The sequence below is a fragment of the Myripristis murdjan genome, chromosome 22 (assembly GCF_902150065.1).
Source record: "Myripristis murdjan chromosome 22, fMyrMur1.1, whole genome shotgun sequence".
Taxonomy (NCBI): Eukaryota; Metazoa; Chordata; class Actinopteri; order Holocentriformes; family Holocentridae; genus Myripristis; species Myripristis murdjan.
The window spans coordinates 22,681,946-22,791,679 of NC_044001.1; the positions used below are offsets into that span (position 1 = coordinate 22,681,946).

Consider the following 109,734-nt stretch of genomic DNA (forward strand, 5'->3'; position numbering starts at 1 on the left):
TGGTTTACTCATGCACACTTTTTGTTTGTAATTGTTAGTTGGAGTTACTGGCCCTTAGACAGTTTGAGGATTGTTTTGAGTCAGAGCTTTTCAGACTGAGATTTGAGACTGAGACAGACTGAGACTTTTTGATGTTAATAAAGTGACCAAACAATGTGCAAAAAGTCACAGTATGGGATATCACCGGGACCTAAATGATGGAATTCATTAAAAATGGATCAAAGCTATATTTTAAATTGATAATGCAAAATGAAACATATATTTTATGAACCACTACTCTGGGAACTTTGGGGACTTTTTTTTTTTTTTTTTCAAGATGCCGTGTGAGTCAGATTGCCGATTTGTATTGAAGCAGGCCGGCTGCTGTATGGTCTAAATGCAATGTGCACGTGTGTGTGTGTGTATGTGTGTGTATCAGCCAGTATTCAACGCAGCCAATCTCTTCACAAGTACACTGTGCATCTGGGAAACACAAACTTTGAAGTAAGTACTGTAGAGTGAAAGATGAAGGCTGCATTGCTGGCGGGTTCCCAGGATCCCTTGCATAATCTGTCTCTGCACATGAGTAATGCACACGCGCACGCGCACGCACACGCACACGCGCGCGCACACACACACACACACACACACACACACACACACACACACACACAAACACTGAAAACTGTCTGTAATAGTCTGTAATAGTGCAATGTCATAGCTCTTTCCTTAAGTTTATGGAAAATAAAGATTAGAGCTTTGAGTGCCATTGAGGATTTCAATTCCTTTCACAGTAGATGGACAGATAATATGTCAGCTTTGGCCGGGGGTCATTGGCTGTGATATGTCATTCAACAGATCTGTGTAAAATTTCAGCAGCTCATCACACCAAGGGTTGATTTTCCGCTCTGCTTTTTTTTTTTTTCATACATCTAGCGGAAGTCTGTCCTTTTGCATTCTGACACGTAAAACGATTGATTTTTCCTCCGAAGGCGGCTTGCGATGAAAACATTCTTTACAAGACCTCATTATTTCCTTCCAGTTTACAATCAGGCACAGGCTCCGCAGACATTTCCATGTGAGGAGTGTCAGAATAGGTACCAAACAGTGCAACTTGGAAATGGGATTATACCACATGTGCATAACTGCATGCCATAAAACCAAATCAAGGGCTGAACTTTCCAAACTTGATATCATGAGGTCTGAGAAACCGACAGGCTTGGGCACGCAGACAGCTTTACTTTGGTGCATGACCCACTTTTTAATATGCCTCATCAGAAGAATGGTGATTTTTTTTTTTTTTTTTTTTTTTCTCTAATATGCTGCAATCAGCCTATCCAAATGGGAGTGTTTAAAGCCTGGCTGGATCCAAGTTCTCTTTAACTTGTGAGAATGAGTCCACAGGTCAAACATTCATCTACTAACTCCTTTATGACCTCAAATAAAATCTGGCTTCAGCACACCACAATAAATGTTTTCCAAAGTATTTACAAGCATATAACAAGTTTTTTTTTTTTTCCTGTTACAAAATCAGATTTGCATTGCATTATGGCATTTACAGCCGTGCTGACCTAGGTTCTCAGCAGGTTGAGAAGGCACCAAAATTGAAATGATGAATCATAAAAGAGGCTAAATACTGTTACATGTAGAGTTGAATTTCTTGTTTCCTGTTTGGCAGCACACTTAGCTTGTGGTCTAAACTTTTCAAATGTATCATAAACAAGGAGTCTTGATACATTTTCAGCTACTTTCGCAAGTGGCCAGAAGACCTGGATGGAATTTGACCTTTGAGATTCTCAGACACACCACAGCCCAGAATTACTGTTGAAATCAGACGATCATGTCTCACGGAGGCAAAAGTAAAAAGAACATCTCTAATGATGAAGACTATGTATCTGTAGAGGCCATGAAGGACATGATGGAACAGCAAAGGCATTTTAAAGATGCTTTTTTTTGGCATTTCTGCTGTACTTGACAGTCACAGTGGAGATAGACAGGAAAGGCAGGGGAGAGAGGGAGGAATGACATGCAGCAAAGGACCTGAGGTTGGATTTGAACCCCGGTTGCTGTGATCGGGACTGAGCCCTGGTGCATGGTACGCGCTCTTAACCGGTGAGCCACTCAGACGCCCCCAGCAAGGGCATTTTATGGTGAAATGCTCAACAGACACGGGACAAACTTTATGAATCGTGAAAGAGTCGCTCAAGCCCAAACTGACGACCTGGCAGCCACCAAGAAGATTCATTTGAAATTCAGCTTCTTCAGCTTCTCAGCCTAAGAACTCAAAGAATCAAAGTCGACAGAATAATCTCATCATTGATGTTTTGATTCAAGACAACGCTAGTCAGCCCTCGTCTGACACTGAACAACAGGTCAGAGACTTTCTGAGTACAAACTCAAAATCAGTCCTGCGGATATTCAGACTGAGAATACTAACATTTGTGTGATTCAAAGACAATTAGTTTATACTTGCAAAGGCCAGAGCTCATGTCAAGAATACCTCACTTTATGTGAGTGAGGATTTCTCTGAAAGTCTACGAAAAAAGAGAACGAGGGGAGTACGCAGTCATCACTTACCTGTACAGCAAAACAGTCATTTAACCACACAAGTAGCAGAATCAGGACTACTGGTGTCTCATCAGGATTTCCACACAGTTGGTGACCATTTCCACCTCTGATTTCTGCCCCTCTGATTCCACTAGACCACAACATCACTGCTTCTTGTGCATGTGAGCCGGGAATGTGCATGTACAAATGCTGTTTTTTTTTTTTGTTGTTGTATTTTATGATATATTATGACTTTCTGGTACTTCGAAGAATGCCTGTGTTTAAGCCCCTCAGAGGATTTTGAGGTTTTCGTCAACACGTTTTCTCTACTTTTACGCCCAACCTGTTCAGTGAATATGTGTGAATACATAAACACAATACAGTCTCTACGCTCATTTATTTTCTGGACTTACTGTAAATCTTCCAAACACAAAAACACATCATATTAGACTTTGCGGTAAAATGTCAAATTTGTGCTGCTGTATCGGTGGAGGAGGGGCTTTGTGGTTATTCCAAAGATCAGTCTGATTGCATAAGGAAACCTTGGACCAAGCCTAGTCATCTGTTTGACTTGAATCACAGACAAAAGTTTTAAGATTACACTGAATCATTAATCTAAGCCTCATTCCCCAGTTTAACTGAGACCGGTCACACAGGGGTCACGTATCATATTTGTATTTGGTCTCTTAAACTGTAATGCACCGTGGACGATGACAATGTGTTTTTAATGATGGGGTTAATGTGGGATGCCACCTTCACTACTGCTCCTTTTCATCTCACAGCACCTTTAAAATGGTGGCTTTTGGATTTATATCCCAGATAGCAAAATGTGATTGAAACAATGTTGAAATGTGGTCAGGCAGAAATATTGAATCCATGTTGAAACCCGACATTGAAATTATACAGAAAGTGTCCCCTAGGTTTTACGTTGGATAAATGTTGGATTTTCAACCACAGCTGACACTGAATCAATGTTGCTTCAACCATCATCTGATAAGTAATCTACATGTACATTTTAGCTGATCAAAATGTAAATGGACTGCATTTCTATAGCGCTTTTCTAGTCTACTGACCACTCAAAGCGATTTACAATGTTTGCCTCACATTCACCCATTCACACACACTGATGGCAGAGGCGACCATGCAAGGTGCCTACCTGTCCCTCAGGTGCGGTGAGGGGTTCAGCATCCTGCTCAAGGACAATTTGACACGCTCTGGAGGAGCCTTGGATCAAACTGGGAACCCTCCGGTAATCAGACGACCTTCTGCTCAACCTCCTGAGCCATGCCTCACCCGGAGCCTTCCATATCACCCAGAGCCCACAAATTGATTGTATAAAAAAAAATACAATACAATATAGACTCAACATTGATTCAGTGTTGACCGTTCAATCATTAAATTCAACCATAATACAATACACGATATCTTTTCAACCTTTCATCTTTTCAGTGGTTGATCCACCACTGATCTTTAACCCTAACCAAAAGTCAACCAAAAATCAACATTTCTGACCATCAATCAATGTTGATTTAACAACTTTTGCTATCTGGGATGGTTGTTTTCGCAATTCAAGAAAGGCTAAATGTGTGCAGATTCAGAAAAAACAGTTCATAGGTGCAAGACCTGAAAATATAAGCATGGAAAAATAAAGAGAGAAACTTTATGTTGCTCCCATTAAAATCAGTTTGTAACTTTAAATGCTACTTAAAACATATTTCTTTTTTGGGAGCAATATAGCCATCTATTTTCTATTTAATGCTGTTAGAGCCATTTGTACAACATAATAAATTGTAAATAATTTGGATTTGCTGTATTTGAGTTACTAAGAATAATAAGCAGTTCCATGGTTTCATTGCAGTACGCTTATTTAGGAACAATAATGACTGTACTCAGCTCTGGCTTCTTATTGGTTGAGATGTGTCACATGTGTGTGTGCTTGTTGAGTAGTTTTAATAGAAGCTATGGAGCCTTGAGCGCACACTAGTCTTTGACCGTGTTTTCCATGTTTACCATGCAAGCATAAATAAGAAAATTTCAGTAAATTGTCAAAACGAAGAACATGGACTACAGAGTTTTATTGAAGCATGCGTCAGCTCTATGCTTGCACTGTACAGCTTTAGTGGGCATTTTCAAGAAATAGACGGAGCCCCTACAATTGCTTTGCTATTAACAATAAAGTGTGTGTATGTGTATAAATCCAGGAGACAGAGCTCCTAAGCTTAGAGGACTGTGTTTAGAGTTTCAGTCATTACCTTCATCCTGGCCAGGAAAGACAAAGATGTGAAATGAGTTGTTCATCCCTGATTCTTTATGCCTGGTTCAAAGGTCAAAATAAAATTCAGTGCGAGCTGTGATGTTAACGCTCCAAGCGCTTTCTGCAGCTGCCCAGTCTTGATTTTACTGCAGATGATACACACCTTTGCAATGATCTCGAGGTTTTCACGTCAAAGCGCATATTCAAAATTACAGAGCCAAGCTGAAATAATACCCCGAGGCACCGAGCCTGAGCCTGTCTTCTGCTGCCATCAGCCACTGCAATCAGTTATTATTAAGGCAGGACTTTATATATGTGGTGCAGAGGTAGTTGCTTCAGTTTTGAAAACACTTTCAATGTAGATGCACTGGCGTTTCCACAGTGTAAAAACAGTCTCCATCTTAACAAGTCATTTACTCTCTTGTTCAGTGTTAAAATCTTTTTATTAAAACAAATGAAAAATTCTGCTAGTGGGATGTTTGCTTCTGATTTTAATCAACTAGTTTCCATCATTTGCTTGAATCAAGTGTCATTTTCTTGATACTAATGGGCCAGTCTGGCTTATTCTGCCCTGTTTCAGCATGTTTATACTTGCTCTGTGAAGCATTCCTGAAACAAGGGTAAGATTTTAAGATTTTAAGTCTGAATGAGTCTGAATATGAGGTTTTTGTATTGCACTCAAACAGTATCATTTGAGGGAGTAAAAGAACACTGCCTTCAGAATCACAAATAATGTATTTATTTATGCATATAACATGCAACTTTGGAATAAACTAGGAATAAAGCGTGCAGACATATGTAGTGTCTGACATTCCCCTGTAACATGACACATTCTATTTTCCATCAGTCTCAACACATTTCCAAGCAAACTTTCTCCACTTTGGTTGAGTAGCCATCTCCAGTTAAGACCTCTACTCACTTAACGATTATGAAGGTGAAGGTGATGTAGCACCACCCATCCCAATGAATCATTCACTGCAGAAACACAATGTTCTCACTACTGTAAGTACCTTTTAAGTGTTGACATTTTTTTGTGAGAGCCAAAGATTGTCATAAAAGATCATAATTAGACACCCAGGATGCTCTCAGTGCCATTATTAGACCGAGAGTCCATAATACCATTATGGGTTTGCATTTCTCTCCTAAAGTAATGCAAACTACAAAATCCTCATACACTGCTGCCAAATGTCAACACTAAACGTATGTAAAAACATAAAGACAAGGGGTGTCTGAAGTGTATTTTTGACCCAGGATGGATCCCAGGCATAGGTTATTCTGTTGAGGCCATTCAGGCACTGATGCTCATTTGTGGCCTGTGCCAACAACTCACTGGTATGCACGTTCTAATCTCATGTCTTTTTGGCAGATCAGGAAATGTCAACAAGCAAGCTCTTTTGGCTCCTCGCTTTTTAAAATTCAACCACATTCCAATCATTAACCAATACGCTAACTTACATAAACTGTTGAGGTAACGTTCAACAACAAGGCAGAGGTAGGAATTCACCCTAGTTTCTATGTGGAGCGTTACTCATTATTTGGTTTTCAGTTTCCTTCTCATCATGAGTGAACGGTTTGCTTATCAGCCCTCCGTCCACCGTGACCTTACAGTATGTGTGCACGAGCAGTATCAGGTGCCTCTACAATATAAACTTAAATATACCACACAAAGTTTGCATATTAACTTACAGCTATTGAATTAAATACACTGCAGAGGGAATTTCTTATATTCAAAATTGCTAGTTGAAGAATTAGCTTGGCTGTGGCAAATTCAATACACACATCTTTAATTTGTGAAAGACACACTGTGCTTCACAGAAATAAGATAAAAATTTAAGTAGTGTAACATGAACACTTTTTCTGGTATCACTAAATTTGGCAAGGAAAGAACTCACATGCATTTAAAAGTAGCTCCTATATGTTAAATCCTAAAATAGTTAACGATTTTCATGTGATTTTACTTTTTGCAATGTGTTATTTAGTACAGTTAGTACACACTGTACTACAGATTGGTACTCAACACTAGTCAAACAAAGTCTGTAAACAGCTTCACTTTATGAAAGATCAGCCTGCGAACCTTTGCAAAACTGTTAAATCTCTGACCTGGTGTCACCATGTATTAGCAAAACAATGCACAGGTTTTATTAAATTGTTTATTTTAAATGAAATATACAGTTTTGTTTGGATTTCATATACAAAATCTTAAAACATGAATAATTTAATCATAAAAAAGAAAATATACTGGAGCAAGTTGTACACACATGGAGCAACATTAGGAGTAAAACTTGAGAATAGGTCAAACCAACATAACTTGTTCTTTGTTGATAATGTTGGAACAAGCTTGAAATTCAATCACAGTCCAGAGAAGTACCATGGCTGCATAACAATGCTGCACTCAGCGGTCTAGGAAGACGAGCAAAGGGGGAGGGAGGAATGTTTCACACACAAAATGTCTATCATGTCAATGATGGAAAAAGAAAAATAAGACAAAACACCCAGTGTGAATGCTTTTACCATTTCAGTGAGTCACTGCCAAGCAAGATTGATGTTGAACTTCATATCCTCAGCTTGGCAGTGGGACTATTTTTAGGCCCCGTCATCTATTGGCCACAGGTTAGAGGATTATGTGGTCCGAGGTGGTGGCAATGGTCCACATTACCTCAAAAACCCCAATGTATTTACTTTATATTATTCACCTCTCTGTGACATTCCCAAAACCTGCCCTAAATGAAAAGACTGGTTATAAAGTAGTGCTGCGTGACACCGCACAACACTGCCCCCTAACTATGCAGAGTAACACTGTTTCAAGTTTTTTTGTGTGTGCAAGTTAACATGTGCAAACGGCAGAGGGGAACTAATAAGGAGACTATCAAGGTAAGACTGTGAAAAGTAATGGACTTGATATTTTGTTCACTCCATTTTACAAATGAAGTAATTACTGGAGTTTTGTGTTCATGTGCAAACAACAATCAATTGAGAGCACCGATACTCCTGACTTTGTCTCATGACTACAACATACGTCAAGAGATTATTGATCTGTCACAAGTTAACCTTGGCTGGCGATGATAACTTGTGGTTCAGTTATTCATGCCAGCACAAGCCCCCAAATGCAAACACAAGTAGGACGACCATGTCCTGAGCAAAGCAGTGTTTGTAGCTACTGATGGGCTTTCAGCCAATATTTACATGGCAAATACAAAGAAGTTAAAGAGTGCTAAGAAGAGACAAAAAGTGAGAATATTGCTGCTGTGAATGAGGGGTTTCTACCCCATTATGCGCTACCGTGCTCAAAGGCCCAAAAACCACAACACAGAGGTATTTGGTTTGCTGTCAGTAGCAAAACACTGTGGTAAAGTTTGTGTTTGCAAAAGCAGTTCGAGTCCATTCTGAGTGGGGCGTCTATGTCACAAGGATTCCTTAGGACCATCTGCGAAGTAGATTTAAAAGCAGTAAAAATGGCTTGGGACCAAAAACATGCAAAACAGAGATAACCTCAAGTTTGAGTGCCAGTTGGGCAGGATATTCACATTTTGTCTGAGATCTGTAATGGCAGTGCTACTGAATGCAACTCTGGTCCAAAAAACACTTGATGCTTTTACTTTCCAACTTCACTCTGATCGGTTCTGGGACTCCCAGTTGTTGCCCATGCGCTACTGATGACCTCTAGTGCATTTGAAATAAACAGCATTCTTTAGGTTGCAGTCAAAACAAACAGCAATCTCAGACACAAGAAGTAAACAAAGATTTCACCAGGGAAAACAACAAACAAACAAACCAAGGACAACACCATAAAAAAGGGGGATAATTAGCCCCTAACCCCTTCATCTTCTTTAAGGACAAGTGTGTGGCTCAGATTTTAAAAGAATCTGCATTGAAATGGACTTTAAACAGTCCTCATCAGCTGGTGGAATTGTGCAATGACAGAGATATGCAAGCCATGTAGCCAATAAATAAAAGGCTACTATATCCTTCATTTTAATAAATATTATAAAATCACCAATATGGTGAATATGACTATTGCAACTTGGGGCAATCAAAATAAATTGCCATTTCCTGTTATTTTTCTATCAATCTTAAAGGGAAAAAACAAACATTTATGGCAAATTCATCTGTCTAGTTTGGACATACCCCAACAAATGTTTGGCATCCATTTGTTGAAACAGTATAAAAGAAATAAATAGACCAGATCATCATTCGTGCAGTTATGTCCTGCCCATAGTCCATATATATCATGACATAGAAAATCATTTGTTCAATGTCTGACAGGAGGCCGAACACATAATAGTCCAAGTGATGTGGGCCTTTTTTATTGTTCCGTTAAGAAGACCACTCCTTTGAAATTTTTCCACTTTGAATTTGGAAAACAGTCTTCTATTATCAGACCCCAAATCACACCGAGGGTGACAAGGCACATCTGAATGATCAAAAACTATCCTTTGAAATCAGTCACATTAGACCTCCTATACATCAACACCAACCTTATCTACAACAGAATATCAGGAGGATGTGGTGACTTAAACAAGTCAACAAGGTTTTTTCAAGAGTCTGTATTGTCTTCCTTCGCATATTCCTCCACAAGTTTCTCATAGGACTGTCCCTGCTCAGACCCGTCACTGGTGAACACAGACCCTTCTGATTCAGAGCCCTGATCCTCCTTTGAGTCAGTCTCCAACTCAACATTTTCATCACATGTTGTGATGGACAACTTTGCTTTAGCATCATCATCATCATCTTCATCGTCCTCCTCCAGGTTGTTGCTCAGCAGGTTCTCTTCATCAATAAATGTGATGTTTGCATTTTGGAAGGTTAGGGGCTGGTAGTCTTTAGAGTCCCATGTCCTTCGACCGCCTGCTCCACAACCTCCCACTCCTCCTGTTCCTCCTCCATTCTCTATGTCCACTTCCTTGTCAAGCTGGTTTTCATACATCTTCTCCGGGTCACCCTCTAGCTCACCATCTATGTGGTCCTCTGTTAGCAGCAAGCCATTGTCTGAGCCAAGGAGGTAGTTCTTGGACTTCGAAAACGCTACAGTGACACGGTCACTGAAACTATAGCGTCTCTTTTGGCGCGGTGAACGGTCTAGACTGAGGATGGTGTGGCCATTTGACATGGGAGCATCATTACAGCTCTTGGAGCGACTCATCTCTTTGGGTTTACTGATGGTGGTGATGCCATTACTTCCACGCTCTCTTTTGGAGCCAATCTGCTTAATCAAGTCATTGTAGCCCTCCTGCTTCTTGGACAGGAAGCTGAAAATGTTGACATCATTAGGAGTGGGCGGCAAACGAAGGGCTGCCTTATGATTCTCTTTGTAGTGCCGGAGCTCATCAAGAGACAGTTTGCGGCGCTTGCGGCGTTTTTTCAGTGCCTTGTGGGCCTCAATTACCATTCGCACTTTCCAGTTGAAGAACAGAGACAGCCATGCCAAGCCCAGATAAATCCAAACTTCCACAAAGTAACGATACAGAGTCGGGTAATCTACATTTGGGTCCACACCTGCAAGAACAAAGAAAATTAATTTAGAAAATGCCTCCCAATGCTGCCAAGGTCAATTCACACAAGATGACAAGTTTGGACCTGAATGTTTTTAGTTCCATAAATAGAACTGTTTGGGTAGCAACAAGATTAACCATAATGCCCTTGTTATCTGTGTATCAAAGTATTTATCTTATGATTGGCACCATTATCAAATGTAAACCTCACCACAGAGCCTAACCTGTCAGCACTATCAAAGGAAAGCATTTTTTTGAGTATATTACTCATGTGATTATGTAAACACAGCAGAACTTCAAAATGTGTAGAGCATGGCCATAAATCAATGATTTTCATTAGCTTTCCTGACCATTTTCTTTTTTAAATGAGTTTTTTATTGTTTGAAAAACAGTAGAATCTGGAACAAATGAGACTGTATATTAAAAAACGGATTTTAATGTATTCATCAAAGAACTTACCTGCTACCAAGTCTCCAAAACCAATTGTGGTCAAAGTGACAAAAGAGAAGTACAAGCCTTCAATATAGGTCCAACCTTCTTGGGACATAAATACCAAAGGTGGGAGGACTAAATGTACCAGTACACCCCATAGGAGAAAAATAGCTGTGCAGGTAAACTGAGCCTTTCTCTGTAAAATAACACAGAAAGCAAAAACATTAGTCTCTGAACACTTTTAAATACAAAAAGAAATGCAAGCAGTTTTTCTAAAGACGGAAAAACCTGTATTGACTTACCAGTGAAACCCCTTTCTTGGTTAGGTACTGACCCAGGTGCTTGGCCCTGCCACCGAAGAACTTGCCCAGTTCACTGATCCAGGTGAGACATAAAGGCACACCGAACAGTCCATAGAAGATGCAAAATACACGGCCTGCAGACGTTTTGGGGGCAATGTTCCCATAACCTTTGATGGGAGAAAAACATGGTTAGCTAAATATATATATAATGGAAACAACTATTCAGTGCTTAAACTCTTGCTTGGCGTGACATCTGTTATTAAAAATTTATATTATCTACAGTATTTAAAATGTTGGAGACTGTAATAAATTTCTATCATAAATGTCATTATATATTAACACAAAAAAAAAGTGCAGATGAGGAAACGGTAAGTGACAGGGACTTGGCAAATTTGAGGACACAAATTAACCAATGGAAAACTCTGCAGGCATTTAAGATGTGGAGATGTGGCACGGTACCAAAAGAGGGAAAATGACTCTGCTGACATAAACCAAGCCACCAATGAGGACCGGTCATCTAATCAAGGTTTTTTTTCCACCTGATCCCATCTTATCTGTGTTGTTGGTCTGTACATTTGGTTTATACGGGCTTGGGTAAAAGGGCAAACAGTTTGCTGTAATATACAGTTTGTCCCACTAGAGCAAAGTTAAAGGGGTCAAGGCTGAAATCCTTAAGTGATACCTCTTTAGGTCTGTGTGTACTGATGTGCAAGTTTTGGCCAACAAGCACAGCATTACTTAATTTTCACTTTCACTTGTGCACATGGAAAGAGAGCAAAAAGGTATTTGATGAAATTACTCGAAATCTCTGTGTGTTTAATCAGTGATAGAAATTGCATCCATCACTGGTGAGCCCCCCCAAAAAAGTATTTACCAATTGTCGTGATTACAGTGGCGGCAAAGATGACAGCATTTGGCCAGTTCCAGTTGTTGAAGGTCTTGCTGCCAGTTATGGTGACTCCTTGTCCTGCAGCATCAGACACCACCTGAGGACAAAGAAGATCAAGACTAAGATCAATGCTGGAATTTAACTGCATGAGAAATACGTTTAGGCTAAACAAATGAATGCCACCAAATTGGCAGTCATAACGGTCCAATTTGGTTGAGCGAAAGGAAGAGAGGAAGTTTGTAGAGTTTAAGCTCCATTTCTCCCCATCACATCCTTCCTGTAATATGTCGATTGTATCTCCAGATGCACTGATGAGCCGATGATTGTCTGCAACAGCACACAGGGGCCCTGGCAGATCGAGTTTAACCGGAGGGGTTTATGGTTTCAACCTCTGCTTACATTCATAGGAAAACAGGAAGATCAGACCCACATCCCTAAACAGTCATTTCATAATCACATAATGACAGATAAAAGGACCAGGTGGTTTTAAGTGGTTACTCTTTGAAGCAGGAAATTGAGTGTAAAACGAATGTAGGATCTTGGCCAAACAATTCACTCTGAGCTTTTTTTCTGTATACGGTGAGCCTTTAAGTGAAATCGATATCAACCTTTAGCTCCATGACTTGTTAAGAAGACTGAAAGGCATTGTTACATTTTTAGACAGTCATACTGCTCATCTTTTTTCCTTTTAAACATGCAACTAAATGTGGAAAACCACTACAAGATATTCTTCTACTACCAAACCAAAATCTATAAAATCTAGCGAGTGAAAAGTGAAAAAAGGAATCTTCAAGTTTATACAACTTAAGATTGAGATCCATTAGTTTCGCCTTTCAAAAGCTACTGCTGCAATCCAGAGTTGAAAAAAATATAATTTACAAGAGAGAAGCATGGTTAATCAATCATCCCCAACCATGTGTGTGCTTCAACAGCCACAGCAGAAACTGAATTTGCTCTCTGGGGTATTAGCAAACCCCCGGCAATGTGTGCTGGGACAATGCATTCCCCCACACCAAATGTGCTTGAGGGGCAAAATGTGCAGAGGTTGGAAAAATTCACTTGAGCTCCTAAGTACTGGAAGACGTTTAGTTCTTTAATAATAACAGGTCTGTGACAGTTCTGCTCTGTAATTAGCCAGCACAAAGGGAGGCCATTCTTTTGTCTGCTGAATCAACACAGCTCCTCCACTGGGCTTTGTGATGACAGCAGTGATGGGCACAGTTCATCTTCCAACCGTGACTGGAAATTAAAGTGGAAAACCTCACTCAAGTGGACAAATGACCCATTTTTATAAGTAGCTATATTTGCATACACAAACTAACCCAACTATTACGTTACATACTCCACTTCAAGTCTTTTTGGGATTGAACTGAAATTGAGTATTACTGTTGCCAGGAAAAAAAAACAACACACACACACACAAAAAATCAACAGACTAGTCCTGTCAACAAATAGTACAGTTCACCAACAAGAGATTGTATGAAAAGGTGCTGCTGCCAAGTATCCTCTCCCTTTTTGATGGAACTATAATACCTTGCTTCCAATAAATGGAAAAAAAAAAATAATTTCAATATCAATCTGTGCAATGTTTTTGCACAGTAATCGACAGACTGACAGCGATTGGTGTCAGTTTGTAGTGAAAGCCAGTAATTGAAAAGGTAAATAAGCCACAATAATGCATTTAAAATTGGAGGAATCCAAGCATCTGAACTCTTTTTGTCTTCCATAATCAGAGCACAAACTTCAGAGTTATGATGTTTACATGTGGCAATTCAGTTACTGGCCATAGCCGGTGATGCTGCTCGCCAAACCCAGCTGCAAAAAAGCAGAAAAGGGCATTACGAGGAATGCAGTTTTGTGCTCTCGTTTTAGCAGTGGGGGTGGGGGTTGTGGGGATTAGGTCACCAGAGCCATTAGTGAGGGAAAAAAAAATAAACACCTGCGCACACCAATGGAAAAGCATTTATGCAAACCACGACAGTATTGTGCAGTCCTGGTACATGAGATGCTTTCTAAGAGGAAAATAAATGATTATGATGCAAATTAAATAATTAATAAAGTAAAGCCAATTTAAGTTTTTTTTTTTTTTTTTTTACCAGATAGTAAGGAAAATCAATGCTGTTTGAGAGAGATACTGTGTTTAAAATAGTACAGCTGCAACAGTCTTATGAAATGGAAGTGGATAGATAACAATCGAAATGACAGATCATATTAACAACTCCACAATCATATAAACAGTAATTTCATTAATTACTCTGTTGCTTACAATATGAAATTTTACTCAAGATTTTTTGTAGGTCTACTGCCTGCTCCGAGGTTTACTATATGGATTAGACAGCAGTTAAAGTGATAATGTTATGTTTGTGTGTCATGTCTGTGGTCCGTGGTCTGTGGTCGGCTCTGCACCTTAATCCAGTGTCATGAGGGCGTGTTGCACAGGTTCGCTGTCTGGAGAATAGAAAGTGCTGAAGTTTGAGACACATAAAATGCTGATTCGCAGGAATACAATGAGGGCAAGGTGCTTGCTCAGTCACGGGAGTGAATGCTATGTCTTCCATTTTGATGTCAGATAAGGACGAGCTAGATAACCTTTCAAACTAAAAGTAGGTTTTATATGTTGATATGTTCGAACAAATAAAAACCTTCCAACAGCAAACCCCATTTTGCTCCCATAATAAATTTCAGAGAGGTTTTAATTTTTCTGCATACAAGCTGGTGAGGAGGAATTGTAAGCCAAGAAGTACTAGCCAGTGAGAAGCTGTTTCCAAGCACTGACACTCAGAGACTGGCCTCAGCAATGCTACAAGGTCCCCATAAGGTTAAAATGTCACCCAAAGGTCAGACCATGGTCACCTAAGGTCACAAACGACCCTGAGAACAAGGCAATGAACACAGGCACTGTGAGAGAAAGATGAAAGACACTTTGTGTGTCCAGCTGAGCACAAACCCACTCAGGAGGAAGTGATTAAACTGGCCTGTCTGTTTCAGAGTCCTGTTTGAAAGCATGATTTTTTTTTTATTAAGTTTATGAAGATGGCCCAAACTAAATAAACCCTTAAAAAACAAGAGATAATTTGTACATATATAACACAGCATGTTCCTGGAAACACAAACAAGCCCAAGGACTGATGGGAAATGAAATCCAAAAGCTTAATCTTTAGATTGTTTTATCTTCTATCATTAGCACTATTAGTTAGTTATTAGTAATGGTGTGATTAGCATGGTAAAGTAATTTTGTGGCTGCACACCTCTCCAGATTAATCTTCTACACAATATCAAGCAAAATGGCATTTTGCCAAGTGACTCACACACAAAGCAGGAAAAGAGACAAGTTTTCTTTTCATTTTGTGTCCATTACTGCACTTTCAGTTACTAGATTTGTAATTATTCAGCAAAAATGTGTTACACAATGTGCCCATTGTAAAAAAAAAAAAAAAAAAAAAAAAAACACCACAAAATCATGCAAGGTATGATTTTAGGTTAAGAATGGCATCAGAACTACATTACAGGAATTCTATTGCACTTCAGTTACTTTGAAAACTTTGATGTGCTATAGGGATTTTGACAAGACTCAGCTGGCAACATGGTTACTGTACCATTTGCAGTGTGTACTTCACTAGAGGCTTGTTCATGGAAATTCCAAGTTACCACAGTTGTTCCAGGAAACAAATCTTGCCCATTTCATAAAATGCCCCATTTAGCAAATAGAATGATCTGTCTAAAGAAGCACACACAACAAATGACAAGTCTTACTAAGTGGTTGATTGACGCAAGTTGTCCGTCAAGTAATTCATAGCTTGGGTTTGGGGTTGATGCCACTATTGACATCTAAATGCTCCCACCACTCTCCCTAATCCCTTGAAAACTGTTATTTGCTGCTCCTATTGAAGCAAAGACAAACAGAACCACTGTTGAGAGCGGAAAGGTCACTGCCTGAAAGATGCAATCCAAGACAGAGCTAAAGATTGACTAAACTGTTTGGGAAGGTTCCCTCAGCACTTCAGTCATCCAGCTGTATATATAAAAAAAGAGAGACACTACAAGATACAAGACTACAAACATCATGTGATGAATGCTGTTTGGGAATTGGGAGGGAGAGAATGTCAGGGGTAGAAGAAGAACTGTGGGTCATCAAAAACAACAGCAGCAACAGAAGATTAGTCTGATTGTTACGGTGCTCAAATTCCAGTGTAGCTACCCTGCACAACAGCAATCAAACTGGTTATTCAAATTCTTGACTGACCTTGGCAAATTTCCATCAGATACAGCAACCAAGCAGTTCAAGTTATGGTCATTTGTAATTGTTCATGTTTATGACTTTGTTTTCTACAGATTAACTGCCTGTCGGTTCACAATTTGCATAAGGATACTGATACAGAGAGCCACCATTAGCTTTGGACGGTCTAGTAATGGGACAGATGTCCAATGACTTTTCAGTACTGCTCACCAGCTGTAATGAAGGATAACACATTGTAGCCTGTACTTGAAAGTGACTGAAGAGAAAGGTGGTTAAAAAAAAAGCCTGACATTTCACATGTTGACATAGATTGTAAATTACATTACAAATTGCAATAGGGTTCCAAAAAGTGCAGCCTAAGCATAACACATATCGCATGACCACAAGTGAGGCTGTATCACAATGTTTGCTCAAAGCTGAGGGATTCCTTTGCTGGTCTGCCGCTGCAAATGTTGCTAAACTGCTGGCTTGGGAGTCCGACACAGCGACACTGATAACCAAAGAACGGTAAAACCACAACGGCAAACTCCAACTGTTATCAGGACAGCTGGCGGCCCGGCACAGCACTCGCTTGCCTAGGTACTTTTCCGCTCCGAGTGCATGAGTGCAAAATGCTGCAGAGGAACAACTGTCTGTGGGCCAGGCTGACTAGGTCACAAACAATGAAGTCACTCATAAAGTCTTCCTTGTCAGCATATATTGATTTCAGATATGGAGGTGGGTGCAAACAATGCATCCAGGAAACAATACTGATCAAAGATTCCACCATGAGAAAAGCTGTTTGTGCAGCTGTGGATGAAAAACTTCAAGTTTTGTGAGTACTTGAGCCAATCAACATCAATGCAAGCAACTGATGTCAATTAATCGGCACATCAAACTCAATGTCCATTTCACAAGGTTTTTTTCTGATTTGGTAAAGACATAAAGGGACAAGTTGCAACGTTTCCAGACAGTGAAAGGATTCTTTATGTTCAGGCGTCTTTTACAGCTTACATCTGTTAAGCAGCGCATATGATACCATTAAAAAGACTTGTGAGCGGCTGTTTTAAACTAAGTCAGTTATATTGCCGTTACTTCATAAACTCCACACATGGTGTTTCTTTTCTTTATTGTCACTTAATTTCTTTGGTGTGTTGATTAATTTATCCAGTAAATTAAACTAGCACTTCACTTGCATGCTACATCCAGGAATCTTTTACTGAGGTCTGATCTGATTAAATTCAAAGATTAGGCAGTTTCTCTGCGACAGATGCCAAGTTCTGGAAAAAATTTGATTGGTTGAAACTAGTAGGCCAATTTGGATGGTGGCATTCTCACATTGTAACGAAGTTGCAAATGCTGTCCTCAAGTAAAATCCACAAATAAAGGCAGCTTATTCTGGTTAATTAGTAGCCACCATCTAAGACCTCACTGCACTGAGGTCTCTGGCTATCTTCCATGACTTCAGTATTGTAAATGTTTTGTTTTATTTTTTTTTTTTCTACTGCATGCGGGACTTCTATTCTCAGGTCAGCAGTCTATAGTTAACCCAAGCACATGACTGAGTGAACACGCCACTCAAACAGTGCACTACTTCTGCCTCGTTTATTTGGACTTTTTATTCTTACCAGGAGCTGCTTTTCACTTTCAGCATGTGACAGGCTTGTGTTTGTGAGCAAGTCTGTAGTCTTCACAAACTCTCCCCCTTATTTGACCACACAAACGTGATTAGTCATCCTTAAGTCAGCTGCACTGCTGACTGCCAGAGAGACATTTGTAGCATCAAAAAGAAAAAAAAAGAAAAGAAAAGAAAAGAAAAGTGAGCTCCATGAAACCAATATCGGAAACCATGGCTCTTAAATCCTTGTCTTACATCTGATCTGTGAATAGTTTCCACAGTGGAATCATTTGACACACATACCCATGGTAGGGAGAATGCTAATCACACATTTGCAATTCATGCCCTCAGCATACCTGTTAAAATTATTTCTTGACAAAAAGGTGTACTGTAGCAGGGATAATGTAAAAAAAAAAAAAAAAAAACTGGAAAAAAATGCATACAACAAGTGCAGACAAGTAAATAGCTAGGCAGCCCCGCAGAGGCCGCATCTCTGGAATGGATTTCACAGCAGCAATTTTGATGTGAACAGCAGGTAAAGTCAGGTGTTTCTACTGACATTAATTGAGGCTCTGTTCCATTTAGGTCAAACAAAGCCGGGACCTCGGTACTGTTCATGCTGGCTTCACTGGGCAAGCTCTCCAGCACCTTAAATGGTACAGAGCCTTAATTAATTTCATTAGCACCGTTTGCCTTTACATGCCATTTCATGTCAAAGTGACTGCTGTGAAAAAGGTCTACTGTCTTCTTCAAGGTCACCCCAACTGTTCTATTGCTTTTAGCCAGTATTGGTTAATCTATAATCCTCACTTGAAGGTCTGCTTTGAAACAAAATAAGGGTTTTGAGCCTGCGACATTTCATTCATAGTGTTACAAAGCAGACAACACGACGAGACCCTTGTATGCAGATCAGCTGAACATGCAAAGGTTATCTTGAGGAGATATACAGACATGACTACCTTGATGAGTCAGAAATGATAAACATACATAACACGGGGCCAGTCTCCAAGTTCAGCTTCGAGTAGCTTGTAAACTTTACGACATACTCTCCTGCTCATATCCGCAATGCTTCTGGACAACACGGAAAACGCAAGGTTGCTTGCATTTTATCAAGTGACAGGACACTGGTGAGTTGGATTCTTATTTGCATTAGAGATAATGTGGAGCCGCCACCCTCCTGGTTGAACTTTTATGAAGGCCTCTCAAGAACGTACATTGATGGGCCATAAAATCCAATCTGTAAAACTGTGACCACTTCAAGGAACCTACAGCCAGCAGTAAATCCCTTGTTAATAACGGAGACAGGACTAACTTTTACACGAGCGTCGCTTTCTCTTGTTAATGCAGCTTATATATTATTTTATTGTCAACAAACTAAGCAAAGTTTCCATAATGGAAATCTAACAATCCCTGCTCATGGCGCAAAAGCAGTGTTTAATGTAAAAGTATGTGGACTGTGCAGCAGGTGTATTACCAAACACCAGCAGAGGAGGACGGCTCAGCAGAGACAATAAAACTGTGACTTGCATAGCTGAGGAAAATGGTATGAAGTCAAACATGCTGGCATTATGTCATCACTTTAGTGCATACTGAAATTCCACAGTTGGCAATATGTTATCTTCATCGTCAAAGGACATAGGGAGAGGGAAAAGTTCAGTTTAAGCTGACCTTGAAGATTCAACTGGCTTCAGCACTGGCTACCCCCCTGAGGGAATTATCCCAAATTTCTGTATCGTTAACCCTGATGTTCCTCTCTATATTTGCATGCACTGAAGCGATTTGACTGTTGCAGCGGTGCAACTGAGTGGGGGAGGTTCATGGGTATATATCCCCTTCAGTCACCCCAAACAAAAAAGAAAAAGTAGAAGGAAGCAGAAGGGGGGTTGGTGGGGGGGGGATAATAAATCTTCCTAATACTTATGTGGGCCCCAAACGGGGGACAGGTTGAGACATGTCTTCTGTTTCTGGTCACACTTGCAAGTGTAAAAAGAGAAAGCTGCATTGCACTGCAGCCTAAAACCCTCTCTCTCTCTCTCTCTCAGAGATGAGTTACTGACAGCCTAGCTCAAAAAGGACATCTGCTCCCTTAATTTCTGCAGGAACTAAAAATTTCACATGCCATTACAACAGAAAGCACTGAGTGAAGCCTCTCTTTTAAACAGTGATGCCTTATTTCCTACAATTTTTCTCCTTGTTGAAGGATTGGAAGGTTTTCCATGACAGGTCAACATATTACTGCACAATTTTAGTCATAGCTAAAACATCTCAGACAAATAAAAGAGTGCAACTTATCCAACTTAAACCTTATTACAAAAGAAGTAAAGAAACAATGTGTCACGCATCAAAACACTTGTGCATTGATAAGAGGCATTCACAGTTCTGGTTTCTTTCAGTTCACTCACTTCAAACAGTTAACCACAGGCAGTTAGTGACACTAGTTGTAACACTTGCAGAAGAAAGTGTTTTTTTTTTTTGTTGTTTTTTTTTTTTTTTTTTAACAGGAAATGGACTAACTTTGAACCAAGGAACACGAAGAACTGCAACTTCTCAGGACTGTCCGTTCAAACCTGACATGATATAATCAAACAGTCTTAGCAGCTTTACAGTCTGGAAGGAAAGTAAACTGGGCAATAAAGCAGCCATCATCATTAGCCTTTGACACAACACTTGAGCTAGGGGTAACATCTCTGAGGGAGACACTGGGGGGATAGGTTTCAACCATTTAGCTGCACAAAATCATAAATTCATTGTGGCCAGTTTCCCATGCTATTACAAAAAATATAAATCCATTGTGTGGGCATTTTGGCTCTTGTGAGGCACTGGACGCCTCTATCACACATTAAAAAAAAGTGAAACACCTACATAGCAGAGTAATGCTGGATAAACCCTGCTAAAATTTCAACAAGTGGTTCATATTTGTGCAGTGTAAGCCTTCAAAAACATGTTTCTTCGTGTGAGGAAAAGTGGTCAACTGAAAGAAAAGAAAAAACAACTTTAAAAAGGTGTTTTTGTGTGACCATACCTTTAAAATTTCCTCCAAATCATCTTTCGTCAGACAGGGATACTCCTCAAGTATTTTATCCTTTCGGTCACTGTACTCCTTTGCCGCCCGCTTCCAGTTGGGCTCCTCCAGGACTTGAAAAATCGCTGCCCCAATGGACAGGTAAAAAATAATGGCAGAGGTCAACAAGGGGCCTTTATCTACCATTCTTGTGCACAATGACTCAACTTGGAGAGCGCGGGAGAGGGAGCAGACAGAGAGAGGAGGGGGCGCACGGTGACAGGAGCCCGGTTATGCCGACCTCATGTTCAACAGGTCTGTTCACGGGCTCTGTGGGACGATTCCTCCGCGCGAGGGGCTGCAAAAGCGCGTGAAGCGTGCCGTCTCCGGCAGCATTGGGCTCGAGACCAAACCGTTTCAACGCGGTCATAAACTGGCGGAGAGCGCGTGGAACCGCAGCGGCGACAGTAACGCTCTCCACGTGCGTAAAGTGTAGTAGGAGCGCGCAGAGGGAAACACTTGCTGCTAAAGTAGTGCAGCCTCCGTGGGGGAGTGGAGAGGAGCAGCAGTGACCCGCCCAGAACAAAAGGAGGAGAAAGAAAAAGAAAGAAAAAACAAGTCAAGAAGTGGGGCCTCCCACCGAGTGGCTGGATTCATTTTTACCCCAGGTGCAAGACTCTGCCTCCGTCTCTCTGAAATGACACGAGTTTTGTGGTGTTTATGTTTTTTTTGTTTTTTTTACACAAGTCGATTAGTCTCCCTGGAACACTTTCATTTCAGCAGGATTAAGTGTCATATGGAAAGTATTCATGCAGAAAATATTTAGCTCTGACACATCTTTGTGTCTAGTGTGGAGTCTCCTGCATTTCCTAAAGCAAGGAAACAAACTGTCACTGTAGCTGTGATGGTTTCATTTTCTCTCGCTTTTTGAAGAACTCCAGCAGGAAATATTTATCCCAAACAAATATGTTTTCCTTTAGTGTCAAGTCTCATGTATTTCCTGAAACAAGTAATGGGAAGAAAACTGTCATTGTAAACTTTAAACTTTCTCTTTACACTGATGCTTGGTGGTTGAAGTAAGCATATTTCACTTGCACCTCAACTCTCCAGTGGTCTAACTGTAAAGTCAGTTAATGTGTTGAACCAGGAACAAGGTAGTGAATTTCAGATAATTACATCAATGGGAATTCCAGAGAATTCCTAAAATGAAAATGAAAGCAACTCACTAGAGACAGCCAAGGTTTGCTGGTTTGCTGTTTGGTTTGTGTCATGAAATTTGTTCTCATATTTTAACAGTTATTGAGCGTGCATGCATGCATGTATGTGTGCATAGCTGTCTGAGGGTCTAGACTTCAGCTGCTTAAATGTTTACTCATGTGACGTGTGCTACATTCTCCAATGATAACCTAAGGAGCAAGGATCAAACACACAGGAACAAATGTATTGATTATTTTCTAAGCCTCTGATCTTCAAACATGCTGACAGTAAGAAGCCGGTGGTTTCACATCCTCATCAAGAGATACAGTGGAGTATTATCATTCATGTCAACCCAAACACAGTCAGACATGGTGTCTTACTGTAATTAGTTGCATTGACTTGATTCCATTGGAGAGGATATACAATTACAATATACAAGGGAAATACAAAGGGATTGAACCTTCACAATCATTTGTCACCTCTTTTCCTGCATAAGCAGGTTTCTGGCTGACCAAGAATCCATGGCATGCAAGACAGCACTAGAACTCATCACGTTCACAGTGCTCACACACTCCTGTTCTTTGGCAACCCATGCATGTATTTTGTTACAGTTTAAGGGCATGGCCAAAGACACATCCGTGTGTGCATTGTTAGCCTGCCATTTGAAACCAACATGATAGTGCTGATGACTAATATAAGATCTGAGGAGGCATATTCAGAAAACTGCAATCCTGTCATTAGAAATGTGCCCTGAGATGCTGAGGCTTGTTTTATTGTGTCACAGCTAGATTAACAGATTATATTATGAAGCATTTCTCTGGTGCTCTACTTGGTTCAGTGAAAGGTGAAGATTATTTGAAGCGTCAAATTAAACTTTCTGTCAAAGCAAACAGTTAATTAAATCATATTTTTCTTCATTTCATTACATTTGTGACAAATCCTGGAACTGCCATTGATTGAGAGTGCTGTATATGAATTACAGTGCTGCCAGTATGAGATGGTGTCCATAAAAAGACGGAATCCGCTCAGTTGAGAGCAAACTGGCCATACGGAAAGAAAAGCAGTGAGTCAGAAGTCCTTTCACATGCCATCATGGTTTTATTAATTATACACAAGATTTTCCCCTCATCGGAAATGTTTAGAATGACGTCAAAACAATCATTTTGTGTGTTTATGACAAGAATCTCGTTGTACATTCACAGTCCCTGCTTTTTTTCAGGACAGTCCCGTCAACGTTTGAAGATGTCAGACGTTGACGGGGTCAAAGAGCATCATCTGTCACACGAGGAGCTCCTACTCTTAGATAAGTGGCAGAAAGATCTCAGTACAGTACTTTTTTTTTTTTTTTACTTAATAAACAAACCACAGATGCTTTCCACTATCCACTTTGTTTTGTTGGCACTGAAGAGATTCATCAAAAAGCTTGAATCTCAATATTTTTATAAGGCTCGCTGTCTGCTCATGATTCCAGTGGTTCACCTGCATGGTAATCTGTGATAACCTCTTGATCACATTTGTCCACATACCCATTGTAGGAATCAGGTGACCACTTCACAGGAACTAAAAGGGACAGCTTTTTCCAGCTGATTTTTTGTCTGGATGGTACCACCAACACCAATACACCGTGCAATCAAAACAGACAGGCAGAGTTTCTCCTTGTGCGACAGATGATTTCCTGGTGTCAGACAGTATCGATGCAGCGGTGACAGAGATCACAGGCGAACAGTGTGTGAGCCGAGCCCTGTCAAACAAAGTTCTGACATTGTTCTTACATAACAGCTCAGTCAACAGCCCCCTGTAGTGTCAATACACACAAACCTGTCTGTGCAAAATAGTTGACCTCTTTATCAGGTGAAACTGGATGGGAACTGGTCACTATATATAAAAGATGCACTATAGAGGGCACTAGAGAATATCAAGTATTGTTGTATTCAGAAAATTACTTTTACTTAAACACTTTTTGACTTAAGTATTGTACTTTGCTGCCCTTTAAATTCCATCCAGTGATTTTTGCTAATATTGCATGAATGCATACCAATGGAGAGTAACTATGGGCCTCATTTCTATAAATATTTTTCATGAGTGAAAAATAGTGCATTATAATGTTTTCCCAAACTTATTTTTTGACATGCAATAAAGGGTCTGGGCCAGACATGAACCCAGCCACTGGGGCTCCCCCTGTTTGAATGTTTTATAAATGAGGCCCCTCGGTCTACAGAGCGGTCAGTATATATGCAGTGGAAGGCCAAACATCAGCAGAGCCTCAGAAATATCACAGAGAGCTGGCGAAGGCCATCATGGTGGTCTGTTAAAAAGCCCCGTGGGACACGAGGGGACTTCCAGAGGTTCAGGCGAGCCAGATAAGACAACCGGAAGCGGCACATCAGATAACAGAGTGGCAATATCCAGTTTGGATGCATTAACACGTGTTTCATTGGGTGGCCGAGTTTCTCAAGAGAAGACAGAGTCACTTTAGAAATCCTGGAGCTTCAGCAGTGAAATCCTCTGTTGCAGCTTCTTGGCTGTTCCTGCTAACTTCCCTTAACTTGTAAATGACAAATATGCTAAAAAATTACATAATCACTTCAAGGCCCGTCAAAATTTTCATTTTTTCCCCAAAAATCATGACATTGAAACCACCTCTCAAAGTCATTCCTGCTTATCTCCTGCCACAGTCATTGGGATCATTGCCTTATTTCCAGTGGAGATTATGTTATCTTAAATGTGGTCCATTTACTGGAGTTATACTCATGTTCCCTCGCCTACACCTTCTGGGAAAATGAATATGTCTGACCTTCAAGAATGCTATAAAATATTTCTTGTGTTACAAAGTAAAAGCTGTCACCATAGATATTCATGAGAAGATATTTATTAGACCAGTAATTATATTTCCACACACATACAGTACATGCAGCACAGAATACAATGATAGACCGTTCACTTCCATGCAGGAGAGTAGAGCAGGTTTAAATTTGACTTTTAGGGATTGCACCCATTCACAGAGTGGAAAAACCTGTCATGGGTGAATTTTCCTAGGTACGTTTTTTTTTTTTTTTTTTTTTTTTTTTTCTTTTTTTTTTGCCTCAAGCACAGAACATAAAGATGCCAGCTAAAAACTACGATAGTATCAGCTCACATATCTGACAGGTACTTACTAGTCAACATTGTTGTGAGTTATTTAAAAGTTTATCTTGGCCATAACTATGCAGCATGAAACAGAAAGCCTGTGCACAGTGCAGGAAAGTGGGCCTCAGTGGTGTTCAATGGAGTGTTTTGGCAAACTAATAGTTACATATTTCTTTGGCAGCAACTCAAATTCTTCATTTTACCTGGAACATTTATCTGTAAATTCCTTTGCATATGCATGGCCTCCCTCATTCAGGGGAACCATATCTGTTTATTCGTTTCTATAAATAACCTTTATTTTCAATCACTTGTGTGGAGGAAAAAAACAGATTGTTCTGTAATGTGGCCCAGGGCTCAAAACATAGCTGCATCTCTGTCACATTGCAGGCACAGAGTCCTTCCAAACTTGCTGTGGATTTGCAAGTCTAGACTCTGGCACTAATTTCTGCTCACGCGACTGTTGATTTAGAGTTGTTTTGGGTCAGAAGACAAACTAACACAGATTCTTGGTGTGATTATCAGCTGTTATGAGAACTGTTTCCTCCGGTAATTCTGTAGACGTCTGGGGCAGCAGGGAGACCAGCTCATTTAATATTATACCATTATTCAGCTCGATGACCTGGATTCAACCCCATCTGTTGGCAAGCATCTGCCCTGTTGAAGTGTCCTTGAGCAAGGCACTGACTCTCTACCTGCAGTGGGGTTTGCTGATCAATTGCAGACCCTGACCTCTGACCTCCCAGTGCGGTGGGAAAGTAGGGGGCAGTAAAGTATCACATTATTAGGAAGACCTATGCTATAACACAATGAACTCCTCAAACCAGCCAATCCCATCAGCGGGTTTCTCATTATAAATGCATGCTGGGAGGCTTAGATTTGTTCAAATCCACAGGACTTTAATTTAAATTCTAGTGGAGACACCAGGGTTTCCAAAGATATCAAATATGTGCTGCTGAATTTCAGGGAAATATGTATAAAATGATGCCCAAGACATGTAGATATTTTCTGTCTGATGTAATGCTAACGCTAAAACAACTGGATCTTGGCTTTAAATAGTGTGATGTAGCTTTAGTAAAATCTTGCAAGCAGCACATACAGAATATGCATTTGAGATCATCATACAATTTGAAAAAACAAATCTTAAGGGGAAATTTAAGGGAAATGGGATTCAGTGTTAACTTGAAAAACGAGCTTTTGATTTCATAGCCAAAGCCCAGTTTTAAAACAGTGATCCAGTTTACTACAAGTCTCAGTCAGTGAAGTGTTGCAAGTTCATAGTAAAGTTTTCCTGTTTTGTTAAGTAATACTGTACACCGTCCTTTTGTAAAGGAAGTTATTTTTAGCTTGCGTAGGTGCGTACAGTGATTTGAAGCCATGCAGGGATTGAAGAACTGTTTCCTAGTCCCATTGTTCCATGTTAGTGTTTTCTGCGCTTCTCTGTGGGAAGGAAACCTGCACAATCAACCAGCTCATTTGGTCTTAGTTAGTGTTTGCTTCTTGCAGTGTGTGTTTGTGTGCCTTAATGTGTTCCCAACTTTGCCATAAGAACCTGGACAGATACTTAATATTGCATATGTGTTCTTTGTCAGATCTTAAAAAAACAACAACAGCATAGTGACTGACATGGCACTCAAAGGTCAACAAGGAAGTAATTTATTTATACAGACACTGAATGATACAAATAACTATCTCTTTCCTTATCTCTTTCCCTTAAGCAAAATCAAGAAACAGAAACTGGGACATCCATATAAAATGAAATATAGGAGACTTGTGAGTAAATTACTCCCACTAAACATTTTATCACACTTGCGGTCTGTTTAGATTTCTTCTCGCCTTTGTTTCCAGACATAGACCAAGAATATTTGTGTTTTCAGATGTATACACTTTGAATGTGACTTGTGTCATCTAGTTTATATGGTGAAATAGGTGTTATGGCTTGAAATTAACTGCTTAATTTGATTTTTGAATGCATATCTAGAAGGCAATTTTTTTTTCAAATATGAATTGCCATTTTAAATGTCCCTCAAGAAGCGAGAAGTTTCAGAGAAAACCACTTTATAACAACCAAACTACCAAATATGTCCATTGGATTGCAAACTTTAAAAAAAAAAAAAAAAAAAATTCTAGTCTGTCTTCAAATCTGCAAATCTTAAAGTATATAATCCAGTCTCCCCGCTTCATGTCCTGCACAGAATGTATAAGCAAGATGTGTAAATGCCAAGTGAGTTTAAGTATCATGTATATCAGTGGATTAGTCTCTGACTGGAGTTATGTGGATCCATGTGTTTTGTCACTAATAATTCTTTTAAAAGTTAAAGTAAAACCTTTTTTTCTTGCTTGTAGGGTCACCATACTTCAGGCCAACCCTCATCCTGGCTAACAAAGCCTAGCCCTTTGCCAGCCTTGAGTCTCTGTACTTTATCATTTTGCAGTTTTGCAATTATCCGTCTCCAATGTGCTGAGGATATTTAACACAACAATAAGGAGTCAGGCTTTATTTTGGCAGCCATTTTGACAAAACATCCCAGGAAAACCCTACAGCAGTTGGATGGTAACAATAAATCTACTGTGCACAGTGTACAAATCCACTGACCCCAAACACAATAGGCTCTATTTTAACAATCTAAGAGCATGGCCCAAGTGCATTTAGGGTGTGTCCAAGTCCATTTTTGCTATTTTAACAGCAGAAAAAAGGGATGTTGTAACAGGCGCATGGTTCAAAAGGATTGCACTTAGTCTCTTAATTAATCATGGGTGTGTTTTAGGCGTAAAATGCGATAAACCAATCAGAATGCCATCTCCCATTCCCTTTACAAGCCATGTGTGCTTGCACCTTGGCAGATTGCTATGATAATGGCGCATTGCCAGGTAAGAAGAAACACCTCTGTGATGAGGCAGCAGACCTGCTCATGCACGAAGTGACAGCACACAAGTAGATCATCTACAGAGACAGCAGGACTCCACCAAAGCTCCCTGAGGTGAGGCAGGCGTCCCGGTGTTTGGAACAAGCAGTGGTAGTGAGCGGAGTGGAGCGGTGAGGATTTCCGCTGCCCGCTCACAGAGCAAAATTGATATCCTTAAATTCTGGTCAGATGAAGGACACATGTGTTTACACAACAGAGCAGAGAAGGTCAGCGTTTGTGCACTATAAGAATACCAGGCTGAGATGTTTCCCTCAGCAGCGTACAATGGAAAAACCAAGTCATTTCATGTGTGTACTCTCCAAGGAAAGGGGATAAGGCGGAGTGCTGTTGCTATTCAAACATTCATATTAACCCTTTTAGATCAGTCAATTTGATTATCACAAGGGCACCTTTCCGAGCTGTTAGGTAATTATTTTAATGCATATGTGGCTTATAGTTGTGAGACGGAGCGCTTGGTGTTGCTGGAGGGAGGTTGAAACATGCGGTGGGAACAGGCTGTTTATGTTGCAGGTCCCACTCGCGTACGGGCATGTCCGGGCTCCGGCAACACTAAGCCAAAAAGGAAAAGCTTTGGGATGAGCAAGGCCACGTCGCTGGTTGGTGGAACAATCTGTGACTGTTTTTTAGCCTTTTACCAGATTAGAAATGGCATTGACTTCACTGAACCAAGTTACAAAGTCAAAAGTTCAAAGATTGTTTTAGTCACCAGGAAGGTTGACGGCGTTCTTGCGTCAAGGCTAGCCCACTGGGTTTGATTGTAGTAGAAAACATCACTATATGTGTAACTGCTCATCAACAACAAATTACATAAGACTGCAGTGGCAAGTTGACAAGCTGAAGGGCAGCATCTTTACTAAGCTTTTTTTAATCTTTACATTTATTCTCATTTATTCTTCTTTATTTATAATGCAAATCAGTAGTCTTACAAAACAACCTTATGGCAAATATACTGCATTCATTGTTTTAGCCACTTAGGACTTCTTCGGAATACATATTGTTGAAAAAAAAAAAAAAGTTTCTTCAATACAAAAGCCACTTTTATGACATAAAAAGTTACAGAGCATGAGTTCAATGAGGGTGAAACGAGTAGAAATGTCTTGGCTTCACCAGGTGCATCTGGCCAACATGTCGCGATACTTCCTCTGGTGATACATTATCGATACCCTTGTTCAAAGTATCGATCTTTGAGTTTTCAGCTTAATTTGCACAGATGCACATTACAATGATGCGTATTTCCTGCCTTTGAGTATCTGAACAGGAACACGTGTGTCATGTTCGTGTTCATCGCTGTGCAGATTAAAACACCGACAATCATGACTAATCCCTGCTTATTGGAATTTCTTTGCCTTTTCCAGGATATTTTTTCTTCTTCAGTTATAAATATTGTGATATATTATAGGTGATTATCTTACAATATATTGTATTTTGCAGAATCGCAATACCACGATATGGGTAAAATATTGCGGTAGTATGACATTGCCATGCCCAGTGATTCTCACCCCTAGTTTTCACCATTTCTCTTTTTCACTTACTATTGATGTTTTTGCATCTGATGATCCTGCTTGTGGAATTTTGTGAGTGTGCATTTGTTTTTCTGATGTTGAGATATTCATTGTGGGTGAGAATTGAAAGTTTTTCAGATTTTAAGCTTACATTGACAAATTTGGTTTTGTCTTCTGTTTTTGTAGCAGTTACAAATTGTGCGTCAACCTGACCTTGCTGGTAGGTTTATAAGACTAAACATTTGGTTTCCAGGACATGCCTTCTCTTAGAATAAAACTTTCTTGTAACCAGGGTAGGCAAGGGGACCTCAGTGTCATATGGCTCTCAGACAGATACACCAGATAATGTGTCTATTTTTCACCCAACATTAAAACACAGCCTACATAAAGGTTATATAAAGATAAACAAGAATCATGAAGATGAACAAATTGATTGCAGCATCATTCACTCTTGAAAGTTCAAATGTGTGGGTCAGTTGAGTGTATGTTAAATTACATTATGGCATGCTGCATAACTACTTGGCAATTTGTTTCTAACATAAAGAGGTCTGTTTTTTCTTGCCTTCTTTTACCATTTGCTTGCTTTTAAAACTGCATCATGTGTTTTGTGACCCATTGCATAACGTACAGTTATAGCAGCATCAGCATTGGCTCCATATGATATGCCATGATAAGCTTTATTCTCTTGATCATCAACCAACCCTTTTCAAGATATGAAAAACATTTTTTTTTCTTTTTGAGAGATGAAAAATCTGAAATCTCCCTTAAGAAGGCAAGAGGAGCCCCCTTAAGGCAATAGTCAAATTTCTGGTTACCAGTAAAGCGTGTTTGGACTCCAGGCTGGGAAGTGAGAGCGTGGACTGACAACAGCAGTGTCAGGATTCAGGAGTGACAGCTTGATTGAGCAATAGGGAGATTGCAGCAAGCTGTTTATAAGAAATGGTAGGAGCCGCCTGTTCCTGTAAAAACCCAGAATTGATTGAAAAAATCAGTACACGATTACTGACTTACTGACTCCTTCATCTTGGAAAAGTGTTTGATAATGTTTGCAAATGATAACATTATTCAAATTACCAGCTGTAAATTGGATTTGATTATTCATTTAACTATGTATTGAGTACACTTTGACAAATTAGGACAAAAGCTATAGATAAAATCAGAATATACTGAGTTTGATCACTTACAGCTAATCATGTTACAGCAAACCTATAGATTACACTACTGACTGCTATTCTGAGCAGGTAATCAGATTTATAGAGTACACAAAACATAATGTCATTACATTTTGTGATATAATTACCACATGCATGAAGGAAAGACACAGACATGCAAATATGCTCACATGTGCGATCACAGACAAACACAAACCGAGCCAGACTGCCAGACAGACACAAACTGAAGAAAAGTTGTTTTTTCTGTCCACGCCTCATTGTCAGGAAGGCCCTCAGAGCGATAGTAAGTATTTGTGGTTATCTGTCTTATCAGTGGGTGGGTAAACAAACCACTGTTTCAACTCAATTAACTCAAAAATGTTGAAATTTATGGCTGTTAACCAAGAGGTCAAGGCGAGGTCAACTTTTTCACCCTCATAACCACAAATTATGGCCGACCATTTGTGTCGAAAGCGCATCATGTTGCTGTGTGTGTCGAAAGGTGTGGTTAGTGGCCCCGGAGAGGTTTGGTCCATATTGGCCATGCGGTGTCATTTAAAAATGTGCCGTTTAAAAACACCAACTGCTTAAGTGTTGTGGAAAACAGCCTGATTAAATTTCAGGGAGGACTGAGCAAGATGGCAGACGAAGTGTCAGCTTTCTGTTCTGCTCCCTTGTTTTTTTTTTCCTCTCCTAAAGGTCTCATGACACAGATATCCTATGCATATCACAGGCTAATACTGCTTTTTGTGTCTCTGGGCCATTTTTAACATTTAAAGATTTAGCTCATGCACACACATGATCTTATCTTTAACATTGTTAGGTATGAATTTCCTGAAAACATCATTAAGCAATAGCAAACAGAGTGACAAGAGCCTGGAGGTTAAAGAGAAGGCTTGTCACTGGAAGGTTAAATCTCTCCGCAACGTCTTCAGCATACGCCATATTTACGTATATCCATTTTGCAAAGGAAATGTTTTCTCTTTAAGTAAATAACCGGCAGTGGACTGGCTCATGCTGCTTGGCTTTGACCTCGTCATGCGCACATGACGTACTGTAAGCCTGAGTTAGTCACGACATGTCTTGGTGCGGGTGTTTGTTGTTAATAAGTACTCAGGGGAAGGTGACTTTTTGCCACGTTGTGGGCAGGTCACTGTAGATCAGGGGCCATTTTCTGTCAGCCCTCCCTGTTGTTAGAGAGCCAAGTTGAGTCTGACCTTGCTGGTGGCTCATCTGTTTGTTGTCATGTCGGGGTCAGGTAGCGATTGCACTTTTTTGGTGGAAAACACCCCTCCCTTGTGTCCATAACACATCTTGCATACGTAGATCCTAATGCGTAGGCACGCAGTGAAGTGAATGCACAGGTAGCCCCCTTTCACTGACTCAGCATGCACACAGTACTCAGTGTCTTTTCAGTGTTTAGTCTGCCTGCTAAGACTTTTGGCTGTCTCACTCACGTGCCATATAGCTGCAGGTCAGCCGACAGACATCTGGGAACAGTGACTGGTCAGATTGTCCAGGATGATGCAAGCGAATGAAATGTTGCAGTTGAAATTTGCCTTAAGTCAAAAGTTTGGCCAGCTGAATGAAAAAGCCATCTGACAGGTTCTGTTCAGCCATCAGCTTATCTGCCTTCCCGCTGCCCCCTCTTTCCTACATATTTGCTTTTCTTTTGGTGACAGCACATGCCTGTCAGAGGATTGGTGTGAGTTATAGTTGACAACTCTGGTTGGAAAGCCACTAAGCGTCAGTCAGGTTCAAAACAGCACTGAAAAACAGAGAGGTCAAGAGGTTAAATGTGAGTTAAAACAAAAGGAGTTTAACCCATTTGAGTGAGTAGCCACTGACAGAGGGAGAGAAAACTGGGGGAGGTGGTGGGGGTGGGTGAGTAACACACAAAACACCTCAGAGGCAGGATGTGCTACTTGTCCTCCTATTGGCTCAGGACAGGGAGTTCAGGTCCAATGAGTGGGATGGACAAGGACACGCATAAGGCAAACATATCAGCTGCCCAAACCCACGGCCAAAAGTGAAAGAGAAAAATGAATGGAAATCTGGAAAGATGAAAAGAGAGAACAAATAAATGCAGTAAGTGAAGTCCAAATCCTCCACGCTCGCTGTTTGTTTGTGAAATATGTGGCTATTGATGATTTTTGCCCTCGGGTATCAGGGTGTGTCTTTAGCTCAGTGATAACTACCCCGACAAAATGAACCAGAAGTAGATCAATATTTTTTTATTACTGGTGCCTAGAGACTTATCAGTGCACCATCGCTCCTTTATGACATTAATATTTTTTAATGGCAGTTCCAGTGAAGATTATCTTTGAAAGTTATCTGGTTTGTTTTCTCATGACAGAAGTAAAGCTTGTCAATGATTAATAACATCAGGGAAGCGGCTTGGAAATCAGGCGCTGGTTTATCTTATCAGCTGAAAAGGCATTAATATGGGTTAGCGAGAACATTTTACCTCTGTTTGCACTTGGAATTAAGGTTAAAAGATGACACTGGTGTTACTGAGGTTCCACAACCTCAAACCTACTTATAGCAGATCACTGCTGAACACCACTTGAACAGTACATTGAACAATCCTTGATATTTACTCACGGCATTTACACAAAATACAAGGGTTTAGCAACACGCACTCTCCAAAACTGCAGTGGAGCCTCTGCAAAGCGCTTATGGCATTTAATTTAGTCATAATAAAATGTCATCTTAGGACAGCAGTTTATCAGTCCATAACCTCCTGATTCTCACATGTGCTTCGGACCTGCCAGCTAAAGAGGCCTACTTTCGAGGGATGTTAAATGAAGTGCCTGAGCTGGCCCAGGTTATTGTTTTTCCAGCTGTGCATATACCCCGACCACACAGTCAGATTCAGAAAACAACACGGTGGACGACACTGACTTCATGAGAGTTTGGCCAGTTGGTCACCCTAGCTAATATATAACAAGAGAATTAAGTATGTTAAGTAATAAAATGATTGACTCTATCATCATTATCTGCAGTTATGCCCTCATTGTTCTGAGAGGTTGGCTGCATTTTGTGCATGAAATGAACCAGACAGATCAGACAGTGTCTGACTCAGTGTCTTCCTTTTACTGCACTGCAGTCTATAAAAACACACGTAGGGCCTACTTAATGTTTACCATGTAAAATGAGCACCGTGGCTTAGTTGTTGTAATTCTGAGCACCTCTGGTGATATATTTTAATTATTGCAGGGGGGAGGAGACAGAGTTTACATATTTCAGACGGCAGACAGTGAATGTCATAAGTGTTGTGTAAATACTACAAATGTCTTTCCTAAATAAATAGTATCAACAGTATGAGGATAAACCTTTCTGTCATCCAAACATGGTGTTGTTTTTTACTCTACACCCTGTTGATTAATCTTCTTCTGGAACAAAACCTCACATTTAATCATCAGCTAAGTTGTATTATGAATCAGCAGTGTGGGAACTTAAGCTGTTAGGCAGACGTTTCTCACTTCCTGCTTAAACCAAACAAGTCTCATGGAAAAGAAAGACCCTCCAGCTTTTTTTGTAGACATGTATGTCTGTTTTACTGTCCTAAACAAGCTTGGCATTTTAAGATACGTCCCATTCACCAGATGGTCACTTACAATTAACTAACCTACTGCTACATGGTCAGAATTATCCATCTGCTAGAGACACACGGTGCCATTTCTCCCATTAGCATTGTCCTTTAATTGGAGCATCCTTACAGTGTTATTTTCACAATCTGTGTGTGTGTGTGTGTGTGTGTGTGTGTGTGTGTGTGTGAGTGTGTGTGGTCAGGCAGTGCAGTTTAAATGGAGACATGCAGGCACTTGTGAAGTGTACATCATGAATGGCCTAAAGTGCAGATGAGCTAGTGTGCAAACACGCACACACACACGTTGGTAAGGTCGCAATTGTATGTGTATGCACATGGTGTATTTGTTTGTTTGTCTGTGTGTGCTTCTGGAACATGTGCATTTGGCGTGTGTCTCAGCTAGCCCATGTGTTAGTGCACACACACAGAGGTGTGTCTGTTTGCATGTGTGTGATGGTGGTACTTATGTTTGGTATGTGTGTCAGACTCAGTGGTCACACAGAGTGCTTGCCCTAGAACTTTACTATTCACTCAGGCTAGAAAAGTGTCAATCTGTGTTCATCCATCACTGAAAATTTCCACTGATCACGTCCTGAGGCTGGACGGCGCCCCCCTGGGAAAACATCTGCTGACACACTCAGCGGCAGATGTGCTCACTTGATAGTGAGCTGTTGCAGAAATCACATTCATGCACATAGACACTGCTGCACAGAGACACCTGTATATGTCCAGTGTAGCGTGCAAGTTGAGCAGCATACCAGTTGAAGAGCATGCCACTGAAGTAAATAGGAAGCTGCATATCATCAGGCTGTGAGTCAGTTGTTTGGGGATTCTCGGCAAATATGTACATCCTCTCCTTTTCCTGTCATTCCCCTCCATTTTTTTTCTTTTTTTGCTCACATTTAACCCTCCAAATCCAAGTTCAGTTAATCTTTGAAGGTGAGATAGGCCTTGTTTCACTTCATTGTAGTAAAAAAAGGAAGAAAAAGAAATGAAACAAGAGTGCTGTGATTGAGGTCCAAATCTGAAGCTGACTCATCTTCTGCTACTATTCTTCTTCTTGGTAAAAGTGTGCCTGGCTGTGATGCTTCACAGTCCTGCCTCAGTGTCCTGTCTGTGTAATTCAGCCCATCATGCAGGCTGAATTAAAAGGTGACCAGACAAGAGCAAGTGAGAGGCAGCAGTCTTCTCACACATACTGAGTCCTCACTGAACCGTGGCCAAACAGGCATGTGGCATTTTGTTATACAAGGGTCACGTCGTTTTTTTCCCCCGCCTTGTCTTTCCCTTACCCATGCAGATAAACAGGAATCCACTTTTTGTTCTTCTTTTTTCACCTGCAGTTCTGCTCTCTCTTCTCCATCCTGCTATCACTTCCCCTACTTAATTTTTTCCCCATTTTGCTGTCTGTCTCGCCAGCACTTTCTCATTTTCCATTCCCTGTTGTCTGTCTTTATCATTCCCTCCTCCTCAGTATTACCTGACTTGCTTCCTGAGCTGTGAGTACTAAGAGGCGTTTGACTCCATCACTGTTTGGAACATTACTACCTGGCGGATCAAACGTCACCTCGGGAATTTGATTTTGTGGCATGAACTGCATTTTCCTCTACAAAATCCCAAATACACCCACAAAATGTGGAAACATCTCATTTGATGCACAAAGCTGAGTTCGTCACATTTGATTTCATGGGCAAAAATAAAAACGCTGCTTTCATTATGTTGACTAAATAAGCTTACATTTGAATTAAATCATATATTTATGTAGATTTATTCATTTTTATCATTACCAAAGTTTGTTTTGTGGCATGAAATCCATTTTGTATTTTGTGGACAAAAAAGCAGATAAGACAAAACAATCACCCGACCAAATCATCACTGTACATAATTCTTTAATTATACAAAAAAAGTACAAGAAAAGACATCGGGCAGTGAATTTAGTAGCAAAAAAGTGACTTCTTAGTATTTTGGTTTCTAAGGTGTTTTGACTCATACATAATACCGTACTTACATGCACAAAACTTGCCATGCTCTTACATGAAACAACATATTTGTACACAAAGCGTATGATTTAAATAGTACTGAACAATATGCATGTGTTGGTTTTCCTTTAGTTCAAAAGGTCTATTTTCAGTAGCATTCACTAGTATAGCAACACCACCTAGTGGATATAAACCTAATCAGTGCTTATCATAGATTAATGGCATACATTAATAAATGCTCAAATTAATGGTCTACACAGCAGATGAACAACTAGGTAAAAATATACATACATAATATTCAGTATAAAGATAACAGAGACTTAATGCCTTTAATGATTGCAACAGAAACTGTTATACAGCTAATCCTACAATGCAAAAAGTTACTTCTTTTACAGGTATTTTTCCATGTACTGCAGTTTTAGTTGTAGATCACCATTATGTTTAAATCATGAGCAAAATTCCCTCATTCACTTAAGCCACAGTGCCTGTCCCATTTTGTGACTCCGTTGGTCAGTTGCAAAATACCACTGAGTTGGCAGATGAGTTGCTCTGTGGTCAGCGGGATGAGGGAAACTGATTCAAAGGGACAGAAGAACCCAATGGTTGGACTGAATCTGAAAAATTTCCACTGACCACCAACCCAATGACATGAGTGTGGGACAAAATAAGCATTGACCCAGTATTCTTCCTTAGACTTCAATCCCTGAGGCCATTCTTGACCAGGTAGATTAACAGGCACTGAAATGGAGATTTACTTGTGTACAGTCTGGGCAAAGTTTGGTTATTGATGGGTACTGGATAAATAACAGGAACTAATAGCTTTCTGGCAAACAGACCAATGTGACTCAACAAAAACGAGTTAAAAACAATGTTTTTGGTGGCAGGTTTTTGTTACAGAGCGTGAGGGTCAAGATTGGTCAACCATTGTTTTTTGCACATTTTAAATAATCACTGTGCTGAAATGTGCAGCACACTCAAAAATATTCTAACACACACACATTTTGTCATTTCCTTTCCATAGTTTAGGCCTGTTTTCCATCATCTGATCTACTAGGTCAAAATCCTGAATCCGCTGCCTTATCTGGTAGTATATTCTGCTGGGGGCTCCTTGGTGTCATCCTCGTCTTCCACCTGTGTCTCGGGGTTGTCGTCCTTCACGCTGCCAGACTCTTCCTCCTGCTTGTGGCCCCTCCACCACTGTTTGGTATGAGCATTGAGCCGCTCCAGTATGTCGATGGAGTGGTTGATGACCAGAGCCAACCAGGCCAGGCCAAAGAAGATCCATGAAGCCATGAGGACGCTGTACCAATCTGGGTATTCTTTGTCAGGATTATTATCTGCCAAGGCAAGACACATTTGACACAAAAGCAAAAACAATGGAGGAAAGTAATGTAGAAAAATGTGGTTTGAAAGACAATATCGGTCCTATTTTGACTTCTCCATGTTGCGATTTGTTTTTCACAAATTTTTGGTTGCATAAGTGTACACAGAATATTCTCAAAATTCGAAAGTTGCTAAACACAGGTAATTCAATCTTGACTGGCAGGTAAATCAGCCAGAAAAAGACTGTTTTAGCCCGTTAAAATCACAGAAAAATGTCATTAGTTCATTAATACCAAATATGTTCCACGTTCAAAGCTCAGATTTTTTGGTCTACTTGTTGACTCCTGACCGCTCTGGTGTAACCTAGCTGGTTCATGCAAGCTCCTTACTTTAGGCTTATGCAAGGCTGAATGGCATGCATGCAAGGAATGGGTCTCCTAATTTCATGGTGCAACTATGAGCCAATCGTTGACCTCCATTAAACCTTGAGTTTTGCCATCAATCACAGCCAAGCACAGTAAAGCCAAAGAGAGCCATTGAGCAGAATTTGACTGCAGTTGGGGAAAAAAATCCTTTTAAATGCATACATCTTAATGGATATATGTTAATTTTAGCAAACATGTGTTGACCAAGTTGGAATTATTTATGCAACTTTCAAGTTTCATGGAACACTTTTTGACTTTTTTTTTTTTTTTTTTTTTTTTAAAACATGAGTGGGAATAAATTGGGGTAGTTAGCCACTTAAGTATAATCTGTACATACACAACTGATATTTGTGATGCACACATACATGGTGAGAAGTCAAAATAGGACTGCTATGGTTCTTTAAGCTGCGCACAAGTGGACATAAAGTCTCAGCACTTTAGGTCTCAGTTTGGTGCCACAAAAGTGTCTCTTGTATCACTCCAGGGCAGTTCCTGTACTGTACCTGCCACATAGTCTCCAAAGCCAATGGTGCTTAGGGTGATGAAGCAGTAGTAGATGGCCTGGGCATAAGTCCAGCCCTCGTGCTCTTTGAACACAATCATGGGCACGATAAAGAAGAGGACAGCTCCACACAGGTAAGACACCAGATGGACAAAGAACCGGGCGCACCGCTGGAGGGAGATGTGGGAAGGAGCGTTGAAGACAGGTCAAGTACTATGAGAATGTGTCCCAACATGAAAGTATAGAGGGAAATCAAAACCACCTGCAACCATGCTGATATTGTATACAGTCTGATTCATTTGGTGGACATACAAGAACATGTAAGTGCATGGTGATTGCCATTGCAGCTGAAGTACATAATACAAAGCAAATGAGGCAGATTTAATTTGTTGTCAGGTAGATGGTGAGGTAGTAATCTAGTATTGCACCGTGTACACTTAAAGACATCCTCACCCTTTGCCTTGTCTTCTTTTGGAGAAAGTCACAGATGTTCCTCTCTATAGCCAGCATGTACTTGCCCACCCTGTTGAGCACCACCATGTTCAGTGGGATGCCAAACAGAGCGAAGAACACGCAGAAGATCTGGCCAGCCGTGGTGCTCGGGCTCATGTTCCCATAGCCTGTAATATATTACACATTGCATTGTTAGTGTAAGATATCACTGGTCAGGGACATAAAATGCATAAAATAGTTAAATTAATTATATTGGCTCTTTGCCTCAATAATGTCTATGCAACATCATGAAATATCATGGATTACATCTCTTATCATCTGACCTATAGTTGTGACCACAGTTGCAGCAAACACAGCTGAGCTGGTGAACTTCCAAAAGCCATCTGTGGTATAGTTGCCTTTCAGACTTAAGCCGGCTTTAGATGTATCTTGAACCACCTGAAACTCACAAAAAATGCACATGGGATGAAACACCCCTTTCCTAACATTGTAGTCAAACTCTCACTTTCTCTTTGAATTGAATTTCAGGTCTACGCTGTTTCTCTAGCATTAAGTTACTTCTTGTTAAATGGGGAGATCCTTGGAAACGGTTTTAAAAAGTTACTCAGTGGGATATCATGTCCTCCTAAAATGACCGAACTCCTGCTCCTGAAAACCATAATTCATTGCACATGGTTATATAACTCCTGAACAAGCTGGTACAAAAGTTTCATGGTTATTTGGACAGACTGAGGCCATCTAGATCAATGGGCCACTTCTGTCAAAATGATGTAGAGAAGAGCTTTCTCAGCACTGTGTCAGAACACATACTATATGTTGACTCAGCCCGTTACATAAAAGTGTTGGGTTTATCGCCACTGTGACACTTACTGTTAAGAAATCCATAACAGTCTGAGATTAAACTAACATACTTTCTGTACAAGGCTTTTGGGTTTGGCATATATATATAACCTAGATACTATATAGCCTAGATACTTCCGAAACAATCTTTTGTCAGGATTATTATCTGCCAAGGCAAGACACATTTGATACAAAAGCAAAAAAGTGTAGGAAAGTAAAGCAGAAAAACGCGAGTTAAAAGACCATACTGGCCCTATTTTGACTTCTCTTCAAGTCCTGAGCTGTTGTTCACAAATATTGGTTGCATAAGTGTGTACAGAATAATCTTTAATTTTAGACATCTAGTATAATTCACCCCAATTAACTCCTATTCATGTTGAAAAAAACTTGAAAGCTGCTAAACACAGGTAATTAGATCTTGTGAGTACTTGATTGCCAGGTACCTAAGCCAGAATGACTGTTTAAGTCCATTATAATCAAAGAAAAAATTCATTAATACCAAAAATGTTCCACGTTCAAATCTGTTTTGAGTGTGTCTGTGTGCATTGCATCAGCCCCTGTCAAACAAACCATAAAATAAATAATCTGTATGCCACTGTCCCATATAAAGAAGGTTCACCTGTAGTGGTCTGCCTGGTTTTCAGCACCACAATGCAAATTTAAAGGACTACACTTAAGCTGTTGGTCACATTACTCCATCAGCCCAGTGACAGCCATTACTGAATTCATTACAGCTGTTTTAACTATTCTGTCAACATATGATGCAAACCCAACTTCCTGCAAACACAGCCCCCTTTTCTCAAGAAAAATGGTCTCATCATTCTCTAGAAATTCAAGTGTTGCTGCATAAATTAAGTCAGTGCAAGACACCTACGCAAAGTAGCATGACCAATGTCCCCTTGTGGTGTCACTTTTGGAGTGCTCAATCAAAGCTGCGGTGGCAGTGCATGCAGTTGCAAATGAGTCTCTGTGGCAAGCAGCTGCCGGTGGCTGCTTTCTCATCAGAGCGGTTGAGTTGTTGTATGGTGCCCCCTGCTGGGCACTTCTGATCCACTGATGAAGATGCTTTTTAACACAAGCACAATCAACATATGACAGTCTAACATGAGGCTTAACTGTTTTTTGACTTGACATTAAAGGAACATTTTGCCCAAAACAGAACAAACAGCCATACAGCCATCTAGCTCAAATGTGTTGGAGTGAAGGGAGAAAGGGAAGATCATGACAGACTGGAAACCTTGCCAAATCTCATTGAAACTGTCTGTATGGACATACTGCACTAGCAGTGAGTGGGAAAATATATCCACTGTACAAGAATAAGTGATCAAATATTAAAACACTGAAAGGTATATTACAGTGTACAGTAGTTAGAAATAAATCTATGCATAATAAAATGGTAGCTGCGGCCTCACAGGAGGTGTGACCTCATAACAGTTTGCTTCCGTTCTTGCTCAATGCGATGCAAATATGTTTGCAGTGAGCATCAAGGGATGGTTTCATATGAGGCCAGCAATATATACAGACAAATCTGAAAGACTTTAATATAATTTAAATCACATTTAGTTGAAAAGCTGGAGACTGTTTGTCTCCAGGTGGTGCTTCAGTTGGTGGTGCTTTACCAGAGGCATAATAAACTGGCTGCTTACTGTAGCTTGGGTAGGTTAAACAAGTTAGCTTGCAATTTCATGTTAATTGCTGTAGTCACTTAGCTCTGTAGCTCACTAGAATAAAGCACAACAAGATTATGATTTCCATAAGTATGCTTAATGATTATATGTGGGCAAAATAATAAAGTTGAAAAAGTAAAATAATTCTTTTAGATGCTTTCCAACACAAAACACACAATGAAATGCCCACTAGAAATGACTTCAGCGTAGGTGGAGCAGGATGTGCCATATGAGGAACCTCAGAGATGGATTCCAAACACTCTCTGATATTTAAAGTACAATATACAGTAAATGCTTATAGTGACAGACCCAGCAGGGCCGCAGTGATCCTCTCACCAGAAAATATTGAGTTTCATTAAGAAACTTATCTGTAAGAAGCCTGTCAGACTTTTTTGAAACTGGAAGCTGGGGGACATATGGAAATTTGAACACAGTGAGTGAAAACAAATAGGCTAGGACTGTTAAAATATCTGTGAGGACAGCAGACCATCAGCAAAACCAACAGCATGACCTAAAAAAAAAACAAAAAAAAAACAAAACAAAAAAAAAAAAAACACTTTTACACACATAGGCACTGACACACCTCCACGACTGGCTCCTCCTCCTCAATGGCGGTGGCAGCATGAAACTCCAATTACTGATCAAATAAGGACTCGATCTCCATAGAAATTAAGGACTTAAGGGCAGAATTTAAAGACTTTGGATCTGACACACAGAGGCACATCAAGAATAACAATGCATCAAACCAAGGATATTTACAACAAGATGTGCAGACACAAGAATTTCAGATCTGGAGAACTGGGTGAGTGAACTCGAAGATGAAAAACTACAGCACCAGAAAACATGAAATACCTCAACAGTCACATCATGGAAATGGGAGACCAGATGGAATACACTGGAAACAAATCAAGGCAAAATAATGTGTGCATTTACAACATTCATCCAGAAACTTTAAAGACGCTCTGCAGGTGGAAAAGGTGTTTCAGATCACACACAGAATAGGTGAACTGAAGGAAGGAGATCATTGCACAATGATCATTGTACTATCTGGACCACGATTTCACATTAAAACAACACACCTCCCCCAACCCGAATGTGAGATACCGAGGCAGTGAAAACTGTCTGTAAGAACTGTGTTTGTTGACCTGTGTATGAACGCATATTTTAACCATAACCTGCATTTGCTGTTGTATTAAACATTGGACATGATGTTTTTTTTAGCCTGGCTGGGCAAAGATGATTCTTCAGCTTAGGTTGGAAAATCATTCTGAAAAAACAAAACAAAACAAAACAAAACAAAAAAAACCCCTTTGTTTAGATTCCATGTTTCTGCGCCTCACCTGAGCCACTGCCTCGAGGCCCTCTTGGTTCAGACAGGAGTATTTCATGAGCAGTTGTCTTTTGTTCCCCAGTAAACGATTGATGTCTGTCTTCCCGTGGTCTCCTTCCACCTTCCAGAAGATCACCCCGCCGATCAGCACGTAGGCCACATAGACCACCCCCAGCATGAGGATGGAGGGCATTCGGGCCAAGTTGAGGATTTCTTTGATTGCCATCTCAGTGCCGTGGTGAGGCTCTGAGCTCTGGTTTAACTGGGATTCTCAACCTCTGCAGCCAGAGAATGAGGTAAGTGAGAGTTCACTTTCTCTCCACTTTCCATGCAATGCAGGCAAATGAACCTCCACCCAGACTCCAGTTTGAATCTGCAGTGGCTTATCATGCAAATATGGTGCCGTCAAATAAGAGAAACTAAGAGGGAGAGGCATCGTCAGAGTTGGAGCTTTAGTTGATGACTTAATGTCAGAGGATTTTTTTTTTCTGACTGAGATGGAGCATCCACTGGGCCCTTGAGTTTTCCCAGTGGGACAGACCCACTGCACTTCAGTGAATCAACAGGTTTCCACAGTGATATATGAAAGTATAAATCAGTGGCATAATTCACTGACCGGGATACAAGGCAAAGCCACAGAACCCTATAATAATAATCTTTACCATTTGATTCCTGGTCATAAAATGACATATTAGAAACTTATGATACACAAAAGCTCTCTTCCTTTATTCCAAGTGGCTTTCCGGGATGGGACCTGCATTATATGTGCTAACAGGTCCCACTGAGTCCAGACTCACATCACCATCTTGATTAATGTGTTTGTTTTAGATAGCCCTTTGCGCTCAATTCACTGGAGTTTACCATCAGTACACAAACACAGATGTGGACATACATGAGCATATGCACACACGCGCACGCACACACGCACACACACGCTCACAAGCTAATGTTACAAAAAAAAAAAAAAAAAAAATCAAATCAAATCAAGTCAGATCTTTGTTTCAGCTGAAAATACCAGCATGTTCAGTTAGAATGCAGTAAAGTGTAAAATACAATAAAATGTGCATAAACAAGAAGTACAAAAGTCAACACAAATTCCAAACTTAATCTAAAATCCAAAGATTTATAAACATTTTAAGACCTCCTGAGTCTCAAAAATGATTTACAGCATTTTAACCAAACTTTCTCACTGAGATTTTTACCCTGAACGTTTGACTCTTCTCTCTTTATAGAATGGCTTAACTGAGGTAGACATGTAAAAAACCTTGTAATGTTTTTACAGCCTTGTGTAGTCATAGTCAGTTGAGTGAATTTTGCCAGCAATAGAGTGAACAAATGTACAGGGGCACGCACTATCTTACAAAAGCATTCTTAGGAGATTGATGAACAGCTGCATATGTGTACAAAACGATCACACTGAATTCATCCTACAAAATAAATATTACACACAGCCTCGGGATGAATCTCCATCATTGTCGACTGCTTTCAGCTGCCAGTTCCAAGCAGACAGTCTGTGTACAGTCCACTCTCAGATCTTGGACTGGATGGCCCTCTGTCCTGACCCATCTTCCTGTTTACTGGATGAAATGTTGTCTTCTTCTTCCTCTTGTTTCTTAAAGCCTGGATATGTGAGGCTGATTGCGTACTCCATTGATCTGGCTCCCATGTTGAGGATTAGAGCAAGCCAACCCAAGGCAAAGATGATCCATACCCCCGCCAAGCTACGGTACACTGAGATGTACTGCTTGTGTGGATCAGTCCCTAAAGGAATTGACATTATCTTGTCAGAGCATGTTATTAGATCATTTTAAGCCAAAATAATGGCCCAATATGTTCATAAAACAAAGATGAAGGAGGATAATGTAAACAAGCTCATTATACCTATTGCCTGGCTTAAACAATTACATACTGAAAATAGCAAAATATTAAGTCAAAGCTTTACAAAGGCAGTGCTGAGGTGGACAGGGGTGACTGCCAGGGCCTTCCCACACATTAGTGCTTGTTTGTTATCGTTACTCACCCACGACATAATCTCCAAAGCCGATGGTGCTGAGGGTGATGAAGGCGTAATAAAAGCCCTCCCCATACGACCATTCTTCCACGTAAGTGAACAGCAGAGTGGGGATGACCAGGAACACCAGGCTGCCCGTGATGAGAAACAAACTCACTGCCAGAACCTCAACGGATTGCTACAGGGCAGATTACCAAACAGGTTAGGTGAGATCCAGCGCTGTGCATTGAACATACTTTAGCTTATTTGCCAAATTTGGGAGATCTGAAATGTATCATAGATTTGCCGCTCCAATCCATTGATTACCATATAAACACCCATCAGTACCTTGTGTGGAACGAGCGAGACCATGCCCCTCTCCAGTCGTCCCAAGTGGATGGTGAGACACTTCCCGAGCTGTTTGAGAAAGGCCAGGTTGAGCGGGATCCCACACAGAGCGTAGAAAACACAAAACACCTGACCGGACACAGTGCTGGGAGACAGATTGCCGTAGCCTGTGAACCAGACGATTGTTTATTAGCATGCCATGTCACTCCATACCAGACAGATAAGATGGTTAAGAAAGATCAGTGCAAGTACGCTCACCTATGGTTGTGACCACTGTTCCAACAAAAAAGAAGGAGCTGCTGAAATCCCAGTTAGTGGGATTGGTTGAGTTGCCAGAGGGATTCACCCCCTTTTCCCAGGCATCTAAAATCACCTGCACACATGAAAGCCTTTTAAAACATTTGAATAAACTCACAATCATCTGCATAGAAATTCAGATTTTAGATAAAGCATGAGAATAGGACATAGGAAATACATTTATCAGTCATACTGAAGTTATACATCAAGGAATTACTTGGGCAAACACATTTTGGATTATGAAACAATTATTGATGTATTTGTCAGGTTACTGCAACATTATTTACTGCTATGTACTCAATGGGCTAATCATAAAATAATCTATATGACCTCATTAAATACAGTATTCATTATTTATTTTACCCTTTGAACTATTTAGTTTTCAAAAACCAATTTGTTTACTTCTTCAGGTCACTGATGACTACAGTGACAAAGAAACATTGGCTAAATCATTTCAGCATCCATTTGTGGTTCAACATAAGAAACAGAATTTTAGACGTTCTGCTGTTACTCGAGACAGCACAATTTAGGCTGTTGCTATTTATCTATATTGTCCTAAAAACTCTACAGCAAAGTTTTAAGACAGACAAGAAGAAAACTGAACCAAAACCTCAACAAACTTCTCCAGGGCCGGGCCGTCGAGGCAGGTGTAATTAGCCAGAAAATTCAACTTCTCCAGCTGGAAGTGGTTTCGGTTGTTGCTCTCTGCGTCTCGCTCCAGTATCTGGAAGACGGTTGCCCCCAGCAGCAGGTATGTGAAGTGGGCCAGAGCCAAGAGTGCCGTCCAGCTCACCTTGATCTGGGCCACCTGGAACCTCGCCATACTCCAGAACCGGGGTGGATGGGCTGGACAGGCTGATGCTGGTTATAAAGTCCAAAGTTATGTCCAAAGTCCTTAGCTGGTGCACCAAAAAATGTGATGGTCTTCAGAATTTGAAAGAGGTCATTGACTTCAGTGAGGAGTAACAATTAAAGTCTTGATCAAAGACCTCGTGTGTCGATCCTCAACTTCCATTATTGCAGATGTCAAGAAATGCAAACTTTTTAAAGGTGAGGCACAAATGTACTGAAGTGTAAATGAGAGGCAGTTGATGTGGAGTACTTTTCGATGGCAGCGATATCAAAACGATGGTAAAGTAAAGTAGCATCTGAATGGGTGGTTACAGGCTGGTGTGCTAGTCCTGACTGGACAGTCCTACCGCAGAAAAATCTCGATCATGCTCTTGCTCTGATTGGTTAAATAAAGGAGCACAGATGTTGGTCGCTGATTTATGGGTTGCTCCAGTAACGATCAAACTACCCTTCTCCATTAGGGTGACATCTGGACACACACACCTACACACTTTGGGCCCTTTCCACTAATAAGGAAGCGGTGGCAGCATCTTGTCAGCAGAACAAAAGTTAATATTTTACCCGACTGCTGGTGATTGTTCACGCACGCACAATCGCAAAGTGCTTAATCCATAGCCTTTAGGTAGGATTCTGGTCTGCGGGAACTCTTTTTGTCCGCTGACCAGCAGCCAGTTTGAACTCCAGGAAACATGGTTTGATCATAAACAGAAACTGACATCTAAAGCAACAGCATCAGTGGTCAAATTAAGGCAGTCTTAAACATTCATGTCAATAAAGATTGATTAATTATGGATGCCTCAGTCTCCTCAGCGTCTACAAATAAACTTTCTAGCACGTAGACATCTGCTAGAACTATCATCAAACCTTTTCCACACACTCAAGAGCCAGGCATGTTTAGGGTTGAATAGGGAGGAAGGAGCTGACATTTTGGGGAGGTGTGGAGTGTACTACATGATCATGGGCCATAAATTGAAGAGTTGAGAGAAGTCTGGAGGGAAACCTAAATGGACTTCTCTGGATTCAGTACATATTAGGCTTTATGTTAGATAAGAGGAATCTTCTTTAGACCTTGTTGCTAAAAGGTTAAATTGGTGTCCCAGTTGGTTGCCAGACAACCTTGCACTGCCTGATTGCTGAAAAAAAGAATTTATAGGAATTTTCCAAACCTCCAGCTGCAAGAGGTCAGCAGTAATGTACCAAGAATGTAGCTGTGTGGGTTCTCCTACAAGATTTCTTAAGCCTGCCAACCACAAAGTTATAACTTAAAATTTAAAGACAGGGGGTGTAAGGGGCTATAATAAAAATATTTGGAGGGATTTTCACCCTATCTTCTAAATCTGTGTGTGATTTGTGTGTGGGAGTGGTGTGATGGGGGAAAAGGTCACCTAGGGGTCTCCACTTGGCCGTTCAAGGCGGCTTTAACACGCACACGTTTTGCGATGAAAATCAATGATGTGACTGAGGGAAATAACAGAAATTAAGACTTGGGCAAAGCAGTCTCTTTCACCATGGCAACTCCTTGTCTGGATGCAAATCACTCAGCTCCTTGTCATCTGTCAAACAAATCAACGCTGTGACATGCAAAGAGGCTGCTGAGATGTTCACAACATGCCTCCTGTTTGTTTAGGGGTGTAGCAGCGGCTTGGCATGTGGCTGGAACATTAGAGTGTGATTACCATCTGACGTTACCTAAAGAAGAATTATGGATACAGTCAAAAGGGAAAACACTGGACAGTGGTGTTACTTTCTGAATAGTCAGGGAATGTGTCCTCAGGTATTCACAATACAGACTTATACATGCATGGTCCTTAATAGGGCATAAGAACAGGAAGAGATTAACATTAGAGTAAATTTAAGCCCCCTTATATGCCTATTAAGTTGGAAAAATGCTTCACACAAAGCAAATGTTTGCAATATGTTACGCAATATGTTATTTCCTTTCATAAGTTATGCCAGTTTTCACATCTTAGTGCATCTCCTAGACATTTATGAGGGCTGACTTAGGCCAGACAGAACTCTGGACAGATGCTGAATAAGTTTAACTGCAGATTGACTATTTCCATTTTCCATTTTTTAAACTTATCAAGCATCCAAAGCCCCTGCCCTCCTTACATACCTCACCGCTGAAGTTTGTAAAAGAGCCACTCAAGGAAGTTACTTTTCCGAGGTAATTTTCCAATTGAACTCCACAGGAGTGGAGCCAGGTGGAATTGCTCAAGTGACCACTTGCATGTGAGGACGTATGATGGAAGGTCAAGGGCTCAGAGCTGCAAAAAAAAAAAAAAAACTACATACACTGAGTGTGACTTATCTGATACATAATTTCCAAAGGATCACCCCTACAGACAGTTAAGTGTAGCTTGCTGTATGGTTCAGGCAAACAGAATGGAAGAGACAGACAAAACAAGCAACTCTAAGCCATGTTTAATAGTCAGTGCACGCCACATTGACTCCAGTTTTTCAAGAATATGCAAATAACAATGTACACAGTATACTCAACCCCCCTGTTATAAAAGGTGTGTAGCAGTGGATGACCACTCATGCAGTACTCACTCATGCAATAGAGACCTCACTGTCTCTATTTGTATAAAAAGTAGTCTGCAAGATATTATTCTCCATCATTATCATCAATTGTTAGTTTTAATATTTTGTGCAGATTTTGTGATTCACATTGAAGTCACGGTTTACATTAAAAAAAGTCAAATTGTGTCTTTCTCTGAGGGTCATATACTTGATTGCACACAGCACTATTCACAGTATTTTACACAAAATGGCAGCTGGTAAACACTCACTGAAGTACAACAAACACAACATGCATTCGAAATAAATGTTGAGGTTTCCTGTGACCATGAATGATGACCAAAAGTCATAATTCATTCCGTCTTTAAACAGAAACCGGGGTTGTTTGAGTTAACTGGCCTGTCAGTGTCCGGTCCAGTTCACGGCCAGTTCCTCCTGATATCTTGAGACAACATTTGTTCAGATCAAATGGCCGGCACTGGCTGTGATTTACACCGCTGACCGTTACATCACCAGCATCATCTCCAGCAGGTGAATCATTATGCGTACGTGTGTGTGTGTTGTCTTTTCATAAGAAATCTAGTATGTGTGGAAATAAAAAAATATATCTATTTGCTCAATCATGGCACATCAGCTGCTCTCGTCATCATCAGTCCATCTCCATCCCTGGACCTCTCACAGATATTTCAGAAACTCTCTTCCTTTACCTGATAGATGATGAGGCTTGACAAGCAGTCCAACGATGAAGACGTGCGTACAGCCTTAGCTCCTCATATCATCACTGAGACTGGCCTGAAACAAACAAAAAAACAAGACTGATACAGATTAGAGAGGCAAAATTACCTTGATTATAGCTATTTCATATGCAGGAAAACCTTTCTTTTAGCTTTCAAGCAAATAAAAGACACATGAACACATTTTCCATGACTTTAGGAGCTTCTGCGTAAACATAAATAATAGAATCAACACAAAAAGCCTCCGGTCGAATCCTTTTTTAAAACGTGATTTCATCCACACTGACCCCCTCCACTCTGCCGTTGTACTCTTCTCTCCTCCCGCTTCCCTACACTACCCAGCATGCACCGGCAACTTAAAAGCTGTTGTGATCGGAGGGATCACCCCATGCGGAGGTAACCGGACAACCAACGAGAAGGGCTTTCCTGTCAAAATATTTAGTGGCGTAATTCCATGTTAAAGAGGCATGTGATGATGACTCCTTGCCTGGGGAGTTAGAGCAGAAAGAACAGAACAACAGAAATAAAGTATGAAAGAAAGAAAACATAAATTCAGAGGGCAAATCTCGGTCCGTTGGCCCGACTATTTTTCTGTCTGGTGTGTGTTGATCTGGCCATCTTTCTGTCTGTCCACATGACCTCAGCCTTTCTGGATATCTAGTCTGTGTAGTGGCAAACCGCAGCATATAGCAGCTGCAGTCAGCCAAGTCCACATCACCGTCTGCCAAAGTAAGCAGCTAGACGAGGGTCAAAGGAGACAGAGAGAGACAGAACGTGTGTGTCTCAGAGGGAGAAGCAGCTCCCAGCAATAGAGAGCAGTGGTACAGTAGAAAGAGATAATTGTCTCAAGGAATGCAAGGAAGTGAGGCTGCTGAAAGGATAAAAGTTAGGAGCAAACTGAGACTCATTGACAGGCTTTGGTGGTGATGGCGCTGAGAGGGTGCAGAGTGTTTTGTGAGGACGCGGAGGCCTATCTGTGTAAAACAAGGCGGTTTGGGATGTGGGACGGAGCAATAGCCTGGTCAACCAGCGGCCTTTCTAATGGGATGGCGTCTGGGAAGTTTATCAGCTGAAAATAACATGTTTGCTGCTGAAAAAGTTCCATTTCAAAGAGCTTTAGTTTACTCCTTCCAGGGTTTCTGTAGCTATTTGAGAGGCCAAAAATACAAAAGGAAACATAATTTCTTGTGTGTTGTGCATTCCTGCCAAACCAAAGCAAAATGCTCAGTGGAGTTCAAATGATTTTCAACCTGTAATGTCCTCTGTCTTTTTAGCAGCTTTTCTTTTGTAATGCAAAGTATTATCACTTGTGGTGTTACCCAACAAGCAAAAGCTCAACTTTGCCCAGCTGCATTTGAAAGAAGATCAATTTGTCAATATGCGGTAAATGGGATTTTAAAATGCATGCAGTTCATCTCTTCACCACTAGAGGGAAATATTGAATCCTGAATGTGAGATGTATAGCATGCTCTTTTCATTAGTGTTTTCTTTTTCGTCTGTGTGTGGGTGTGCGTGAGTGCGTGCATGTGTGTGTGTGTGTGTGTGTGTGTGCGTGTGTGTGTGTGTGTGTGTGTCTGTGTGTGTGTGTGTGTGCATTACCTGTCCTATTGAGCAGGCTTTGTCTGGCTCTGATAAAGGCCAAGATGTCTGCATCTGTCTGCTGGTCTCCAGTCAGGGGGATGGCGGAGGATGAGAGCTGAGTGGTGGAAAGTGCCCTGAAATGTACACACACTTATCTGTGACATGTTGCTATCAGTGTTATGGAAACCACTCTGTATACACACACACACACACACACACACACAACCTTCACACAGTATACATTTCTCGCCAATTTTGAAACATGAATAGGGTCTTTATTATACAGCAGTGTGCAGCAGTAATCCTGTTGTGTATATCATGGAGGGAAATGATGTAATGTTTTCCAAGGCTCTAATACCGTCTAATAAATCCAACAGAGGTCTTGATATAAATCTAAGTATCTGCTGTGTCAGTGTAAGCTTGAAAGGCCCTCACTCCAATCATTCTGAAGCAGCACGTTGAAAACACACTGACCGCCGCTGTTGTAAAACCTTTAACTGCCCCTCAGTCCAAACAGCTCCATTCCGACATTTTTGCATTATGTAGCATATGTACTACGCTGCACTTATACTTTACATTACCACAAGCCCCTTTCCAAAGCACAGCACACATTGTTTCCACTCACTTCTCCAACGCAATTGGACAAACTCAGAAACTATGTCACGCCTTGGAAAATGGTTTGTAGGAATGTCAAGCATGTGTGCAGTGTAGTAAGTTGGCTAAAACATGCAGGACCCCCCCCCCTTAAAAATAACAAAATGATTCTTTAACAGGTAACAGCTCACCTCAAGGAGACTATGTATAAAACAATACTACCTCTGTTGCTGCAAGTGGGTGCACTAGAGGAACAAAAAGCTTCGAAGCTGTGTATTGAGTGTTTTAGTGTGGCTGTAAAAAGCAGTTTCAGCGGTGGTGCCACAGGTCTTTGATTTATTAATAGAGTATGGAGACATTACTTCACAAAGGAGTAAAAGTTTATGGCCATGTTCATAAGTGTAGAGAAAACACCCTATAGCCATAAAACCTGCAGGTCCAGGCTGTATGTGCAGACGTAAGGAATCATGTAGGCATAATGTATGTGCTGTATGCTACTGTATTTGCATGGCCCAGTGAGTTATAGGTCTCTCAATCACAGTTACAGAGATGCATTATTGCACATAAGGTTTACACACACACACACACACACGCTTGTAAATATGACCCATTCTTGCCAGTTTGGCCTAATCTACCTCAGCTCGGGTGAAGGGGTGATGGCAGTCTCCCTCCCAACTTGTGGCTTGTCACTCCAGGCTGGCACCTGGCTCCTGAAATTCATCAACAGAACATACTGTGATGTACACACTGCAAAAACGCAAAATCTTACCAAGATTATTTGTCTTATTTCAAGCTTGTTTCATTGGCAAAATTTGCCAGTGGAAAAAGTGAAAATTCACTTGAAATAAGTAAAAATTAGCTAGAAACAAGAAACAAATTTTGCCAATGAAACAAGCAAATTTTCACTTGTTTCAAGCAAATTTTCACTTGAAACAAGAGACAATTGTCTAAAAACAATTTACTTCTGAGGTGATCATGTCTTATTTTAAGTGTAATGAGATATTTTGACTAGGAATAAGACATTTATGACTTGAAATAAGACAAATAATCTTGGTAAGATTTTGAGTTTTTGCAGTGCATTATAGTTCAACAGTGCTTCATACAGAGTGTCTACAAGTGTCACAGAGTTAAATGTAATGCTTTTGAAAACTTAAAACATTTTAAGACAAATTTTAGCAAAATTTATGTTTGGTTTTTGGATAAATAATCGTTTTCCACACATAGAGCACTGTTTCACTAACTGGTCACTTACATGAGTAGCAACACTTAAACCAACAGAATTACTCTTCAAGAAAGCCTTTTTTTTGGATTTAAAAAAACAAAACAAAACAAAAAAAACCTCTCATTCCATCATCACTGTAACCTCAAAAATTTTAAATATGCTTGTTTTATGTCTAAGGTTTTGCATGGGCTCGCCCAGTGGTAGTGGCAATAGCAGCAGGCACACCACTAGAGGGCACTGTGTGGTGCCATGTAGGCGCACCACAGTTGGACAAACTGTGCTGTCAGTGCAGGGAAGAAGATACTGGAATAGCCTACTACTTGCAATAAAGGAATGTCCTACATACCCCACTTTTAAGACTCATCTCATCTCAAAAAATGGCTCAACTTTTAGCTGGACATGTATATAATGTGTTTGTCTTTTTTATTTACTTATTTGTATATTTGTATTTGCATATTGTTAATTAAATTGCTTGTGTTTTTGCTACCGATGTAAATAGCATTCTTGTTAACCCCAGTATTTTACATCTTGTGTTCTGTCCCTATTAAATAAACAAATAAAAAAGTATTCAAATAAGCACTGCTGGTAAGCAAAAGGGTAAGTGCTATATATTTGCTCCAGAGCAGAGGCCAGCTTTAGGCATGAACATGATTATAAAACTTTATTACAAGACATTTTAAGTGCCTGAAGACACCCTGTTTATGTAAAACAAATGATAAAGTTGAGTGACGCACAGCTGACCTGAGGTCTCGTGGTGAGGGACTGGCCGAGGAGTCTGGGTCTCTTGGTGCTGAGAGGGGTCTGGCAGTGCTGCTTTGACTGGGTGCACTATAGAAGACAATGAAATGAATTAAAATATACTGATACAATCTATTGATCAATCGATACAGGCCATATTCTGGTTTCTAATATCCTTACAAATCCTTATCTAAACCACAAGAGGGGGCTACAATACAGAGTAGCCTCTACTCCCTCATTCATCTTCCTGTCCACTCCTCTGAGTAATTTTGCCATGGCCTGGAGGAATATTCTGGTCTTTGCTCTGTGACTATGATAGAGTATCTATGTCATTAAGGGCTTCAGTTAATGTTATGCAAATATCACTGTCAATGTATGTTTGCTTTTTTACAGACATGGGAGGTCCAGTACCACCCGTATCATGAATAAATGTTAAATCATAACATGAACCATGTCCCAGCAGTGGTGCTATCACAGTTAATCATATTTGTGCCTGATTTGTGGAGCCCGGGCACTGTGCTCTTATCAGTCCTGGATATTATTTCTTCAAATACCTTGATAAAGCTTTGATTAAATGATAGATACGCAACAACAAATATCATTATAGTTGATGAATAGATTTACGAGGATGACATTAACATTCAACAGTGTTTTTGCTCCACTGGAAAAAGCACTGAGAAACAGCAACTTTCATGGCTGCTGATCAAGTGAACTGAGTGGGAACAAGCAAGGGAAGGGAAAGTGTTTCTCCATGTAACTTGGCTGTGCTGTGCGACCAACACAGCACAGCTCAGTGCAGCAAAACATGGCCAGAACAAAAATGACTGGCTGATGACACTACAACACTCAGCAAGGACCGATGGTCACCGCTTTTATTTGTGTTGCAGAATGGGATGGAGGGATGGAAGCATGCAGGAGAGAAAAAAAGAAGCTAGTCAGTCAGATTGGCCGACTGTTATACCTTTTCCACCAAAAAACGTCTGGTTCTCAAAGTAGTTTGGTTCAAACATTTGGACCAGTATGGCACCATTGCATCATCAGTCTCCACCTTCCCTTGTAGAATAATACACACCCACTCAGTTCCCTCTTGAGGCTGAGAACCAACTTTTCCATTTGGGAACCAATCTATATTTGGAGAATGGTTCAAAATTTGGGCACAAATCAGAGCGGAACCATTTCTTTGTTGGTGGAAAAGGCATTTGACTGAGAACTAGGCCTCACCGAAATCCTCGAACGCCAGGTGAAGAGGGTTGCAAGTTCTGAGTTGTCTGCCCTGTTTGACGTCCAGCTGTGGCCTCTGACTCAGATACCTAGTAAGAAACAGTGAGAAATGAATGAAGCTGTTCTGTGTGACCACTGAAAAATGATGTGGCAATTTCCATGTTATTGCCAGAAAAAAAATTCTCAGATATTCTGCAGCCTCTAGCCATGTCATACCTCTTACTCAATGTTGAATCAATTATATACATGCTCTTTCCCAGTAACAGGGCAATGAATGATTGAAGGAAACCATCACATGCCTATGAACACATTGTATACTGGTGAGAGTACAGCCTACTTGCTGCTTGGGAAGGGAAGGAGAAAATTGCTCACGCAAGCCCTGTCTGTGAGACTTCCTGATTTTAACATTTGTCATTCGGAAATAAATTCCCGAACCTTCCTCGGATGTGAGAGAGTTATCTTTCTACATTTACAAGATCAAAAAAAGTGTAGAAGTCAGTGGTGGAGTCTGGTGTTCAGATGTTGCTGGTTAATGTCTTCTTCACGGTTGGCTCTGAAATGTGCTCCCCAGCTGATCAACGCCTTTATCCAAGCCTGTATGTGAGGGTGTTCCTGGATTTACTGTTTGCTGTAAGTCACTTTTGTTCATGATAATTCAACTTCCCCTCAAAGCTTTCGAAAAAATGCCTGGAAACACTTCCTTCATCCATATAAACTCTTTTTAAGCACAAATGCTATATAAATGGTGTAAAAATACTGTCTAGGACCAAAATAGACACTGACTCACTTCTTATTCCCAAACACATCGTGAATAAAACCTCATGAACATGCTGTCCTTATTAAGACCCTAACTGCTCAGAGGATGTGCTGATGGTGTTGCCTTGCTTCTAAGCTGCTCTCCAGGCCCTTGTTTGGGTCAGATGGAGTTCTGTGAAATGTGTTTCCATGTATCTGCCTCCTACATATCTTCCCACCAGGGCCCTTTCTGCATGATGTCAAACAGGGGCTGCAAGGGTCACACTGGTGCCATAAAAGCCCACAAAGTCAAGGGAGACATATGCATATCAACTTAGACACACTCGTGTGCGTAATAACATGTTCATAAATACAGAGACACCGATGAGAAGAGATATATCCTCCAGCTAATGCCATAAACGTGATCCTGACATGTTATCCAGGTCACTGTTTCCTGCTCACAACAGCTTTATGTGGTGTTGTCACACAGATAACTAGAGTAAGGTAAGGTATGTCACCTGCAGATTGGAAGCCTCCTGACTCCACCAGTCCTGGAAGTCCTTCTGGAGCTTGACCTTTGCCCTCTCCAGCAACAGCTGCAGGTGCTCAATCTCTGTCCTCAATACCTTCAGACAGCCAAAGGTGCTCTTGTAACTGACGGGAGACATTAGCAGAACCAAGTTCATTTTTTGTTTACGTCCCAAGGCAGCTGCTGTGTCCAATCAATGTGAAGAGGGTCATGGGACAAATTATGAAAATACTCGTTGAAGCAGTGCTGGCTTTACACAATGCAACATTCGTGCAATTATTTGCAAATTACAAATGGAGCTCTTATTGTTGCTATGTTACCAGCTCACCCTCAATGGAACTTGAGCATAGCTACGTCTGCATGGAAGCTGAAATTGCATTCCAGTTGCACCATGTAATACGATGTACTACACTCACGTCTTTTTCTCTTCCTCGATTTGTTTGCGTAGGTTTTCTTCAACGGGGTCTGCCTCACCTTCAGCCTCTGTGTAATTCCCTGTTACACCTAAAGTGGAATGGAAGCATGCAAAAGACACTGCACAGGTTTTCCAGACACAAATAAATACATAGGGTATTTTGGTGGGAATACTAACACTCATAAATGCACATATTTGTTTTAAATAATGTTCTTCATTACGTTTCCTAAAATGAAAACACATAATCCAGTGTCAAGTGTGTATTTTTGTGTACTGGGTGCGTGCGTGCACATTTCCTCCAAGGACAACTATTTTAATATTGTCCCTGGGTAATAAAAGCCAGGCTGTTGTGAAGTGTTCTCTGAAACAGGACTCAAAATAACAAGATAGGCCTTTGGCGCCGAAACTGGAGGGAGACGTTTGTGTATTTAAACCAGATTTCCTCATCAAAGAATTTATGTCATTAATCAAAACAGTCAGAAGAAAGCAAAGGAAGGAGTTCAAGAGTCGTGCCACCCAGCCTTTGGTCACTCTGCTATTCAGACATTGAGGTCTCCTGTAAAAGGTTTTTGAAGTGGCCGATACTGCACATACAAGGGCATTCACATCATGCAATGTTTATCTTTAGTTTTCCTTCAGTTATATTGAGCTGCATATCCAACTGGTGTTAAAAAAGGGTCCTCTTTCATTTGTAACAGCTTTGTACATCCATTTAATCACTGTGTTTGAGGATCCATCATTCTGAATTTGGAACTAATCTCAGGAAAAATTGGATTCCCACTATTTCAAGCTCCACATCCACAAGGCAAGATAGAGCTACAGGATGTGGTGATTTTTGTACATATGACACATTTCAGTAATGCTCATTTCATGCTTAAAGTGTCCAGTCATATTGCTCAGCTGCTGGTAAGTTGGAAATCTTTCTGCCATGCTATAGATGCAAGGCAAAACTGTTGCAGAGAAATCCATCCACACACTGAATTTACCATGAGCTGCTCTCTGCATCCTTCGCACCTCCAGCTGCCTCTTCAATTCATCTGTGAGACAGAGAAGAGAGACAGAGATTTTCAAGAGTGTAAATACAATTACCATCTTTCATTAAGCATTAGCCACGCTTCTTAACATTTCCCCACAGGACAGGAGCCGTTCATGCATCACACATAGGAAACCGGTGAAGCGGCACTGCCGTTCAAGAGTCCACTCGTATCAGTGACGACTGCGGTGTGTAGAAACAGAGCAGCCTTCATTGTCTTGGCTTGGAAAGGATTTGAGTGACTCATTTTCCTGTTAGCAGTCATGGCATGCATCTCACTGTTGTTGAACGGCAGACACTTGAAAGGCCGACAATGCTGTTTGAACCTGGTGCTAGCTGTGTCTTATTCGCATCAATACATCAGTAAAAAGGGGTGTTAGTAGTAGACACAGCTTTGATCTCAGCTCAAAGGGGCTGTCAAATGCATCTATTATGCCCCTGGTGTCTTTAAACAAATTGTACGTGTAAAAACACAAATCCACATTCTCGCAGGAATAAATGTATGATTGAGTTCCATGAGGAGTTCTAGAGGATCTTCTTAATGCTGTCTTAAGGCGTAATGCTGCTGCGTTAAACACTTTCAGTCTCCATAATGAACTACTGCTTTCAACGGTGGTCCAGGGAGCAACACCGGAAAAATCTTTTGCATAAACTTGAGGGCGGGTCATTACCTCTCTTGTAACAGCAGCACAGGGTTAACACACGTCTGCTTTTCTGTTTTCTCAGTCTCTCTCCCCCTCATTTAATGTAAGTTGTTAAATACAACGACCAAGTATTTGTGACCTAATGTCGTCAGTAGTGAAGGACAGCTGCTATGTAAATTAACTAAAGAACACTGTATGTGAGAGTGTGTTTTGACGCTGTTCGACAAAAATGAGGACTTGCACTGGCATAGTCCTTACTATGGGACATTAAGTGTGATGTTTTGTGTGAAGAAAACAAGAAAAGGTACAATATTGGGTTCAGAATGAAATAGTTCACCGTAGGATGGACCGGGAGTTAACTGAATGACCAGAACAAATGGAAGGAAGACAGAGAAATAAAATGGACATAGAATGGCAGTATCTCCCTACTTTTCACCACAGTCCCTTAGGTCTCGCACACAAGTAGGACATTCTGTACTGTTTCTGATTCTGTAATGTGATCCTATCGCCAATCGCAAACCCTGTGTCCGATGTCCAAAAATGAGAAATCCAGATGGAGTACTGCTTCGCAAAGAAAGGGGGACATCTACCTTTTATGCAACACCTCTCATGGCACCATCAGATAGTTGGGTTTGAGCACTTGCTTTGTCATAGCTGTTTTCACAGCATAAGCAACCAAAAGAACTGGCCATTAGGGTGGCATACATGTAATAGAGACTGTCATTCAACTGGATATGGCTTGATTAAGACACAGTCCTATCAGGGATCAATAAACCAATAAATGGAATGGGTGAAAATTGTTACTACGTGCCTTAACAACACAAACAGTTCATCAGAACTCGATGAAGGCTGTGCATGAAGACACAGAGCATGATTAAGGCTTACAACAGAAAGTGCAGATATCAATGGATGATGTAAAATGTTAAAAAATGACAGATGAAACATACATACATCGAAGTGATTTGTCTGTGGAATATGAACAGGGGTTTGGACAACTGTCACAATGTCAACTGTTGCAGAGTGAGGAAGTAGGGTAGCTCAGGATCTGGATGAACTGAGACTGAGAACTTGTGACTTGACACTGTGGCCAGGTAGTCTGCTGAAGTCTTCTCTAACAGATGACAGGATGTTCAACATCCATTTCGAAGTGCACCCAAGAGGCAAAAACAAAGAGAGCAACCCTTTCGAACCTGAACCACACCGACTGGTGTCTGATGTATGGTCTCTTCCTTTCCTGATAAAATAACAGGATTAAGAAACACTTAGCAGCTCCGTTGAGTGGTTTGGCCCATAACTGACCTGCCCATGTTGACAGTGTGAGAAAGTGCAGGGAGCAGGCAACAGCCAGATAGAGAAAAAAACATTGGGCAAAATGTCTACTGGTGTGGCTTACACCAGGGCATGCACTGAACCACTTTGGATGGCCCAGAGCCAAGCAGCTACCTATGAAACAGACTGCAGACTCTGTCTATCTGTTGTCTGTACGCTTTATCAAAGTCATGTTGCAATAATTGGAAACCTCTACATTGACTTGGCTGCATACAGCAACAAACCCAGGGAGGCAGTGTAAGCACAATTGCACAATAGGAGTGGAACAATAGATCGATAATATGTTGCGATACTTCATATTGTCATACATTATTGATACACTTGTGGCAACAATCAGTATTTGAGTGTTCAACTTCAGTTACAGATATTGTGATGTAGCTGATATTGTGACAAAGCTGATTACCTTACAATATATCATATATCACAAAACTGCCTATATCATGATTCCACCATTATTATGGGTAAAATACTATCGCGAGTCATCTGGAGAGTCCAACCCCTACCATACTGCCTCTAAAAGACAATTTCTCAGGCCTGTTGACTATACATTTCATAAATAACGTGTACATATCTTACTGACAATTAATGAGTAAGGCCAGAGCAGACTGTTTAAAATCCTTAGCCCAAACTGACCTGATTCTGCAACTTTACTAGTATTTCCTGCCTTGACAGGATAGAAACATTCCATAAAAGATCAATTTGCATACGTGTCAAGTAATGGTGGTGTGTGGTGTGCTTACTGCAATACTTCACTACCCTTCATCCCTCCTGTCCCTCTTCCAGGATATGGTTGTGGGCTCAACACCAAAAGCGCTTCCAAACCATGTAGGGTTTCCCCCCACAGTGTCAGTAGACATGCCGTCGTCGTAAAGGACTTTTTTTTTTTTTTTGAGATACAACCTTCAACAAATATTTGGTCATTTCTGTGGCGTGAAGTTTGATTGAGATGCACCACACAAATGCCACTGAGTGACTATCCAATATGTACCGTTCAACTTTTCAATAACTACGTGGTAGATGGATTTAAGTCTATATGAAGACTAAAGGCATTGTGAAGTCAATGCAAAAAGTAGGTACATGAGAATCCTGAATAAAACATATCAAGACACACAAATGTAATTTGATCAACTGTCAGTGCAGCAGTTGCTACATGTGATAAGAATAAGTATCACATCTAAAGTACAGTATATCATTAAATGCATGATTAAGTATATTTGCACATATAAGTGGTTGTAAAGGCTATATGTAGGGACCCCTCAGCTTAAACTGCATTTTTTATTGGACAGCTCTTGCTGTGTCTGAAGATAGCGTCGTCTGAGGCCACAACCTAAGGCAGGGGCATTACATAAACCATCCCAATGAGCAGATGACAACACTACTCAAAAAATTACAGTTACAGTTGTGCTAAACCTAGAGTGACTTTGCATGTGCACCTAGGCTTTTTAGAGTATTGACTATCACCTAAAAGGACTGCAGGCAATGGAGGAACCCTTAGGGATTTCTAAGTTATAGTGGTGTTTACAGCTGAACCATATACAGTTTCAGATCTGGCCACACTAATACAATGTTCCATCTCCAGTACTTTGGATCAATCAGCTTGGTAATGACATACATTTTTTGCTTCCTAGTGTAGCAGATTGACTTTTCTTGTGATATGTCCTGAAATCCTTGGGCCACTATGGCTGCAGAGGTGAGGACGATCGTGGGATACCAAAGAGATTACCAGATGCTGCATCTAGGACGCTGCTGCATAAATCCCCACACATCTGGCAAATAGATTGAGGGATCCCACTTATTTTCAACTGCCCTACACCTCTTATCCCGTAGAAGATGTGCATCACTGATCCCTCTGAATAAATATATATCCCTGCACTTTTTGGATCTAAGTGCTCAGAACGTATGCTTCTCCAGCGGGATAGGATTCCACAGTCATACGTGGTGGCCAAGAACAATACTGGTAACCAGGGAAATGTTTAGGCACCAATGTCTCCACAGGCTACTGCCTCTCCCTTTCTCCCCTGCTACTGAACCTCATGCTGGGTACATCCATCACACAAAGCTACACACAGCTTTTGTCTATATTATGCTACTCTTTCCATGTTCTACATTAACCATGAGACACAGGTAGTGTAAAATTTCCAAGTACGGGTTCCAAAATGGCAAGGAAACACACTAAGCTAAATATATTATGATACAGCCTTCCAGTCAGAAGAGGCTTTTACCTTCCACTATAAACACCGTCTCTCATCGAAGAAGAATGCGACTCCATGCCCCTAACATTATAATAACATGTGACAATATCAAAATGTTTCTTTTTCTGGTCTCATTTACCTATTTAACAGTTGAATAATTTTTTTTTGAAACTAGAAGCTAAAACACTTCAAAATTCCTAAGTTTTACCACATAAATAACACAAAGAACAATCTGAATTTGGTGCTCAACAGTTGATCGAATGGCACAGTGACGTCTGTGGAGTCCATTTGAAGAGATTATTCCTCTAATTGCTGCGTAAAAGTCATAGATGATTTCTGCATGACGCACCGACACCTCTGATGTACGGCTGTGTCAGCACCTCAAAGACACCACAGACGAATGCTGATATGCTCAAATTCTTTGGGTGCTAAGTGTATGCTGGCATGTATCAGAGGGTAACAGCTGAATGCTACCAAACCACCCTGCGTGATCTGAGGCGGCAATGATGCCAGGCACTGGTGAGAGGCAAACTTATCCATTTCATTGGCATCTGGAATGAGCCACAAACACACACAGTCCAGGGAAACTCATAAATGTAGCTTGCAATAGTAAATGCAAACCAGATCAACCTCTAATAATAAATGCTCATATTTTGAGCTGTGATGAGATGGCTGGAAAACTCAACCAAACTGCAGTGAAATCATTTATACTTATTGCCGTATCGGTGACAGGACTTGTTTCTTAGTAGCGCTATGAAAGCAACATTGAGTCAAGTTTATTAAGATAGATTAAGATTGTTAAGCAAAGTGAATTTGAGTGTTAAGATGGACTGTTCTCAAGAGCTGATCAGTCATTTTCTAGGAGCTTTTAAAGCTTTACTGAAATAATTGACACAGTGATGAACACACCAGTGGACAAACCACAGTGTCAAAGTGCTGACACACAGTAGTATACACATACAACACCAGAGAGGCTGCGTCCAAAAGCTGGGGTGGATTCCTTGGAGCCAGACTTTGCAATCGCTCAGCACTTACTGAAGCTAGGGACTCTGCCAGGCCTCACATTTTGGCACAGTGTGGCTACCTGTCAGGGACATTACCCAGAAGAACACAGGGGTGTGCTTACGGAGCCCTCGTAAAACAGCCAAAGCCAGGGCCCGTAAAAGCGCAGGTCGGAAGAGTAGGTGGGTGGAAATCAGAACCCCTCCTGGTCCTGGAAAAGTTCAGGAATGTGCTGAACGACACTTCCACACTCCAGGGTAGCGGGAACCCGACAGTGATCTGTTTGTTAACTTTTTCCAGGCAGGTAGGCCGGTGTCTCTGGAGACTTGGGGAACGTTAATAAAAGGGTAAATAAATGGTGTTCCTCAGGGCTCGTGCCACAGAATGTTGTTTGCCATTAGGATAATGATGGTGACGGTAATGATGACAATGAAATGTAGAATTTTCTTCACGGTTCCCAAGAGTAGAGTAATTTCCGGAATGCAGCGCACACCAGGTACCCTGAACAGCAAGCTACGGTCATGGTGCACATGCATAGTTCACATGCTATTTCATAGCATCATACAAAACAGGGGTGTAAAAAAACACACCCACTTTTTAACATTTAATGCAACAAGAATATTCCCAAATGGAAGTAATAATGGAATAAGAATGCGTAGACAATCAAACCATATGCTGGGAATGCATTTTTTTTTTTAAGTGTTTATGTACTGAAATGGTGACTTACTAACTCTGTTTCTCGCTTCGTTCACTTGCTCCCCAAGTGTTCTGGCCTCAGCAAACCTGTCCAAAAAAGTAAAATATGTCAAGGGGCAATAAATGTGTTAAAGAGAGGGGGGAAAAAATAAAGCAAGTAAAATGTCAGAACAGATGCTCCATCCAAAAAGGTTGGGTTTTGTTGTTTATTTTATACAGATTAAAGAATTTCAAATAACACATTGCATAATATGATGTATTACCTATTATGATCTGTCAATTATTTTAAAGCTATATTTGTTGGCAATGTTACTCAACACCAAAACAAACACTTGCGAGATACAGGTCCTGAGACGTTTTTACAACGTTTCTTGACGCTCAGACGAAATCCACCCACCGTTATGAACCTAGCAAATCTTTCGAGTGCTATTATTCTTTAAGAAACCGTTGCATCTCACTGGCCAAAGTACACAAGTCAGTGGCCAGGCTACAGCACTTTCACACCTGTAATGACAGCTCCCACCCAAGCAGCAGCTCTGAAAAAGGTCTGGGCAGCTCGCAAGTTGTGCTATTTCATATTTTCATTTTGAGACTGAATTCATTCAGACTGCAATAAAAGTGCAGTTTGATGAACTGTGTTTTCTTCTGATGTCTGACAGGAAATCTGGGGATCTATCTGTACAGATAGATTGAGAATATGGATGGATAGAAATAGACATACATTTTTCCTAAATTTGCAGTCGATTTTGAAACTGAGGAGAAGGAAACTCTCATAGTATGATGGTGTACAGTGAAAGCTGAAAGTGCACTACATGTAAGATTCCTGCTTGTGTTACAGTGTGAGGTTGGTCTTCTTATGGGAAACATCAAGCTGTGAATTTATCATCTCTTTTACCCCTATACTTAACTGTTCATGCCCTCTTGGCCACTAACCTCTGTTTGAGAAGAGCCTTGTTGTCTTCAATGGTCAGCTGGTCCTCATGGTCCCTCCTGAAGATCTCAAAGGCCTCTTGCTTTCCCACAGACAACTGTAGACCTGAGAGGAACCAGATCCTGCAGTGAGACATGTGCTGTGCTCTACTAGCCAGAGGCTACATACCACCAATCCATGCTGAAGACATTAGCTAGCTGGCTAATGCTAAAGTTGTAAATCAAATCTACCATACAAATTATCATTGAAACAAGACTAAGTGCTTGTCATGCCAATGATATACAGCAAATGTGCGAACTCTGGGAAAATGTGGCAGGTCATGCTGTGCAGATTTGTGAAGTCTCTATGAGTCTGTGCAAATTGAGCTGTGCCATTTTCCCACATCCACAGGTACTAAACCCAAATCTGGCAGCCAGATGCGAGCTAAAGAGCCCCACTGATATTGCTGACCTCCCACTTATTACTAATTGCAAAATATAAGGATCATTACCGTCCCATTCATGGTTTAGAAAGGGTATAAACAGATATATAAACAGCCATCATCAACAGGTCAGCATTATCTAAACGGGTGAACGCCCACTTTTGGCAGCTTGCCACTGGTCAGAAACCAGGACAATTTTTGGATAGACTAAATGTTGACTGTTTAATTGTTTATAGTCTTGAAATATTGCTTAATGAGCATTTTTATTAAAGCTCCCCACATCTGCTTCAAATTCAATTGCCACTACAGTTACAACAGAATAAAACAAAACTCACACACATTAAAGTTTATATGATAACATGCGTCATAGCTCAGGCAAGTTGTTTATGTTGTTCTCTTTGCCTGTAGCAAAAAGACCTGACTGGGCTGGGAGATCAACGGAGGCAGAAACGCTGCTAAAAGTAAACACTAAGGGAACACTATTCCAATGTGCAGGGTTATTGTCTGTGAAAATTGATTTGACTGGAAAAACAGTTAACAGTGATTGCCAGTGATTGGTCCAACTCATTTTCTGTCATGGGTGGAAATGGCTTGAGAGGACTTGGAGGACAATAAGAAGACAGAGGGATCTAAGTTCACCGACAGTGACACAGTGACAGAAAACAGTACTCTGTGCTGCTTGAATTTACTGAAAAAAAGGGATGTGCTTGCACTGCGTAATAATGTTCAAGAATTTATTTCCAAAGGAAAAAAAATTATACCTAGATCTTGGATCATGCTGGCAGGCAATTATTCAGAACTGCAGCAAGCAGAATTCCAACATGATCAATCTTTGTTGTCAATTTCACCGGGTTTCAAGTTTGCTCATCAATCTTTAAAGCTGAACTGAACAACATAAATAAAATGTAAACATCTATCACTCAACATGAGTGGGAACAGCTCTGAAAATTCCATTTGAAGGGTGGGGGGGCTGTACCCTTGGCAAAAGCAACCAAGGGCAATATTTTTTCAGGCACTCACACCACACTTCAACTGGTTTTGATTGGATAGATTGATCTGCACATTTTATCAGGTCCCTGTGGTTAAAATAAGCTACTGCAGATGCATCTGCTGATCTATCAGTGTTCAAGATTCAACCCAAAAAGTAAGTAAGATGATAGTAAAATGAGCAAATACACCGATGAAACAGAGAAACAAACAAGATGAGACAACTGTTTGTGGATCCAACCCAAGAATTTCTTCCTGTTTGGGCCCCTTTTTACTTAATCTTATTTAAGAGTATACACATCGGTATTATTTTGCAAGATTTCCCCTGCCAAGGAAAACCCATACTTTCACAATGACTTCCAATAAATGATCTGCAACACAGTCCACCTTTGTTGATATTTGTGGGCTTGTGTGACAAAGCTTATTCTAACTGAAGACATACATAAGAAGAGCAAAGCATGTGAAATTAATTGTAGCACATTTAGGAATTTTGTTTCTTTATTTTTGGAAAGTCCTGATTGAAACCAGCAGGCATCTCAAAGGCATACAGTATGTTGCAAGAGCCAACCTCAACAAATCTGTCTGAGGGCTACTTGAGGGGAAATGCACCCCATTCGACTCTTGTAAAACGGAACATTCCAGGAATATCTCCCTAAAAGTGATATGACATCATATATGCTGTACTAACATAATTTGTGGGGTAATGAGATCACATGTGGCTTAGGCCAACTTTCCTAATTCTTCTTTTCCGTGCTTCAAGTGCTGACAAACCACAGAGGTTTTACAGAGAAGGAATGTGTTGTGACTATTGTTGCTGTTTCAACAAATTTTTAGAAATAAAATACCAGAGAAGTGAAGTATGACCGTACTGTTCCATCAATTTATTATAAGTTACTGCATTTCTATTGGATGTATTCTGTCTAGCCAATCATTCCCACACAATGAGCAAATAAACATTCCCACCCATGAACAAAAAAAAAAAATGTCTTAAACTTTTTATGTCTGGTTTGCACGACAGATCAAGACAGATATTTCTAAGGCTAAGACTGGTCCAGTAATCCACTGTGCGTGTCTTTCAGCAGTGGACAGTGGTATCCGAGTCAATAAGGTGTCCCTGTTGCTTTGGCTTTCAGTTCTGATCACAGACTTGTGGTGCGCCTGGTAGAATCATTAACTTCTCATTACATGCAAGCAGGATTTACAATGAAGATCTACCTCTCTCTGTAATTCTCAAATCTCTTGACAGCCCCGGCAAGCAGACCACAAGTCACCACTAGCCTGAATTTACAACAGGAATGGAACACCTTGCCTGTCCATTAGCCTCGTCTAAATCTTCATGCACTATAAAACCAATATTAGCATAAGAACAAAGATACAGTTATTCCTTTGGAAAAAAGACAGTAAATTAACCTCAGGAAAATACCCAGCGGAGGCATGCTGGAATCGGTGGAACGGTGTCGTCTGCGATTTGCAGTGCACACAAACCAGATTCCCTGAGGAAATCAAACTCTTGTCATATTGTGCACCAGACTACATCCAGCATACATTGTGGTCAACACATACTCAACAGACCTATGGAACTTTTATGATGTATTCTATGCTGGCTAAGCTAATAAGCGGAAAGAGTAAATCAGTTAAATACCATTCACTCTATACTGGGACGGACAATCAGCATGACAGGTTTCAATGCAAAGGTCAGCATCGTTACATTTACAGTAAATCTCCAGGGGTCAGCAGTTATCCCCACCGTAACCATAGAGGCTGCTGGCTCAGAGAGCAGAGCCCACAGATTAATCCTAAATTAAAACATGCATAAACATTCAGTGACCCACTGAGCACAAAGAAAGGGTAAATGTAGTGCATTTGTTTTGAATTAGGACAGAGTGAAGAACAATGACCTAATGTGAATATGGTCTGGTTGTGAGTCCTCATAGATCATGGAAAATGGGCACCTCATATGTTGAACTATATAATGGAGTGTATTGTAGGAAGCTATGACTAACAGAGGGCCTACATATAAATGTTAAGACAGATTCAGTTGGTCAATTGATGAAGTAGTCTCTTGCAAAAACTTTGCCATTGTAGTCTCAACTAGCGCTTGGAAAAAGTCCTGACATCAGGTATGCTTTTCAAAACTCTGCTATTTCACAACTGCCATGTGCATGTCAGCAACACTAAACACTAAACGCTGAAGAAGTTTCTTCTGTCGTCTCTCACCAGCTGCTCAATGTGATCTTAAAAGCTTTTGCTTCCATAAGCGCACAGCACCTCTGCAGTGCATCAGGCCTGTCCTGCTGGTTATCAGCCAATACAGTGTGTTCTGCTCACAACTTTGGTTCTAACAGAACAGAAAGACAGAAATTTCTCATGAAGTGTGAGAAAAGTGGATGAACATTCCAGAGCGGACATGTAACTGGCAGCAAGGGACTTGGGGTTGATAAAACAGACTTGGCTTGTGCAGTATCTGGGAATATTTTGCTAGGGCCAACAGATTTTTTTCATAAGAAAGTGGACAATGATATACACCACCAGCACTGTTGGTAAGAACTACCAGTTCAGTCAAAGTTGTGTGCAAGCGTGATGACATCTGTTTCCACCTATCCCATCTCAATCTTCATTCCAATTATGATGCAGCCGATATTTATTTATTTGGAAGATGCCATAACAAAATAAGCAAAATCATTCTAAAGACAAGAATTATTCTCTGTAAAGCATTGTCATGTTTTAACACCCTGTATATAGATGATCTAACTAACATATAATACAATGCTGTTGTGTGTTTTCCATTTTAGCATGTGGGCAACTCTCTCACATCCTCTTAGACCAAGGGTCACCAATCATGTGCCATGGAGGGCCGAGAGGCTGCAGGTTTTCTTTCCAACCAAAAACCAAACCAGCTGATTTCACTGATTAGTCCCTGCCCTCTGCTTGAAGGTGAGGTAATCAGTGAAATCACCTGGTGGAGTTTTTGGTTGGAAAGAAAACCTGCAGCCTCTCGGCCCTCCATGGCACATGATTGCCCACCCCTGTCTTAGACCAAGGGTCACCAATCATGTGCCATGGAGGGCCGAGAGGCTGCAGATTTTCATTCCAACCAAGACCTCCACCAGGTGATTTCACTGATTAGCTCCTCCTTTCTGATACAAGGTGAGGTAATCAGTGAAGTCACCTGGTGGAGGTCTTGGTTGGAATGAAAACCTGCAGCCTCTCGGCCCTCCATGGCACATGATTGGTGACCCCTGTCTTAGACACTCAGCAGATAGTTTTAAGAAGCTTTTAAATCACCTGCACTTTGAGCAATTAAGACATCTGAGCAGGTGAACGACACAGTGTATGATGATCGTTACCGACACACCCACTACAGTTTGTTACTGACACATACACACCTTTTTAGACAGGCGTCCATGTAACCCTTCTTGCACTAAATTTGCATTTTTATACTTTCTGTGTTTTTATGCATACTTAAGCATTGCTTTTCAAATGTATTAGTCTTTTTGTATTTGTATTATTCTCTTTGTAATTGTATGATGCCATTGTAAAGCACTTTGTGACCTATGTCTGTGAAAAGTGCTATGCAAATAAATTTATTCGCATTATTCTTATTCTTAATTTTATTCTTATTCATACTGTGCCCCTGCTCCCAACTGGGCACAGACAAGTTCACAGCAATGCACCGAAAAAAAGGACGCAGGCGACAAAAAAACCCTGTATGCACTCAACAATTATACCACTTCACTGACGCACAGCCCTGGCATGCACAGTCACAAACATAGAGCCCCATGTGTCAAAGTGTGAGGACGTGTGAGAGTATATTGATGCATTTTCTTGAGTTACCATAATAGAATTCATCTGCATCTCAACCTGAAACTATACAACCCATCTTCCTAAGTGACAAAGCAGAGATTTTCAAAACAATGTCGACTGGAAAAACATGTAGCTGTGCGAAGCAGCCCACTGTTTGTTTTCTCATCCTGTTGTGCAACATGAATCACATAGGATGCGATAAATCAAAGTGTGATAGGAGAGGGCCATAAGGGTTCCTTGGCGGCCAGTGCATATGTTTGCACATATAAATGCCTGGAGGCTATATAAACAGGATTTGCAGTCTGTGGCCATCATCCCAATATCACAATCATCTGAGGACCTATTTTTCATCAGGTCAACAGTTTACCATTCACAAAGAGTCGGTCATTACATGTGAATATCTATCACTCAGCATGTGAGGGAACAGCTCTGAAAATGCCATATGAAGAGGGAGTTGCCTTTTGAAAGCCTTTGCCAAAAGCAACCTTTTGCAATATTTTTTCATGGACTTTGAGGGATGGCTTTACCGAGATCCCAAACAAGGCATGCTAAATTGCGTCTGCCACTGAACAGATAGCACATGTGGTAAATTTTCCCATTTCATGTGATCAACTGAGAATAACTGCCTGCATGACGACAGGTGCAAACAATCCTGTTTAAATGGGTTGCTTGTATGGACCAATCTGGGAGAGCCTGAGTGAAAAATGGAATAATAAAAATGTAAACTCTTTTATGCCTTTAAAATTACAATTAAAGAAGAAATGCAAACAAGACTCAGACTCATGACTCATTTTAATGAATCAAATTATAAAATCTTTGGAAATGCAAATATTAATTTATCAATAACAGTAACCGAACTAGTTTATAATATTAAGGCTGGCACAGCCTCCATATTGCATAACTTGTATGGATAATCTCTTGGGTAAATTCTTCCAAAAGCAATAAAATAGAATTGTTTGAGAGGCAACATGTTTGTGTCTTTTTTCTGCTTTTGACATTTCAAAAGTATTTACAAAGTTGGAAAACATTGTTCTTTGAAAAATCTTGGTTTTGTTTTGACATCATCTCCTTCTTGTTATCAGCGTTACACCTTTGAAACAATGTCTGATTAATACCTGCTTCCCTACACACACACACACAAACACACACACACACACACACACACACACACACACACACACACACACACACACACACACACATTACACACTTATGAAGACAGCACTGCATAAAATAAAAGGACAGGGAGTTGATTTTAATATTTCAATGATACAATCTTGTGCACAGTTTGTTCATATGTGAGCTTGACTACATTTTTGCCATTAGTAACATGTTTGCATGTTTTTACACATGCAAGCTCAAGTGTCCTGTTGAAGCCAGGGATGTTTGAACACTGTAAACTTGTGTTCGACAGGAAAGACCTCTGATTTGATTATGAAACAACTGGACTAATTCCAAGCAATGTTCCAACTTAGTGTAACACTCCTGCTGGTCGGATTAGAGTTGCTGCTGTGGGTTGTATCAGAAGGTTGGAACAGATGACCAAGGTGGTCGAATGGGTCGGAGGAGTTGTTTTGTCAATCAGTACAGCGATGTGTGCAGTAGAGGGCAGACCTCAGACTTGTCTTGGCGCGTGGGGGCCTCGTGAGTGATGGCCTGGGAGCCTCGCAAACTCACAAAAGTGGCACGCATGCACCACATTTGCACTGCATTTGCACCTGAGGCCCGCAGCACAACATGAGGTTCAGTTCACTCTGAACTCAGTCGAGCTGAGCTTTAGGAAGAATGTTGTTCTCAGTGTTGTGATATGTGGACTCGGAGCATTTGATGCCTCAGTGTCATGGGTCAGCCATGACCTCCATGAAAATGGATTCCACAGAGGTCATAATGTCCCATGAAATCATAGAAATAAATAAACACAGGCTTGTGGGAGAGGTGAAAAACATTCTATGGTGAGACATCCCACATGATCCAGCTTGTTCCATAATAGATCACGCACCATGCAGAGAGACTAATGCATATGGCACATCATTTATCAGTGTTTTTATAAACCACCACTCCACAGCCATCCATCACAGCGCTCCTCACTGTCCCCTATATGAATGATGGATTTGCTCACTAATTCATGCTGGACCCAGTTCAAACATGTGTTTGTTTTTTAATAGGCTGTTCTTTCTGAGACCCTGTTTGCAATTACCCCTTTGCTGGCTATACTACTGTACTGGGCACCATTACACAAAAACGTCGACGAGGATGAGGGAGCTGTGGTTAGTGAAAACAACAGCGATGGCTCAGTTTGATAAGTAGCTGGCTCATACCCTTTTACCCAATGCCTATGACCATGCTCATTATGAGGGCTTAGGTTTATCATCACAGTGAAGACGCCACTTAACCAAAATTAAATGAGAAAAGCCAAATAAATGCTTACTGTTGGCTAGCTAGGATCTCTGAAAGCTTGATGGACTCGACCTCCGGCAACGTCCCACTTCTAATTCCCATTGTTTTGAAACTAACTTGTTGTCTAACAAAGTTATACACCACACACGTGAAGTTACAGTCTGTACTACCTAATATATATATATATATATATATATATATATATATATATAGATATATTTATTTTTATTTATTTTTTATTTATTTATTTATTTATTTTAAATTAATTAATTTATTTATTTATTATGCTTTCCCCTCTTATAACATCTTGATCTAAATCTTTGGATGGGGTGTCATGTCCAAACTACAGCGAGATGGTGGGTAGCCTGATCAAATGCAACACTGTGTTGACACTATAAATTCAAGACCAGCCATGGGAGCAATCTGCACGTTACTGGATCTAAGTAAAACAGGCTTCTGCTTAATTAGATCATATTGGCAACTGGCAACAATTCAATGCTTACAGACCTTCAGTGAGAAAAAAAATATCAAATCACTTCCAGCTAGTTTATTTTCCTGTGATATACTATTGTGTTAATGATTTAAAAAGAAACAAAAACAAATAAACAACTTTGGAAGACAAAATCTAGCTATTGAGCATTTCAGTTTCATTTGACAAGAAGATGCTGCCTCTGGATGGAAGTTGGTTTACTCAAATTTAGTGGATCCCTGTTTGCTATCCTAGTCCTGGTCTGAATAGTGTCTCTAGTGTTTATATTATAATATTCTTGGCCTCCAGCCTCTGCCTCATGCCCCACTAGGTATTATAGGCTTTAAACTCATCAGCTCGTCATCAACAACAAATTACAGGTTTAATATACCAAACTGTCTAATGTTGCTTTGCTGGCACCACCACATTAGGCCACTTCAGTGACCTTCCAAAAGGAAACTCCTAAATGAAAGCAATCCCACTGATGATATTGTTAGAAATAAAGTAGCCTAGGGAGTTCTGGGATGACAGACTCTTCATCATGCAGTAAAATCCTGAAATCAAGGATTTGCAATGCATTTAAAAGTGTTTCGACAGACAACCTGGACAGGCACATTGAAAATCAGCATGACCACAAGCAAAGAGCTGCCAAAATTCCAATCGAGAGAGATCACCTCTCTGCGCTCAGCCTTTGCCCCTAATTTATAACCTATTCATTCCCTCTCCCACCTCACAAAGACTGTGTGTCCCATTCAATGGAGCCCACATCCACAAAACTATGAAACTTTTATTTGCTTTAATAGTTCATGTTGATCACGGGGGCCTGAATTTATGAGCAGAAATTGCTAAATTAAGCTACAGGGTTATCTGGAAAGGTCTGGAGGAACAGAGCTATGAAGTTGCAAATGGCAACACAACATATGCACACCATAACAAAGTCCAAATTAGACCCCGTTTTGTATTGGATGCAGTGCACTTCTTCTCTACAGCTACCCCAGAACATTTAAAATACGATAGATTTGGAAAGGCTGATTCATCCCAGACCATGACATCTTCCTGATCCTGTAAGGCTGCGTTCGATCAAGAACCTGAACGGCAGACGCTGAGCCCATGACAGCGCTCTGCCAATACTAAAAACCCGGCACAGTCCTGCTGCCTGTAACTAATCACTGTGGATGCTTTCCCCTATTTTTTTCTATAGAAATTTATCAATCTTTCAGCTGACATACCTCTCTTCCTGTACTGTGTAGCTGGTCCGCCTTGGTCAGCAGAGATGGTGTCGATGCTTCCCTCCCCTATCAGTGGCATGGTGGAAGATGCCAAGGCACGCTGGGAGGCCAGTCTGTGGTCACTGGTGATGTTAGCCAGCTGGGCAGCAGCATCCTGGGCCCTTTTCTTTTCCTTCTTCAGCATACTAACCAGGATACCTGTAGGGATGAAGTTAAGGACAACTTGCCTTATCTTTTGCCAAACATTCTGGATGGATCTCTCTCTCTCCATTCCACATTGTTATTCTAATACCAAACCGTTGAGTTTGGTACAATCTAGACCACGCAGAGTGTTCTCCCAAATGTTCAAAGCTCATCTGAATGTACCCTGATGACCTGAAAAAGGCCGTGAAAGATAGCACTAAGAGGGTGGAAGCATCCTCAGTGCTGTCCTTGCTTAGTTCAAGGCAACAGGACTATGCTGTAGGGTTTTCAATAATGGCAGAGCGCTGACATGTGCTCAGCGTCTGACCTTACAGGCTCAGGAAGATGTCATGGTCTGGGATGAATCAGTGGAGAGCAGAGGAGCCGGAGAGGCTGCAGACACGCTGCCAAGATTCCAGAAAATCTTCTCCCGCTGATGAGCTTGTATGTGTGTTGGTCTACTTGCGTCCAAGTGTAGATGTGTCTGCAGCTCTGTGTGTATGTTTTCTCTGTGCGTGAGTGAGTGAGCTGCTACAGGAGGAGGACCGAAAGAAAATAACGACCGCTTCGGCTCGGCTCAGACTTTCAATGCCACGACACTTTTCATTTCTCCATACACAATGTCTCTGCGCATTAGGACAATTTACTGTAATCGTTTCCTTTGCTCCACACGCTGCACCTCCAACTCCGAACGGCTATTCTGTGTTCGATCAAGTGCCTAACAATCAAACTGCTCTCAGCTGGGCTCACTGGTGAAATTCTCAGTCATTAATGCCTATAACAGAGCAGTGATGTAAAAGTCCATTCAGCCCCATCAAATTTGATTGTCAAATTGATGCCTGGTAGCTATGCTTAAGCACAAAACTGCAGGTCTACACATTTACTGCATACCAGGTAAACACCATTGTTAGAAACCGTGAAGAAGAAACCATGGTGACAGAGCCAGCTAGGATTTCTTTTTCTTTTCTATGTGCTGTTTTTTGCAGACGACGTGAACAAGCAGGCCAAAAATTCTGAATGTCCCTATCTGAGTCTGTCCATTATTGCATCCATCGTTGAAATGTGTATGCACAAAACAAACAAACAAACAAACAAACAAACAAAAATGGTACAGGCAACTGTATTTAGCTGGCTAACTTGAAACACATGAGGTCAGATGTAATTTTATCTTGTTTATCGTTTGGTGTGTAAGTTTGTTTCTGTATGGATGTGTACGGATGTATTTAGGTTATGAATGACCATGTGACCATATTACGGTTTGCTATCCTCAGCTATTGTATTTGTACTTGGAATAGTTAATTAGCTAATCGTGGGCAAGCCAAACCAACACTTGTTAAAAACAGTCCAGATTGAAAAGCTCCTATAAAACTCCAGTCCAGGGAGCCAGTAGAGGACTGGGTCCATGAGACTGGAACACACGCAACAAGTGTTTGCCTGGCTCTGTTCTCCTGCAGGGAAGTGACTAAACTGCAGAATGGCTGTGTAGTGCCTGAAGTGATCAGTCCGTTAGACGATAGACAGTGTGACCTCTTCCTTGTGCTTGATAGCCTGGAATATCATCCTGGTGCATGAAAAAACACACACTAGGAACATGAAATTCAGTGATTCAAGCTCCAGTGACAATTCAGCTTCAACTAGTCTTGTCTGTCACAGGTTAACAGATAAAGAGGTAAAGCTGAGGCAGTTTCCCGAGCAAGATGGCTTGTGAAAAAACAAACAAAACAAAACAGTCAAACCGGACCTGAGTTCCATTACGTTGTAGTGTAGTACATGACTTACATGAATAAAGCCAATCTCAAAAAATATCCACTCAGGGACAATCATTTTAACTTACATCTGGAGAATAACTTAGGCCCTATCTGCCTGTTGTGCTAGTAAAAAGTGGGGTGTGTTTGATGTCCTAATGACAACCAGTCTGTGCTTTAAGCCCGTTCCTCTCATGAGATTAGAAGACATCTAGTTGTGGCCAAACTGAAATTATTTTGGTCAGCAGATAATTTAGGATGTTCAATCAAGCAAAGTCAAAATGTCAGTGTTTCAAATGATAAATGGACTTATTTTTGAGGAAGACAGAGTACTTAATCTAGATTTCTGCCAATGGATACCAAGGGGAATTCAGCGGGAATAATAAAATGAAGGAACTAACAGTCACCAATTATGGTTTTCAATGAAACCAACCATGCCGTCTTTTCAAAACTCCAAATTAAACCCAACACGGTTTAAATAACCTCCACAAGCCAAGTCCTACAAAACAACATCGCTGTTTCCGTGGGTCCTGTGTCATTGTTTCACAGCAGTTATTACCTCAGAGCGTTGTTCATCAGGTTTTTCCATTATTGAGCTATCCAGTATTCATTTTATGCAGATTGAACGCTACCATAGTCTTCTGGTGAGATGAAAATTTCCCTTGGGGGTTGGATCTGTGGGCTACTGCACATACCATAACGTTGTGTCAGGCTCAGCTCATGACGTGCGTCGAATCTCTCTCTCATTTTTCTTGTTGCTCTCCATTATACTGTCTAATAAAACAGGGATCCAGACAATAAAGAAAATGCCTTCAAAATTACCACATTTGGCCAAAGTGCCATGCTGATTCCAGTGCTGCCAAAAATTGTTCCAGTATAGGCTACCATACACAACATATGTTGCAGAATACCAGCTCTGATGATACTAGATTCAGATACTTTTGCAGTATTACCAATACATTTTAACTGCTACATGCATTTTAAAGTTCATAACACCACTGATATCTTTAGACTGAGGTGGACAATAGACAATATTTTACACTAGATATTTTACACTGGAAAAAAAAAAGTAGCATAATAGTAGTAGTACAGCATTTTGACTATAGAACGCTGAAACTCTCAGCTGAAACTCTGAAATTTTAACAATAATAATAATAACAGTAATGCAGTCAGCAGAGCGCAGACCTCTACCAAGGACACAGCTGGAAGTTACGGCTCTGTTTTTATATTCATATAAAATATAACTATTATATTTCATATTATATTTAACCTTATTATATTTGAAGTTGATTTATCTGGGGATGTTTTATTTGCTGAGTTCAGCATGCTCTTTTTCAGCAGTTTCTAACAAACTACTTCCACACTACAGAGCTGCCCAGTACATCCACAGTCCTCTACTTTTGGCCTCGAGCAGACTTGGATGAAGTGCCTTGCTCAAGGGAACTTCAAATGGAGAGTTGGAGGAGGGTGTTAATTATTCAGGAGAGGTTATCTCAGCAAGGATCTGAACCAGCAGCCTTCTGGTCACAAGTGTTTCTCTAACCTTAAGGCTATCTGTTCAATATGATTTTGTCATTTTTTAACTATATGTTTTTAGTATGAATCCTTTTAAGGCCAGAATTATGATGACCCACCTGTTACAAATATGAATGGCAATAAAAGTGTTCATGCTTTTCATTAAGATCCATAAAACCTTTTGTAAGATGCACAGTAAGTCTTCGACACAGTTTATTCTAGACAGATTTTACCACCCAGTTGGACAGAAAGACAATACTAAAAAATCTGGACTGTGTCATATCCTACTGTGCATTTCTGCATGAGGCACAGCTTGTCAACACACACTACACACATCAAACAGACCCTGAAAGACCCAGAGACCTGTAATCAGTGACCTCTGGCCAGCGTCAGCGGTGGGCTTTGCAGAGGTGATTACAGAACATGTCAAATGTTACCAAAATAGATGACAGAAACGCATTAGCGGAACAGCTGAATGGAAACTGAAGGAAAAGTGGTCCATTAAGCTACGAGAACCATTTCGGTAAACGCTTTCAAATTTGTGTGCCCTATAATGATTCACAAGAAAATAAATATATATTTTGCCACCATTTGGTTTGGATGCAGAACAAATCAGAGTTGGTTTCTTAGACAATGAGCAGAGCAGATTTGCTTTCTCGAAAGGGAAGAGAGGCCTGGAAGACATTCAGAGCAAAAGGCAGCTCCGGTCCAAAAAACACCTCCATGCCAGTGCTCATGATAGAGCTTACGTCAACACAGCAGTAGGTGGCGAGTGGGCTTACTACCAAAGGAAATGTTCACCATCATTAAATAAACCCCCACCCCCTTTATTTCAGTCCTATGCAGTGCACACAAGCACACCCACTAATCAAAACAACAGCCCTCTGTTTTTCTCCAGTTTCAGTGATAAGACAAGTGATTCAGAGCATGCACACTAATGAACACCGTTCACTTCACTCTCTACAAGTCGGGACCATCCAGCCACATCCACTGCACTCCAAACAACAGGCAAACATATTCCATCTGTGAAGAGATCAACGGAGACATATCTGAGTTGACGGCAATTACGTTCAATCAGCACTAATTTGCATACCAGCTGGCAACAAACTTCGACCCCTGGCAGCATCTATCTTTTACCACTTGAAAATCTCTCTATTGTTCTAGTGGTATTTTCACAAACCCTGGCCTTGATGAACCAAACAGCTGCATCACTCTGTAAACAGAAAGATTAGAAAACTTGCAACCCTGCTATTTTGATTTGAGAGTCTTTTACCGCTGCACTACACAGGACATTTCCATATTCATGACCACCACAATAGGCTGAGTTGTGATGTTTTATCATAACCAGACATGTTGGGTGGGAAGCACAATTTTCACACAGTCGGCTTTGAAATAGGAACACCAGGATAGAATTCCCTAAGATCCCAAGCATTGTGGGATAGAGTGATACCGTATGATGTCCCAAGTTTGTTTTTGTATATGTGCATGTGTCCCTATTAACTCCAACAGTGATACCAGGAGGTAATACATTTTGACTAACACAGCAACATAATGATTTAATTTGCAGTACAGGAGTTCACATTGCATGGTTCAAAGTCAAAACTTTACAGGATGATTCATGCATTGTAGCATTTTCAGATTGCTGTTGGCAGCCCTCTTAAATTGCCTACACAACTCTGACTGAGCTGGTTTGACATTTTAAAGCAGTTATTTCAGGTTCCCTGACTCCAGTAGTCACAGCTTACCTGCAAAATGTGATCCAACCACCACAAATCTCTCAGTAAAATCTTTAATACAAAGATTCTGTCACCCCTGCTGTTTGTATTTTTGGTTGCAGGAGGCATCTATTAGTTGTGTGCAACCGGTGTACACTGCCAATGGGAAAACTGCATTTTAAAAAGACATTTGTTAGCTATTACTGTTCAAATTGTCACCTCTGAAAGATCTGACGCTAGCTGGTCCTAGAAGACAGTGATCTCATAGCTGAAAATCAAGACCACTTTTTCCCCTGAGCGCCAAAATATCAGCTGTGTACTCAAAGCTTTGCTTGTAAATGAGACAACACACAACAAAGCAACCTTCCAAGTACACAAGTAAATCATGCACGCAATTCTAAATTCAAAACTGAGCCCTGGCTTGTAAACAGTTTAAAAACAGTGAAATTGTTAAAGTAAAGTAGTCCAAGGAGGCATATTCTGACTCGACAGAATGGGGCTCCCATTTGGCTCATTGCCACTGCAAAGTATTTCCAATCCAATAAAGCAGAGTCTGAAAAGTAATCTTAAAAAAAAAAAATAAGGCGAATAAACATCTCTAGGACAGAGCATAAAGCAACACAGCCTTGAGCCTGAGGGAATACTCCGAGGTGAAGGTAGAGGAGACTGTGGGGCTTTCGAGCCGTGGTAATAAATTTTGGGGCATTATTTTGACCAGGGGGAATCAGCAGCAATAATGTCTTGGTGTTGGAGTTCATATCGACCAATCACCAGGGCTGTTAAGGGAGTCCTGGTAATCCCTGCCAATGCTGTAAACACACTGTCAGGGATTACTTGTGGGCCTTATCAAACTGGCAATTATGACTTAGTATTAGCCAAATCTCTTTCTTGGATACAAGCAGCAATGCATGCGAGCCAAGAGAAAATAAAACAGGACAACCTGCTGGTTGTTAATACAACCATTCATCTTTTCTACATGAAATTTGAGTTATACTACTGTGTATTCCTGGATCGCTTCCATCAGATATCTCTCAATATTTACACCTGCGTTCCACGCTCAATCGTTAAATAAAATAAATGAATGGCTTACTGCTGTCAAGCTTGTTTATGGTAGGTCCCCAGATTTATAGCCTAAGATCAGTTTAAACAATAAGAGATGGATGTACACTAAGATACTAAAACATACAGCTAAGGCGGGGTTCCATAACTCAAATTCTATCATACAGGCTAAACTCTGACTCTCCAGAGCATTACGCAGTTGCATACTACAGCAGTGGTTTGCAACAGATATGCTGAACATATATAGTAATATGGCATTTAGGAGATTATTTTTATCCAATATGACCTCTAGTACAATAGGTGCATTTTTTTTTTTAACATGCAAACCCCTAAGTCTGTCAGTGATAGTATTTTATTTATGCCACAAAGCTGTATATTGAGCTGCTATCATTAACTTTTACTTAGCCACTAAAGGCTGATTTGCACATTGGTTGGTCAAAATGGCATCCAGCTTACCAACCCAGATGGTCTGTGGTGCTTTCCACCAAAGGCTACCAAACAGATGAGGTAAAGGGTATTATGCTGATGAGCACTTGCTTGTTGACATTTTGCTCTCCACATTAGGCGCATCTTATTTAATCCTTACTGTTAGTCACTGTACACTTTGCTCACATTTTTAAGGCACATTCTGTTCACATTACATCTTCAATACTCAAATGTCATTTAAATCTTATTTGTCTATTTTTGCATAGTGTCATTTGCTACCTTAAGTACCTCCAGTATGTCAATTTGCACAAAGTTTGCACATAATTCTACTTGTACATATTCCATGCAGCCGCTTATCTGACTTTTACCTCATTTTTACACTGTTTCTAACTTTTTTAAAATATTGATGTATACCTAATTCTTTGCACCTTATGCTTTTTCACCATACCAGACACAGACACCTAGGCATTTGTCTGCATACTGTACTATGTATGACTGTGTATGTGACTGATTTGATTTGATTCTGACAGCAGAATTTCATTTGGACTCATCTCAATGAGCTGAGACGTGACACTCTTGTGAACCACACTTTATGTTTGTGATTTACTGTAGGTTGATAAGATAGCTGAATTTTTTTTTTTTTTTTAATTTGCTGGTGTAGCTTTCAGCCATAATTAATCATACCTACTGCATGACTGTTTTTTATCAAGGTGACAAGGCATTTGCTATGGTGAAGGATTCATTTGAAATGAGAAGTTGTGTATTCTTGCCATGCTGTGATGTTACTCTCAACATCCACCCCTGTTTGTTAGCTCTCTCTTGTTGCTCTATCACCGCGCTCCATGTTAGCGATGTGTCATCACTAACCATTTCCAGGTGGCCCACTGGAGTCGCCCCTGCAGTGGAACACACAGGAGCGGTAGGTAACGGGGAACCTCTTCCATAATTAACCCTGTGGAGACCCAGCATCAGTCTGGCGACACTAAACCTGCAGCTCAGGAGCTGATGCCTCCCAGTAAAAGGCTCAGAGTAGGTTACTCTGGTTATATAGACATGGAAAGGATGGTGATTAGAAAGCAGATACAAGCTTTAGTTGTAGCAAAAGTCTGAATCTACATAGTTATTAGGGATATGGCTGGTGATGATGTCATTGCAAAAGCTATGAGAAGACTGTCACATTCCACAGACAAAGACGAAGGACAATCTACTGCAACAAATGCACTTTCACTAGCAATAAATAAATACATACATAAAAATGAGGTACAGTAAAGTACATACCTAATAGACCTTTAAGTGTTCAAAAAGATGGGCTTTCAAACTTGCGCTGAAATATTATCTGCCCCATACAATAGCAATTTTGGTGATGACATCTGCATTATGTGGGAAACCACTGTATGTCATTTTGAAAGGCAAAATCTACAATGAAGAAGAGAGGATTTCACATTACACATACTTGTTCCAAGACATACTCTGGGTGAAATATCTTCATGATAATATTCTGTTTATTTTGGAGAGCTGAGGTTTTTGTGGCTAAATAATCAAGCAGACATCTCGATTTTGCCGACTAATGTGCTGTGATCTAATGACAAGCCGCAGCGAGAGGGCATAAGGGGAAGATTCATCCCAAAAAGCCATTAGAAATATCATCTTTAAACACAAATACTATAATTATGATTAATAATAATTATGATTAACTGCAGTCATTAGATGAAGATCTATCTGAGCATACACATTAAAACAACATTTCATGTGTATTTTGGGGGACTGGTGATGAGTTCAGCTCGACTTAAATTTCATAATTCACGTGTTTGTAGAAGAACTGCGATCCAGACGCGCAATAACATGGGCACATTTACTTACGGGTGAATGTCTCTCTACAAATAAAGGTTCCACTATCAGCAGTAAGTGTGATTACATTGTCTGGCTAGACACAGAAACAATATCATTTGGAGTTCAACTGAAGCCTAAGAAATATTCTACTGAAAATCCTATCAAACACTGTATTAGCGAGCCTTGTACACCTATTGTGTGATCTGTTCATCAGAAACTGAGTGTAAGTTTCAGCCACACCAAACAGAATCACGATGACCAATATTTACAGACTGTAGCGGCTGAAACTATTCGGAGAACATTCTATACTGACAGTCCTTGCATTCAGTGAAATTTAACAGATGATACCAGTGATTTTAAATATGAATTTTTGGTTGAAAAACACACCTCATAATGTTCTGCTTCTGCCGCTAATAAATTGTCAGCATCCATAAACCACAGAACAGATAATTGGCTGTGTAAAGCAAATGTTTCCCTGGGGACTATTTTCCAGATTTCAGGAAAACTAATGTGGACGATTTTATTACAGTGATGGAATGCTGGTGTGAAGAAAGTCTGAAGTCTCTGAGAGTTCATTTTCATATCATAGTGGAATGAATGGAAACTAATGTCTAGAAAAATGGTTACTAGAGCATCTACATGTCTAGATATTATGCTAAACATGCAGAATCACTGGTGTGGTCCTTTGAGGGTCATGAAGGAAGATGCCACAAGGGTATAGAGCAATTTGATTAACTATATTGTGCATAGCCTAATAGGCTACCATTAAAACAGATCCATCTCCTGCCAAATGTTTCCTCAGTGGGCACAGTGAGCTCACGCTGCCTTGTTCTGTCCACAAACATATGTAATTTCTCTCATCACAGTCAAGAATCCAATGACTGAATAAAAATTGTAGATGAAGAAAACACAATATCCATAACATAGAGTTGTTTTGTCTTACCAGGTCACTCCAATATGCAAAGTCTTCATTTTCATATTCACCAGAGAGAACTATCCACTGGAGCTGATTGTGCCAATCCTTTCATCAAGTCTTAAGTAAGGTGAGTGATAGGCCAAACTCCCAAGAACGTGGGAGTGTTCCTGTACGTTTTAAGGGAACAAAATTGTTCTCAGTTTTTTCAAAGGATACTGATCTCACTGTCACGCTGTTTTAACATCTCTTTTAGTCTGGTCAGATCTGATGGACGGGGGCTGCCTTGGGTTTGTGCTTCACTCGCTGCTGCTGCTGGTGCCACCTGTCCATCACCTCCTCTTAGCTTGTCTCGGATCATCGTCTGTAGCAGGGAGAAAAATTTCAAAATAGTAAACAATATCGTTCCTACTAAAGTTGGGATTACTGTGGAGAAGAGACCACCCATAATGTAACACAACTGAAAACCACCATCTAATCCAAAAAAAAATTGTGAATACACTGAGATCCTCACTGATATTTCCCACTGTCCGCTGAGAATTTATCAAGTTCTCTCGTTTCCCTTGTCTAATTTTTTATGTGTGTCTTGGACTAATCCAAGTGGGAGAGATACAGCACAAACACCTGGGAGCCTGGCCTGAAGCTGCTCCTGGAAAGTCCTGGGGATATGTAAGGTATCACACACATGAGAAGATATTGTGGCTGGGGCTGAGACTCTCCGATTTGCAATAACTACGTCAATGTCTGTCATTAAATGTTAACATAAAACCAGGGGAGTAAGAGCATTGCAGTGGACTGTGCTAAAATCAATCATCTCACTTCGCAGATATTCGCTCATGATGGTGAAAAGGATGACTACAGATGGAGATTCACATTGGCAATGGAGCACGACCTCAAAACTGAACACAGTAGGGAAGTGGAGTGCGGAGAAAGGAGCCAACCAGAAATGAGAACAAAGGAGGAACAAAAAAATGCAAACCAGATCCAAATTTCTCCAGAATCACCAGAGTGTGACTGGGGTGATGCTCAGAGGAATGTAAACTGAAGAGGAGATGGAGTTTTGGGGATCATAACAAACTGGAGGAGAGATAAACAGACACTCGAGTGGGATCTGGAATTGCCTCTGGTGGTTGCTCCAGCTCCGGCTCTGTGTGAATGCCACTCTGTTTTCTCTGTGGTCATTTAGCGGTGGTCGGCCAACAGGTGTTAAAATTGAAGAAAAAAATAAATTTTTGTTTGCAACTTTCTTGCAAACAAAAATGTTTAGATTTAATGCTTTCTACAAACATTACGCAAACAGCAAGTTTATTTTCTACAGTCCAGTGCAGCACCAGAAATGATATTTGGACTATCTGTGAATTGGAACACACAGAAAAAACCCTAAAACTATAAAATTATTGACCGGAAAACAAAAATTGGCCTGAAAATGAACATGTGAAATTTATCATTTTGTCGACGTGTTCTATAATAGTGGATGGATTTACCAAAAGCTTTATTCTGTTAATGAATTCTACACATTGGTTCATAGCTAATCATCCCGAATTGTACCTTTGCTTTTTATTCCTGAAATACTACTACTGAAATACTACTACTGTTGTACACTGTAATGAGCTGAAAGCAGGCCTGTTGTAGAAATTATGCAGAGTTCAGAACCACAGGATTGTGTCTTAGCCACAGTAAGAATTCTTGAGAGTCTCTGGTTTAAAAACACACAGTGACCATAACCTGTCGACATTTGACACCTTATATCTAATTAGCTGACGAAAACATGGCAAACACTGAGTGTCTAGACAGAACTCTGGTCATGGGAAAATCAATAGTCTTACTGAGAGAAGTTGGGTGTCACTGGCTTTTCAATGGCTTTAACTTTCAGTCAGAAAGCCTAAGCTATTTCTTGATAACATCAACGGGTTTTGGCATAGCCTTCATCACAGGTATAACATAAAAACGGGGGGTTCTTATCCTAGTGATACTACAACCTGTATCCTCACTTGCTGTTTTATATTCCATTCTATATTCCATGAATAATATGGAATAGAGTTCCCTACCAACCAAACAGTGACATTAATTAAATTGAAAGATGAAGATGAATTCTGGAACTCAACCAGAGAGGGAAGAAAACCATGGGTCTAATAAAGAAAGGGGATCAAACTGTGGTTGATTCAAACGTAATGCACCTCCCTAATGAAGTCAGGAGGGGGAGCCATTTAAAAGAAGTGACTGGTCAGCTGGCCACTGCTGGATGGAGTGACATGAGCAGATGAGACCTGCTCAGTTGAACTCTCACTGACACCATGCTGGTCAGCATGATTTTTTCTGATTTTCTCGTCTTAGACACATGTATTTAAGAGCTTACGAGCTTAAAGGTTGTTAAACTGAGGTAGAACTCCAGACCTCACAAAAACATGAACGTTTCCACATGAAAATTGGTCAAAACATATGCAATTTGCGATATTTTCCCTACGATTGCACTAGTATCTTGATAGCATGTGTATCTTGAAGTACTAAATGGAGGGGGAAAAACAGACAATAACAAAGTTTGGCAGGACAGTCAGTCAAAGACAGGCAGAGAGACACAGTACCTTCAGCAGAGAAAAACAGTGCTGGATTTTTCTCATGTCTGGTCCCAAAGACAGTGTCACCTCAGGATCAGGGTCATCCAGAAATGCCTTGAGTACCATTTCCAACCTGCACACACACACGCACACACACACACACACACACACACACACACACACACACACACACACACAGACACACACACACACACACACACACACACACACACATACCCAGACACAGAATTTCTAATAACTTACCAAAACTTAAACAAAGGCTGCATTCCATGCCGTAATCCTTCTCCATCATACTCAGTGCAGTCTCAACAGGCACTCAAACAGTTAAGATCTATATTTGGGAAGAACTTCTAATGTTTAAAATTTGGGTCCAGTCAAAGACAACTATTTACTTAAACCTGTGTTCCAGCTCCAATCGGCCGGCCTTTTGATAAACTATCACTAGATGATAGTCCAAACATTGGTTCTTCACGCTCTGGAAGCGACCACTGGAAAAGACCAGGGGGCAACCATCCAGACGGATCCGATGTAGGCACGACGATGTGCGGTCTTCATTTTCCGCTGTAACATCGACAGCATAGAAACACATTGCGTTTACACGAGAAAGGACTTAAAACAAACATGGCGGTCTTGTTTCAGGGCCCTGCAAGTCATCAGGGCCTTTTGATACTAAGCTAGATTTTACAAAATTCCCTTCAACACCATGTACAATATTTAGGGAGAGAGGACCCCATCATCTTTCATATGCAAAAATTCAATAGTTTCCAAACAGTTCCTCCAAGGCGTGAGACGATGTGAGAAAAAAACCAATAACAATTTTAAGCTTGACTTTTGATTGTAAGGGAATGGATTGATACTGAATCCAGAGAGGTGTTCAGGACAGCAGGACCTGCTGCTTGTGGAAAAAAGACTTGTGGAAAGTTGAAATTTGTATGGCTGAAGATATATGTGCCTTTGGAAATGTGACAACAAATAAGCCAGGAAATGTTCACATGCACAATCATTTGGCACTGGGGATAAGTCAAGCCATAAACTGGAGAGGAAACAGCGAAAGAAAAGTCAGCATGTCAGTGAATGTGGTCACAACAGACATCATTAAAATCCCCCTGCGTGAGTTTGACCACAAACGGGGGGAAACCAGGGATAATCAACCAAGTAGAGGGGAAATAATAAAAAGACGGTCCGAGGGGGCCAGGGAGTGGTAAATACATCAGCACTGGAGAGGGAGGTGTGCCAAGTCCTTGATGGAACCGGTGGCCTGAACTCTGGCCCTGACTGACTGAGTCCCAGCAGACGTAAAGCAGTCCTGGCTCAAGGAGAGCCTTGGGAAACACCATTAGATCTGGTTAAGCCTCAGTGAACGAGGTTTCAGCTCAGCAACGACGCATAGCCAACAGCCTAAGCTCTGTAGGCACTTTCGGCAAACCCCAAATAGTCATAAATCATAAAACATATTTGCTCAAGAATCTCCTGGTCTCGCGCATTACAAATACAAATTAGTGTCCCAAAAAAGACCGTCTGCATTCCTCTCTGGGTCTAAGCGGTGCTGTAAACATCTTGGAAGGCTGATATGGGAGAGCATGGCACTATTCCCGTCCTCACTGTCCTGAGATGACTGCCTCACCGAGGTCTAGTACAAGTGCTGTTCACATCACATACACAAAACCACAAACACACACATAACCGATGATCCTGGGGCCAAAGGTCTGATGGGAGCTCCTCCAGGGCATTCTCAAACCAAATTTCAGTGATTTTGTTCCCTTGCCTCATCTGTCATCATAAAATCTGGAGGTAGCATCACAAGTTGGTTCTGATTGCGGAAAAACTGACAGTTTACCAGACGCATTAGACTGATATGTGCAGTAATGATATCCGCCATGCATGCAAACATGAAAGCTGATATCCAGCATTAATCTCAAACAGCATTTTTAAATTAGGTGAAGAGACAACAGAGTGACTGAGTGGCTGGCCTAGATGGATGACGAATCCAAACATCTGAGATGACATACTTTTGGATCTCCTCCTCGGTTAGTTGGTCGTTTCTCCGTTCTCCGCTCACCATGGAGAGTTCTTCCTTCAGAGACTGGATCTCCCTCCTCAGACGTGTTATCAGCTGAAACACACACACACACACACACACACACACACACACACACACGCACACAACACACCAAAGCAGGGTTTGAGGATCTATCATCATGAAAAGTGTTTCACCATGCAAAACATATAGCCTTCTGTGATGTGAAAACCAACATTTGTCCAAACAGCATGTGCCTTGGATACGCGTGTATTGATGCAAACATGCATACTTGCTCACACACACACACACACACACACACACACACACACACACACACACACACATGCGCGCGCGCGTGTGCGCACGGACAGAGGTTATTTTGCCACTGCCAAATGATGACAGAATGCTCCTGAAAATGATCTTGCGGCTTATCTTACTGATGCATTTTGAGGTCATATCTAAGCGATTCCAGACAACTGGATGCTCATGCGAGAAAACACAGGAAGCTCGTGATACCACACCAAAACATAAAATAGCATTAACCAGCTATGGTGGCAAAAAGAAACACATAAAACCTCCTGCTTCTGTCTGTCCACACGTGTTTGGTTAAGGCCCCGTGCTCCAAACCAATGGGCTCGTTGCCGTTAGTAACCGCTGTCCGGGTCCGGTTACTGTATATATATATGAAAAAAAAAAAAAAACTGAATATTTCACCAAGACCAGACATAGCCTCTTAAACCAGTCTTTAGACAAGGATTTAGATAGACATCTTTGTATAAAAACAGAAATAGCAAGAATGCACATTAATGTCAAAATAACTATCAAAGCAGAGACGGTAGGTTGGTAGGACTTTATTTTTATATAAACCTGAAACGTTATTCCACTTATTCAACCTGACAGAAAGACATTTCTCTGGATGCCCCTACCTGCTGAGAAATGGTAGCTTCGACATCGCCATTTTTGATTTAGCAGATTTTGTAACGTGATGTCTGGCAGCCTTGAGGCTTTATGTGGTCTTTATCATCGGAGAAATTCAAGACATGAAAGGAGAGTTTGGCAAAAGTAACTGTGTCCAGGGCCGGGCCTGTCTGACATGTAACCTCTATTCTGTGAGATGAATTCATGGTCCTCCCTCTTTCCTCGTCTACGGGGTCAATTCATGGAGAGGCCAAAGTCTGAACAGTTTCATGTCATCCTAGAAGGGGATCAGTACGAGACTAACTAGCACCCAAAGGTTTAGCAAGTTCAGATCATGGACGAAGTGGCAGCAAGAAATATTAATTGTTTAAAGCTCCAGTGTCTTTAAATTAAATGTGTAACTGCAGCCTGATTGACAGTCTGATTGACAATTCATAAAAGTTAAGAGCTACCACTCTTTTAAAGAATACTACCTTTGATTTAATGTGATGACTGATTAATCAAGCAAATGATCTCTTACTGATGATAATGGGCTGAGCACATTTGAAGGCTAGCATTCATAATTCTTCACATTTCACTTTTTTTTTTTTTTTTTTTTTTTTTTAGTAATTTCTTGTATGTGAAGGAGGTTGGCATTCCCTGTTTAGTGGGATTAGGCTCAAATCCTAAACCCCTGGTCCACAGCAGGGTTAAGGGGTTAGAGGTGAACTCACTTGACATGTGGCCTCACTTTGATGCAAGGCAACAAGCTGGAACCTCATGCTGTGTTACTACTGACCCTGACTTGTGGAGTGTGTCACAGCATGAACCTAACACGCTATGCTTAAATATAAGAGACAAAACAAACATACCATACTGACTGACCACACGATTGACTTGTCTCTGTGACTTACAAGGTATAGGAAAAGGCATTCTATAATTTGACGAAATAATAATCCAAGGATAGATTGACCTTTCCTCTATTTCGGTTGAATAAAAAACAGAGGCCGGATGAGCGGTAATAAAAACTACACACCATTCACACCACGAAAACAACATATAAAACTGCCTAAAAAACAAGTGGCAAATGTTCCATTTCTCACATGAACCACTTCTTTCTGCAGCATAAATCCCACTTTAACTATCCCCACTGGATCTGACCACACCACAAAATCCTGAGGCTGAGACTATGAGACTGAACTGTCTCAGGAGCGGAGGACAAACAACAGAAAGTGGCAACTGTGTGCCAGAGTCATCAACACTCATGACACAAAGTTGCTAGGGAGCCAAGCTTGATTGAAGGCTGCAGCAAGGTGAAAGGTCAGATTAAGTGATCTAACTCTGCAAGGCCACACTTCGAGCAATCACGTCCTTTACATCCACAGCCACACTGAAGTCAGACACTGTGAACTCAAGACATTCTTGAAAAGAAACAGGCCCGCTATGTGGTTTTGGGTAGATGCCACTGAGCTAAAGGCAAATTTGGTCCATAATCCACCCCATATCATATTTTTTGACACTGAATATCATAGCTTGACCATCATTCGCTATAGCCGCTCCCTGTATCTCTTTTTTGGAACCACACACCCATGGTCTGATGTAATTCTCCCAGCTGCATCCTCAAAGGCTGACCGCTAGTCACTGGTCAGCGGACTTGGTTGCAGTCTATTTCAGAGCTGGTACCACAGCACCACAACGGGCTTCCATACACTCAGAATAAAACCTGACTCAGGCCATGTGACTGATGATGTCAGCATATCTTACGGAACGCGAGGTCAAGGCAAAGTGGTGAACAGAGATCCAGCGAGGCTCAACTGGTATTGTGGTGGCACAAGCAAAGACACAGATGTTGGAGAGCTGGCAAAGATTCATATTCACTCACTCTCTGTCTTTCTCTCCGTCTTGTTGACAGCAAAGGCATAGATGCGAGAGTAATAACTTTAAAAACATTGAATGTACACTTCACATCCACAGTCGTCAGACAAACAGGACAAATGACAAACTCGGCATTAATTAGACATCCTATTATATATTATACTTGAAATGCATGTATTATGTAGCACACCATGAACAAGGAGGGTGCTATTATGGGCCTCCTTTTTATGTAGGACTAGGAAGCATGTTTTTCTACTACAGCCCAAAGTAGGTCTTTTATCTCTCTCAACAAAACAAGAACACATGGGCTATATTCTGTGCATGGTATCATTTAGGCATTGTGGACAGCCTAGGGTGAGGTGCGCTGCACTGCACCTACCACCACAACGGTAACAAGCAGCGTCGTTTCCCCCTCGGCCCGAACGAACACAAGCCGCTTTGACGAGACAGGAGAAGAAGGCACGACCGACCGCAGGAATTTTCACACCAGCTTCCCAAACATGTCTCTGTGGCGGGCTAGAAGCAGGCTTCTGTTTGACTCGCAGGTATGCGCTAATCAGGACTGTCTCCTGAAGCAGAATGGAGTGTGTGCGCACATGTGCGGGGAGGGTCCAGGTTCAGCAGGGTCACACAGCCTCCCACTACCCTGAGCTTAACTACATAACAACACCATAAGATCAACTATTTTGACCCTTCAAGGAACCTGGTATTACAGAAAATAATCTGATGGCTATCCAGTTCAGCTCAACAACCACAAAACATCCTTGCATAACATGCTCAGTTTTCCCAAAAGTGCACATTTGGCACAGTTGGAGAGTGATACACGCTATAGCGAGGTGGTGGAAACAACTTGGCAGTCTTGACAATTGTTGATTGCCTCCTCTGACGATTGTGGAGCGAGATTAGCTGGGTCTACACGAAGGATTAAGGCTGGCCTTGGTGCTCTTAGAGGAAACTACCAACCTAATATGGTGTGGTCTGTAGCGGACTTCAGTATGATCTCAGGTCACTTTCAGCACCTCATTCTTTCCCATTCATGACCGACTTGTTAAATGTTTTGTGTGGTCTGACTGGTTTCCTGCTGTTCAGGCCCTTGCATTATGTTTACCTTTAGAGAACGTTTTCCTTTGAAGAAGTGAATTTTGTTGCCTGTAGGCTACAGTAGAGGTCCGTTAAAGGTAGTGTGTGGTCTGAATAGTGCACTGAGTACCGATTGTTAGATTGTGAAAGGCAAACTCCAGGCTTCAAATCCATTAACAGAGCAGGCAAACCCCGCAGACAGTGTGCCTTCAGACAGGCCAGGCCAAAAATGGGAGTCTGAGTGTCACCCCAAACCAAGATGAATGACATCATTCTAATCTGCAAAATGCACTGCTGCCTTCATTTTTTTTCTCTTCACCCCAGAGAAAGAAAGAGAGTGAGACACAGAGAGAGACACAGACAGAAAAAAGGAGAAATGAGAAACACACCAAAAAGCCATAAACAGAGACAAGAAGTTTGCCCATGGAGTTTGGGTTTGCCTGGAGCTGTAACCATGCCGGACCCAATTGGGAGCAGCCAGACACCGTCACAATTACTGGGCCGGCCGCAGACTCTCTTAAAAATACCTCTGTAGGGTTTGCAAGTGGCCAGCCAAGACTCAGTAGCAGTAATACAGTAGCAGTTGATCCCCAGGCAGATCCTGGTGGGAGGGGAGGAAGCGGGCATAATGGTGATGACTTACTACTGTATATCTCTCGAGGGGCCTGAGCAGCAACTGCCAGGTCTGCTTACTGGTTTACTATGGTAATGGTAACAGTGAGAGGTACTGTACAGAGAGGAAGGGGAGGTAGACAGGGGCGTCCTGGTGCTACCTAACCCTTTACTCACATTGTTTAGGGTTAAAAACTGCAGTTTTCCCTGTTGCTTTCATCATATAAAGTGCATGTAATGAAACGTAATGAGAACTCCCTTGAAAATTAAATTATAGGAAGTATGGGCATATGTCTACAAAATGAGAGAGTGTGAGGGCAAAAGACAGAATAAAATAATGGGTCACATGTGTGTCTCCTGTGTCTTCCCTTTTCTGTCTTCCTCTCTAGTTTCCCACTAAAACATTGAATCAAATATTAAATAAAAATACTGATACTGATGAAGAGGTGAACAGACTGCCCACTACCCTAAAACTATAAAAAAAAATCTTCCACAGCATTTGGGATATACAAGAATAAATAATGTTATGAAATAAGTAGGTCTTTGTGGCTGTGTGCATGCGTTTGTGCTTGTTTGTGTGAGTGTAAAGGCATGTATACACACCGGTGTCCAGCTGGATGCATCTTCAAGAGGTTGTGTAGTATTGGGATAAAATATGCCATAACAGAGTTGAAGGCATGTAAACAAGACAGAGATAGAAGGCAAACAGGACCTGTGAGCTGTCTAAATACCACGCGACGGACAGACATCCACGTGCTGAAGGTGGAAAAACGTTTCTTCCAAAATGACACTGACACTGGAAAAAGCAATTTAGTACTGGAAGTCTACAGAGGACACTTAAGGACATGGTGGGTTACACTTAGTTAATGTTAGCAGTTGGATCCTTGATGCAACTTATTCACTGATCAATTTAGGGTCTGGAAGCTATGCGGAGGGTCTGGCCATAGCATGGCAGCACATTAAGTCATGCCTTTGTGGTGTGATTGTGCGGCTCAGCATGGGATTTGTAGTGACTGCTGACGTGCTGTGAGTGTCTGGTTGTCTCACCAGAGCTGGATCCAGTTCTTCATTCAATAACGCCTCATTCTTGATGAGAGCCACGCGCTGGGCAAAGCGACATGTTGAGATGGACTCCTATAGAAAACAGAGGAATGTTTTTTAGGAGTGAATCCAAATGGGCTTCTACCATTCTCCTAAGTCATATATTAACATGCATTAATTATACCTGCAATGTTTACTTTCATGATTGTTGAAAAAAACTTTACCTGATGATGTATATCTATTAATATTATCTCGGAAGGTGAATACATGTAGGCCTTGTAGGCCTGGGAATGAATCAAGGTAGAAGATGTTCATATTTTTCTTTTCATTCTTTGCAATAATCGACATATTTTCAGTAATTTCTCTGAAGCATATTAAATGGTGCAGCATTTACGTAAGTGCTTATTTATTTAAGTGTCTTGAAAACATAAGTTCGAACTTCCATTGGAGGTCTCATGAGAGTGCATATGAACAGTTGATACATTTTTTAACTCCATAGTCCTGTTTCTCTTCGCTTTTTGCATTTTGTCTGAACATGGCCTTTGGTTGCTCATCCTTACACCAAGGTTCATCCTGTCGACTGAGACAGTGGCAATCATGGTGGTCATGCAGTTGCCCCCCAGGCTGTCCCTCAGCACAGAGGTCATCATAGAGTTCCTGTATGGGATGTGGGAACGGTTCTTCTCTGACAAAGCTATGATCACCTGGACAAGAAGAGAATGAAGACTGAAGAGAGTCAAAGAGAAGTTCATTAAAGGCAGAGATGGAGGTGGCTTATGAAAAGCACATCTGTAATATAAGTAAAGATCTGAGAACGGTTGTGTGATTACATTTTCCAAAAGATTAGAAAGCATAGAAGTGACAGGAAGTTGGTTCATCAAATGAAATACAGTATGTTGAATCTATATTGCACAAATGAGCTTGCCTGAATCAGCACAAGATATTCAGTGATTTAACTTGTGGCCAAAATGCATTTTATGACATTTGTCAAAAATTGTACTCCAAAGTATTTTTTTTTTTTTCACATCTTGCTTCCTATACGGGGGTAATTGGTCAAAACTGAATATAAATTCAAAGCAGTTGTGGCTACCTGCTCCAGGTAATGAAGAGAGAGGTTGATGTACTTGGCCTCAGTGAGCAGCTGTCCACCTACTCCAGTCTTGCCCACCCTCTCTGACCCGGCAAGATCCACCAGGTGGAGCTTGGAACGTCGCAGGGTAGCCGAGCCCGGCTCACGCCCGCACAAATGCACAGTGAAAATGCAGTGGGAGCGTGTGGATGCCTGATTCATGGGGGTCTGTGAATGATACAGGCGAGAAGATGAGTAAAGAAAGGCAGAAAACTGGGGAAAATAAAAAAAGGAAGAAATAAACATGTTATCCCACATGAATGGTGAATGGTGCAGTTCCCTTCACAAGCACACTTCATCAAAATCCAATCAGTGGTAGATTTAGTAGCACAGGTGACACATAAGACTTTATAGTGAACAACAATATACAGCTATAGTTATTGGTATAAGTATACTTATGCTTCCAATGAGTGTACCTCTAGAATTGTAAGTTCGCAATGGCATGAAGCATCATTCTGCCACGTTTCAGCAAAATCCAGTCAGCTGTGTTTGAGAATCATGCATTTTACTGTATCCTCAAATGGGAAAGGCTATAATGCATGTGGTGAACACAAGAAAGGAAAAGGGAATTCTTTATTCTTCAGCTGAGGTACTTTCTGGTTTGAAGATCAAAGCCACACCATGTGTAACTGATGAGTGATAAACACATGGTGGCGGCTTTACAAAAGCAGAGGTTGATTTTTCAGATGGTCACAGTAACCGTAGACATCAGGTTGAGACCAGGAGAAGACAAAAATAGAGTGTGACTCATCCCACACAAACAGGCTTTATTAAGTAGAGCCACTCATGAGGTGCTTACTAAGAGTGCACATCAGTGAGCTTCATCTTCCTTTTGTATTCTTTTCTGTTTGGGCAGTAGCCCTAGGCATCTTGCACAGAAGATGCAGGAGTAAATAACCATAGGTTTTAATTAGTACAGAATGGTTACCCTTTTTAATAGGGCACATCTTGCCTTTAATTAGCTTCTTATGAAGAGTGGGATTCTCTTCCCTTTGTGGAATGGTTTATGGCCATTGATCTAAGATATGGGCATGACTCACATCTCATGCAGTCTTGAAAGGAAGGTCGTACACATGCCAGGTTATGTATTTCCAAATGGTGCTCAGAACCTGACGTGTGGTTGGCATAAATGTGCCAACACTTGCCAGTTGGGGTAATGACAGCTCATGGCACATGTTTCACTACCTTAAACCACTGCTGTCATCTCTTTCCTTGCTTCAAATTCCTTTCACTCTTTGTATCACAATGTAGGCCAAACTTAACTACACTTAGATTTATTTACCTTCATTTCAGTCACACTGAGATTTATTTCCAAGGGAGATGCTGACAAGTGATGGCACACATACTAGGACTGTATCATTAGCTAGGGTCACGTTTACAGTATAGAGGATCAGGTTTGTTATTTCCCAGTTAATAGCTATGATTGTTCATGTTTACTTATCATCCATTGGAGCCAAAATTGATTGACTGATTGATTGAGTTAACCATTAAAAAGGTGTTTTTGAAATTTGTATGTCTTGCCTCAGTGCTTGGGTCTACCTGCCTACCAACCAATTGGACCATTCATCCATCTTCCTCCTCATTGAAGGTCATTCAATTGTCTTTCCTTTCACAGAGTTCCCCCTCTCTTCCTTGACCTCCTTCACCACCGCCTCATCTCCTCTCGTAACCCTAAGCCTAACCCCTTTAAAACAGCAGCAGGACAATATAAGTTTGCTGGAGCCACGTCCTTCATTTGCCTGTGGCCTCGATGGACCGCGTGCTGACCTTACACTTACCATATGCTGACCACACACAGTGCTGCAGTGAGTCAGCATAAAGGAGGCGTCTGGGGCTACAAACCCATGAACCTAGAGATCTCTGATTCAAGAGTCTGAGAGAGCAGTTTCATTCAGACCACCAGCTGCGCCCTCCTCTCACCCCCTCATCCCCCACCCCCAAAGCCTACACTCGAGGTGTGCTAAGCAGGGAGATGGGATATTGAAAGAGGGGGGAAAGACCCCGGCCTCACATATGGCCAAACAGAAGTGAAGGAAAGACAAAGACAAAAGACCATATGAGAGGAAATGTTTCCTGGTGAGGTTGAAGGATGGGTGAAGAGTTGAGAAGGTGTATTTTATTTCCTGTCCAATAAAACAGAGAAGCAAGCTGCCAAGTCTCCAAGTGAGTGAGCTCATAGTCTTTGGAGTGTAGTGTGGATGGATGTATCATCTTTTATCCACATGGCTGAGAGCAAAAGAAGAAAGAAACCAATTCTGTGAACTTTGAAGCAAGTCTATGTGGAGTGATGAGTTCTGGGATGCTTCTGGCATTGATGAATTGGCAATTTTGACGGTTCTTTGTTTGCTTGAAGGTCAAGGGAGATCTTCTTGTGAAGGAGCAAGTCCCAAAGAGGACGCACTAACAAAAGTCTGTGTGTGGGTGGACTGTTATGGACAAAACCGTGGGTTGTTGGGGACTCCCCGTTGAACTGTGCAACTCCCCGACTGCTCGAACAACAGTCTAATATAACAAGCAAGAATGTGTTTTCCACCAAAATATGCCCCCAGGTTATACAGCGATGGACACTGGGAGTGTGTCCTTATGGTAAACACAAGACAAATGCAATATTGTTTAAGTGAAGACACTGAGCTAAATAAGGTGGAATATTTGTAGATTAGAAAAGTGGTTTCCAAAGTGGGGGACCCCCAGAGGTCCTTGAGGGGCTTCCAGGGGATCTCAGGAAAATAAGGAATAGTTTCATTTCTCTAGAGTTCACTAGAAATTGTTAGGATACAAACAGAAATCTTTTCATGTCAGTGTCCCTATTGCAAAAATGCTTCAACTGGGGGTCAGCAGCTTAATGAAAGTCAACTTGATGGTCAAGAACATGAAAATGTTAAAAAAAAAAAAAAAAAAACTAGATTAGAGGAGCAGTAGACTGTTGTTTTTATGTGCAGTGAAAAAACAGCTATGAGACCGGGTACTGTCCACCAGTTCCTGTTCCACTGAGTTTAGAAGAAATTTGGCCTTGGATCCCAAAACTATTTTTTTGCAGTGGTTTTGTTTCGTGGAAGAATCTTGGCCACATCAAAAACTGAATCTGATACTCGTCAAAAATGAAAGGCAGTTCTTTGATTCAAAGTTGATGACTCAATTCACTTTTACTGTCTGGTATTTACTTACAAATAAACCAGCGATCAAAAAAAGTAAACAAGGTGAGATAAGCTCTTTTCTCCAAACCCGAGCTTGCAAAGCACTGAGCTAACCCACCACGTCTCATCGGCGTGGGGAGTCTGGTTGTCTGAGCATAGAAAAGAACCACCACAACATAAACAGAAATTACAGAGGGAATACTCGGTTTTACTGGGGAAAAACCTGGTAAAAAAGACCACAGGGGACCAAAATAATATTATAGAAGTGTCTTAAGGTAGCCTTTAGGGTGCATATTGTATTTGTACACAAATAACCCTTTATGTCAGTTACCCAGGGAGTGGTCAAACATTTTCTGCATACTGCCTATAATTCCGTCCTTCCTGTTAACACTGAATATATTGGTGTGTGGATAATTCTGTGGCTGATTCCCTAAAAGAAAGCTTCAAATACTGTCACGCATTTGCATTGTGGAGAATCCCTATGGAAGCCTTGGTAAACCTCCTCCTTACCTCTGCAATCATACGATTGGTGTCACCCAGGAAGAGGAGATTCAGAGCTTCCTCCTCATTTGCTGACTGCTGCAGCGACAGGTTCCTGAGGTGGATGTTCTGGTCTGGATCCTCCATGATTACTACCTTACTGGAGTAAAAAGAAGGCAAACAAAAAATGCTTTGCAGATGTGCCAGAGGTCTGAGGAAATCCCAGCATAATAAATGAAAGTTAAATTATGTATAAAAAATTAAGAAGCCTCACAAATCCCGTCAAAAGCCAAATAATCCAACACTGAAGCAATTCTGAAAAACTAATTATGTTAGTTATGTCATCTATTTCCCTCTCATTGCCTTGGCCTTGCTCAGTCTAAAATCCAAACAAACCACATCTGCAAGTCAGTGTGGGCTGGGACCGGGTCTGACACATGTGCTTTATCTATCCGGGGGATCATAACTTGATAATAGACAGGGCTCACTTCTAACAACAAACATGGGATGAGTTCTTGCCCACATCAAGCAATACAAAACAAAGCAGGCTTGGACAGATGGGGCTAGAGGAGCTGCTGTGATGTTGCCACATCATTTCCACCATGCCACCAGAGTAGTGACAGAATGGCTACTGAAGTGAGATGTCAAACAGGGCTGAATGACAGGAGAACACATGTAGGTAATTATGTTAACACATGTTGTTAATTGAGGTAGTTTGAAAAAACAGCAATCAGTCTTAATGTGATTAAAGGCCTCTGACCTAACAGGGTTCATTTCCTACCTAGCCTAACCTGCACCCACATATCAGCTGATTGTTTTGCATCATTTTACTCACATACGGTAATTTTTTGGGGGAAAATAATAAAAAATTTGTCTCACTTTATTTTAACCCTCTAAATAAAATGATTTATTTTTATTTATTTATTTATTAAAGAGGGGGAAGTTTGTTGTCTTTTGGTGGTAAATAATTGTATATATTTATAATTTTACTGCAATTGCGTGCGTGCGTGTGTGTGTGTGCGTGTGTGTGTGTGTGTGTGTGTGCGTGCGTGTGTGTGTGTGTGTGTGTTTGCGGTGTGCACTAGCAGCGCTCATTTAGCACCATATTGAGACACAATGTGAATGAGGATATGCGATATAGTCTGTCAGACCTGCCAGCTTCAAGTGCACATAACCAGGCATGCTGACAAGGAAGAATGCATGGAAAACATCTTCAAAACACCCATAGCAGACAAATTTTAGGTTGAGATTTATGAATGGAAAGGACCTTAAAATGAGAATGGAACAACAGCAAAAACAAGCTGTATGCTGATGCAGCTGAACTTGATTGGATGTTTTGCACAAAGCATTGTTTGGTTTCCTCTGGGTCTTCTAGTCAATGAAGGATGGAATTACACAGGCACAGTGCAAGTAAGATAGAAATGGAGAGAAACAAGAAACAGAGAATGAGAAGAAAACAAGAAGAAAGAAAAAAACGAAAGAAAGGAGGGAGACAGAGAGAGAGGGGTAGATACTGAAAGAGAAAAGCAGACCGACAGTAAAAGAGAGAGATTTGTCAGTGCCACAGCTTCTCCTTGAATCAGCAAGTGTGGCCACAGCATGGTCAACAACGGGCACTGTCTATTTCCAGAAGACTGTGATTTGTGGGTACTTAAACCTTGAGCTGAAAAAGAGAGAAGGAGCTAAAAAAAAAAAAAAAAAAAAAAAAAAAAGGTTTGAATGGAACTTGTTCAACAAGATACAGCACATGCAAAAGGATGATGCACTAACATGATGGCAAAAAAAAAAAAGAAAAAAAGAACTGAGTCCTCTTGTGCCAGGAATTCCAAGTAAATATAAAAACAGTGGGAAAAATGGAAAATAACAGACAGAAAGAAAGAAAGTAAAAAAGAAAAAGAAAGAAAGAAAGGAAGATGTGACTTAGAGGGGGCAACAAGACAGACAAGACTAGGACCATGAGAGAGGTAAAGATACAATACACGGGAGAAGAGAAAGCTTCTCAGACAGATGCAGTGACCAACTATGAAAAACTGCTTCTCCACATGAGCAGCTAGCTGGCCACTCAGCGGTAGTGTCTGCCACCAGGTCGACCACATCCATTGCTATCCCACAGGCTCGTTATGTCAGTTGGCAGCTAGTAGTGGGATGGTAAATACTAGGAGTAGAGTCTCCATGTTTCACCACACAGTGACTCCAGGCCAGGCTGACAAATGGCTACTCAGGACTAAGGGTAGGCTAAAGCCACATGTGTTAAGAGGAATACTGATTTGTCCTACACAGTGCTACAGCCTATCCTAAATGTTATGTATGCAAAGTGAGAGTTTATGTGTGCAGACATCAGTATACTGACGGTAAGTCCTCCAGGCGAGAGGCTTCATGCCGGGTATCCAGAAGGTCGTAGCCCACCTCATTATAGATCTCCAAGTAAGAGATGTGGGTGGTATACAGCATGCTGCTGTCCTGTGGAACAAAAATTATAGTACATTAAAAATGGATTGTGTGCATAAAGATGGCAGCCTCTTGGTTTGATGCCACACTTTCCTCCAGGCCAATCCACAAAGCCACATGTTCCCAGCATTTTTGACTACTGGCAAGAACAAATGTTTAAATTTGGATGTTTTGCAATATGGGAAGATAAATGATGGTGGAGAGAAACAGGAGGGTGCCATCTTAGAAAAATTGATCCATTAAATATGAACATATATTTATATGTAATACTTTAGATTTCTTTGTGCAGGAATGTGCCACTTATTTTACATTACTGGGTGGCAGGGTGGCCCAGTGGTTTCTTTGAACCAGAGCACTTGGGTTCCTCTGGTTCAAAGTACCAAAGAACTGGGTAGAGAGCGAGCATATGCCAGGCTAAAGTCTTTTTAAAGGACCATACCAGCTACTTTGAGTGTTTGACCCATTTACTGCAATTTCCACATTTTACATTGCAACAAACCATTTTGCAAATCATACAGGGGTACTAAAGATTTCACAACGTATAATCAAAATCCCTTGATTATCAAATATGAAATTTTGGTTGTAACACTGACCTTAAAATGTTCTGCTTCTGCCTTTTTTACAGTGATGGAATACTGGTGTGAAGAAAGTTTGAAGCCTGTAAAAGTTCCTTTTCATAACATAGTGGAATGAAGCCAATGGATGGTCATTTTTCCGACCTTTTATAAGTATATACATTTTGTAGATATTAGGCTAAACATGCAAAATCACTTGTATGGTCCTTTAAACAAGACATTAAACCTCTACCAGGTCCAGTGGCGATGTTTTGTAGCTGACCCAGGTCAGAGGTTGACTATTATAGATGTGATATGCTCCATTAATTGTTCTTTCACCTTTACCATAGACAGCTGAAACCATGAAACATAAAATGAAAGGCATATTCCTGAAATTTTGTAAATGTGCAGATTTGCTCTTCAGGCAATAAAACAATAAATCAATTGAGAAAACAGGGCCATTGTTCTGTGCTCACCTGGCTAAAGCGCTGATACAGGTAGGAAAGGGTGCGAGGGATGATGCCACGATCACTGTAGTGCTCTGCCCCCCCTGTGATGGTAAATGTCTTCCCGCTGCCCGTCTGGCCATAGGCAAAAATGGTGCCATTGTAGCCTGCCAACACACTGAACAGACACAGCCACACACAGGATGACACTGAGGAACTCGACCCTGCCTGGTCCTCAGCAGCTTCTGCAGATTGTCCAGTCTTAGTTATCCTAATGTAACGTAAAGGTGCACATATTCAAAGACTGTGAGGATCTATAACGCTTTTGAAAGGGCACCACTGGCCTAAGATAATGTTTGAGCATTGAGAAAAGGAGCTCATCCACATACTGCAATCTCTTAGTCCTAGCTAAAAGAACAATTCACCCTTGAATACCTAAAACTGTTAGACATAATCAGTTTGTTATGCCCACTGCATTTCAGAAGTTGTTTTGTGATGAAGTTTGTGGTTCTTTTTTGTGGAGTATCCACTCAACCCAATTATCTACAACAACTTCAGCTAATGACTTCCCATATTTTTCAGAATGACTTTAAGCAACTGCCAGAAAAGCACCACGAACCTGTTCCTTCCAATTTAAGGTGGGCATATGATAAATACAGTAAAAATACTGTCTGGCTGCTCTTTGATGGATTTCTCCTTGTATGATAATTAAATAAAAGTGCAAAATTGTGAGTGTAGAAACAAAACACACCATCAAACAATATAATGGGACCAACATAAGACATCATTAATAGTTGTCATCATTAATAAGTGTTTGGGGACAGATTTTACTTTAAAGTTCCAATCCCAAAGTGTTGTAGATTTATATCCTGAGATACATAGGTGAGAAATTATAGAATGCAGTACTGACTGGAACCATAGTGTTCATTTACATCATGTGTCTCAGTCTGACCTCACCATCTTAATTTGCAAAAGTAAGGGGGGACTGCCAACTATCGAAAAGCAGACACCAAAAGTCTGAGTGAATTGAACCTGACACTATAAATCCACAGGAAAAGACTGCAGTGAGTGCAGAGCTGCTATGGCGACAGACATCTGCCGGTGAGGGAGGAATGTCTCGGAGCTTGATTGAAGGAAAGGGCCAAACCCAGTCAAACTAGGCAGGGCCCGGTAAATTTTGGTTTGGCATTAAACTGGACCCTGCACGTGCATAGGGTCCTGAAAATCCATTCTTTGACGGGTTCTAAGCTCTGTTTGAATGAAATGAACATCCAAGATGATGGCACTGAATATATGAGGTGAAGGGAAATGGTAAGTTGGCAAACAAGACTCTCCTGTTCTGTAGTCTTGGAAATGAACCAGGAAGCAATTGTGAAATGACAGAGCAGCCCTGACACATAAGCCTAGATCAAAGGTGAGGATACACCCTGAGCTCTGTGAGTTGCCAGTTGCAAGAAAAAAGATATCATCTTGACACTATATTTTTCAAAATTAATTCTAAATGAACTAAAGCCTGCCACTATTTTCTAATGGAATTGCCAACTCTGTATTTGAGAAGTGTGCGGGTTTCCCTTCCTGTGTGCTGTACAATTCCACACCCTGCATGAAAAGGGTAAAGGAAAAACTCCATGTCAGTTTGTATAAAAAATTGCGTCCACTCACGAGAATAGTGGTTAGGTATTCTGACTTGGAAGGCCATTGGGTGGCCACTAAATCCAGCATGAGTCATGGCGGTGATTGGCAGAGGGGGAATAAGACACAGGCTCAGTGTTTAGTTTAATGTCAGTGCTAATGATGCGGCCTGGGCCCTGCCACTGAGGCCTGGGCGTTTCCCAATGCTTGTTCCTGTTTACACCTCAGCCTTCCTGGAGACTGGCAATGCTTCGTCCAGTACACTAGAGATCTCTGTTCTCCCAGTTCTTGTTTAAGGGAAGGAGTAAGTCAAGTATATTAAGGCTATTGATGCAATAAGGATAATAATACTGAAGGAGAACTGATTCAGAATATATGTTTACAGAGACACCTGTCTGAGCCACACCATCTCTGGGCACACATCACTTCTTCCTTTCAGTGTCTCTTATCTTGTAAAGCCTCTTCTACAGTATGTTCAATTCTTCCCTCTCTTTTGAAGTTGCACAAGGAAGCCAAGTACAGCGCCACTCCAGATGCAGCCTTGTGAAATGGGGTTAGAGAAAGATCGGGTAGAGAGGGCCGAGTTTGCCAGCCCAGCATCATTAAGCTGGCTCTTCCTCCACTGGAGCCATTAATGCTGGTTTGTTTTTAAACTACTGTGTTGGGGCTGAAATGACTGGTTTCGGTTACACCACAGTAGAGATGGAGACTGGTGTTCAAATGAACGAGTTAGAGCTTCTGGCTGAACTTCAGAGGCGTGCCAAGTACGACTGAGCACCAACCAAAACAACAACCTGACAGTTATTGCTAGCTGAGAGGATAGGCGCCCTGTGGCAAAGAATTGTTGAGAACTGAGTGTTGGTGCTCTGACAGTGAAAATGCTTCGATTCAAAGTGACGCTTGACTAGACCTGAATGCAAATGTTTCCCGACAACAGGGGCTTTGGGAAAATCATTGTCTGTCGGTCGAAATTTGATTCTGTTTTTGATTACCATGACAAAACTTGCTACTGTAACTGGGATCGTTTCAATATCAACAAAAAGCTAAATGGCATCAAGACACCAACTGGATACTGGGTCTCATATAGTTTAGCCTATGTCAGTCACAGCTGAAATGCCTTTCATAATCTCTTTCAATACCCTTTGTGGAAAGGATATGGGTCCTAAGCCCTGGCCTATTCCTGTGATTGTCTTTGAAGGCAACATATTCTAATAGGAAATGGAAGCTGAACAGTCAGCATTACTCAGTCCTGAGTTTCAGCCACTGTGGTGGGACTGAATTTTAAAGGTTAAGACATAGTGGATTTCTGAACATTCCATCAAAACGCTGTAAATGGGCATCCTGCACAGGGTGTGAGGAACCTTCAGTAGACTAAGACATGTCTGACCATGGGAACAGATTGGCTATGGCTAGACATGATGACTAGTACCCTTTAGACAATGTACCCCACAGTCATATCAAAGACTAAAAGACGCCAAGCTCACATTGATATGGCAGGACATAGCCTAGCGATGACTGCAAGCCTTCAAGCTGATGTCTACCATCTGCCACAACAAAGGGGTGAACTGTTAAGAGGGTGGCTGGGGAGGGCAACCCAATATCCAAGTCACTAAACCAGTCTGAGTCAGGTCAAAGACATCTTAGTCCTTAGTCAGCCAATCTAGACGCCTTACCATTTTGTTTATATGTCTTCTAATAGCAAAGATAATGCAGAGCACTTGTGGGAGTCTACAAATAGCCTCTATTATGACTAAGTGAAATGGAATCGAGACTGGAGTGGAGGGTTGAGGAGATCGTAGGGCTAAATTAAGCCAGGAAAACAGAGTATGGGGGAGAGGAAGAACCCTGTTCGGATAACAACAACAAAACCAACATTTGATCACAGGAAATTCCAAGTAAATTCCCTCTCCCCTTGGCTGTTTTCCCTTTGGGAAGCCAGTCCTAATTTAGGCTAACCTCTAAGCAAGGGTGAAGCTCTGTCAGACACCATAAGCATTCCCTTTGTTGAAATGGAGTGAAAATTGGGTGTAGAGGTAACCTGGAGGTTAGAGAAGCAAGGAACTGAATTTCGTCATGGTGGGACGAGCCTGTCGATTGGGTGATGTAAGTGCAGACTTGAAATGCACAACACTTCATTGCCTATGTGGTTACCATTGTATGTTCATTGGAATTAAGACAGGGTGAGATTTCTGTGGAAAAGTCTGGCTTTGATGTGATAATATGTATCATATGAATCGCCTCTCACAGATATTTCATTGTATAAGGTTGGCAAAGGTGGAACTTCTTCACATACCTCTCCATTTATCAGGACAGGACTGGAGTAACAGTTAACTTGCCCTGTTGAGCCTGAGGGCCAATTTGCTCTGCAGGCTAGGCGACACTATGTGCCTAACATAGTAAACAACAGCTTAAAATGAGTGAGCAACTATAGCATAGCACTGTATTGTGGCTTGAAAATGTTCTCACAGTCTCTAAGATGGCAGAGCATGCCATTTCATATGCCAGCTCAGTCCACTTAGTGGTTTAACTATAGAAAGCCAAAAATCACAGACACCCTCCATTTCCGTCGAAAAGAAAGCCTAGCTTCACTGTCTTCCTGTCAACAAGGCTGGCTCAGGCAGTATGTGTGGCCTGACCATCAGTGATGAATTTTTGAATTTGTGATTGATGTTTTAGGATGTAGAACTCAAATGATTTTATGAAAATGCTTTTAACATTGCCTGTGAGTATTATCAGTGTTTATTTACATTTTTACATCTGTCAGCAACAAATTACAATTGCCTTATTCCACTGTATTAAGTAGTGTACAGTATTAACCTGTGTGAAAGTATTTTAAATACACAATATCATTGTATAGGTACTTGAATATCTTCCTAATACATAATGTAGTAACAACTTGTAAGTACACATCATTTCAATGGGTTCATTAAAATTGTGTTGCTCCATTGCTGTACACATTAATATGATGTACTAACATTACTTTGGGTAAACCAGTGGTTAATGTACATAAATAAGGCAACAGTGAAGTGTTGTCCATTTGCAATTTGTCATTTTGAAAAGTGCAATGTCATGAAGATTTTACCTGTCTGCAACTGGTTTGGCAATGGTTTCAAATATCTCTTCCTGGTTGGCAGCTTGATCAAAAACTTTCTGGAACCTAGGCAAAAAGAAGAACAAAGACATTACCACACTGGCACGATACTTTACCTGCCAGTCAGCATTTCTGACTTTTTAACACTGTGCTAAGTAAACTAGAGACACAGAACAGCCAACCAGGAGCTGGAGAGAGAGATCAAAACCAATCCTACTGAAGTAAAGACATAAACAGAAAAAAGAACAGGCCTGTGTTCTTGTGGGTTGCAGTGCATGACAGAAGACACAATTTTACTTTGTTTATTTAGCTTACTACCATTGCACACTGCTAAAGTGTATGTTGTTTGTTTATCTCAAACATCCAAGACTTAGCACAATTACCCAAAGCAATGGTGAATAAGGACATAAAGCAGCCCTTCATTTCATTTCCCAAGTGGATGAGGAGGAGTTTAGTCATTCTGTCTTCAAAAGCGGTCACACCCCATCATGTTTTATCCCAGAGAAAGATGAGGGAGATGTGAAAGGAATCCGCCCCAGAAGATTGTTAAATGTGGAAATTTTATTTCTATAAGGGCACGAGGGAACCTCCACAGGCTATTATAAGACCCTGTGGTTTTAGAGCGCTCTCAGTGTCCACTGCTGTCTGACTCCCTAACTGTGAATTTAGGGCTTGGAAGCGTGGCATGGGCCCTACCCAGTGGGTATAAAAGACTGCAGCTTTCACCACCAGCCTTGAACAGATGTTCTGGCTGTGGAATGACAGAACTGGAGGATGAATTATTCATGGGAAATGTTCTTACGCAACCTTTACAGCTTAAATTTCAATTGGCTTCACACTTTCACTCTATTTTGAATGTTTACTTTATTCATTATAACAAAATATTTTTAGATAGAGCACTTTAGCTGAGCATAATTGAAAAGCAAAAGTTGAAAAGCTGATTCATATGGGCCTTGATTTTCTTGACTTTGGCAACACCTTTGCTGATAAGTGGTTGCTGTTTTGGTGTTTCACAAGAACTGGCCCTGCATAATATAATTATGAAGACAATCAGTGTAGACAGCAACATATTATATTTCGTCTACTATCTTGCATTTATTTCTTTAACTTCAAACAAAAACAAAACCCAGCTAAACCAAGGAAAGAGGGGTGCTTTGATAGGTGTTTGGAAGAGCAAATCCAAAAGCTTTCATGAGCTGGTGATTGTATGCTCTCAATTAGCAATGGTGAGTAGAATTACTAGATATACAGACTTCAAAAGCATGAATATCACCATTTGCTCTCCATGTCAGTTGGCTGATTTGGGAAATGAGCCAGGTAAAAAGTGTTTTTGATTCCACCACACAGCTCTCGGACACTCACCTGAATTTGTAGCTTTCCCTCTTGTTGTTAACAAAGCCATCGGCCACATCCTTGGGCACCACAAACTCCAGAGAGGCACCCGTCTGCTCCAAACTGTTCACAGAGTACACCTGAGACCACCAAAGACAACGGCAGAGTCACAGCCACAGTGGAACCAGAACTACAGGGTACTTAAGCATTTTGGTCCTCTAATGTGAAGCCCTGTGGTTTTCAAAGTGGGGTCTAAGCCCTCTCTGGGGTCTTTGAGGGGCCTCCAGGGGTTCCTCAGCAAAATGAGGAATAATTTAATTTCACTATAATTTAATTCAGAAGACATTAAGATGCAAAAATGTATGAGTGATTATTTTAATATGCTTTAATCCCACCACTTTGAATCTCAGTGTTCAAGTATAACATCTAAATACTTAGGCAAAATACCTAACACAAACCAAACCAAAGAAAATCACACAAGACAAAATCATTCTCAAATTGGTCTCTGCGGCTTAATCAGAGTCATCTTGGAGTTCCAGAACATGAAAAAGTTTGAAAAACCCTGGTGTAGTCTACGATATGTGCTATTTTGTCAGTGCTATTATGTGGTATATTACATGCAGCCTAACCAAACAGGGGGAAGAATACATCATCCTGGCCCAAAAATAAGGCTACACTTTTGGCCACTTGTGGTTTGGGTATTGTAAGGCCTAAAGTGAAAAGGTGGAATTTATGAAAACATAGGCTACATACTGGAGGAGCAACTCTGAAACAGCGGTCACGATCGAGGTACAGTGAAAGCAAGCTCTGCAAATTCACCTCCCCTCACCAAAGCCAAAGCCTTGCCTCAGGGGACACAAGACAACTGAACACATAACCAATATGGCTCGAGCTCAAGCAGTGGAGACCCCCCCACCTCCACCCCCACCTGCTGGTCCTGAGCTACAACATATGTTCTGGCATATGTTTCCGATGGACACTGATGCAATCACGAGTCCCCAGGGTCTGAGGAATAAAAGATAAGACTGAAAAGATTGGATTGTTTTTCACCGTCACTCCCGTCTGCGGTATTGCCCGCTGACCACCACTGTTCTGTTGTATCTTCACACAGACATGTGCAGAGCCTCAAAATGCCCCCAGGGGGTAGCTGTGCTCATTACATTCAGCTGGACAGTGTCAGCCCAAGCTAAAGTGCCACAAAACCCCTCTGTGTAATGTAATTACTTGCCACATCAGCTGCTCTGCTCCAACAATAAACCGGCCTTTACATCCTGAGGTGAAAGCCAAGACACATTCAAACTAAAAAAAAGTCATTCACTTTTTTATAATGGAAAAAATGTGTGTCCACTAAAGGAGGTTCATCTGATAGTAAAAGCACATTTGTATATTATATGTGTTTTATGCATTTCAGCAACAACTGGAACATTGCCAGTTAACTGTGATCCTATGGTAAATTTAGATGGTTTGCCAGTATGATATAATGCAGTATGGTTGCATATTTATTGTGTAATTGATGATGACACTTTTTATGAATATCCTAGGGTTTCTGGGGGTACAATGCAGAGGGGTAAGGTCTCTCTTGGTAGACTATATGAATTTTCTGATTATATATTCATATTGTCACAGTAAAGTAGGCCAAAGTGGATAACAATAAGGCCACTATTAGTAGAAAACCAGCACATTGGTGGCATGGAGCTCAGGCAGGTGTGTTTTGCATCTACTTTTTCACTGAGACCTTTCACTTTTTGCCACCTTGGTGAGTCAACACATCCCAAATAATGTCAGCTTAGCTAATATGTCTTGTTATGGAGTTTAGCTCAAGGTAGCTGTTAATTAATCTGATCTGAAGTTAACTTAGTGATGCTGCGACTTTGTTGTCCACTCACCGCCGTAGTTTTCCTACTGGGTTTAATACGAGCGAATATCTGTATCGTTTGTTTCATCATTTTTCTCCTGGAACAGGAATAATGCCTTCAGTGGAAACGCTTCTATATACAGTTACTTACAGTTACAGTAACCTACTACATATAATTTAATCGATAGCTAGCTGGCTGGGCTGGCTAATGTTAGCATAGCGCTAACCCCTCCTCTCCTTGGGGGTTGTTGTTGAAGCCGGTTGCTAGGTAACGAGTCATGTTGTCGCTGTGGGAGCCGTGGGACCTGCTGGCAAAGATCGTCTATTTCTTTGAGATGGCTCCCTCTACTATGTTAAAAACTGGTCAGGCTTCCGGTCTCTAAGTGCACTGTAAAGCACAAATGTAAGTGCTGGTTCAGACATATTTAAAAATAAATAAAAAAAATAAAGAGCATGTGAAAGTGACATTCTTCACTTATGCAATGCTGTTCTCTCCCC

At 41.0% G+C, this 109,734-nt stretch overlaps 4 protein-coding genes across 4 annotated transcripts; all 4 read right to left on the bottom strand.

Moving 5' to 3' along the window:
• Nucleotides 1-6,897: 6,897 nt before the first annotated feature.
• Nucleotides 6,898-21,271, bottom strand: kcnk5a (potassium channel, subfamily K, member 5a). The gene is made up of 5 exons (XM_030045052.1): nucleotides 20,749-21,271; nucleotides 11,878-11,989; nucleotides 11,004-11,170; nucleotides 10,729-10,897; nucleotides 6,898-10,273 (listed from the first exon to the last, which is right to left on the bottom strand). The coding sequence occupies exons 1-5, from the start codon at nucleotides 20,932-20,934 to the stop codon at nucleotides 9,315-9,317; spliced, it is 1,593 nt and encodes a 530-aa protein (XP_029900912.1). The 5' UTR covers nucleotides 20,935-21,271; the 3' UTR covers nucleotides 6,898-9,314.
• Nucleotides 21,272-37,275: 16,004 nt separating this feature from the next.
• LOC115380755 (potassium channel subfamily K member 17-like) lies at nucleotides 37,276-42,964 on the bottom strand. The gene is made up of 5 exons (XM_030081963.1): nucleotides 42,749-42,964; nucleotides 39,225-39,339; nucleotides 38,902-39,068; nucleotides 38,450-38,618; nucleotides 37,276-37,535 (listed from the first exon to the last, which is right to left on the bottom strand). Exons 1-5 carry the CDS (start codon nucleotides 42,962-42,964, stop codon nucleotides 37,276-37,278), a joined length of 927 nt encoding a protein of 308 aa, XP_029937823.1.
• Nucleotides 42,965-44,266: 1,302 nt separating this feature from the next.
• LOC115380756 (potassium channel subfamily K member 16-like) lies at nucleotides 44,267-46,196 on the bottom strand. The gene is made up of 5 exons (XM_030081964.1): nucleotides 45,984-46,196; nucleotides 45,335-45,449; nucleotides 45,077-45,243; nucleotides 44,759-44,927; nucleotides 44,267-44,499 (listed from the first exon to the last, which is right to left on the bottom strand). The coding sequence occupies exons 1-5, from the start codon at nucleotides 46,194-46,196 to the stop codon at nucleotides 44,267-44,269; spliced, it is 897 nt and encodes a 298-aa protein (XP_029937824.1).
• A 2,595-nt stretch (nucleotides 46,197-48,791) lies between these two features.
• kif6 (kinesin family member 6) lies at nucleotides 48,792-109,463 on the bottom strand. Its single transcript, XM_030044697.1, has 23 exons — nucleotides 109,268-109,463; nucleotides 107,412-107,521; nucleotides 106,041-106,115; nucleotides 101,357-101,504; nucleotides 100,229-100,338; nucleotides 97,909-98,038; nucleotides 94,226-94,432; nucleotides 93,696-93,839; nucleotides 93,142-93,228; nucleotides 87,620-87,723; nucleotides 85,617-85,722; nucleotides 83,254-83,398; nucleotides 73,649-73,846; nucleotides 64,344-64,446; nucleotides 63,442-63,497; nucleotides 57,501-57,551; nucleotides 56,516-56,603; nucleotides 56,089-56,224; nucleotides 54,836-54,924; nucleotides 53,618-53,704; nucleotides 52,290-52,364; nucleotides 51,079-51,194; nucleotides 48,792-49,537 (listed from the first exon to the last, which is right to left on the bottom strand). Exons 1-23 carry the CDS (start codon nucleotides 109,325-109,327, stop codon nucleotides 49,524-49,526), a joined length of 2,439 nt encoding a protein of 812 aa, XP_029900557.1. The 5' UTR covers nucleotides 109,328-109,463; the 3' UTR covers nucleotides 48,792-49,523.
• Between the last annotated feature and the right edge of the window lie 271 nt (nucleotides 109,464-109,734).

What these genes read in the sequence shown, in the direction of transcription:
- kcnk5a (XM_030045052.1), bottom strand. Translation starts at nt 20,934, where the DNA reads ATGGTAGATAAAGGCCCCTTGTTGACCTCTGCCATTATTTTTTACCTG. An exon ending in ATTTGGAGGAAATTTTAAAG is followed by an intron (nt 11,990 to 20,748) that starts GTATGGTCACAC and finishes CTTTGTCCTCAG; the next exon opens with GTGGTGTCTGATGCTGCAGG. An exon ending in CACTGTAATCACGACAATTG is followed by an intron (nt 11,171 to 11,877) that starts GTAAATACTTTT and finishes CTCCCATCAAAG; the next exon opens with GTTATGGGAACATTGCCCCC.
- LOC115380756 (XM_030081964.1), bottom strand. Translation starts at nt 46,196, where the DNA reads ATGGCGAGGTTCCAGGTGGCCCAGATCAAGGTGAGCTGGACGGCACTC. An exon ending in AACAGTGGTCACAACCATAG is followed by an intron (nt 45,244 to 45,334) that starts GTGAGCGTACTT and finishes TCTGGTTCACAG; the next exon opens with GCTACGGCAATCTGTCTCCC. An exon ending in CTTTGGAGATTATGTCGTGG is followed by an intron (nt 44,500 to 44,758) that starts GTGAGTAACGAT and finishes CAATTCCTTTAG; the next exon opens with GGACTGATCCACACAAGCAG.
- kif6 (XM_030044697.1), bottom strand. Translation starts at nt 109,327, where the DNA reads ATGATGAAACAAACGATACAGATATTCGCTCGTATTAAACCCAGTAGG. An exon ending in GCCAAACCAGTTGCAGACAG is followed by an intron (nt 101,505 to 106,040) that starts GTAAAATCTTCA and finishes GTGTCTGTTCAG; the next exon opens with TGTGTTGGCAGGCTACAATG. An exon ending in TGTATCAGCGCTTTAGCCAG is followed by an intron (nt 100,339 to 101,356) that starts GTGAGCACAGAA and finishes TTTGTTCCACAG; the next exon opens with GACAGCAGCATGCTGTATAC.
- LOC115380755 (XM_030081963.1), bottom strand. Translation starts at nt 42,964, where the DNA reads ATGGCAATCAAAGAAATCCTCAACTTGGCCCGAATGCCCTCCATCCTC. An exon ending in AACTGTGGTCACAACTATAG is followed by an intron (nt 39,069 to 39,224) that starts GTCAGATGATAA and finishes AATATATTACAG; the next exon opens with GCTATGGGAACATGAGCCCG. An exon ending in AAAAGAAGACAAGGCAAAGG is followed by an intron (nt 38,619 to 38,901) that starts GTGAGGATGTCT and finishes ATCTCCCTCCAG; the next exon opens with CGGTGCGCCCGGTTCTTTGT.